The sequence below is a fragment of the Amblyomma americanum genome, chromosome 1, assembly GCF_052857255.1.
Source record: "Amblyomma americanum isolate KBUSLIRL-KWMA chromosome 1, ASM5285725v1, whole genome shotgun sequence".
NCBI lineage: Eukaryota > Metazoa > Arthropoda > Arachnida > Ixodida > Ixodidae > Amblyomma > Amblyomma americanum.
This window is the reverse complement of record NC_135497.1, coordinates 176,677,268-176,801,071: the sequence shown is the minus strand read 5'-3', so window position 1 is coordinate 176,801,071 and position 123,804 is coordinate 176,677,268. Positions and strand designations below refer to the sequence as shown.

General features: G+C 47.1%; 2 protein-coding genes across 3 annotated transcripts; both read left to right on the top strand.

Moving 5' to 3' along the window:
• The first annotated feature begins 31,873 nt into the window (after nt 1-31,873).
• On the top strand, nt 31,874-65,051 carry LOC144114243 (uncharacterized). 2 transcript variants are annotated; one of them, XM_077647845.1, is made up of 5 exons: nt 31,874-32,018; nt 47,319-47,456; nt 51,968-52,129; nt 56,569-56,673; nt 64,770-65,051. In XM_077647845.1, exons 2-5 carry the CDS (start codon nt 47,328-47,330, stop codon nt 64,839-64,841), a joined length of 468 nt encoding a protein of 155 aa, XP_077503971.1. In that variant the 5' UTR covers nt 31,874-32,018; nt 47,319-47,327; the 3' UTR covers nt 64,842-65,051. The 2 variants fall into 2 exon arrangements, with proteins under 2 accessions (XP_077503971.1, XP_077503970.1); XM_077647844.1 differs by lacking the exon at nt 31,874-32,018 and adding an exon at nt 46,706-46,891.
• A 6,308-nt stretch (nt 65,052-71,359) lies between these two features.
• Nucleotides 71,360-87,470, top strand: LOC144093719 (lysosomal aspartic protease-like). Its single transcript, XM_077627343.1, has 7 exons — nt 71,360-71,443; nt 78,197-78,296; nt 83,125-83,248; nt 84,785-85,226; nt 85,890-86,034; nt 86,288-86,386; nt 87,055-87,470. Exons 1-7 carry the CDS (start codon nt 71,382-71,384, stop codon nt 87,208-87,210), a joined length of 1,128 nt encoding a protein of 375 aa, XP_077483469.1. The 5' UTR covers nt 71,360-71,381; the 3' UTR covers nt 87,211-87,470.
• Nucleotides 87,471-123,804: the final 36,334 nt, after the last annotated feature.

Here is a 123,804-nt window from a genome sequence, read left to right as displayed (position 1 = left end):
AGCGCGTTACAGCCAGACACAGGTAATATCCACCGAGACCAAGCGCGGCGGCCAATAAACATTTCTCGTGTTTTAATAACCTAGAGTGCAACAGCCACAGAAATTACATATCAGAAAACAATGAAATTGCTTTGCAGCATCATATGGATTAGAAGGTTAATAAGTATTACGAGTGCACAGGAAACTCGACCGGACTGACCACGACTGATGATGATCTGAATGTGACTCCGGACTCACCAAAACTCAGATCATGATTTCAATGTGAGCCCGGATATATATATATATATATATATATATATATATATATATATATATATATATATATATATATATATATATATATATATATATATATATATATATATATATATATATATATATATTCAGATCGCGATCTGAGTCATGAGTCCGGGCTCACATTGAAATCATGATCTGAGTTTTGGTGAGTCCGGAGTCACATTCAGATCATCATCAGTCGTGGTAAGTCCGGTCGAGTTTCCTGTGCACTCGTAATACTTATTAACCTTCTAATCCATATGATGCTGCAAAGCAATTTCATTGTTTTCTGATGTGATCTGAATGCGAATATATATATATATATATATATATATATATATATATATATATATATATATATATATATATATATATATGAAGGGAGCCAACAGTCACCGAAACCAAGGTGCATAGGGGAACGTTAAATTTTTTTTTATTGTGTTATGCTTATCAGTAGGATAATAATTCTTAGATTAATAAATTGCTTAAAGAAAATTACTTATAAAGCAGCAGAAAAAACAACCATGTCGCCGGTGGGATCCGAACCCACGACCTCCGAATATAGCGTCCAGTGCTCTTACCAACTGAGCTACGGCGACGGCTGTCCAATCTGCTGCTCTCGTGGGTATTTATGTTTACTGGGTGTATGCGAGCCTTGAGAGTGTTCACCAGCGCCACCCTCGACCATAGCGGCGGACGTAGCACGTCCTGTAATACCGCGAGCGTGACGTAGAACGTCATCTAACGGCGAGGGCGGAAACTGTGCGAGAGCCCTCTTATGCTACCTTTGGCATTAAGACTGCCAGAACCGAGACCCTCGTTAAGCTATCAGCAGACAAGTTAAAGGAAATGAGGGGCCCGTTTGACAAATTTATGAAGGGAGCCAACAGTCACCGAAACCAAGGTGCATAGGGGAACCTTAAATTTTTTTTAATGTGTTATGCTTCTCAGTAGGATAATAATTCTTAGATTAATAAATTGCTTAAAGAAAATTACTTATAAAGCAGCAGAAAAACAACCATGCCGCCGGTGGGATCCGAACCCACTACCTCCGAATATCGCGTCCGGTGCTCTTACCAACTGAGCTACGGCGACGGCTGTCCAATCTGCTGCTCTCGTGGGTATTTATGTTTACTGGGTGTATGCGAGCCATGAGAGTGTTCACCAGCGCCACCCTCGACCATAGCGGCGGACGTAGCACGTCCTGTAATACCGCGAGCGTGACGTAGAACGTCATCTAACGGCGAGGGCGGAAACTGTGCGAGAGCCCTCTTATGCTACCTTTGGCATTAAGACTGCCAGAACCGAGACCCTCGTTAAGCTATCAGCAGACAAGTTAAAGGAAATGAGGGGCCCGTTTGACAAATTTATGAAGGGAGCCAACAGTCACCGAAACCAAGGTGCATAGGGGAACGTTAATTTTTTTTTAATGTGTTATGCTTATCAGTAGGATAATAATTCTTAGATTAACAAATTGCTTAAAGAAAATTACTTATAAAGCAGCAGAAAAAACAACCATGCCGCCGGTGGGATCCGAACACACGACCTCCGAATATCGCGTCCGGTGCTCTTACCAACTGAGCTACGGCGACGGCTGTCCAATCTGCTGCTCTCGGGGGTATTTATGTTTACTGGGTGTATGCGAGCCTTGAGAGTGTTCACCAGCGCCACCCTCGACCATAGCGGCGGACGTAGCACGTCCTGTAATACCGCGAGCGTGACGTAGAACGTCATCTAACGGCGAGGGCGGAAACTGTGCGAGAGCCCTCTTATGCTACCTTTGGCATTAAGACTGCCAGAACCGAGACCCTCGTTAAGCTATCAGCAGACAAGTTAAAGGAAATGAGGGGCCCGTTTGACAAATTTATGAAGGGAGCCAACAGTCACCGAAACTAAGGTGCATAGGGGAACGTAAAATTTTTTTAAATGTGTTATGCTTATCAGTAGGATAATAATGCTTAGATTAATAAATTGCTTAAAGAAAATTACTTATAATGCAGCAGAAAAAACAACCATGCCGCCGGTGGGATCCGAACCCACGACCTCCGAATATCGCGTCCGGTGCTCTTACCCACTGAGCTACGGCGACGGCTGTCCAATCTGCTGCTCTCGTGGGTATTTATGTTTACTGGGTGCATGCGAGCCTTGAGAGTGTTCACCAGCGCCACCCTCGACCATAGCGGCGGACGTAGCACGTCCTGTAATACCGCGAGCGTGACGTAGAACGTCATCTAACGGCGAGGGCGGAAACTGTGCGAGAGCCCTCTTATGCTACCTTTGGCATTAAGACTGCCAGAACCGAGACCCTCGTTAAGCTATCAGCAGACAAGTTAAAGGAAATGAGGGGCCCGTTTGACAAATTTATGAAGGGAGCCAACAGTCACCGAAACCAAGGTGCATAGGGGAACGTTAAATTTTTTTTTAATGTGTTATGCTTCTCAGTAGGATAATAATTCTTAGATTAATAAATTGCTTAAAGAAAATTACTTATAAAGCAGCAGAAAAACAACCATGCCGCAGGTGGGATCCGAACCCACGACCTCCGAATATCGCGTCCGGTGCTCTTACCAACTGAGCTACGGCGACGGCTGTCCAATCTGCTGCTCTCGTGGGTATTTATGTTTACTGGGTGTATGCGAGCCTTGAGAGTGTTCACCAGCGCCACCCTCGACCATAGCGGCGGACGTAGCACGTCCTGTAATACCGCGAGCGTGACGTAGAACGTCATCTAACGGCGAGGGCGGAAACTGTGCGAGAGCCCTCTTATGCTACCTTTGGCATTAAGACTGCCAGAACCGAGACCCTCGTTAAGCTATCAGCAGACAACTTAAAGGAAATGAGGGGCCCGTTTGACAAATTTATGAAGGGAGCCAACAGTCACCGAAACCAAGGTGCATAGGGGAACGTTAATTTTTTTTTAATGTGTTATGCTTATCAGTAGGATAATAATTCTTAGATTAATAAATTGCTTAAAGAAAATTACTTATAAAGCAGCAGAAAAAACAACCAAGCCGCCGGTGGGATCCGAACCCACGACCTCCGAATATCGCGTCCGGTGCTCTTACCAACTGAGCTACGGCGACGGCTGTCCAATCTGCTGCTCCCGGGGGTATTTATGTTTACTGGGTGTATGCGAGCCTTGAGAGTGTTCACCAGCGCCACCCTCGACCATAGCGGCGGACGTAGCACGTCCTGTAATACCGCGAGCGTGACGTAGAACGTCATCTAACGGTGAGGGCGGAAACTGTGCGAGAGCCCTCTTATGCTACCTTTGGCATTAAGACTGCCAGAACCGAGACCCTCGTTAAGCTATCAGCAGACAAGTTAAAGGAAATGAGGGGCCCGTTTGACAAATTTATGAAGGGAGCCAACAGTCACCGAAACCAAGGTGCATAGGGGAACGTAAAATTTTTTTTAAATGTGTTATGCTTATCAGTAGGATAATAATTCTTAGATTAATAAATTGCTTAAAGAAAATTACTTACAATGCAGCAGAAAAAACAACCATGCCGCCGGTGGGATCCGAACCCACGACCTCCGAATATCGCGTCCGGTGCTCTTACCAACTGAGCTACGGCGACGGCTGTCCAATCTGCTGCTCTCGTGGGTATTTATGTTTACTGGGTGTATGCGAGCCTTGAGAGTGTTCACCAGCGCCACCCTCGACCATAGCGGCGGACGTAGCACGTCCTGTAATACCGCGAGCGTGACGTAGAACGTCATCTAACGGCGAGGGCGGAAACTGTGCGAGAGCCCTCTTATGCTACCTTTGGCATTGGTTGTTTTTTCTGCTGCTTTATAAGTAATTTTCTTTAAGCAATTTATTAATCTAAGAATTATTATCCTACTGATAAGCATAACACATAAAAAAAAAATTAACGTTCCCCTATGCACCTTGGTTTCGGTGACTGTTGGCTCCCTTCACAAATTTGTCAAACGGGCCCCTCATTTCCTTTAACTTGTCTGCTGATAGCTTAACGAGGGTCTCGGTTCTGGCAGTCTTAATGCCAAAGGTAGCATAAGAGGGCTCTCGCACAGTTTCCGCCCTCGCCGTTAGATGACGTTCTACGTCACGCTCGCGGTAATACAGGACGTGCTACGTCCGCCGCTATGGTCGAGGGTGGCGCTGATGAACACTCTCAAGGCTCGCATACACCCAGTAAACATAAATACCCACGAGAGCAGCAGATTGGACAGCCGTCGCCGTAGCTCAGTTGGTAAGAGCACCGGACGCGATATTAGGAGGTCGTGGGTTCGGATCCCACCGGCGGCATGGTTGTTTTTTCTGCTGCTTTATAAGTAATTTTCTTTAAGCAATTTATCTAAGAATTATTATCCTACTGATAACCATAACACATTAAAAAAAAATTTAACGTTCCCCTCTGCACCTTGGTTTCGGTGACTGTTGGCTCCCTTCATAAATTTGTCAAACGGGCCCCTCATTTCCTTTAACTTGTCTGCTGCTAGCTTAACGAGGGTCTCGGTTCTGGCAGTCTTAATGCCAAAGGTAGCATTAGAGGGCTCTCGCACAGTTTCCGCCCTCGCCGTTAGATGACGTTCTACGTCACGCTCGCGGTATTACAGGACGTGCTACGTCCGCCGCTATGGTCGAGGGTGGCGCTGGTGAACACTCTCAAGGCTCGCATACACCCAGTAAACATAAATACCCACGAGGGCAGCAGATTGGACAGCCGTCGCCGTAGCTCAGTTGGTAAGAGCACCGGACGCGATATTCGGAGGTCGTGGGTTCGGATCCCACCGGCGGCATGGTTGTTTTTTCTGCTGCCTTATAAGTAATTTTCTTTAAGCAATTTATTAATCTAAGAATTATTATTCTACTGATAAGCATAACACATTAAAAAAAAATTTAACGTTCCCCTATGCACCTTGGTTTCGGTGACTGTTGGCTCCCTTCATAAATTTGTCAAACGGGCCCCTCATTTCCTTTAACTTGTCTGCTGATAGCTTAACGAGGGTCTCGGTTCTGGCAGTCTTAATGCCAAAGGTAGCATAAGAGGGCTCTCGCACAGTTTCCGCCCTCGCCGTTAGATGACGTTCTACGTCACGCTCGCGGTATTACAGGACGTGCTACGTCCGCCGCTATGGTCGAGGGTGGCGCTGGTGAACACTCTCAAGGCTCGCATACACCCAGTAAACATAAATACCCACGAGAGCAGCAGATTGAACAGCCGTCGCCGTAGCTCAGTTGGTAAGAGCACCGGACGCGATATTCGGAGGTCGTGGGTTCGGATCCCACCGGCGGCATGGTTGTTTCTTCTGCTGCTTTATAAGTAATTTTCTTTAAGCAATTTATCAATCTAAGAATTATTATCCTACTGATAAGCATAACACATTAAAAAAAAATTTAACGTTCCCCTATGCACCTTGGTTTCGGTGACTGTTGGCTCCCTTCATAAATTTGTCAAACGGGCCCCTCATTTCCTTTAACTTGTCTGCTGATAGCTTAACGAGGGTCTCGGTTCTGGCAGTCTTAATGCCAAAGGTAGCATAAGAGGGCTCTCGCACAGTTTCCGCCCTCGCCGTTAGATGACGTTCTACGTCACGCTCGCGGTATTACAGGACGTGCTACGTCCGCCGCTATGGTCGAGGGTGGCGCTGGTGAACACTCTCAAGGCTCGCATACACCCAGTAAACATAAATACCCACGAGAGCAGCAGATTGGACAGCCGTCGCCGTAGCTCAGTTGGTAAGAGCACTGGATGCTATTTTCGGAGGTCGTGGGTTCGGATCCCACCGGCGGCATGGTTGTTTTTTCTGCTGCTTTATAAGTAATTTTCTTTAAGCAATTTATCTAAGAATTATTATCCTACTGATAAGCATAACACATTAAAAAAAAAATTTAACGTTCCCCTAGCGCACCTTGGTTTCGGTGACTGTTGGCTCCCTTCATAAATTTGTCAAACGGGCCCCTCATTTCCTTTAACTTGTCTGCTGATAGCTTTACGAGGGTCTCGGTTCTGGCAGTCTTAATGCCAAGGGTAGCATAAGAGGGCTCTCGCACAGTTTCCGCCCTCGCCGTTAGATTACGTTCTACGTCACGCTCGCGGTATTACAGGACGTGCTACGTCCGCCGCTATGGTCGAGGGTGGCGCTGGTGAACACTCTCAAGGCTCGCATACACCCAGTAAACATAAATACCCACGAGGGCAGCAGATTGGACAGCCGTCGCCGTAGCTCAGTTGGTAAGAGCACCGGACGCGATATTCGGAGGTCGTGGGTTCGGATCCCACTGGCGGCATGGATGTTTTTTCTGCTGCTTTATAAGTAATTTTCTTTAAGCAATTTATTAATCTAAGAATTATTATCCTACTGATAAGCATAACACATTAAAAAAAAATTTAACGTTCCCCTATGCACCTTGGTGTCGGTGACGGTTGGCTCCCTTCATAAATTTGTCAAACGGGCCCCTCCTTTCCTTTAACTTGTCTGCTGATAGCTTAACGAGGGTCTCGGTTCTGGCAGTCTTAATGCCAAAGGTAGCATAAGAGGGCTCTCGCACAGTTTCCGCTCTCGCCGTTAGATGACGTTCTACGTCACGCTCGCGGTATTACAGGACGTGCTACGTCCGCCGCTATGGTCGAGGGTGGCGCTGGTGAACACTCTCAAGGCTCGCATACACCCAGTAAACATAAATACCCACGAGAGCAGCAGATTGGACAGCCGTTGCCGTAGCTCAGTTGGTAAGAGCACCGGACGCGATATTCGGAGGTCGTGGGTTCGGATCCCACCGGCGGCATGGTTGTTTTTTCTGCTGCTTTATAAGTAATTTTCTTTAAGCAATTTATTAATCTAAGAATTATTATCCTACTGATAAGCATAACACATTAAAAAAAAATTTAACGTTCCCCTATGCACCTTGGTTTCGGTGACTGTTGGCGCCCTTCATAAATTTGTCAAACGGGCCCCTCATTTAATTTAACTTGTCTGCTGATAGCTTAACGAGGGTCTCGGTTCTGGCAGTCTTAATGCCAAAGGTAGCATAAGAGGGCTCTCGCACAGTTTCCGCCCTCGCCGTTAGATGACGTTCTACGTCACGCTCGCGGTATTACAGGACGTGCTACGTCCGCCGCTATGGTCGAGGGTGGCGCTGGTGAACACTCTCAAGGCTCGCATACACCCAGTAAACATAAATACCCACGAGAGCAGCAGATTGGACAGCCGTCGCCGTAGCTCAGTTGGTAAGAGCACTGGATGCTATATTCGGAGGTCGTGGGTTCGGATCCCACCGGCGGCATGGTTGTTTTTTCTGCTGCTTTATAAGTAATTTTCTTTAAGCAATGTATTAATTTAAGAATTATTATCCTACTGATAAGCATAACATAATAAAAAATAATAAAAAAAATTAACGTTCCCTTATGCACCTTGGTTTCGGTGACTGTTGTCTCCCTTCATAAATTTGTCAAACGGGCTCCTCATTTCCTTTAACTTGTCTGCTGATATATATATATATATATATATATATATATATATATATATATATATATATATATATATATATATATATATATATATATATATATATATATATATATATATATATATATATATATATATATATATATATATATATATATATATATATATATATATATATATATGTATATATATTGTATTTACAATGCACCTCGTGCTACAAACTGTCCGTACAAATTTTTTTGTAATTGTAATTTCCGAACGGATCTTGCACGAGGGCCGACAGTTTGCACTGTGTGCGTCATGTGAAAGGTGCACGAAAGAAAGAAATAAGTGTGTGGGTCTGTTTACAAGCGTCCGGCATGGAAACGGCTGACGCTGACATCGCAGTAATAATGCGATCCTCTATGTTGAAAGAATATGCAAGAGCCGTGAAGTTTTGCGTATTCCAAGCGGAATGGAATCAAAATAGGAATTACTAAAGCTTGTGAAAAAGAAGTGAGTCCTACTGTGACGCCTTACAAGTGGAGGCCCATGGTATACCTCCTGTATATCAATGAGGAGAAACCATTATACCTACAGGCGATGACCTCCGTTAGGACGTTTACAGCTTTGTTTGTTCGCTCGGCTTTGTGTCACGTGGACCAGATGTGGGACAAACCAGATTATGTGCGCTGTTGCGAAGCGCCTTTTTTTTAGCATACGCGTGATGCGTGACTCCAGACAAAAGTACATACGTTTCGCCACCTGACGCATTACTAACCCTGTAAAGCCTGCATATGACGTAAGGTACATGCAAGCCTCACGATGCATGCGGTGCATGCGTTGCCTACCTTGAAGCTTCCATCTGTGTCGTATTCGGCGCTGGAGTTGCTTTTCTTAGTCTTTGGGCTCCGGTATTTTCTTCAGCCTTTGTTTTAATAGAGCAAATTAAAATCTTACGATACTTACAAAAGTGCCCTCGATTCTCGTCTATTGAAAGCTTGAGTTTATTTTATTTCTGCAACGAATAATTTAGAGTCTATCCTCTCTTTGCGGGCCTTCACGAGTATTTTAAACTTTTGTGAATTCGCTCATGCAACGTCCGCCTAAATTAAAGTACGTCTGGGACAAGGAAAATGGCGCCCATCGAGGACGCTATCAGCGGGTTAAGAGGCGGAGAAGCTGACACCCGGACCGAGTTAAACGAGCCTAAACTAGCTCGAATTGCCTGCGATGAACTGTTGCGCTAAACAGCAGTGTGCAGCACTACGAACGGCCACTCGCATCAAACGGAACAAGTACGGTCAGCTAAAACAGCTTAAGCCTGCGAACCTGTAACACTGTGGATCTATGTGAGAAGAAGACATGGAAGCGAAACATTGTACAGTACGTGGCTCCTGTAACGGGAGGTTCAATTTAGCATGAGCGAGGGTGGTAACAACAGGAAATAAAGAGAATTGTCACCCGTTTCAGGAATGAAATTGAAGCTGAATTCTTGGTCACAGTGTCGCGTAAGAGAAAGACTTAACTAGCCAAAAACCCCGTTTGAGTCCGTCCAGAGGCCGCGAGGTAAGATTCGTATATTCCGATTACTCATATCATACGAGCGTTACAGCATTGAAAACAAAAGCTAACCTGCCCGGCCTTGAATCCCGTCGGAAAATAACCAGACTCTGCCTTTTCCACAGGTTTTGTCATTCCCCTTGAGTCATTCCGTTATCACCCCTGCACACCACCTATCACTTCGCATCAGTCATCCGAAGGCTGTTCACACACCTCGAGCATCCACTTCTGCGTGCCGTGGCGCATGCGCGATGGCAAGCCGACGAGGAAGAGTAAAAATAAGAGGACAGGAAAGTGGCCTTGATCGGTCTTATAAAGCGGCATCTTGCTGGCATTGAAAAAATAGAGTAAGCGCTGGTACAGGACACTGACCCCTTCGACCAATTTTAAATTTTTTTTGGTTTTGATTTTTCATCACGTCTACACTTTAATTCCATGAGGAGAGTTTTTTTCTCCACATTTTCTATGTTTTGTAAACTGCTGCACGCATAACAATAGCCTGTCTCTCTCGCCCTGAACGCCCATCCTCAACCAAGTGCAGTATGTCGACGGTTTTAATACTGGTGAAAATTGCTTATTCGCTGAACATCTTTCGCTCTTTTCTCACCCACGATATCCACGTCGTAACAGTAGTAATAGTAACAGTAGCACTGCTTACGTAAGAAACTCTATGATGCCACCATTCCAGGACCACGTGATCACCTTTTTACCAATACGAATGAAGTCTTTCTGTGTTCCCCATCGTCATCGTAAGCACCCAGCATCGCATCAGACAGATAACGTACACTGCCAGTCTCGCTGACCTCAATTATTCCCGTCCTGCGCCCGCCGCGCGGCCTTCTTCCACACCAGAAAATTTCCTAGCTCAGTTTCCTGGCCTGACTCTCCCTGCCCCTTCTGCTTACGTTTACCAGGAATTACACTTTAATACCATTCAAGGAGCCTGTTGAAGGTGGGGATCGGGGTCGCTTCTCGACACCACCTCGGTCAAGATGACGCCCGCTCCGTCCAGGACAGGAGTGCCGCTGAGTGAAGGATTCGTTAGTGGAGGAAGAAGACTTGGTTTATTTACATATTTACAAGCTTTTGAGTTCTGAAGTGAGCTGCTTCAACTTGCATCTGCAGTCCAGTTTTATACACTGCGTCTTCCCTAGATTCCCCAGGTAGGGGACGCCCTCGCCGTGGTGGGTGTGGACAAAACTTGCGCTATCACACACAAACAGACACCTCCGCACACATGGACACGCCCCTGGCATAAGTTGAGCCCGAGGGAGAGGGTGTGCAGCCAGGACCCCGTCAGGCTGGCAGGCGACGTCAGGTGGTCGGCCCGCTCTCCGCCGGTCGGTGAACTTCGAAGAAACCGAGGCGCAGTCCCGTCGGAAGATAATACCCAGTGGTTCTGCCATTAGGCATGGCCGGCGAAGCCTGCAGACAAGCCGCTGTGGCGATCTGTTCCCACGCTGGTGCGGTGCCCGGGAGGTCAGGAGTAGTCGGGTCGGTGGAGACGTCGGGGAAAATCGGAAGACAGCCCGAACAACTTCGCGGCCCGGGACAGCTGCTCCTTACAGGGATTTTCGCAGAACCCTGCTCCCGCTTGTCCCACGCAGCAACGACCGGGCGAGCGCGGTAAATGCATACCGCAGACACATAGCGAGAGATTCTGTCTTGGTGGCAATCCTCGAGACAACGACCGGGCGAGCGCGGTAAATGCATACCGCAGACACATGGCGAGTGATTCTGTCTTGGTGGCAATCCACGAGACATGCTGGCGCCAATCCTAATACCAGCCGGCGGCCATTCCTAATAAGCCCTAACAGACCATCGGTTGTTTTCTCCGCGTTATAGGAGCAGCCTAAGTGCACATTCTCCGCTAAATTTCTGTTAAGCTATAATGAGCGAGTAATTCCCCAAATCTACTCTGCTCTGATTTTGTCACGCAAAGATTCCCCTGCCATTTTACTTTCTGTGGCCCACGATGCTGTCCTGAATTCAATTTCGGACCTTTTCTTTACCCTCCGCGGTGGCTCAGTGGTTAGGGCGCTCGGCTACTGATCCGGTGTTCCCGGGTTCGAACCCGACCGCGGCGGCTGCGTTTTTATGGAGGCAAAACGCTAAGGCGCCCGTGTGCTGTGCGATGTCAGTGCACGGTAAAGATCCCCTAGTGGTCGAAATTATTCCGGAGCCCTCCACTACGGCACCTCTCTCTTCCTTTCTTCTTTCACTCCCTCCTTTATCCCTTCCCTTACGGCACGGTTCCGGTGTCCAACGATATATGAGACAGATACTGCGCCATTTCCTTTCCCCGAAAAACCGATTATTATTATTATTATTTCATTAGCCTCCCAATTTTCGAATCCATAAATGAGTAGTGTCGCGGCGCGACAGTTATGGACTTCTATTTTAGTGGATAAATAACTCAAGAGTGCCCGCCAAATGGCCTTCAGTGCATTTTTAATCTCCCAGTAATTTCTTCCTCATTGTACGCGTGTGCTCTCTTTGATTGGCCTACATTATGTACTCCATTGCATCTTCACATACCATTGGCAACGTGCGCTGAAGTTTGCTGTGGTGATCGCAGCGCCGAAACACGCAGCCTAGCGAGAGGAGCAAGTATTTTTTGGCGCACACGTAGCGCTTCTTCACGTCATCTGCCTGAGCTTATCGGCATGAGCTTCCGCGCTCTATCTAATGACGTTTTCCAATGGGTGATCTGGGGCAGCCTTCCGAATCCGCGAAGGCAGCGCAAAGGAAACAAGGACGACGTCGAAGAAACATACGGGTTTAAGGGGGGTTTAACATCCCAAAGCGGCTCAGGGTATGATGGACGCCGTAGTGAAGGGCTCCAGAAATTTCCACCAGCTGGGGTTTTTTAACGTGCACTGACATCGCATAGTACACGGGCCACTAGAATCTCTCCTCCATCGAAATTCGACCGCCGCGGCCGGAATCGAACCCACGTCTGTCGGGTCAGCAGCCGAGTGCCATAGCCACAGAGCCACCGCGGCGGCTTCGAAGTAACATATACAGACATAGACATGGCGTTTGTCCTGCGGTCTGTGTTTATTCGATGACGTCCTCGTTTCCTTTGCGTTGGCACTTTCCATGCTGAGCTCAGGGTCTGAATCCAGATAGCCCACTGAAACACGCTCTTCGCTTTCGCGGAAACACGCTCTTCGCTTTCCGGATCGCCAATTGGAACACGCCATAAGCCGTACACAGCGTGCATCAGCTAACTGGTCTATGTCGAGAGCACCATATAGGGAAGGAATTTTACTAGCCAAAGGCGCGCCTGTAATCGTTCACAATGTGATCTCCTGTTTGTTGTGGCCCAAGCGACTGGCGAGTCACGACAGCCGTTCTTTTCCTGGAGGAACTGCTGTTCCTTTCCCAGACGGCTGAAGATTACTTTTTTCAATAGTATATATCATGGTAGCGACGTCACAAATGATCATAAACGATAGGCTATCAGACTAGCGCAGAACTCAAAACTGTTTATTGGACAAACCTGTGCCCATCCGCACACAAAAGAAACTGAGCTAAGTAGTGGCGATAACAGCGAGTGCAACCGGCGGTCGTCGAAGATCAGAATGACGGTCGCTCTCGGCCGTGCTTAGTTTAAGGACAGCAGCGAACTTTCGGGATAAGACACCTGAAAATGACCGGACATCGGGAAAACCGCTTCAAGTGATCATGAGTTTAATAGGCCGCTCTGTTTGAGCCTCACGTACGTAACAGAGTGATATTCAAGGACACGTTCCACCAATTATAAACAAGAAACAAGATAAAAACAAAGACAAAAACAAACTACTTCGCGCTAGTAATACCTGATTCCCAGTAAAACCCTCCGAATATCTCTCGTAAGAGTGAGGTGAATGGCCACTGGGAGGTTTAGTCCGTGTGCTTTTCTTCTCCTTTCATGCTTCTGATATACTTCATATGAGGTATGTGCTACTATAATGCATGATGGTAATGAAGCATGCATTGTGTCTTCAGGTGCAAGCTTTCCTGGCACAACAATGTCTCCGCCTTCCAGACCTGCAGTTCCTCCATTCTTTCGAACTGCTCTTAACGCGACAGCATTAAAGCTACCGTTCGGCAGAAAATCCGGCGCCGTAGTCGTCGGCTGCGTTGTGAGCGAAAATCGGCCCGCCACAATATACACCCACGGCGCCCACCCTATGGCCAACCTGGGGCACGATTCTGCTTAGCTTCCCGCAACCCAGCATGGTCGAAAAAAATGGGCCGGTCACGTGCAGAGGGGGGCATTTGACCTCAAAAATCTGGACGTCACCTCAACCTCAAAAAGAATTTGCCGACCGCACTCAACCTCAACCTCATCAGTTGAGGTTCATCGGTTGAGGTTGAGGTCTCCTTTGACGCCCTCACCTCACTTTTACTGAGGCCACTGCTGACCTCACTCAACCTCACCTCAACCTCAAATTATGAGGTTCAGGTCGGCTGCTCAACCTAAAAAAACAAGCGAAAAAAACAGCAAAAAGCGATTAAGAAGTTTCTTAGTTCACAACAATTCTGAGAACCCTGTGAGACAAGAAAGCCAAAATGATGATGGAAGGTGTGTACAAACAATATTGATGTGCACGCAATAGGAGAAGCTTCTAATCTGGGATGAATCCTCGGAGAGTATATGGCCGGCGGGCAGGCGTGTCCCATACGCGGTTACCACCAGCACGTCGGTGAGTACTTTATATGTGTCAATATTTGGCAACCTGATTCGTGTATACTAGTTCGTATTGAAGCCTCTCGCTCATTCATGCACGAACCGGCAATTCACAAACACACACCTTGTACACCATATACCATAAATTGGGAGGAGGGGGAGGTATTCACGATGCTGTTTTCAGGCTTGAGAATAGTTACCGAATTTAAGGAAACTGGTTGTCGATGTGCTTTCCAATGCGACGGTTATGCAGACGAATATCAGTATATTTCGATTTCCTAGCTCTATACGGCATAGCGAGAAGGCTCTTTTGAGTCCTTTGTATGTTGCCTTCGAAAGCACTTAACAAGCTGCGACTGTAGTAAACCAACAGAGGCACGTTGTATTAACGCGACAGCGTTAAGGGCCCCGTGACGCAGAAAAGCCGGTGTCGTCGGCGTCGGCGGCGTTGGCCGGGAGCGAAAAATCCCAGAAGCATTAATAAATAAAACCAAGTAGTAAATTGGTCGAGCAGCGGGATCGAGCCGGGGCCTCCGGAGTGCGAGACGAGCTCGCTAACGACACCGTCACGCCAGTTCGATGGTTTGGAATCAACAAAGGCGCGTCTAGTGGATATGGTGATGTCTTAGAAGGGTGCTTTTCCTTCACTTACGGTGCGGTTTGTGTGTCCATCGAGGTATGTGTGACAGGCGTCATTTCCTTTCCTTAAAACCAAATTTATTTTCATTTTACTTGCCTTACAGCGTGGTTCGGGTAAAAAAAATTAAAATTGGTTTTTGGGGAAAGGAAATGGCGAAGTATCCGTCTCATATATCGGCCGACACCCGAACCGCGCCGTAAAGGCTGATTCACACGACGGACCGTTCGCCCGCGGCCGCGCACCACGTGTTCGTGCGCCGCCAAATTGAGAGGCGTGCTGTTGGCCCGCGGACTGGACAACCAAGGAAATTAAAGTGCCTCTCCCCTCGCGGGAATTAGCGGCGGCCCGCGAAGATGCGCGCCCTAGCTCTGGCAACCACCGCTCTTCCTAATATTTCGGTTGCCGCAGTTCGCTGAGTGACGTTGAGCTCGCGCGCTGTTTTGACAAGCTACACTGCGTTCACTACCATGACAAAGCGATCGACAGGGCTAGCAAGACGGCCCAGGCCATTGAGGAATTGGACAAAGTGTGGCACCTGCACCATTCAATCGCAGTCATGGGTCTTATATGCGTTCCAGCGCATCGGATCTCTTTTGTCTTCTTTCATGTCTAGTTCTGGGTGCACGTTTTTTTGGGAAAGGGGGATCCTAATGCGGCTCCTCTTCTCCTTGTTAATTCACTCAATTTCTTCTATAATTGGTTGTTGGTTGTTAGGGAAAGGAAATGGCGCAGTCCTTAAACTGCCTCACATCTCGGTGGACACCTGAAAGGTGCCGTAAGGGAAGGGATAAATGAGGGAGTGAATGAAGAAGGGGTGTCGTAGTGGAGGGCTCCGGAATAATTTCGACTACCAGGGGATCTTTAACGCGCACTGACATCGCACATCACACGGGCGCCATAGCGTTTTTCCTCCATCGAAACGCAGCCGCCGCGGTCGGGTTCGAACCCGGGAACTCCCGATCAGTAGCCGAGCGCTTTAACCACTCAGCCACCACCAAGATATGTTTCCTTTCCTTAAATTGTCCGGACAAGGCGTCGCGCCGAACGGACAAGGGAGTTCCGTGGATCCCTTGGCAACGCTGCAACACGCTGTCGCGTCCTGCTCTTAAAGACGAAGCGTAAGCATCCTCCAATTTTTAAAGCGAAATCTTTACTGGCCGCGAACTTGCGATTTCGCCGTGGCGGTGCTTCGAGGAGGCACATGACGTCACAACGCGCGCCTCGCCGCGGATATTTCTTTCTCTTTCTCACTCCCTAGTCACTGCGCATGGGCCACTAGTAGCACCGAACCACAGTTGTTCCGCTGCTGCGCAGCGCCGCGCGTTTCCTCAATATCCAACTTTAAATTTTCAGTTTTCTCTTCTTTCCCTCCCTCCTTTATCCCTTCATTTATGGCGCGGTTCGGTTGCCCACTTAACCCGCCGCGGTGGCTCAGTGGTTACGGCGCTCGGCTACTGATCCGGAGTTCCCGGGTTCGAACCAGACCGCGGCGGCTGCGTTTTTATGGAGGAAAAACGCTAAGGCGCCCGTGTGCTGTGCGATGTCAGTGCACGTTGAAGATAATAATAATAATAATAATAATATTAATAATAATAATAATAATAATAATAATAATAATAATAATAATAATAATTGGTTTTTGGGGAAAGGAAATGGCGCAGTATCTGTCTCATATATCGTTGGACACCTGAACCGCGCCGTAAGGGAAGGGATAAAGGAGGGAGTGAAAGAAGAAAGAAAGAAAGAGGTGCTCGTAGTGGAGGGCTCCGGAATAATTTCGACCACCTGGGGATCTTTAACGTGCACTGACATCGCACAGTACATGGGCGCCTTAGCGTTTTTCCTCTATAAAACGCAGCCTCCGCGGTCGGGGCTGCGTTTTTATGGAGGAAAAACGCTCCCCAGGTGGTCGAAATTATTCCGGAGCCCTCCACTACGGCACCTCTCACTTCCTTTCTTCTTTCACTCCCTCCCTTATTTCTTCCCTTACGGCGCGGTTCAGGTGTCCAACGATATATGAGACAGATACTGCGCTATTTCCTTTCCTCAAAAACCAATTATTATTATTACGCCACAGAGGGTGCATACTGGCGTGAACAGTCCCGGGTGAACCAGGGCTAAGTGGGCAGGGGAGAGGAAGGTGCGGGATTGTAGCTGTCGCCACATCACCTGCTGCAATTTAGTGAGAGACTTGTGCGGAGGGGGATACGTTAGCCGTTGCTCACGGTAGTGTAGAGTGATCTCGTGATACGCGACCATTCGATCTCGAGCGTCTCCCCAGGCGTCGGCGGCTCCTGCTCGGCTGACGAAACCTCGAGCTTAAGAATTAGCCGCCTCGTTACCTGGGTGGCCGGCGTGGGCCGGGACCCAGAGAAGCTGAATAGGTCGGGTAGGGGCGGGAGACCGGCTTAGAAGCCGGAAAGCGGGTTCGGCTATGCGGCCTTTCGCAAAGTTACGGACCGCGGTCTGAGTCGCTGAAAATGTGGGTCACCGATGTAGTAGCGATGGCTAAGGCTACCTCTGCCTCCTCCGCTTCCGCAGGAGTGGAGGCAATGACTGTGCCTGCCGTAATAGGGGTGTACGAATTGGACACTACCGCCAGGGCAAAGGCGGAAGAGGAGGTGTAAGAGGCTGCGTCGACGTAGACGCTCTCCGGCTGTGCGCCATACTGTTTGTGTAGGGCTGCAGCCCGAACCGCACGACGAGCCGCGTGACGCTCGGGATGCATGTTCTTGGGGAGGGGGTGAATGGTGATGAGGTCCCGTGTGCGGTGTGGGAGGTAGAAGGTGTGGGTATAATAGCCAGGGGGGTGTAGGCCAATGGCATCAAGAATGTGACGGCCGGCTAGGGTGGAGGAGAGCCGATCATGTTGGGCAGATCGATGGGCCTCGGTGAGCTTGGCGAGGGTGTTGTGTATGCCCATCTTAAGAAGGCGTTCAGTCGACGTGTGCTGGGGGAGGTTGAGGGCCGTCTTGTACGCCTGACGGATGAGGCAGTTGACTTTGTTCTCCTCTACTCGGGAGAGGAAGAGATAGGGCAGAGAGTATACTACCCGGCTAAGGACGAAAGCCTGGATCAGGCGGCGCAGGTCGTGTTCCCGCATGCCTCGGTGTTTGTTAGCGATTCGTCTTATGAGGCGAACGGTTTGTTGAATGGTAGCAGTGAGCTTGGTGATTGTGGCAGTGTTCTTGCCATTGTTCTGGAGAACCATCCCCAGGACGCGGACTTTGTCTACCTCTGGTATGCGGGTGGCATCAATGGTGACATCGATGCCAGGTGGGGGAGTTTTGTCCAGTCTTCCCAGAGGGGGGCGAAGGACCAGAAGTTCCGATTTTGTAGGAGAGCATGCAAGGCCGACCTGATGGGCACAGGAGGTCACCACATCTGCCCCCGCTTGTAGTGTCTCTTCAATGGTGCCGACATTACCCGTGGACGTCCACAGGGTGCTGTCGTTGGCATATAAAGAGTGCGAGAGGGCGGGAATGGCTGAAAGAGCCTTTGCCATGGGGATGACAGTTATATTAAATAGAAGCGGGGAGAGTACCAATCCCTGAGGGGTACCTCGGCTACCGAGGGTGAAAACAGGGGAGGAGAGTGAGCCAAAAGTGATTTCAGCTGTGCGGTGGCGGAGGAAGGCTGAGATGTACTGATGGGTACTAGTGCCGACGTGTAGGGACGGCAGGCCGTCCAAGATGGCCGAATGATGTACATTGTCGAATGCCTGTTTTAGATCCAGGGCCAGGACCGCGCGCGTGCGCCTCGTGTTTCGGGGGTGGAGGACGTCTTCTGAGAGCTGAAGCATGATATCTTGGGTGGAGAGGTGGGGACGGAAACCAACCATCGTTGGGGGGAATAGGAGGTTGTCGTCCATGTATTCCTGGAGGCGACCAAGAACGACGTGCTCAAATAGCTTCCCGATGCAAGACGTAAGGGAAATGGGACGGAGATTCCTTATCTCAAGAGGCTTTCCTGGCTTGGGGATGAAAGTTATGCGGGCATGAGTCCACTGCGAAGGGAGTGTTCCCGTTCGCCAGCAGTGATTGAACAAGTCTGCAACAGCCTCCACGTACTGGCCGTCGAGATCGCGGAGCGCCTTGTTGGTGACTCTGTCAGCGCCGGGGGCGGTCGAGGTCCGAAGTTTGTGCATGGCCGCCCGAACCTCCGCTGGAGAGATGTCCGCGTCGAGTTCCGGGTTGGGGTCTCCCGTGTACGGGGGGAGGGGGGTGGGAGGGGTGGTGGTGAGATATTGATCTTTGAGGGCTTGGAGGAGTGCATCGTCTGAGAGGCGGAGCTGGTGCAAGATGCGTGTGACATGCTTGCGTTGGGTGGCCTTCGTGTGACCCGGATCCAGGAGATATCTGAGGAGGGACCAGGTGTCTTTGAGGCCTAAATTGCCATTCATGCGATCGCAGACCTGTCCCCATTGTTGATGGGCCAAGTCGCGTGCATGTGTTTCAATCTCACGTACGAGATGAGCGATACGGCGTTTGAGGGGCCGATTGTGCTTTTGATTGAGCCAGCGCCTTTGCAGGCTAGCATGTGCTTCCCACATGTGGAGGAGCCGGTTGTCAGCAGCCGACGTGTCCTCTGGTTCGGGAATGGTGGAGGTAGCGCGGGCGACATCGCGGTTGAAACTGGCGGTCCATTCAGAGATGTCCCTGATGGTGTTCGGGGTTAGGCGCCGAAGTTGGCGGAATTTGTCCCAATCCACCACCTGTGTTCCTCGTCGTTTTGGCGAGGTAATGGAAGAAATATTGACCTCTGTGGAAATTATATAATGGTCGCTGCCAAAGGAGTGTGTCGTGTTGATCCATCGGTTGTCGCGAATGTGTTTGCTAACTGTGAGGTCTGGGCTGGTGTTGTGCTGAACACTGGAACCAATACGGGTGGGGATCGTGTTGTCATTCAAAAGAGAGAGGCCTTCGTCCTGAATGAATGACCACAGGGAGGTGTCTTTGCGAAAGTTCTTGCGGTACCCCCAACTGATGTGATTGGCGTTAAAGTCACCCATTACCAACAGGGAGTTGTTCGAACTGATCGAGAGCGTCTTGCGGAAAGCCGCAAGAAGAGGGGTAGGAGGACCTTTTGGGGGCTATAGAGATTGAGGATGAAGAGGCTGAGTGACTTGAGTGTGGGAGGAAGAAGCTCCAGCATGCGACCGTCTATGTCGTCTACCTCTAATGGGTGCTCTATCGCAGTGAGATTGCGATGTACGAGCGTGGCGACCCTAGTCTGTGGCTGGGTAGAAGGTTCGTATGCGGTGTAGTTTCGGAGCTTGACTGACGTCAGAGTTTCCTGAAGCGCAATGACCGCGGGGGCGTCGCGGTTAGAGAGGGTTTGTAAGTAAAGCTGCAGGTTATCTTGCTTTGAGTGAAAACCCCTGCAGTTCCACTGCCACACCTTAATGCGTTGGGGTGTCGCAGCCATGTTGGGCAATGACGGAGAGAGCGGAAATTGCAGGGGTGGCGTATAACCTCTGGGGAGAGGCTCGTGAACCTTAGTTCGGAATTGCGCGACATTGGCCTCCATATTGCTCTGGCGGGTTTCGAGCGCCGCCACGCGGTCAGAAATGTTCTTCATCCATGTTTGAGTATCGGAGCGGAACGTGTTTAGCGTCGCCATCATGCGTTTCTCAAAATCTTGCATGAAAGACGTCACCTGGTGTACAAGTTTGTCAGTGACTGGTTGGGAGGGAGAATTGGCGTCATCGGCGGACTTGCGTTTAGCGGGGAGCCCACGTGCCGGTGACGTGGCGCGCGAGGAGGAGGCGGAGAGGGAAGAGACGGAAGAGGAACGGGGCACGTTTGGATGTGTCGGGGTTTGCACCACTGGGGGCAATGTGGGTGGGGAGTGTTCACGCCTTAAAAGGTTTTGCAGTTGCTCTTTTAGTGCAGCAATTTCGCGACTCTGGGAGGACAATTGTACTTTTGAGCTCCGCGTTTTCCTTCTCGAGCGAGGAAGACTGCGGCCCCCAGCTCACCTGTTTCGAAGAGTCCTGGTCCCTTTGGCCTGGAAGTGGTGGGAAGGACACGGAACGGCTGCGACTGCGACCAGTTCTTGGGCGGGAGGTGGAGCGTTGGCGGCTTCGCGACGCCCTGGGACTCTTGGGTGGCGAAGACGGTGGTGGACTCGCCGGGGGCGTTGTGTTGCGGAGCGTTCGAAGCGTACTTTGCACTTGCGCGTCCCTGTGAAGTGCGTTCCATTACACAGGATACATTTCGGAGTGCAATCCGGTGTTTCTTTGATGGGATGAGACGGACCGCAGCGAGGGCAAAGGTCGGTGCGCTCTTTCGGACACACATCAGCACGATGGCCTGGCTTGCGGCAGTTGAAGCATGCTTCAACTTTCGCCTTGAAAGGATGACACGTGTAGAGGGTGCCGTAGAAGACGAGCTGTCTTGGAATTTCCCTGGTGTCAATAAAGGATGGAAGGAAGGGCGCCCTCCCTGCCACCCTGGGAGGTGGCATGCAGTTAATGGTTCATCGCGAGAGATCGATCACCAAATGAACGCTGGGGCCTAGCTATTGCTGCAGTGCCCCATGTCAGCCACAACGCTGTCAGCGCTAATGCATTAAGGCCACATCTCCCTCTCACCACCTCCCCCCCCCCCCCACACACACACATTAACAACCAGCACTCTGGAGGCAGAAGAGACAGCCATCTCTCTAGCAATACTCTCCATTGAGGAACTAGAAACAAACCTACATCATCACCAGCTCCCATGCTGTCTGCCGCAATTACGGCAGGTACAGAATATGCGCCCGTGCACATCATATCCTCAAAAGCAGAACACACCAACCAGCGGATGTTATTTTTACACCTGGTCACCACTACCTCCGAAGAAAACCAGCGCACGCGCTATCGCCCGAGTTAACTATAACCGAGTCACGCACGACGGCTCCAGACCATCAGAGCCAGTGTTCATACAGTACTGCGCATTCCTTCAACGCCATCGGCTCAACTGACACATGTACCCCTCGCCACATAAACACCTGACGCGGAATCGAGGAAGGTGGTGGAGAAAACTTTAATGGACACAGGGGAGTTTAGGACACACAGGTCCTTGGGCCCCGCACGGCCCCGCTGCATTCGAGAAAGCGGTTGCATGGAAACTGCTCCACACCAAAGCCTACCGCTTTCTTAGGCTCCACAGCTGACAGCAAAGGCCCTAGGAGCTCTGTAGTGAGGGTCCCTCCCCGCACGGGGGGGCAAGAAAAAAGTTCATCACAGCTGCCATCCACTCCCTCCTCAAGCCATTCCCTCAAGGCGCGATTGAGGTGTCCACACACACACACACACACACACACACACACACACACACACACACACACACACACACACACACACACACACACACACACACACACACACACACACACACACACACACACACACACACACACACACACACACACACACACACACACACACACACACACACACACACACACACACACACACACACACACACACACACACACACACACACACACACACACACACACGCACGCACGCACGCACGCAGGCACGCAAGCGCGCGCGCGCGCACACACACACACACACACGCACGCACGCACGCGCACGCGCACGCACGCACGCGCACGCGCACGCACGCACACACACAGAGTAATAAATAAATTGGTTTTGGGAAAAGGAAAATGGTGCAGTATCTGTCTCATATATCGCCAGACACCTGAACCGCGCCGTAAGAGAAGGGATAAAGGAGGGAGTAAAAGAAGAAAGGAAGAAAGAGGTGCCATAGTGGAGGGCTCCGGAATAGTTTCGACCACCTGGGGATCTTTAACGTGCACTGACATCGCACAGCACACGGGCGCTTTAGCTTTTCGCCTCCATGAAACGCAGGCGCCGCAGTCGGGTTCGAACCCGGGAACTCCGGATCAGTAGCCGAGCGCCCTATCCAGTGAGCCATACCTGCACACACAGATGAATTTAGGGAGAGCTTAAGAACCGGAGCAAGCCTCTGAAAGGTTGTTCAGAAGTAAGGCCTGAACTGCGAACAGATTTAACAAGCCGGCTTTGGCAAAGGTAAAGAAGGCAAAGGTAGTGCCTGGGCCAGATGGTCTTCCTGTGGAGTTCTATTTACAGTTCTGGCATATTGTAGGCCCCATTTTCTCACAAGCGTTAAAAATCTCACTCGGCATGTCTTTCCCGATTCATTTAAAAGAGGCCGCATTGTCCTGATTCTTAAAAAAAAGTCTCCTTTCTCGACATGTCCGGCAGATTGGCGCCTTATCACTTTCTAAATTCAGATTATAAAGTATTAGCAAAATTACTCGTTCGCCGTCTACGGTCTCTTCTCCCGTCCCTCATTTCCTGCCACCAGGTTTGCTCCATCCCGGGTCGTGAAATACATAGTTTATCTTCCGTAACGCCAGATATCCTAGAGTATACTATACGGCGGCGCGCACAGGGTCTTCTTGTTTCCCTCGATCAAGAGAAGGCATTCGACTTTTTAGTGCATGAGTGTATTAACGGTACACTGGATGCTTTCGGTTTCCCACCTTCTTTCGTGCTTCTCATTAAAGAGATGTACAGACATTTCAAGCACTCTGTTCCTCGATGGCCGGGAAAGTACCGCATTGATGTTGGCCGCGGCATCCGTCAAGGTTTCCCCCCCTCCCCCTTTTGTTTGTCTTAGCATTAGAGCCTTTCCTCCTGGCAGTCAATCATCACTCTCTTATTAGAGGTCTGGCGTTGCCAGGCAGTGAGGCAGTACGCGTCACTGCTTATGTCGATGACATCACACTCTACTATAGCTAATGAACGCAGCCTGCTCAAAGCTTTAAACGTTTTTCGTGAGTACGCCTCCTTGGCGAGGGCTGCTCTTAATTATTCAAAGAGTCATTACTTTTTTGTGGGGTCTTCTCAGAGACGTATTACATGTGCGATACCTTTGCAGTGGTGTGCGCAGATGCACATTTTAGGCGTGACCTACGACTGTGCTGGAATATGGGATGTTATGTGGTCTTCGGTCGTAGAGGGGATTACAGCTCGTGTGCGGAGGGCGAGACATTTGACCTGCCTCTGTTTGAGAGGCGCTGCCTGGTTCAGTCGATCGTGCTGGGTTCCTTCTGGTACCTTTGCCACATTGTTAAACCATCCCTGCGCGTCATAAGGCGTGTGCAGGCTACAGTTATTTTTTTTTTTTGGTCAGGCGGAACCGAGCTTATGGCTTGTGCTGTTCTTGGACAACCACGGGAGAGAGGCGGTTTTGCCTTTCCAACTTTGCCCATCACGTCCTCGTTGTTAGCTTTGAAGTGCATTTTGCGTATCCTGCTGGGGGGCGCGTCTCCGGCGTGAACCCTAGCGCGGTGCTTTTTGGGCCCTTCTTTGCGCTTTTTGAATCCCTCGGCCACTGTTAATCATGAACCTCTATCAGAGCAGCCTACCGCTTTCTATGCTACGTCAGTGGCCTTTTTCAGACATGTAAGCGCACTAGCACCTGATGTCAACATCGTAGCAGACCGTGTGGTGGACATTATGGGCTCGCTGTTGTTGCCTGTTGTGCCGGCGGCTCGCCGCTCACCTATATATGCGCCGCGTTCAATGGGCGCACATAGCGTCGACGCCTCTCCCAGACCATCTACGCGACTTTCGAAACTTGGTTGGACAGTGCTGCCTACTTATGATCGGCTATAGCGGTGGTGTATTTTACGCTCCAGTACCTGTCCGGGTGGACCGATTCCGGAATCTAATCGCCTCGCTACAGTCACCTGCGTGGTAGCGCGTGTCTCTTGGTGCGCGGTTCGTGCGGGATTCCGTGGGCAGGGCATTTCGAGCTTTGTCTCCCGCGGCCGCTTCCCCAGCGGCCGTTTTGTTCGCCTGTTAATTGTTGCGAGTATGTTTAGTTTATGGCGCAATCGATGCACCGCGGTCGCTGGTGGCTTTCGACGCCGCGCTGTGTGGCTAATACTTGGCCGTCTTGGAAGGGATCTGATCAGTTTCTTGTCAGAGGAACTCTTTTTCTTGGGGGAGGAAGAGTTTCTCCGGCAGTGGTCGTGCCCATTCATTTCTGTTAACAACGATCGTCTTGTTCTGGTCTTTAGACCAAACTGCCGCTAAGGTCTTTTTTTTTCGTGTCAGATTATTGCTGTTTCACTCTTATGTGAATAGGTATGCTATCCCGTCTTAAATCGCTCACAAGAAATTCCTGTTAGTTTCTCAAAGCTACTTATGGTACCTCTTTAATTGGCTCGCCTTACATGCTTAGCGTCATCTCTACTTGTGAATGTCAATGTATCCGGTAACCTTGGTATGTGTACATATGTAAATAAATTTTTTTCCTACCACATCCAAATCTTTTACAGTAATAAACAACTCTTTGTGTTTGTCCATGGATGACAGTCCGCGCTATGGTGCGTGCGCGAATAGCGCATTTGCTTCAAAGGGGAAACTATTTTAACAGAAGAATTCAGAGCCGCAGGCCCCTTGGTCCCCGCACGACCCAGATAGCTAAAGTGTTTGCTACCTGGTTCAGTCCGTCATGCTTGGATGCCTTTGGTACCATTGTCACATTGAAAAACCGCCCCTTCGTGACATAACACGTGTGCTGACAAGAGATTTTTCTGTTTTGGCTCGTGCTGTTGATGGACAACCACGGGAGAGGGGAGGTTTTGCCTTCCCAAATTTGTCCTTCGCTTCCTCATTGTTAGCTTTGAAGGGCATTTTACACAAGCAGCGTAAACCCAGTGGCGCTCTCATCCCATGTCAGCCTTAAAAAAAAATAACGTGGGTTAGCTCAGCTAATTCATAATGTAAAGCGAACGCTGTCGGAGTTTATTGCGTTCACTGCCGTTGGCGTTGACAACGTTCTAGACACCGATGATTTTTGAGAAATTAACAGCTCAGAACTGGCTACCTGGTTCAGGCAGTGGTAAAAACTTTATTTTCGTCAAAATTCATTCAAAGGTGCTCTTTCGTAGATCCAGCGGGGTCTCCATTGCGCTTTTCTTCTTTCCCTGCTTCACTGCTGGTCGCGTGATGTGGCCAGGAGCCCTTGACTCTCGTCGACTTCCAAAGCTCGGCTCACGGCCCGGAATTGGGTTCTCGGGTCGGAGCTGAGCACCGCAACCTCCCACTCTTCACGGTTCGAGAGCAGCAGGTTTATTGACGGTGTTTCCCGTGGACATTCATGCAGTATATGAGCTAAGTCGGCCCTATCTTGACCACATAGCTTACACTGGGGCGAGAATACTCCCCGATGCATAATGAAGTTTTTATAAGGGTTGGGGAAAGTGTTGTCCGGAGTTGTCTCCAGGCCACCTGCTGAGGTTTGGCCAAAGACTTAAGCCGCTTCCTGGTCAGGATACTCCGCGACATCGACGTAGACTGTCTCCTGGAGCTGAGAATAGTTCTTGTGTAGTGCGTTTGCCCGCGCTTTCCGCCTTGCGGCGTGGTGTTCAGGGTGCATGTTTTGGAGGGTTGGATTAATATAGAGCTGTTTGTGTACATCCGTGGGGAGCTGGCCTACGGGAATGTGTTTGGATTCGTATCCAATCTGCAATTCTCGCAGTATACTTCTTCCCGCTGGGGTTCTTGATAAACGCTCGTACTGAGCCACACGACGGGCTTCAATCAGTTCTGTCGTCGTATTGTGTATCCCTAGCTGTAAGTCTCTCGGTGGGTGTACACTTGGGGAGCTGAAGGGCGGATTTGTAGGTTTGCGTGATGAGGCACTCTACTTTGTCCTTTTCTGATTGATGGAGATGTAAGTAAGGTATAGAGTAGACGATACGACTCAGGACGAAGGCTTGAACCAACCTCCTGAGGTCCGCCTCCTTCATACCCTTGTGGTTGTTCGCAATACCCCTGATTCATCTGTTTGTCTGGCTGACGCCGCCAATGAGTTTGTTTAGAGTGACAGTATTCCTACTGTTGTTTTGAATGTGCATGCCTAGAACACGGAGGGCAGCTACCTCGGGAACCGAGACCCTGTCTACATGCACTAAAAAGGATGGGGGAGTGCTTTTAGGCAAAGGGCGACCCCTGATCACCAAGAGCTCCGATTTCTTAGGGGAACGTGACAGACCAGCGCTGCCGGCATAGCGGACGACGGTGTCAGCCGCCGCCTGCAACGTCTCCTCCATTTCTCCGATGATTTTTTTAGTGGACGTTTCATTCGCGCTTTGAGGTACATGGCGTCGCGGTACTGAGAGAATAATAATTGGTTTTGGGGAAAGAAAATGGCCCAGTATCTGTCACGTGAAGTTGTGGCGTCATCACAACCTCCACACCTGATTGTGAGCAAACTGAACACCATGGCAGTTGGCAGCTAAATCAATGATTGGTCGCGAGAGGTTGCTCGGGAAGAGTAGCCTGGGTCTCACAAACTCCACCGATGGCAGAACCTGCCACCGCAGGGCAGAAGCGCATTGCTTAACCGCTGCACCTCTGCACTGCACCACTGCGCCAGTGGTGGTATGAGGACTCCCAGAGGTCTATGAATGACCAATTAGGAAATGACCAACTCCACATATATAGGCATTGCCCCATTAAAGCTATCGCGTCATAACCTTAAGGCAGAGCATGAGTGTCTCCTCCAATTTTTTTCCATGCATCAATTCTAATGCCTTCCCTAATCCCTCTTTACACTAGAAGGTAGACTGGAGGATGGTTATCTAAGCACAAGCTTGAATGACGCGAATGAAGACAAGTCCTCTTGTCGAAACGTAGGTCAACGGACTAGGGCTTCCTCCCCTACTTTTTTTCTAAGTTTGTGAATGCTTTGTTTTAAGTTACTACCGCAGTCACTATTTCCGTGGTGCCACGGTGTTTAACACAGTTCTGCGAACAATAAGGTGCTGTAAAAATCTGTCGAGAATTCCTTGGCTATTTTACGTTACTATAGTTGCTAACGCAATTGCCTTCATTTTTTCTTTCTATATACATATGGTTCCTGCCTAAATCTGCTACCCTCTTCGCTGCTTTCAAGCTTTCCCCATGCTTTAATGTTTGCTCCATCTTCTTCACACACCACATAATATTAAGCCCCTGGTGCGGGGACAAAGCAACCCTCTATCATACTACACGGGGCTGCCAAAACATAACGGCAGCTCCCAGAATACAGAATGCTTCAACGGCGCAGTGGGAGGCAGCGCTGTCCAGCGAGAGCCTGGAAGAGCGGCGAAAGCTCATCGACCGGGCCAAGATCGCCGCAGAAGCCGCAGATGCCCTGGGCGAAGGGATCCACCCATGCGCGACCAAAATTTCCGAGCCAAGTAAAAGTTTTTTTTTCTCTCTCTTCATGCTCTACTTCCTTTTGTCGCTTACGTTCCGCTTAATTTGATAGCTCTATTTTACTTTGTGGAGTTTGAGGCTTTAATGTTTCGGCGCTTCTTGGGAAGATTCCAGGCAGTCCTTGCAGTGTCCTCCCAAGTTGCCTTACCTCCAGGTTCAACTGCGCACTCCGTGAATATATTTATCGCCTCATACCCTCATCGCCGCTGCGCTATTTATTTATTTATTGAGTAATATAGCCGTCGCCGTGGTTCAACGGCTGTGGCGTTAGGCTGCTGATCCCAAAAGTCCCGGGTTCGATCCCGGCCGCGGCGGCCGAATTTCGATGGAGGCGAAGTACAAAATGCCCGCATGCTGTGATATGTAAGCGCATGTTAAAGAACCCCAGGCGGTCTCTCACAACCCACGTGTCGCTTCAAAGCATTAAATCCCACAATAATCAAAAAAAGATAGAGTTCGGGCGATGAATGAGAACCTTAGCAATGTCTTCACGGAGTGCGTAATTGAAGTATAGGGGCACATAACAGAGCTTGTCAGTACCCTGTCTAGCTGCGATACATCCTACTTCAACTGTGCACTCCATGAATACGTTGATAAAATTGTCACTCAATACCTCTATGCTATGCTCGTCTCCCTCAGCTTAAGTGGAGTACCTGTTCTCGAGCGAGATGCGGAACTGCTACAATTTTCTCCTTGGCATTAACCCATTCATCTGCCTTCTTCCGTAAACTTTTCCCCGCTCTTTTCACAACTTTGCGGTCCTATAGTCCTTGCGGTCCTATAGTCCCTACGATGTTCCCTCTCCTAATACCTCTACATCTTGTACGATGCTGGGATCAAAAACTTATGAGATTTATGCCATTTCCAGTTTCCCTTTTTATGTTTTTCCACGTGTATCTCCTCGTCCCAAGTTTGCGCAAAAGGGTATTCATGATTCTTTCTTCCAGATTCTACCAACAGTCAGCTGCTAATATTTCTGGTATGTATACCACATTCCTTCGCTGCCCGATCACATGCCTACATATCTACTTCCGCATCGAAGTCGTCCATAAGTACAATGCACTGCGTTTTTACTTTTATGCATCGCTGATTCGACACTTTCGTAAAACCTTTCGACTATGTTGGCATCACGTCTGGGTGCCACTGCTTAGGCCTGAACCACCTTCATTGCATACCCTGTTAAAAATATGATTACAATGACTGCTACCCTATCGTTAATGCTGAAGATTTCATCAGTGTGGCCTGCTGCATTTTCGGCGATCAAGATCCTCAGAGCAAGTGCTGTGTTGTCTGCCAGACCGCGGTAACGGAGCACGTGCACGTTCTTTAACACTATGTTTCTGCAAATCCCCAAGTAGGACCGAAACGCTGCTCCCATTATACTTTTTTGTATCAAATATTATTACATTGTTCTTGATGTCAGTTTTTCCTAACGTTTCTTAAACAAAATTAAACGTTAGAAAAACCTTCATTACCTAACTAAACATTTAACAACATAATGTATCGTTCTTAAAATGAAACCCTCCAAAACCATGCAGGCCCAGCAGTGCTGAAGGCACTTAAGTTTCTCAAAAAGTAATGCATGCTTGGCCATAACATGGCAAGTACGGAACATATTTCACTGAAATTTTGTACAAATACAGATGAAACAGTAACGATTGGACTGTGTCACTCAAAATATTTTTCAGTCGAGTCTATACTTTTCCTCCAACGTTGAGCCCACACTGTTAATCCTTCTGGAAATATCCTACAGGTTTTCTCAGATATGTCTTTATGGCCTGGTCAACGTACTGCACTATCGTCAGCGCGCTTAACACGAACGCTCCGCAGCGTGGCCTGGACCTTCTTGGACTGACGCCTGCGCCGCGAAGGGTTGGGAGCTGTTGCCGAGATAATGTCTCGGTGTGTTTGCGCGACTGAGGATAGCTGGGGCGCAGCTCGATTTGACTGGGCGCCTTCTCTTCCGCTTGTGTCTGGCCGGCGGGACGAGTGCGCTCACTTTCGTCACGTTTCACTCGTGGCTGCTGTCTCACGCTGGCCCAGAAAACACGTTGCGGTTTGCTTATCTCGACAAAGCTGCATGGCTTGGGTCAACTCGCGCACCTTTCGAGGTTGGGCTCAAAGCTGCCACTTGAAAGAAATGAAGATTTGGAAAAGCAGAGCAAACACCGGTTTGTGGCGGTTGCAAAGACTGGGCAATAAATCTGCAAATCCGGTGGCATCGTTGTGCAGGTTCTTCATTTCTTATACTCTCGGACAGCGCGGATCGGAGGGTTCTCGCAGGTTAGTGGCTTCTTGCTTAGTGCACGCTACACTGGAGATCCAGTGGCCGGGCGTAAGAGATGTGCGTGTCCTGAGCAGAAAGACGCGTGGATGTGATTCAAATAAAGCTTTTCATGCCTAGTTGTAAGCGAAAAGCGCTAAGTGACATTATGTAAGAGAAGAAACTGGCTTTTTAGGTAACTGGAAAGACTCTGGCCATAGATGCAATGTGACGAAAGGTAGCAGCTTATAAGTGCACATAAGGTACCTCGACGCTCCGGCCGCATCTTGGTGCATTAAACATCGGGTATCTGATCTCATTCACAGCGGAATTCTTGAGACTTGAACATAAGCTTAAAGGTAAGAACACGAATAAAATTTTGCAATACGCGTTTTCTATATGGTTTTTGCGCTAGTTGTGAAAAAAGCAAGCGGCGGTTAACATTTTAATGGCGGTATTTTCTGATGCAAAAACACTCGGCTGAGACACTGAAGACTGCTTAGGTGTGCGTATGCGAAAGCCTATCATGTACACACAGACGTTTGGCTGCGGTTTGCGAATTGAGTTTATATCAGGCAATCCCTCTAAGTTTAAGCACCACGCACGCATACACAGACATGCGTGTATGACACCACTCGGAACGCTGTACGACGAATGGTTGCGTCACAGTTTGGGTGTGAATGTGTAAATGTCACCCCATCAATGGCGCCACATGAAAATCGGCCAGTGGCGGGTATATACGTATAGACGAACGGCATGCATAGGATTGTTTGAAGTGGTGGTGCTTGGCTTGCCGTACACGTCCTACGACAGCTTGATGAGTTCACATTTTTTTCTGGCCATCGCTGAGATTTCCTGCGCCGTGCCGAGGACATGAACACGCACACCGTAGGCGTTTCTCGTAATGGGGCTAGTACTTCACTGGGATTAAAGAAACTGCGCGCTATACGCTGCCTTAGATGTTTAAAGCTACAAATAGACTAACCTAAACGAGCGGAGCTGCTGCAGTCGATCAGTGGTTATGGTGCTCGTCGGCTGACCCGAAAGACGCGGGCCCGATCCCGGCCGCAGCGGTCCCGTCTCGATGGAGGTTAAATGCTAGACGCCTAGACGCCCGTGTTCTGTGCGATGTCAGTGCATGTTAAAGAACTGCAGGTGGTCGAAATTATCCGCAGCCCTCCACTACTGCATTATCTCTGCGGCATCCATAGCCGGAGTCGCTTTGGGAGATAAAATATAAAACCAAACAAATTCCGCCTAGAGTCAGTTTCTTATTTGGTAGAATGTCACTTAGCACTTTTCTCTTATACCTAGGCATGAAAAGCTTTATTTGAATCATATCTATGCGTCTTTCTTGCTCAGGACACGCACAGCTCTTAGGCCCCTGCACTGGATCTCCAGGGCAGTGTGGATTAAGCAGGAAGCGAGACACTAGCCTGCGAGAAACCTCCGATCCGCGCTGTCCGAGAGTATAAGAAATGAAGAACCTGCACAACGATGCCACCGGATTTGCAGATTTATTGCCCAGTCCTTGCAACCGCCACAAACCGGCGTTTGCTCTGCTTTTCCAAATCTTCATTTCTTTCAAGTGGCAGCTTTGAGTCCAACCTCGAAAGGCGCGCGAGTTGACCCAAGCCATGCAGCTTTGTCGAGATAAGCAAACCGCAACGTGTTTTCTGGGCCAGCGTGAGACAGCAGCCACGAGTGAAACGTGACGAAAGTGAGCGCACTCGTCCCGCCGGCCAGACACAAGCGGAAGAGAAGGCGCCCAGTCAAATCGAGCTGCGACCCAGCTATCCTTAGTCGCCGCAAACACACCGAGACATCATCTCGGCAACAGCGCCCAACACTTCGCGGCCCAGGCGTCAGTCCAAGAAGATCCAGGCCACGCTGCGGAGCGTTCGTGTTTAGCGTGCTGACGACGGTACGTAATAAAATCTGTAGTCTTTTTAGACCATTTTTTTTTCATGCGGACAAACAAATAGAGATTACAGGGTGCGTAATCTGCGCTGTATTGGGGGTGTGGTATCAGAGTCAAGCTTATTTGACCAATCGCCTCTAAAGTTCGGGCCGGTGCTGTCGCTTAGTTGTTATGGTGCTTGGCTGTTGACCCGAAAGACGCGGGTTCGATCCCAGCCGATGTGGTCGCATTTCGATGGAGGCGAAATGCTGGAGGCCCGTGTACTTTACGATGCCAACGCACGTTAAAGAACCCCAGTTAGTCGAAATTTCCGAAGCCCTCCATTACTGCGCCCCTCACACCCTGCATCCAACATTTTGGTGTATAGAATAATGCACTGACCGTCATTTTTTGGTCATGGCGCACAAGGTCTTCAAAAGCGGCTTTGTTATCAGTGTTCATTTATCTAGGTGGTCTCCCACTACGTGTCTTGCCAGCCAAATAAGTTTCACCACATTGCAATTTTTTCACCCATCTTACATTGCATATACGAATTGTGGACTGTTTGTAGATATTCTTCACGCACTGGTGAATATCTGAAGCAGAACATCCCCTCATTGCCAAAAATAATTCTATTTGAACTTTGTTTCTGTCTCGATTCCGTGCTTTATTTTGAGATATCTGAAAATGAAACAATTATTGATTAAATAAGGCTCTATTTAACCACATATATATATTTATGTAAGTTTGGTCAAATATGACTCCTTTTAAGGGCAAACAGGCATTACTTCTCGAACATCGGTAATACACAACAGCTTGCAAGGACCAACAACGATAGCGACACTTCAGCTCTACAATGCAACAAATACGTGCAAATGATGCACTCACCTCCGAATGGATACCATGGAGTCATGCTTATACAACCTTTATTGAAGGGTATCCCAAGAATAATAGTGGTGAATGAGTAATAAGCAAATTTTAAGAAATTAATTGGACAGTGCACGTAATATATGGCAGGCACAATCGAAGAGGTCAAGTTGCAAAGTATTGCTAGTTTAAGAGCATCATTACTACAAAAACAGTGGGAAAAGTTCTGGGACAATATGCCTGAATTATATTTGTAATTTTGTTTTGTAGTTATGATATACATATTGTAACAGCATTTGGGACAGTGCATTCAAAAATGTTAAGGCTGGATGCTGGACTGATGTTTATAACACTACATAATGTTATGCGTTAATTTTTAATACTAACATTTGAAACACTGATTTAACCCATTCGTTACATAAACTTTAAACTAATGTTTAAGCCACAAACATATAAAATAATTTGTTAGTTTTGAACATTAAAGTGACTTTTCTGTTGAACATTTAATGGTAGTGCAACTTGCACGGCAATTTTATAACATTATTTTAATGTTCGGTGCTAATTCCGTTCTTCCAACCTCGCTGAGTGCTATCACTCTTTATCGAGCTACACATAAGTTAGACTGAACTTAATGGAACCGGTTTTCCGATACAGAAATGAGTGAAATATATGGAACCAGTATCGGAACACCATTCAGGCGATACTTTGAAGATTATTATGCGGAACCGCTCTCCAGGTAAGACCTACCTGCAGGGTTTCAGCCTCCAAGCAAGCCAATCAAAACAAATAGCCTGGCACCGCTATTTCGGGGGCACACCAATTGCAGCTTATCGTTCTCACATCGTGTTTGCAACACTGTGCGCACTAATGATTCAGAATGATGTTAGGCAGGTCTCAATTCATGACAACTCTGTCCGTGAAACAACGATTTCTCATGGTTGATAATGCCTCGGTTAAATCAGCGCTGGCTAAGGTACAGTTCCACCCCATTAAATAACTTCACATAGAATTGTCCTGCCTGCATGACAGTATGCATGGCGTTTCACGTAAGGCTGTTAACAGCTTTCAAAAACAGGCTTTTTAAGTTACAAGAGCGCTGTCCTCGACATAGCATTCTCAGCGGTGGTGTGCATCAGAATAGATCTAAGACGTGTTGACTGTAGCAGGCTGGAGTACTAATATTGAATAGTTAGCTTTTTAACTGCTATAGATAGGCTCCTCATTTACTTAGTGGTTCGTAGCCAATCGTAAGTAATATCCGTATCACTTTTTATATTTTCAAAATACCATTCTCGTCGCCGCTGCATGCAGCGCAAGGAATGAACGAGCGAACATCGTGCTCACTCTGCATTTCAGAGTATGTCCCACCTTCGCGACCTCCAGGCTTGAAACCCTTCTGAGAACCAGTTCTAGTGACGTGGCTGCAAGGTCCCGAAAGAGCAAAAAAAAATAATAAGTAGAAACGTCACCTTTGTGAAGCGGCGAATAGTTCGCGCAAGTGGAATGTAACAACCTGAGGTGTGAACGAAACCTGAGAGAAGAACACATTGTTGCGGAGACTCAACTCGTTGTTGCCATATGAGGTTATATAGCAGGCTCCGTCCGACTGTATGTTGTGGGAGCAAGGACTAACGGCGTTAAAAAACGTCACAAAGCCCAATCGGGATGCCTAGGCAGACGTCGGCGACGCCTCACGGAACCAGTGCAGAACGCGGTCCCTAAAAGATACGTGACCTCTAGCGCGATTCGCTGCTTTCCCACAACAGAAATAGCAGCGGCGCGACTGTGCAGTCTGTTCAAGGATGAAAAAGAGGAAGTGGAAGTATATGGCCCGACACTTCAAACGGCGTCACTGGAAAACAGCGATTCTTCGGGTAAAGGGACTTTATCGCGTCCATAGCCAGACAGGTGCCTTGCGCACACATCTAGCAACTAGCAGTTGGCACGCAAGCCGACGCAGTTATCGAAACTGCAACCTTATCAGGCCATGCCGCGTGGAAGAGGAACTTTCTAGTGCAGTACGACGTCCAAGCAAAACTAACCGGTCTATACTGACGTGTACATGCACGCAGGAGAGTAGGGCGCGAGAGCAACGGCTTGATTTGCGTTTCGAGAATATTGGCCGATTCTTCGTACTACTTCTCTGGACAAGTGTTCGACGAATGGAAAGCGATAATGCTAGCGCGTTGCTTTCGCTCAATCGTGGACCTTGTTGGAACGTACGTATACATGCTTCGGGAGATGCTGAAAAAACATGCGAGTAAGACGAGCGCACTAACAACTTTAGCTGGAAAGCTCCTTTTCACTGAAGACATAGACATTACACAGCGCCAATCCGCACACCTTATTAGTCGATGACTGCATTACGACGGCCTTACCAATAAATGTTTACAGTTACGAGCCCTCTGCTGGGCCGTATGTCTCGTTTTTTTTGTGTAGTTCAAGTTGTTATGTTCGATGTGTTGTCATGAACTGCCGGCAGCAGAAGTTGATCGACCAAGGTATCGAGAATTAATGTGCGCAGCAGAGGCATGGAACATGGGGTCACAGGTTGCAGCCCGTACTGCTGCGTGCGAACAACGTAGAGCGCCTAGGCCGCAATAAAGCTTTGTGGCTTTCCGGCTCCAGTGACTCAAGCTTTCGCGATCGATGGTGTGTCTAGCTGCTCTTCCTGACTGTAACGCTTCGACTGCAACTCCACCTTCAGGATGCCGTAGCTTAGTTAACTATCGCAATGATCCAAAAAAACTGGTAATGTGGTCACACAGACCTTAAGCTGAGTTCGCTATTTCATTGTCTGAACGGCTTCACATTTTGGCCTAATTATAGTCAACTGCGAGGACATTCTAGTCACATAGGAACGATTAAATTGGACGTACCGCCAGTTAGCCCTGCGACCCAGTGTCTATAACAAGCATTCAGCCCTAACTGTGTGGATCGGAAAGGACGTTTGATATATTTATCCGTCTAGAGCAGACGGGCTATTGTATCGTCGTCGCTATTGCTTCAGAAACCGCTCTGCATATCGTGCGCTCAGCTCGTTGACCTGATGACTGACATATATCTATTGTAATGAAAGATAAAAAGCATAATCTTCAATAGCTGCGTTTTATTTTTGTAGTCGGAGGTTTTCGATAGGAGCGTATCGAATAATCGCTCGTTTCAAAGCTTCACTGCCTGAACAATGCCCGTAATGAAATGTGCTCCCTACAGCCTATATTGAAAGAGCGCTGATGCGGCGTTATCCACAACGCGGTCTGCAGTTGTCATGATCCCGTAGCCTATGATCTCGACATCACAAAGTCCTGTCCCATTATACATGACAGAACGCAAATCTATGTCACTTTGTCCTAATCACGCAATTATTCATCACGTCTGTCCGAATATTCAGCTACTTGTCTTACAACTGGCCGGAAAGCGCAGGCGATAAGCGCCCGTACTGCCGGCATGCAATCAGGTAGTTCGCTCCGATGACTGATGCACACTTTGAAGCACGTCACCAAGCCTGCACTTCTGCGCATCAAGAAGCAATGGGATTCTGTGCCACTTTGAGAGGCACAAATATTGCACACAAAGAAAGAAGAAGCAGATGACACCAATTTGCTCTGTCCAGCATCTCTGAGCTGTGGAAAAAGGTCGGAGCAGGGCGGCTCATGAAAAGCGACTCTTGAAAAGCGGAGAGTAGCCGCGCCTCTCGCTAAAGTCTGCACGCGCGTCATCATCTTGGCATCGCTCGCAAACACGCATAAGCTCCGCTTTGAAAGCGATTCAACGCCGCTGTGTTCGCTCTATCACACGGCGCTATACGCTGGCGCAATTGGCGACACGCCTGGACTTTGGACGTGCACTTTCGTGTAAGCGGATGTAGTCTTGCACTCTATTTGGGAAGCTTCAGCCACGTCGCACAATATGACGTGTTATTCGCCCTATTTTTACCTGGTCATGTGTGGGTTTCATCCCTTCCTCCCCCCCCCCCCCTCCCACTAAAAAAAGTTGTGCGGCCGACTACCTGTATAAAAAAATCATTATTATCATCAGACTGACTGCGCCCATTGTAGGACAAAGGCCTTTTCAATATCCCTCAATTACCTTGTTCTAGACAGCCAGTAGTGCAACACCTCCTTGTTTCTGGCACCTTTTGCAGCTGGCCACAGTAACTGTTGATGACGAGGTGACACCCACAACTGAACATAAGCTCCTAAGTACCCTGGTTGCTACCCATATATCGTGCAAACTATGATACACATTCATTATCTTTTACCTTGTCATGATACGGGTTCATCATTGAAAATAACAACACATCGCTTAAAGACATGTCGCGGAATAAAATAACTACTATTATCCACCTCTTTAGTAACATTTAGGTGCTTGCTCGGCTTCAGATACCCCCGCATAACTTGTGGTTGTGAAAAAAAAAAAGCCCTGTCTATGCACTGTGTTTGCAAAATATGGTAGTTATTTATTGTTGATATGTGTACTAATATGACATTTTTGCTTTGTGCATTTGTATTTTTATTTTCTTCTTGTTTCTAGTCACCGAATGTTGTAACGCTGCTGCGAATGCATTTTCCTAGTTCAAATTGTGATAATCTGATGTTTTTCTGGACTCTCACGTGTAGCTGTCTTGTGAAGCTGAAGCCGCTATCTCTCGCGCCAGGAAGCGGGCTTCCAGAGTGCGTATAATGGGCTTTATTCCGGTGTCCCCCCCCCTCTCTCTCTCTGCCCATGTTACTTTGTGCCCCACCGAGATAGAAATAAAACATCCGTACATTCATTATAACAATTCCGAAGCACGTGCCCAGAGCCAGGTGACTGAAGGTAAAGTAAAAAAAGGTAGATGACTGAGAAAAATGTTCATGCTAAACAAGGCGGCAAGAAAGTGCAGTTAAAGAGCCTGTTCCAGATAGAAAAAAAATTATATTGAAGAACAAGGAACCGAAAAAATTTAGCGAGCCAACCTCTTCAAATTGAGCAGGTAAGAAACGCAAAGATATGATTATGAGTCTAAACGTTCAAATGCATGCCGCATGCTGTATAGAAGATAAAAAAAACTTTAATATCTGGAGTGCACATAGTTACGACGATAAACAATGCACCACATAAGAGTGATGTGTAATGGCTTTCAGACATTCCATTGATTAATTTCCGAGTGACTGCGTCCTACAAGCTTCCGCTGTACTCTTATTTTTTGATTCGCTGTCGATCGAAGGGAGGCGGACGGCTGAATGTGGAAGCCTAGTGGAACGGATATCGGGAAATTCATGTGACTACCAGGCCATTGAACCAAGAGAGAGATTGCGCCAGGTTCGTAACAGCTGTGACGCGCGAGGTGCAGGCTCGGATATGTGGTGAGGGGTAGGTGAGCAGGAGGGAGGGAATGACGCCAACGAGAAAGGGAACTGCTCTCCTCCCACGCACACAGTGCGGCTTCTCGCTCCGAAAACAACCGCGTCACTCAGGAACCGTCGCAATAAAACCGCGTGACGCCGAAACTGGGCGCGTGCCGCGAGACGTCGAGGCCCGTGCATCGGACTTGAGGCCCCATTCCGCGCGCTCGCGAGTACAATTAAGCCGGCAGGTGCGCAACGCAGCCTTTGGTAGTGGGGCCATAGATAGCTGCACGCGTACCGGCGAGGACACGTTCCACCGCCCCGTCAACGCATAGCGTATTAGCCTCGCGCAGCGCCCCGCTCCAACGAGCGAGCGATCGCGTCGTCTCTGGCGAAACAGCCGCGGGGCCGCGTAGTGTACGCACACCGACGCCACCACTGCGCTTGGCGCGCGTTGTCTACCCGGCGTCGGTGTATCCGGCCCCCGTTTCGAAAGGGGAGGCTGCCCGCCAAGGTAACAGCCCTCGCCCTCGCCTCCCCCGGCATATAGTATACGCACACGTGCCAGCCGTGCGACCCGGAGGCGCGTTCGTTGCCGGAATACGAATGCAGCCTTTCTTGTTGATTCCTGCTTCTCACGCACCCTCGCGCGGGCTGCTGACGAGACATGGCTGCAGGGCGTCACGGCGAACCGACGGGCTGTGCCAGTTGAGACAAGTGTTGGCGACAGCTCTTTTGTATTTAGGCGACGTGTTCGTACTACACGAGGTCGCTTTGCTGTCTGTTTGTACATGTCTGCCCGGCCGAAATGGACGCTATCACTGCTATTGTGTTCGAACTCGTCAGTCTATTTTAGGTGAGACGGCTGCATAGTGCGGCAAGCGTTGGGCATTCGCAACGCGCCTGTCTGCTCTGATGAGGTCAACTGTCGAAATTGTTTTTTTTTTCATTTCGAAATACACACGCTAAAAGCATTACACGAGCTTTTTCCAGTCACAATTAAGTTATTGCATTGATTCCTGGGGGTTAAATTACAAAACTTACTTGAACCTCCTACCTTACGCTTGCAGAAGAGGATAACGAAATGCCCAGTCCCGAAATGCGTCCTTTCGCCCATTATTTCTGAGTAACCAAATAACGCCGGCATGACAGCTTCGAAATTTCCGCATTGCGCTGCTCGTATCAAGAATTGAAGTCTGGTGTCGCCCTTTTTCTTTCCTGCACGTTTAATACCGCCTCAAATAATACTCGCTCAGTATCATAGAGAAAGTTTCTCGTATCCACATCTCGCAGGGACTTTGGTCAACGTTCCCTTCAGTATGTAGGGGTAAAAAAATTGAATAATATACCTTGTATTGTCTTAGAAACGTCTACCCCTTCTATTTCACCGAAGCCTTTTTTTCGATCCCAAATAATTAACTGAAGTAAAGCGCCTATTGCTTGGAGCCTTTTTCTTATAGCTATGATCTTTATTTCCGTTATTGGGCTTGTTATTGAAACTTATGCATAACTACTTCACAGACGTACTCTTTTGTATAATGAATGTTGGTCTTGCTATAAGATTGTTTATTTTTGTCGTTCGCCCTTGTGCACTTTTGTAACTTGTGTTAATTTGCTATTACATGTATCTCGAACACTTTTGTATGATTTGTACATTTGCATTATTTCGCGACTGTTGAGCCGGAAATCATTTGTCCTGAATAATTCCTTTTCTATATTGCTTGAATCCATGACTAGCTTTTGGCTAAGTTTCTAGACAGTGATGCGTATATAGTGTTCCGAAGCCATGGACATAATAAAAAAAGCAAATTGGATTAAATTAAACTGAAACTTAGCCAAGTAGGAGAATTGGCTCGGATGATGGCTTAATAGATCAATGTTATTTTGCCACTTCAAAGCCGCTTGTCCATCGATGAAAATCGTGCCTTTTTGTTTAGCGCATAAAAGGCAAACTTTACTGACGTGGATAACAGCCGTAGAGAGTAAAATTATTTAAATGACTGTTTCAACTTGCTCGATTATCATTAACAAACCAGAATAGCCCATGAAAAACTTTCGTAGGGGAAGAGGGGGAGGAGACACATTTTAATGATTACTGGAGATGTTTACGCTATTTAGAAGCGCAGAAACCGCGACGTGTCCGTTTGGTTTTAGTGAACTTTCAAAAATTTATGATATCTATATTTATGCATCAAACACATTTTTCACAAAAACGCTGCGAACATTTCTCACTTTGCAGGCAGGAGGTATTTCTCCTCTTAACTGAAGCACCTGGTATGCTCATCATGGCAGAATTTCTCGCTGTCAAATATGTTTAGCAGGCAGTGCTGTTCTGTCCCTAGCACCTTTTTGATGGTTTGTCATGATCCATGGTCACGTGCAAAGCGCGACTAAGTTCTTTAGCGCCGCTATACTTTGGGGTCTATTTTTTTCATAAACACAATGGATTTACTGTGCACCATACTAGGACCTTTAAAAAACTTTTCACCTTTGCAGTTGTACAGTCTGATCAGGAGTATACTTGAAGGCGTCAGTTTTCACACCCCTATCAAAACTAGCTAAATATTCTCCGGGTCTAGTCGTTCGCCGTTAAAGGCGTTAACGAACCCAAGGCGGTCTAAACTGATCCGCAGCCCTCTTTCATAGCCCTTTTGTCGCTTGGGAACATCCCACATACTATGCCATACCTAAGCCTTATCTAAGTGAAATCCAAATGGACAGCCTCAACGTGTATGTGATCAGCGCAGTGTACCAATAATTCTAGGCTGCGCGCCAAGACCCCCAGGAAGACCAGTTTTTTTTTTTGTTATTACCAGTTTCCTGCGTCACGAAGGTATCAGTTAGCTCAGAATTAACACTTCGATTGAAATGTTCACCCTGTCAAGTTGCGGAAGACAACTGTGTGCGATAAATTATTTGTGCGGCATTTCTGTAATGAGCCTGAACCTTTATGTGGCAATATGTGATGTCTTTTGAAGGAGCGCTACGTTCGTTGCGGGGCTATATGCTCGCATTGAGCAACTCGCGGGCCAGTGGCGTTCGTTTTACATTCGCTTTTTCTCAGCCGACGGGTAGGTCAACTGCTGCAAGTCGCGATAGGGCCATCCCTAATCGACAACGGCATGCCGTAATCAGCATCAGTTCGTGGGCTTCGTCTGGTTGCTTAATGAAGCAGCCTATGGACGAGCTTTTTTTTTCTCATCGAGGGATCATCTGTAACGGCCGTTCTGGTATGCAGTGAGGGCAAGCCCACTAAACACATTACGGAGCAGTCATTGCAGTCAAGATGGTTCCCACGGACAATACAGCGGTTGGAGACTGCACTAAGATTGAGTCCTTGCAGCAGTCTTGAGTGGCTTCGCTAAATGGTGGGAGGCAACTTTAAGTGCTAGTTTGTGTCCAGTATACGAAATCCCGCTACGGCAGGGCCTATTAACATGCTGCAGTAACAAAGTTATATACTGGCGCCTGGCCTAAGAAAGAAGACACGGACGTGGGTGGCGTCGCAAAGAGCGATATTTTCCTCCCTAATGAGGAGTTCGTTTTCACACAAACAAGAGAGTCTAGAACGTGAAAATGGGATTAAAAACTTGTACCGCAGCGGTGACCAAGTGGCTTGAGCATTCGGCTCGCGCACGAAATGTGCGGGTTCCAATCCCCAGTGCCACGTATACCTCCTACCGGTGATATAATGGGTACAAGCTTTCCGCTTGCCTGGTGCTTGGCTTACTGAGGGTGAAATTCTTGAGAAATGGGTCTTCGACCGCGCTTGTGTCATGAAAAAACCTTTTGTCATGGCACTCTTTGGCCAAGATACTCTTGTGCCATTGAAAAACCAGGCCACCACCATCATTAATAAGTTGCAATTTCAAGATGAAATTTGTGTTTCGTTTCGTGTACTATCTCAATTCAGCACAGACTTCACTAGTTCCAAATGAGTTCAGCGGAAATATCTGTTCGACATAATATACCTGGAATTACAGTGTTTTACAGATGGATCTGCTTGTTTGATATGGAACACGAACGTCTATAGATTCATTTTCGCCTCTTTTAACGACGGATGCTCCTTGTAAGAAGTTACGAATTGCAAACAGTGGCTGAACATAAGCCTGACGCAACAACGAACAGTTTATTTAGTTGAAAGGGCAAGGGCAACATGAAGGCTATGATTCGTACAGCGCGCTCTATTGGCGCGTTCACAGCTAAGTGGTATGCATTGCCTCAGAACACGCGCCCCAGACTGCAACGCACCGCGCGTGTCGCAACTGACATCGCTATATGCAGGAACTGGGCCATGACGTTTGATATACCGTATTGCGCCACTCACAAGGCGCGGGAAGGCTCGCTATCTGTGACGCGCCCTCGGCAACCTATGGTATAATCGATAAGACTTAAAAGGGCAGACCTAGCTGCTTGCCACTGCTGACGTTCAAGTAGAGATAATTCTTGTTCACTTTTGAAGTCACTGCCCAGCGATCTACGAGTGCAGGAGAGCTTCGCGATTAGGCTAGTATCGTCCGTCCGCCTCTACAGTGTGTCAAGTCGTATCCTCTGTAGGCTACGTGCGAAGTGTAGAAAGGGCCAGGTATACGCAAAGGAAGTAATCGAAAACACTGTCGTCTGATTAAGAGAAGGTGCGGGATAATCGACGTAGTGTACAGCCAGAGATCACGTTATCTGGTTATCTGTATGGCCGCTTCATCATCTCTTTGTGTTCGGCTCTTTTCGATATATCGGTGGTATTTCGGTCTCATGCGGAGCACGTTTCATTCAGTCCTTGACCCTTATTCCTCGGCTATGCTTATTGTTCACCCTCTAGCTCGGGCTTCGTGGGAAATCCTCAAGTTGGCAAAAAGAGAGAACGAAAGGGTGCAGAGGAAGTTGCATCTAATGTGGGCGTGGCGTTTCTTCGCAGAAAAGTGGAACTCGGCTTATTTTTTGGAGCTTGAAAGCTTACTTGACTTCTTACCTAAGTTCATAAATACATGGCATGCTTAACATTCTGAAGAACATATCGGATTTAAAATGAGAACACTTCGTTCCTAGCTTTTTTTCTTGTCCGAAGTGTGATTTGTAGTTGGTTTTTGCCTGTAGGTGCTCTGGCAATGTAGATGCTCCGTACAGCTACATTGGCAAATCGACCTCGCGAGATCGCTAGGGTGTAATATATTTTGTTCGAGCTCTGGCCGATAAGAATGTGAAGCAACGTTTTAGGCAAGTACGCGTTAATGGAGTGTACAGTTTATAATCTTACAAATATGTTTTGTTATGTCCAAACGCACGTACCGGAGGAGATTCTGAGATTATGAGATTATGAGGCAAGGAGAGAACCGCGACGGCGGGGTTACGAAGCCCTGTACCACGTGATGTGTCACATTATGTGGTTCACCTTTGACCGCGGCCAACGATCAAGGTAAGTCTGGGACAGAACCAGTGCGCAACCGCTATGTCAGCCTAAAGGCGTAGTTCGCAGGGCGGTGCGCACGTGCGACATCGTCAAGAGCCCTTTCGCGCGAACTCTATTTCCCTTTCCCTGTGTCCTTTTATCTCGAAGCAGTGACTGCGGCTACTTTCAGGTGACGTTGGCTGTCGACCTTTCAGTCTGAGCTGTTGTGCTTCAAGCTACTTCTCCATTCCCCTCTTTTTTCCAGCTTCATATATGAGTGATAAGCCTGGCATTTTAAGATTGCCTTTTATTTCAGCCACTTTGAGCGAATGATCGCCGTGCATGTAGAAATCTTTTCAACGAAGTCGCATGCCGTGCACTGCCTCGCTCACAGCCACCAGGAATTCAGGGTACGAGTTTTTTTTTTTTTTTGCGACGCAATCATTTCTGCTGTCATGTGAAAGCCGAAATATCACGAGGATAGCTCGAAGCGTACAGATATGTTTGTTTGGCATATTTCAGGGATCCCAAGCAGGATTCTCCTGAAATTCCAGATGCACTATGATTTCTGGAACAAGTATGCGTGTGTACAAATAACAAAGCAATCCCGCTAAAAAAACAAAATCAAAAGTAAACAAGTTGGCAAATAAGTCATGGATTTATATCAACTTTCATGCTTTCAGACAGTTCTGCGGCTCATAAATTAGACTCTTGGTCGCTTTTTACACATTAGGTGAGATCGAATAATGGCAACGCACTGAACTGTCCAATACATCACGGCAACAAACCCTCCAGTAATTGACGCGCACTGCTACCTCCACAACACCTCAGGGCACCGGGCCCAAAATGATTAGCTCGTGACGCTTTCCTGACGACTCTGCCCACTGTTTATGAAGTGTGCTGCCACCCATTGTCTTCGACGCGTTTTTTTTTCTCTAATTGCCCGCAAGGTTACCCTGGGTGCACGGCGCCTAATCTGAAAGAAGCGCAGCAAAGTTCCGCTCCGGTTATTATAAGCCGGAACACTAAAACGGACTTTGCAACTGCAAAAAAAAAAAACTAAAGCGTGAACACCTGCCAGATGTTTGAGCGGTGTGTAATTCTTTGTGAACAGAGGTTAAAAGCCGCATTCCGCGCGCGCCATTACGCGGCAGCGAAATGGGCAGTCAACATTCCTGTAAGAGAGAGAGAAAATTTTTTTTTCTCTTAATGGGTGCTTAACACTTCGTTACTTTGATTCTCTCGCAGTGAAAAAAAAATTAAAACTGAATGGGCATATAGGCCAGTTACGACGGATGTTGCACCCTGCAATAGACGAGATACGGGTTGAGTAGCCAAGTGGTTACATACTCAAATAAAATCGTAACTTTTTACCCCTTTCAATAAGTTTTATGTCAGAAAATAGTGTGTACTCCTGGGCGCGCACAAGTTAGGGAATCTTTTCTGTTTTTGTGCTTGCACTGTAGATAAATCGCCCTGCATCCGCACTATTCAAAGCGAAGACACAAGAACGTATCTTTTTAGTACCTTTCCATGGCAAACCTCATATGCCGCAGGCTTTGTTTGATTTCTTTGCGCCGCGGATGAGCTATATCGCACGTGATAGTGAAAGGACTCCCAAATGATAGTAGAAAGCAGCGCTTGAATTCTGCAAAAGCTGCTACTGCCAAATAGATCTCAGCAATGTAAGCTGAGCGCCGTACCTATAAACGCCTAGAAGACTTCAGCAACCGCGGCAACCCGGTAGCAGCCCCACCAAACGCGTTGGGCGGGCTGTCATGCTCATGCTACAGCTGGGCACGTATTCAGTCGTGAGCGATATGAGATGGAACAAACTTTTTGCACAATACTGGAAATTGTCTTCTCATTTCTCAACAAAATTTGACAGTGATTTTTGGATATTATGCGCCAAAAGGAAAAGTAGTTAGAAAACAGAAAAAAGTGTGCTTGTCGCGCATGCTTATGAAGGAATCAATAAATGAATGCTCAAACCTTGTTTCCTCTCAGATTGCTGTTTACTGCACGCTTTGTGCATTATTCGTGGGTCACTTTCACTTTTTATTTCTGCCTTATTTCCCCTGTGTGAGCGATCCGTTGGATAACCACGTTTTCAACTAGCTCGATTTCTAAGGCACTCTAGTGCCTCTAGCATGGGGCTCAACAGGAGCTGTATGTTCAGTTGTGTGCAAAAGTGGAGAGATGGATTCAGAAGCAGCCAGGCTCCTATGCTGCTCTCTAGTGCCAAGCACGAAGCGACCGCAGGTTAGCAACGAATGTTTCCCGGTGATGAGCTTGACTTGTTTAACACAGCAACCCCCTCCCCATCAAAAAAAGGAATGGATTGTGCAATATGGTGTTTGTCTGGGCTAGTCGGTACATGGCACTAAATGAAGGCACAGCGCACGAAAGACGGGACTGAGAAAGAGACAAACACAGCGCTGTGACGATGGATTGTCACTGAACCGCGCTAAGAATAAGCTAGGGGAGGTGCGCGTCTTTTTTCTCATATTGTGTTTTTCGGGCACGTCGCTGTCAGGCAACAATAAGCTGGAAATGCTTGAGATGCGAAAGTTCACGATGGAGTGAGTGCCTGACGGACTTCTAGGCATTACAGCATAACCTGACCCACTGGTTAGCGACAGCACGATCCAACTACCTTTGAGCTGCGTGGCGCCTGATTAAAAGAGCGACTGTTAAACGGTACAGAGTATCACACGAAAGTGTCTTGGCCGCGCATTCGCACGCTCGCCCTGATGCCGTGGCGGACTCGCGGCCAACTTGCTCCGCAACTAACCTCTCGTCTCAACTGGCGTAGCTCCGCGGAATGCCACTTAGAGAAGCACGTCGTTTCGCGCGGCGGCGGCGCGAAACACGCAGCAAGAAGCCCGCGCGTGCTGCGAGGATCCGCGGACGAACGCTTACATTCAAGCGCTTCAAATGGGGGAGGGTGGTCCCCGTACAAACAACTTCCCAGCCGCCCGGCCGCTTCGGGCGAGCGCGGCCTTGGAGACCCGCTTCCCCTCCCCCCACTCCTCCCTCCCTCCCCCCCTTCGCTCTCAGCATTCCTGGCCGATGCGCGACGCGCAATATCGCCGCGGCGTCGTCTCCCAAAGGCGCGCCTCTCCCCCAAAGCACACGAGCGACGCCCATCCTGACATCACATCCCGTTGTGGGCTGCCGGAAAGAAGATCGCTGTTGTTCCGGACGCTGCATTCAAGCTTTGCGCTCTGCAGACTAGCGGTGCGACACGCGTCCCACTTGTGCAGTGCCCCCTCCGGTTTCGCTTCCGGCGCGTCCTCCGGCGCACCTCCCAGGTAACGCTTCCACTGACCTACTCGATGCGTGTAGCTTGTCGCGCATCTTGTTGACGGTAGCGGGTTTCATATAACAATGCAAAGAAGGAAATTAGCTGCCATTCATTTGTCGTTTACAATTAGTCCGTGTCGCTCTTGTCATTCTGTAGAGCGAACTTTGAGCGTCAATATCATAGCTGCGCGTTTACAAAACCAGAGACGCGCGATAGTTCGCCTTGGACTGTTTCGTAAAGAGCGGCTTTCGTAGCAGGGACGCTGGGAGTGGGCGGGGTCGCCTTCGCCTGCTCGTTGAGCGCAGAAGAGCTATCATATTGAGTGAGCATTTTAATTTAACGATTGGTGCTGAAACCGAACATCGACCGGCCCTTGTGACACCGAAATACGCGCGGAAAACGAAATTAACTTGTGAAATAATGATTGCGTGCAGGTCAGTAAAATGTCTTCCAGCACCACGACTGTTCGCCAAACCACCACCGTGACAAGCGGTTCGTCGCCAGTGGTCGCCCTCTCGGTGAACACATCGTTCCTGACCAGCATCGGAGGAATTCTGACTCTCATTGAGCTGGTAAGAGCGAACGATTTGGCCGTGTCCGCATATTTTTTTTTCCTCCTTTTAGTGCGCAGCAAATCCGCAGTTTTGGCCGAGGCCCCTGCTTGGCGCCCGGACAAATGCTCGGAAATGTGTTCGCGCACCTCAGATCGGGCTTTGGAATTCTGCCGGTTAAGCGGTTCACGTGGGCGGTAGCGTAAGAGGGGTTAGGTGCTGTTGGTGGAGCTCAAGACTCGGTGCACATTACAGCGAAGGAAGATGCAGCGCAACGTTTCGGAACATTGTGCCTCAACCTTGGTCACTTAACGTTAGTTTTTGCTGTTGCTGTTCAGAAGACTGACGAATCCCACGTTTCCGATTTTGTTTGATGTTTTGGCCTTTAGGCTTTTTTGCATTGTTTGTGACTGCATAAGGCTTCTTAGTTCGGTATCAGAACAAGGCAAAATAAAAAGAAAGTAAGACGTGCACAGAAGTACTTATGCCCCATTTACGCCATCATTGCCTTGTTGTGTGCACAGTAATAACAAAAAGATGCTCGAAAACGAGCGGAAAAAATCCATGCGTGAAAATGAATTTATGAACTGCTACGAGCTTGCTCTGCGAGCACGCCTTTTATTTTTAGAAACGGTGTGAGCTCGTGTAGTGGTGCGGGTGTCGCAGATTCCTTCCGACGCATTGCACATTACTATCGCAGCTGCAGCACGCAACGCATGCGCGGAATGTCGCTGTATCTCAGAGAAAGCTCGTTGACGTCGCTTCATGTCCGCACGTATCGCTGATTCCTTCGCAAGCCTGCCCTCGTAAAAGCTTCCGGTCACTAGCAAACTCGGATAGCAGGGTGCCCAGTCTAGGCAGACGGAAGGGCGCGCGAGGAGGCACATAAGGAGCGTGCGGGTAGAATAAAGCGTGAGGAGTCGCAGAAGTTACCTGGTCAGGGAAAGGGAAGGGGGAGCAGTGTTGCAAACGAGTACCACGTAGCTCGAAGAGTTAGGGTGTTGCCACATTCGTAGTCACGGCGCCTTTGCTGTGCTGGGCTCGTGACTACGAATACGTAACACAAAAACGTGTGCTCGGCGCGTACAAACTGCGCAGCCCACGCATACCCCGATGTGTGGGCGTATCTTTTAACTATGAGCGGTAATTTTATCAAAACGAATCCGCTAAGTTTGAACTTCGCTTCCAGCTTTTTAATGCCAAACATTTCCGCCACTCAGCATTGTAAACATTTTGGACATTGAAGAAGTTCTTCGCCATGAATGGAAACAATCAGCACCAATATGTCTAAAAATTGACTCTGTTTATAGCATCTTTCGATATGCAAACGCCCAGTGGAAAATAGCAAACGTTTGCTCACTTAAGTATTGTGGGCCTGGATCTTCGTCGGGGGACAAATGGACACATATTAAGAGTGTCTCCTCTGAAAGGGTACGAGAGAGGGCGCCACTATGCTCTGAAACTTTTGCTACTTTATTAAATCCTTTTTCTTGAGTATATAACAGGTAGGGTCGTGGAATTCACCCTTCTTTCCGGCACAAATACAGTTTCTAGGCTATGCCGAATTTTACTCATGAATATTTATCCTAAGATCAGTTATTTGCTTTTAGGTCACTAATCCTACAACCGTTCCTTACGTCTATCGCGGACACACACACGTTTAGTTGTCCCTGAATCTGCTGCCTCGGCTATGATGATCTTTATTAGCACTAAGGAATTTATAACAGAATTTTACTCATGAATATTTATCCTAATGTCAGTTATTTGCTTTTAGGTCACTAATCCTACAACCGTTTTTTACTGACGTCTATCGCGGACACACACACGTTTAGTTGTCCCTGAATGCGTTGCCTCGGCTATGCTGATCTTTATTAGCACTAAGGAATTTGTAACAAAATTTTTCTCATCGCACTTACTGCACACACTACGTAGTTCATCATCCCGGTCCTGGGCATACTTCTTTTTATAGCTGCGCGTTCTGACGTATTTTCATCTCGCTTCAAACGATGGCGTACTGCCTCCTGGATTATCGTACAGTGATTCCTTTTTACATTCACTTCTTCCGTGTTAACACAGATCTATTGAGGCCTTCTTTGCCATCAGATTTATCCAGCTCATACCCTCTGCCTCTTTTAGCATGTTTTGAACGCCCTTTGTTGTCACTTTATGGCCCCTTTATTACCTCGCGGTACCCCTTTAACGCATTTCGTTATCTTGCGACAGATCTTCCGCAAGGTGTCCGCTATCGGGTGCAGCTCCAGTCAAGAGCAGTACCCACTCTTAAGCAGCAAGTGCCTTGCATTTCCGCCAAAAATGCAGCAATTGCACGTGGACAACAGCGCTTCCAGCACCGTGGAAAGACCTCCGATGACTGAACCTGCTTAGAATGCGTAGCCGTAGGAAGTCATTTTTTTCGTAGTCATTTAATTGACAGCTTTGAGCTGTCTGAAAAATTTAGATAATTTCAGTGATTACGTTTTCCCGAATTTAGCCGCCGCGGTGGCCCAGTGGTTATGGTGCTCGGCTGCTGACCCGAAAGACCGGGGTTCGATCCCAGCCACGGCGTTCGCATTTCGATGGAGGCTAAATGCTAGAGGCCCGTGTACTGTGCGATGCAAGTGCACGTCAAAGAGCCCCAGGGGCCCCATTCTATAAACTGTCGATTTTTATTTGCCAATCTTGTGTCCATTCGGTCCTCTGTCTGTAGCCACTCAAATATACCCGCGCCTTCCAAGCGCCATGGCAAGCGACCCAGCCACAGGGTGGTTGGCGACCGAACCTCACCATTGGCTAAAATTGGATGCAATATGCAGCCAATGGTGGGTTCATCGTAGCGCTCTGTCGACAGCAGGCGGCCGGTCCTGACCACTGGCTGCCATTGGCTGCGAAATGCAGCCAATGGTCAAGTCCGGTCGCCAACCACCCAATGGGTCGCTTGCCCCAGATGCTTGGGAGCCGCGGGTGACCACTGTCCCAGTGACCACTGACAGATAATCCAGCCCAGTGACCACTGACAGAGAATCGAATGGACGCCAAATGGACAACGGAAAATGGACGGCCGATAGAATACGGGCCAAGGTGGTCTAAATTATTCGGTGCCCTCGACCAAGGCATCCCTCATAGCCTAAGTCGCTTTGGAACGTTACTCCATCAACCATCTTCCCCAATTTAATGATTGTACGTGGACAAATGAGAAAACTGCGTTAGACACATCAACTTCCGCCTGAAGTAAACATTCGGTTTTGTACCGCGTAATATAAACCGTTTATGTATTAAACAATCGTTCGAGTGCAGCGCTACGCCTCATTTTTACGACAGCCCGCATACTTTATGGCACCTTTCATAATCAATACCATGTGCTGCCTTGCAGGACTGCAATTCTACCACGAGGATCAAACGGCTTTCGCAGAAATTGTTTTACTGTTATATTATCTTTCCATTGCGGTCAAGCCACTTACTTCCAAGGTCATACAGTTTTTTGGCGCATGTGATAACCCATTAATTGATTGAAAAACCGTTGTCGTTAACGAGCAAACTGTGACTGAAATAAATATGTACTGAGTTCGTCATCTGGCCTCCAAAATAACTGTGCTCGCCTAAAGAGCCCACTTCTATTATTTCCCAGCTTCTGGGGACATCTTGCAAAAATTTGAAACCTGCTGCCTGCGGTATGCGCTGGGTCCTTCTCCCCAACCAGCAGACGACGCTTCGTTGAGGGCGAGTGTTCGACTCGGGAATCTTCGTAATTGGGCGGCTTGCCCCTCAGGCAAGAGAGAGACTGACCCCGCAGCTGGCCGAGGCCATCCGGGGGAGGCGTGCGAGAACGCGCGTTTCCACTGCCTCGCGGTGCCTGCGAAAAAATTCGCGCAGTCGGCAACTCGGTCTAGCGAATCGATAACGACCAGTTACGTCTCCATACACGACAGCGATAAGAAAGGAAAACAGCCTTTGGTGCGCATTTTCGGCTCGCCGCCGCTTCTGCAACATGTTACCTGGGTTGAACGCTTCCGGCCGCAACGCATGCCGAAGCCTTAATCGTGGCTTCTTATCTAAAAAATGAGCGTCCTATTTTGCGCGACTTGAGCCGATAGTGCCGAAGCACCCATGGTAAACTAGAAAAATGGATAATGAGTTCTCGCACTAACTTATGCACGAAGCTGAGTTTATTTCGCGTAAGGATACGATTTAAACTGCAAAATAAGTTTCTGACTACGTGACCTAGCCTCTCATTTGTTCTTTCCAGATTGTTCTGGTCGGTACAGGCCACATGTGCTGGGGACGACCTCCACGGTATCAGTGAGAAATATACCTACCAAATCTTTACGCCGGCGACGATAACCTGCGGAAGGCGTCAGACGGCGCCCGAAAAAGTGTGTGTGCTGGTTACCCCCACGTAGGAGGAGGTTTTTCTGTTGAGCCATATTTTATTGCTTGATCCATGCGACTGCTTTTCAGAGAGTTTCTTCAATGATTACGCGGTACATTGTCCACTGTTTGTGAGGTAACAAGGCTGGCGTGAACTCAATGCGCAGATCCTGGGAATCATCGTGTTCAGCCTGTGCTACCAGTATGCCGGGGGTCACTCGGGCATCTTCCTCCTGCTCATTTCGTTCGCCTACTGGCTGGTGTCCTTCTACATCGTGTTCTCCGCCTTCCTGTCGGCGTCAGGGACGCTACTGCCCAACACCTTCTTCGTAAGTCTTCAACTTTGTATTTCAGGTAAAAAAAAAGAATGCTGTTCAGAATAGCTCAGACGTGGTAACTATAGCTCGCGAGGAACACTAAGGACGAGAAAAAGGAACGTTCAAGGACACAACCGCAGTCATGTCACGGACTAGTCGGACACAACGCTGGTTTGTGAACGACTTAACACCACCCAAATTACCCGCTACGGTGGCTCAGTGGCTTTGGCGTTCGGCTACTGATCCCAAGGTCGCGGGTTCGATTTCGGCCGCCTTGGCCGTATTTTCATGGAGGCGAAACCGCGACTTGCGAGTACCGCAACTTTATTTCCTCCATACAATACAACCTGTAGAAAGAAGGAAAGAAACGCTCTTTACAGTTCAAGTACGTTTGCCAGCAGCTAGAAATTTTGGCGGTGGTGTGCACCTGAAGGCAAGACGCAAAATTCCCCTCTGCACGTGGACACCTGGTGTGCAGATTAGCACCTTTTATTCGCGTTATCACTTCTCGTGAGCCCGTCCAAGTCGACAGCGGCACACAAAGAGCAAATGACCACCAGCTCTAAGTGTGTAGCTTCGGCTTCCGGCGTCCCTTTTTTTTTTAGCTGCTTCTTGCGGCAGGTACTGACAGCATTTACAGTTACGTGCTTCGAACTAAATAATAAGCTAAATGAGGTTAGCAGCGCCTTCAAATATTTTTCGGCATGATGTAGTCCGACCCAAAGCGTAGCGCGTCATAAAACACACCAAGGAATGAAAGAAGGAACAAAGAAGCGCTTCTTCGTCTTTCTGCTCTTCGCCTTGCCCTTACAAAAAATTCAATAGAACGTCCATAGAATGTTCATCGCCTGTATGTAGACTGCCGAGCTGTCTCTAGGCAGGCGAGTGAAATTTTCGAAAGTGCGGGTGCTTCGAATGGACGACACTCCAAACCCTATCAGTGCGGTTAAACAAGCCCAAATATCAAAGCTATGTTATCTGCCTGTGTAAAGTGTAGGGCTATCCTTTTTCGTCAGTATTATTGGTGTTTTTTCCCAACATGTCAGTTCCGTTTCTAGATAAAGGCACGCTGACTCGTCCCCCTTCTTATCTCTCTCTCTCTTCCTCCAGCCATGGCGGTTGTGCTCGGAGTTAGCGAGGGCGATGCGCTAGGTTTAACTTTTTGGCGCTTGACTCTTTTTTTGTTTTCATATCTGCTGTTTGGTTCAAACATCGGTACTGGATCGTAAAATGTTTTTTGTTGTTGTTGTTGTCGTTGCCAGGTCCCTGAGCTGCCACAAAACTTATACTTTTCTTAAGCCACACCTAGAAAATGGTTCGTAGCTGTAGTCAGCTTGAAGCTAGTTGCTGTGGCCTTTTACTTAAGACCTCAAGTTTCTTACTGACGTTTAATAAAGTGACAAGAAAATTTACGTCGTCAATATCTAACTTTTCATGTACGAGCTGTTATTTTGGCATTCCCCTCTCTTCGTTGCCACATGTTCTGAAGAGTTACTATGGGGCTAGTTCGTATTTAATCGGAAAGCACTAACTGGCACGGAAAGGACACACACAAACACACATGACGAAGCGCTACAACAACTGTTTATTTTTCGGAAGTGACATGAGTATAAAAACACACCACAATGTCAAACCATGTCAAGATGTGCAGTAGCGCATCTTGTTGCTATCTGAAGGACCGCAATCTTATGCTTTTGTAATATGCACGTGTTGGCTGACAAGGTTTTTTCCTTATGTTTGCTTTCTCTTTTTGTTTTTGCTTTTTTTTTACCCGTGAAGGCGCGGATCTAGGGCTACTGCACATCTTGTTGCTGGAAACACTCTGGGTTTACTCCTGCGGATGTTCTGACTGGACACTGCTCCCTCGGCTTTAGCCTTAATCACATCCTTGTCGCCATTTGTTAAGAACGATGACGCAGGCGGAGTGCAACCGTTTATCTCGACAAGCATCCGACTACAAGCACAAAGGGAGCAGAGTTTTATTCGGCGTGTATGCATAAAAGTCGCATGGCGATCGGGGCTGCCGACACAGACACGCGGTCGACTCACATGCTTGCAGTAGTATCATACGTAAACACTTGTCAACTCCGGTGATGGCTTCACGAATACAGGGATTCTGTATGCACGAATCAATGCTTTCTCCTTGCCGCGTTGCCTGTGCTTTCCTCGCAACACTTGTGAGTAATATAGTGGTGCGTATAGAGCAATACCTTGTTCAGTGCAAAGCAAGAACGAAGGTACATTCGTACAGCCACAGAGCGCATCAAATTAATTCTGTTTTCTTATTTCAATAAAGCTGTTGCTTTAGTTTGAGCAGCAGGGATTATAGTCCTTGGCGTCCTTCTTGACGCCGCGCTCATTTTCTCTTTGCACTTCAAAAAAAAAAAAACGCTGAAAGGACGGCCAGTTAGCGATTCAAATTTTGTAACATTGCACCAGGGCACATGTAAGAGGAGCAGACAGTTGACGGTCCATCCACTGTCCGCTCTGCTCTTATGTACACAAAACCCTTACTTCTCCGCCTGACGCCTTTCATAATTAACTCCCACGTCATTTCTCCTTCCCCTTTTATGTCCACCATCTCTTTACCCCAGCACATGGTAATGAGCCAGTACCATATGATTAACCTCCCGACCCTTTCTTCCCTACTCTTTCTCTCATCTGTCTCCATCATTTACTCTAATGGAATGTTAAAAAATGCTCTTTACACGTTCGCCGACAAAACGCGATTTATAACGCCTCGGACCATGCAGTTTGCTCTCTCTGAATATTGAATGTTCAGGCTTCTTAGTTCTCAAAAGTTCGCTGCACAAATGCGCCGACCGTGGCCCAAGTAGGTGGCAAGTAGAAAAGAACAGAAAATATGAGGGGCTCGTTAGGATATATGCATACGAACGCAGCCGAAAGTCTCTTTCAGGTTTCGGCTGCGCAGGTGCCTTGGTGGCTTTGGCGTTTGCGGGGTTAAATCCCGGCCGCGGTGGCCGAGTTTCACTTTGATTTTTAACCTCCTTTACACAATGCCCCTCGGGACCTGTAAAGTCAAATAAATAAAAAAAAACTGAAACAAAAAGAAGCGGTGCAATGTCGGTGCAGATTAAAGAACCCCGGGTTTTCGGAATTGATTCGAAGGCCGTGACTGCGGCGTGTCTTGTATAGCCCATGTGTAATTACGGGATGCGAAACCCCACACGCCACTTTCAGATTTTAAAGACTGCTTCGGTTGTAAGCGATGTCATCTGTAGCACACGTGGTGAAAGTATTGAGAAGCTGCAGAAAAAGGATTCTTTATTTTTGCGCAGCCTTTTCATTCCAGTACCGAGAGTTTCTCTCAAATCACTGCTGCACCGTCTCTCCCAAGCTTCAAATGGCGGCGAGATGAAGATGATCTTATATTAATTTTTGAATTTCTAGTTATTTGCGCCGAGTTACTTCTTGTCAGCGCAAGGACCCCTCAAAAAGCTACGCGAACGAATCGGAACATTCGACACTGATCATTCGTGTAGTAACGTGCTGTACCTTAATTTGACTGTCATACAACCTCCGATCAGTAATTTACAAATATCTTTCGATCTGATACCCCCCTGCACGCATTTTTTTACGAAACCAGAAAGCGATGGCTTTGAATTCAATTCAGTTCAATTCAATTTATTTTACCAGAAGCTTGGAAGGATATCGGGCTAAAAGTTCAATGTTTTTCATAATAGATGCCTTTCTTTCGACAAAACATACGACGAGAAGAATGCATCATTTATTTCTCATTGCTTCTCGTTCTGAAGCGTTTTTTGCACTAACTGTATTCTTTTGCCTTGTACAGTCGTCCACACACCTGTCCATAGCACTCGAACTGCGCACCGGGGTGTACACTTGCATCATCTACGAGCGGCCTAGGTCTAAAATCAAGACCATATTGTGCATGCGCATTCGCATTGATCGAGTTTAACTCCTCAAGTCTTTAAAACCTATATCGGGTCCACCAGGCAGCAGCTACTGTAATAAAGTCGTAACACAGCGCGCCGTCAGAGCGCTCTGGACAAGTGTGTGGACTACAATATGTACTTCTTTGGCACCCCCTGTTGCATGCACAGCGCATTTCTTAATCTTTCTTCATTTCTTTTTCTTAAAAAATTCAAAAATGATCATTGCGGTTATCTGAAATAAGTTTTTTTCAAGCAGGGAGGTTGCCCCCTCGTCCGTTCGTTACGAGTCAGCCTGAGAATTAAATAAGCCTTGTTTCAGTGACTTGCATGTTTAGTGTGGCAGCGAAAATACCTGCTAACTAAAACATACAGGACACTGGAATTTAAATATAACTTTGTCAGCTGCATGTGAATCATGAGCCTTGAGATCTGAGGACGTTTTTGTTTGTGGTCGCTGTCATTATTTTTTCGGTCAACAAGCGCTTGCATTCTGACTCGGATTGTATTGACTTGTTTCTCGCCTCATGATTCCAGTACTTCCTGTTCCACGTGTTCGGCATTATCCTCTACGCCGCCGGTGGCATTGCAGTCCTGGCCCAGCTCAATAGATTCAGCCCTTCAGGAACCATCGCTGCTGGGGTAAGCTGCATGCGGACGCAAATTAGATTAGCCGCGTTTTGACGAGGCTTCAAACTCGCTGATTTCCGCTACTGCTACTACTGAAACTTTAGGGAACTGCATGAAGGATTTATTTTTCTAAATGTGGTCCAGGGGACCGCGTTTGCGAGCAATGGCACTATGCAGAACTCGTCAGTGCACCAAGGCGTATCTCCGCCATTATTATGCAACAGTGCTACAGGACGAAGACAAGAACAAGAAGGGATAATCAGACTGCGCTGAACTTACAACCGTCCTTTTCTGGAAGACACACGTCAATTTATACATTGACCAAACCTGCGCACATAATGTGCATAATGACCGGCGCACAAGGGAGATAGCTGAGGCATTCCACATTATCAGGAAGGCGGATGGGTGTGTTAGTGCACCTTCAGTAACATTTTCAGCCAGGGAAATCAGCATACTGCACAGTGGATAACGGCTCTGCGTGCACACGTGTGCTTTTGAAGTGGTTTTAATTTCGGTAAGCACGTATGGGTTTGGCGCATGTCTTTGACGCTGCGCATGTGCGCAGGTTTGGTCAGCGTATAAATTGACAAGTGTCATCCAATAAAAGAGAGACAGTTGTAAGCTCAGAACAGTCTGTTTGTCCCTTCTTGTTCTTGTCTTCGTCCTGTAGCGCTGTTGCATAATAATGAAGGAATACCATCTAGCCCAAACCGCCGTTCTTCTACGTATCTCCTTCCTGGTGTGTCACATCTGTTGACACCAAGGAAAGAAGCAAAGGACAAGTTTTTTTGGTGTGTGTATATTCAAACGAAGTTTGAAGTTTGGTCCAAATATTCACCCAAGTATACAGTTCCCAAGTATGCACTTACAAAGTATACACTTCATCAGCTTTAAGAGCACGGGAGTGGGCAGCAGTCAGCACAAGCAGCGCTATCTATGCCAACTAAGACCTGCATTATCGACGATGTCATGCATGCGTGCTGAAATGAATTTCCTTTGAGATACACCGACACCAATGCCGAGAAAGTCAACTGGAATTCATGCCATTTTCCCTGAGACTCAAGGAGAAATTCCCGCCGAACTAGTCGCTTATAAAGATCTGTTGTTATTGCACGACTCCTGTAACATAAAGAAGCCTAGGTCGGTTAACAGCAATTCGGTAACAGTTCCGACCAGTATGAGTACTTTGTTCATAGTCGGGGATAAAAGGTGCATCCTAGCAACAATAACAGAACAAAACAGAAAATCTACTGTGGCGACTGGTGCTAAGGACGAAGCAGAAATAAGGCTGCTCTATGCGCGCCTTCCTTTGCTGCGCCGGTCACGACGTTCCCGGAACGTACGGGACCAGTGTGACAACTGTGGGTGAGCGTGTGCGCAATAGATTGCCGATATCACAGGTCACTCATTATAGGTGAATGACGCGCCATTATCGTCACCGTTTATTTATCTAGTACATACTGCCGACCACAACAGGTTCTAAAGAGGAGAGGCGCATTCTGGTAAGTGTATACATAGAGGATGGAGGAGATAGGGGATCTTTATTACTCGATTCCCCGTGATAAGCTTTTGGAGCGTAAGTATTGGAGCGTTTTCTTGAACTGGTCGAGGTTAGGCGTGCCGTATTTTAAGAAAAGAAATTTGAGGAATACGTTCTGGATGTAACGTCGCCCCGGTTCTATTCAGTATTTTCTTGGCAAAAATTGACAACCTCATTTGCACATCATTGCATAGTGATCATGTGGTCCGTCTCGTTAGATCCGCTGATTTTTTTTATATATATTTCTAAGCCTGTCACCAAGGAACAGCGTAGATCGTACAGCACAAGATATTTTATATGTTTCTAAAGCCTCCTCATGGGGTTAAAATTTTACCTATGAACTGCCAAATGACAAAACCATTAGGTTCCTCGACTTGCACTAACCATGTATGCTGGATGTTTTCACCCCGCACAAAGAAAACACTGATGCCGCATGCATCTAACCGGTCTAATCTCATCAAGAGGGGCTTAGCGTTCGGAGGCCTTCATGGATGCAGTGCATAAGAGCTGCTGCCACCGCATGGCATGTAGACTGATGCATCAGGTCTAGAGGTTGCTCGCAGCGGGTTTTCTTTTCTCGGTGATCAATGCAGTGGCTGAATCCGGGTTGCGGAAAGTGAAGGCTCTTGCAGGCCAGAAGCTGCCGACCTCGGAGCTAATGAAGAAATTGGAAGTCATGCCATACTTACAGAAAGTGTCCCGCTGCATCAAGAGTGTAGCTGAAAGGCATGGTGTCAGCCTTGTGTTTTTCCGCACCGTGTAAACTGGCTGCCATTTGCTCGAAAATTGGAGTCGAAGGGTGGAAGAAAAGGGCATGTAAAGTCAACCATGTGAAACCCCGAAATGAGTGCAAGGCTGGTGTTGTTTGCCGCATTCCGTTGGCCTGCGGAAGGGTGCATATAGGACGGGCAGACAGGCGCGTTAATAAGCACCTGCAAGAACACAACACAAATCTAAGTGGGGACCAAGAAAGCCATTTGGCATTGCACTGCCGCAGCTGCTAAAAGTGCAAAAAACTGTGAAGTTTTTGGATCATGTGACCAATTTGGGGACGGGAAGCATCAGATCTTTACGGGAAATCTTAGAAGCTTTTCATATCGGCACTTAGAAAGAAAATTGTGTAAGTCATTGGTCGTTGTGCTTAACGAACAAGGAACGTGCCTACATAGCTGCTGGTGAAAAAGTGATCAAGGTGACATCAATTCACGCGTTCATATCACGTGTCGTAGGCGTTGATGATGCGCATGCATCCGAGTTTTGTCCTGCAATGTATGTTCCAATACAGCACAGTTTCCAACACAGCACAGCGTTAGCCCGTGTCTAACACCTCCGTCTTCTGTACGCGTCTTTGTGTTTCCGCTGGTACCCTCTTTTTACTAGTTGAACATTTTGATTGTCTGGCGGCGGAAGTACCTGTGATTGCAGGCGCATTGGCTTGAGACTCGGTGATGAGCGTGTAGTTAATATCTTTGGCTTCAAAAGGAATAAAGTATTGCATTGTTCTTATCTGATGACTATATGCTTTTAAGGTATCCAACACAACGCTTTTCTGAAGGGGTCTAATCTGTGCTAGAATTAACTGCACGACAGCAGGGCTAGAGCTTAGGCACATGCAAGATATCGACCCCAGGCGCTGCTGCGCGCACGCAGCGCGTCAGACAACGCTATGTGCTGCAATTTTGCAATTCACAACGCTTCCACCGACAACCGCAGCGCTTTCGTGAAGTTGCCGATTAGGTAGCCACGGTGGGGAACGAAATACTGCGCACAGAAGGAAATAACTTACGGTGTCATGTGTTAGCGCCGGCGTATTGCGAGCGTGACTTAATTTTTTTATACCCCTGTTAAGCGGCTTATCCATAATACAAGATGCGGCGGTAAAGCACGTACACACAAACAAAAACAAAACTTCCTTTGAATAGAAACACGGAGTAAGATAGACAGGAGCGCCGACTGCGCTGATAAGAGGCGCTCAGTTTTGCTACATCAAAGAGGGCTTGGTGGGGCGTCTTATAGATGGCGCTCGGATTTGGCATTGGCCCTGGTACGGACACCCGCCGCACCGATGCTGCGGCGGGGCGCGGGTCCGTAGTGCGGACGCTTCCACCCTCTTATTTTGCAAACACATGGCATGCCTTGCGTTTGTCGTCTGCTTATGCCTGCTTTATACAACTCTCCTGCCGCGTTGCGATGGCTCATATATGCGCGCGCTCCTCATGAAGACGTGTTTCGCGTCTGTTCTTTGTCTTTTGCGTTCCATGGATGGCCTTTTAGTGAGTATTAGTACTGTATCAGATAAATGGTAAGGTATGTCAGGTTTAACGTCCGGTATTTGTAGATGAGCTAACAGAGAGAGAGAGAGTAGTGCAGGGCTTTTGATAAATTCCGGCCACATGGGGTTCTTTAATGTGCTCTGACATCGCACAACACCCACATACTGTGCGTATTTAAGAAATTTCCGCCCCTCAGCAGGGTAGATGAAGCATCGGTGTTGGTAGAACGGCGCTCCACTGCTCAGCGAACAACTTTCTTTGGCCATATCCTTGTTTAGAGTCAACGATAAAAGAGTTCATCGCCTACCCTCCACGTTCGCAGGACCATAATTATAACACTGCACAGTATGCGCTTCTCACGTATGCCGTGCCGTTTGCGTACCGGCTACCTCGTGGGTTCGCTGGTCGTCTGCGTGCCGCTGTAATGTTTACGTACGGACGTAATGCCAGTAACAAATAAAACGCGAACAAAGAAACTGAAATGTGAACACGAAAACAAAAATTTATTTGCGCCTGGAGGAGAAAGAAATAAAAGGGAGGTTTATTAACACGTGTAGAAGACAGTGGTCGCGCATTTAGAGTTGAATTAGCCTGCGCTATAGTACTGAGCTTCTCACCACAAAGATCGTCTCGTTTTGCTGTTTGGGATTAAGCTGTCTTGTCCGCGTTTTATTTGCTGCTGACGCTGCATCGGCCGACTCACGAAAGGAAAAGTGTTATCTTAAAAGAGGATATCGCACGCTCAACGATAAACACGATTCCATTTGTGCGTTTCCCGGCTAGCAGAAGACGCGCAAAGGTGGCATCCCGTTAGCTAGCTTTTCGCCGGCTGGGCGCCACACATGGCGCCGCAGCATTTCGTTTCGTGGCACTGTCGGCAGGCGGCGCTTCGATGAGGCTATTTCTAGCGTTCCTGTCTATTTCTGCAAGGAGGGTAGGGTGAGAAGAAAGCGCGCACAAGGCCGCGTCGGCGAGCAAACGGGAGCGGAGGGAGAGAGTACAGCGCAACGCTGAGCGCCGGAGGCACGCTGGGCGTTCGCGGAGAAAAATGACGCCTGCCGAACTGTTGCAGCCAGTCCAGAGCGGGCTCTCCTGTATATTTTACTCCGTGAATAGAACGCAGAGACGGAACGCACGTGTGATCGTATAGCCAAAACACACCCGCGCGTAGCGTCATTCGGTGACGTGTCCCTATTTACGGCACGGGAGTGGAATTCGTTGGCTGCCACTACGCAGTGTGCGTGTGGGTAGTATCGAGTCACCTAGGAATTACATCGCTTTTGTGACAAGTTCCAAGGAAAAATGATGCGGTGAGACTGCTGTGAGGGTTCTTGTCAATTAGAACGCGACGCATATTCTACATTTGTTAGAGGTTGCATAAGCTGCCGTTATCAGCAAGAGCAAGATGAAAAATAGTGAACGAAAGACAAATAAAAGTTTAAAACGAAACAACCTCAGGTCCACTGAACCCGAAGGGCGTGGCGTTATAAGGGGAAATCTACAACCGCTACCGCTGGCGTTCTTCCGTTATCTCTCAGTGGCGCGGTACTCGAGCACACCTATCAACTCTGCACAAAATCATTTTTCAACAAGAAAGAGTTTGTGGACTTAGTTTTTTCATATATATTAATACTTCGCTATAAAAATCTATATATCCACAGATATCTCTTCGGCATGCTTGCATTCTTTTCCTACTAAGGCTTTTGCTGTCGTGTAAAATGTTCCCCATTGGTTTTCTATTGCAGTCTTAACTGCTTGATGGGAGCGATGGAAACACTATAATATATTTCGTTAGGCGCCGGAAGAATGGACCACTACCTTCCATATTTACATTCACATTGTTATATTCCAATACTAAAAAAATTTGCCCAAGAATGCTGGACATGGAGTAAACTTGTTTGCATACAGATCCATGTCCTCAAAGTGTGCTCACAGAAATTTATAGAGCGCTGCATCCATATTTAAAGGGGCTCAAATACAACAAAGCACGATTCACCCTTGGTCTCTAAAACCGTGGACAGGCTCCTGTTTTAAACGTTCGCTGCAACTTCTGTGCGTCGTAATCAAAATTCGCCGTTTTATTTATTTTCACATGAAACCGAGAGGGTAACAGGAGCCAAGGGTTACATCCTTTACTCCCTCACCCGTTCTTTCCGTACACACTGTCTTTGGCGTCTATCGCTGTCTTCCCCATTACTGATTAGCGTCACGAACGAAAGCTATATACACTAAAATCCTGCGGTGAGGTCACGTTCACTTTCATGCCTAAATATTTGCTTGAAATCTGTTTGTTGACTCGTTTAATAAAAATTTCGATTTTGTCTTTTTAGTCACTTCTGTGCTACTCTATTTTTCTTAGCATGTATGTAGCTGTGCTGCGAAACAACTCAGGCTTGTAACCCTATAGAGTACTGAGTAGTTTCACGGCCTTGAGAGGGCGCCCTAATTGATTTAATATGGCGGCGTTAATCAAAGCTGCTTCCGCGATCAGCCTAGGAAGAACCGCTCTTAAGGTAAGCTCGCTCTTGTTGGTCTATGGTGGCAAGCTCATGTCGGGCAAATAGGCTTTGCTAGAGTGTGTAAAAAAATAAAAATAAACGACAGCCAAGGAAGAAATCCCTGTCGGGCGTGCAAAAACAGCCGACGTGAAAGCGGAGCAGCAAACGGTCGACGCGTGCTTTTAGAATTTAAAATGAATAGCAATGATGATGCAGACACTTGTACAAAGGGTGAATGAGAAAACTAGAATAGCATTTCACATTACAGGTAAGCAAAAGTTTTCCAGGAACTGTAGCTTGAGTTTCAAATGATAAGGCTCGACCCTTTTGCTTTTTTCGTGCTGATGAACTGCGTTAACCATGAGTTAGATTGAACGTGAGCATGAGTTTGTAATTGTGTGTACAGGTGGAAAGCTAGAACAACGAGGCCGCTTTTTTCCGCGCACTTCCTTCTTGGAGCAGTGAACCGTACCTTGTGCTCACAGCTTGTTAGTCAGCAGTAGATGGAATGCATGTAATGAATGTAAGGCCGCTATGTTATAATTATTTTCTTCACATTCTATTCTATTCTTGTTATCCGCCGGTCTGTCTGATTGCAGCTGTAGACAGGGCATGGGGCAATAGAAGGGCAAGAAAAAACATCGATATGGAAAGAAATTCAAATGGCATAGTTATAGCACACCACTACCCCACTCTGCGGATAACAAAACACTATATCACCAAACACGCATCCCGCAATAAGGCCTTAAATTGTGGGAACATTCATGGATAAAGTTTTTTCGCCATTGAAATTAGGCATCTGTGCCTAGGATGAGGAGGAGGAGGAAGAAGAGGAAAGGCAGTGAGGTTAACCGGAAGAATAATCAGTTTACTACCCTACACGGGGGGAAAGGGGTGACGAGATAAAAAATGTAAGAGAAAGAATGTTCACTATGTAAAGTCAGCGTTCGTAAAAGTCACAGCCTATCGTGCAGGCCAGAAGTTCGTAAGAAACGGAGCAGTGCATTGGAGGCCTTCACCGCCGACGATCGCCGCGGCCAGTGACCGAGAATCTTCGTTTCTCTCAGTGGGCGTGGATCTAGACGCTCCAGTGCACGGCAGAGCGACTGCCTTTCGGCGCTATAGGCAGGGCAGTCACAAATAATGTGGGATATAGTATCGTCATGCCCGCAGATGGCACATGCAGGGCTATCAGCCATTCCGATTAAGAATGAGGAATGGTTTGTGAATGGTTGGGTGGTTCAGTGGTATTTAACAAACCTTGCCTCGTGTTTACACAGGTCCTTCTAGTCCAGGCAAATCATTTTTTTTTATAAATATAGGTTCGGTGAATGTTGACAGCAGCGCTGCCACGGTCCTGAAATCGTTCTACAGCTTGAAAATTTCCTGTTCCCATGTTATTGCTGTATTGCTCGTCCCAGAAAACTCGCTCAGTGGCACTTAGCGGCTCATCTATCTCGCTAGCATGCAAACATTCATGTGACAGCACCGACAGTATGCAAGCTTTAAGCAAAACTCTGGCATCAATGTCTGTATACGCCGGCGAACTGCTCATGCAACAGAGCCAACGACGCGGTTCCGCGTGCGCCGATCCTTTTGGGACTAGTTCGCGGTGCCGCCGGAACCTGGCGCGTCGTTTTTGTGAAAATCGGTTATAGAGAGGTCAGGTTGAAATTTTGTTTTGCACAATTTCTTAAGCTTTGTCGTTACTGCATGTGTTGACTTAAGCGTGTGAAGAAATCAGTTGTGAAAAAACTATCACTTATGCGCTTTCTTCACCTTGTTATTCTGCTGCAGGCGATGGGACTCATAGCAGCCATTTGCCACGTTGTTCATGTGGCATTCATCTACAAGGGACCCAAGCTGTAGACACCTGAAGCCATCCAAAGAACCTTAGTGCTGCTGAACTTGTTGATTCACGCACATTGAGGCCCACTAACATTGCATTGTGATGGGCGTATGATTACTCCACTGCCATAAAGTACATATTTTTTAAGACGCTTGCAGCCCACAGCTATACCTAGCGTTGTGAAATAAAATTGTTTGTTGAACAAATATAGACTGCTGAGCTGGCGAAAATTGTGGGGGCCTCTGGTGTATGTGCAGGTTCATGAGCGCACTTGAGGACGCAAACTGCGCGCTCAAGATCGAAGTCTTGTGTCGTTGTGCACGTGTTTTATTTTCAATTAAAAAAACAAACTCGGTAGAGTCTGGATTTCAATATTGCAGTGACAGGATTTGTCGCTTTGTGTGTCTACAAGCCTACTACAAGCATCCAAGAATTCAAGGCAAGTATGGCTATTTGTGATCGATGAGATGAAAGTGCTTGTAAAGGTGGAGTGCTCATCGAGAGTAAGAACAAAAGCGGTGAATAAAGTATGTTAGCTCGCAAAACACGAATACGCCCAACACCTCAACGGGGCATCGGCTGTTGCCACGTTGGGGCTTTGGGCACGTTTCAGCTCAAAGCTGAATTGGCTTTCACGGGTACTCTTTATTTTTAATGAACGGTGTTGCTTGTTGCCGTGGGACTTTCGTGGAATAACTGATCAAATGTTGCCTTTAGAATTCCTCTGTGCTTTTCATCAAGCACTTCTGCGATAATTCTCCGAGCGAAATGTTTTCAATGTGACCTTCCAAGGAATCTCGTTGAGTCCTCTTATCGGCGACGCTGGCGCTAAACTGGGCTTGGGTTTCGTCTGCTATCTGCTTCAAGACTGCAGACGCTCGCCTCCAGTTTCGTTCGAGTTTGCATGTGGTGGCGAGACCTTGTCTGCTTTTTCTTGTCTGGAAAAGGCTGCTGGCCATGCTATGGATGAAAAACCGCGAGCTGTGAAAATTTTGTTGCGAACCGGGCAGGATGGCGGAAACTACAAAAAGCATGCTCTAGCCTTCTAGCATAGCAGCAGTTCGCGTGGTCGTCACACCACAATAAAGCTTTCACAAGAGCTGTTGTCGGTCTAGTAGGTGAGATAGTGTGCAGAAGCCATGTTATATTGCGCTAAAACCGCAACAGAAAAGAGAATACATCAATAAAACGAATCAAACATTACAATGCGAGCGCATGGCGTTCAGGGAATTATGCACCGTGTTGATGCATTCATATCTCGGAACATTCTGAAGAACGCTGACGCCGAACAAGCATTTACGGGGGTTATATTTCCTATCTTGTTTTAAGTGGTAATCCCGCCGTTAGGCATCACACTGCGTCAAATAACCATAAGACCGCACGGCTAGATGAACATGGCTGAAGGGGCTTGGACAGTACGTGTTCAAACGCTCAACTCTTGATTTAAGACACGGCGCTTCCTTCATTTGTAACGATGTGAACGTTGACCTACCCAGAGGGATAGCCAGCAAGGGCTTTGTTTGCAAATCTCCTTGCTAACGAAAAAAACAGGCGTACTGAGTACAAAGTGTATTGTGAGGTTGCGTGCGTGACTACCATAGTATGCAGAAGTGAACGGAAGAAATTTGCTCAGGCCAGTTATGATTCTTAGCGTGTCTTGGAAAATTCTGTTTTGGACCAGTGCTCTTCTCGTGGTATGTTCCGGAAAGACGTCTGGTAACTACCGGAACCATTGCAGACTTTTAGCTTCCCATGGCGACTGATCCAGCTCATGTTGCTGTGAAGAACGAAGACGCAGGCGGAGTGCTACCGTTTACTTCGACGACAACCATCCGACTACAGACGCCAGGGGAGCATAGTTTTCGTCCATGTATGCATAACAGTCACATGGCATTCGCGGCTGCCGACACAGACACACGGTCTAGTAAGCGCATGTAGTAGTAACATAAACACTTGTCAACTCCGGTGGTGGCTTGGCGGATACAGGGATCGTGGATGCACAAATCAATGCTCTCTCCTTGTCGCATTGCCCGTGCTTGCCTGGCAACGCTTCTGTGTGATATAACAGTGCGCATACAACAGTGGCTATGCCTCGTGTAGCTGTGTACGGCCAAGTTAAGCCAAAGCTCTTCTTGGTGCATGCTGATGTTCATGGAGATATGTAAACAATAGTTCTGCTTTAGGCGCATATAGACATTAAACGCCTAACGCAAATGCACAGGGAAGCCATAGCCACACACACAAAAGGTTGTCCTCCAGACGCTACTAGCACTGCGGTTGTCGCCTACGGCTGTCGCAGGAGAATATAACGGCACCGGCAATACGCTCTCGTTGAGGCGACATATTTATACCGTCTTTTCACTAACGACTATGTCGTCATTAACTAGTATTTCTTCATTAACTAACCCTTAGTAGGGTCTAGCAATAACAAACAAATGACGAAGGATTTGAAGGCATAAATGTCTTAAACGACAGCATCTACTTTTTTTTGTCCGTTCTGCGCGAAATATGTAGCCACATTTTCCACTAACACATGACCGAACCTAGACGCAGATGATGTCATTAAAAAGAATAAAGCCTCCGAAATCGACTGCAGCTAGTTTTATACAAACGGGATGAAATGAAGCATACGCAAACATTTTATGTACTGCGCTTCAACAGCGCACGCTGGAGCGGTGGAGGTAACTGTCAGAAGCCTCAACTTATTACAATCAACCTTCAGTAATTCGTGCTCGAAGGAAATCGAAATTTTGCTTGCCTTATGTGAAGCTGAAGTCAAGGGGAGGCTTTTTACTGAACTTGACGCTGGTGGGACGAAAGCTTCTGCCTGAATAAACCACAAGTTCGAGTTAAGGGAATTAGAAACACGGAGGATCTATTGTAACATGGGCCAGTGCGTTGCGCTGGCTCACCCTCATCCGCTGTGTAATGCGGCTCCAAGTATTATCCAGGGTGTTTCAGCGAAGCCTACCAGTAAATTTTAAAAATCGGCTTTTTGAAGTATAAGGGTGGCTTTTGCTTCGTAGCAATGCGAGTGGTGGTGGCCGTCAAGAAAACAGGTGCCATGTAAATAGTAAGCTGTGTAACTAAACTTTAATAGTTAACTTTTAAACATTGCAGTTCGGCGCCTCCTTGCGATTAGATATTGTAGCTGGCTATTAGTAATAGTCCGAAACTGACAGCAATAATCGCCTTATCAGCTTCCAGAGTTTCGAAAACGCGATTAACCTCGGTGGGCGTAACAAATTCTGGCCATTCCGCGCATCATTAGAAAAGCGTGTGGCTGTGGGGCGCACACTGGCGTAAACTCCCAACAGAAGGATACAAAGCGGAGCACGTGTCACGTGACCTTCTCTGCACCTCCTGAGCTGGGGCTGGAGCGGCGGCCCGGGAAGGAGAGAGCACGAAAGAACGGCCAAGGAATGAACTTAAGAACGATTAATGCTTTGCACGCTCCTGCCTCTCATTTTATGACAGCCAACGATACGACAGCCGAATAATCACGAATCTTATCCCCGTGGGGCCGCAGCCAGGGGAACGGCGACCTTCGCTGAACCTTTCCGCATAGACAACAGCGCCATAACACAACCAAAGCAACTCCCAGAGGAATCAGAAGGACGACACCACCTGGCCCTGTCGTATCTTGACGCAGGTGCGTCCACGCTCTAGCGAAGCCACAAGTGGCGCGAGTCTGTGTAGCTGGCGGATGCTGGGCGTACCAAGATAACGAACTCGGTGAATCAGGCGTGCGTCGCTCGTCGCATAGCATGTTCCCTCTGGAGTCACTGTAAAGGCTTCCAGAGTACCTCACTCTCTTTCCGGGTGCCTCCAGGCGTGGAAGGTATACCAGTGCCGCAGCCTAACACTGCCTGGACGTCGCGACAAAGTTCTGTAGAGAATTTTTCAGCAGCGGCGTCATTCCATTGCTTCGGCTCTCCTCTCGAATTTGCACAGATGCAAAAATGCGTTTTTATGCGTTGCATATTGCAATCACTCAGTTCAGCCCTTGGGCGCGGCCGGGCAGCCACCAAACCACGTGACGTGACGTCACGACAGCCGGAGGAAAAGCTGGGCCCCAACTCGCGCGGTCGCGCGCGGCCGCAGCCACCACCTGACTCCCGCTCCTCCCGCTAGGGGCGCTGCGCCGGCGCGTGACGTCACGGAGGAAAAGCTGGGCCCCAATTCGCGTGGTCGCGCGCGGCCGCAGCCACCACCTGACTCCCGCTCCTCCCGCTAGGGGCGCTGCGCCGGCGCGTGACGTCACGGAGGAATAGCTGGGCCCCAACTGGCGCGGTCGCGCGCGGCCGCAGCCACCACCTGACTCCCGCGCCTCCCGCTAGGGGCGCTGCGCTATGATTGACGTCACGGCATATGTATAAAAGAGCTGCGCTCCTTCGCCGGGACAGTCTTATACCCCTGTCACACGGGCATTTCGAGGGCCCTCGAACCGATAGTCTATCGACTCAAAGGCGATCGAGCGCTGCTACACGGGCAGTTTCAATGGCGATCGAGTCAATAGCCTATCGAGTCAACGGAGCAGCACGGAACTCCATCGAGATATGCAACGCATTCTTGGCTTAACCAAACTAAGCCTGGCCATTTTTTTCGTTTCTTCTGAGTGGTAGTATCTCCGAAGCTGGCTGTGCCAGCTACCTGAGGGTTTTAAGTCATCACTCATAATAACGATGCTGCGAAGGCAAATAACACAGGACACATAAAGGTGCTTGTTGTGCTCAGAAGGTTCGGCACCAGCAGCCATATTCCTTCCAAATCTGATGGCGTGGAGAGGAACAATGCGCTACGGTAAAAAAAAAAAACGTTTCCGGTGACTCTAGTTGTCTCGTTTTCGTCATAAGCTAAGCTGCTGTCGGCTGCACTTTTGAGAAGAGCATGCTGAGGATGGAAGTGTCGTGCCGCGAAAGCGGCACTGGGTATAAGGTGGTATGTTTGATTTTGAACCATTCCTTTCAGAGGCATGCGGAAATTGAGGTATAGCGTCGTTTGCGATGGGGCAGTTGTCCTTTTCTGAGAGTTTTCCTATCAAGAGAAGTTTCCAACTACTCAGTTGTTGCGATGGGCTAAATATTGTTCTAAAAAGTGTAGTGCAATGTAGCATATACGTCTATACCGGCACTTAGCTTTTATCTCTGGAATGACCTTTTAGCTGTTCGCGACGCTTACGTAATCATCTCTGCTTCAGCCACGTACATCGAAAAACTTCATCATCAGCATTACATAGAGCAATTAGGCTTTCGAATGATCTTCCTGACACCATAATCTCTTTTTCTGATCCTGAAGAGTCTGAAAAGCACCTATGTTTGCATTTGAGTCTTTAGTAATGTTCTAAACGGTGTTTTCTGTTTTTATACAGTTCAAGTAGTACTTTGTTGTCACTTTTACGCATCTTCGTAAATGATTATAGCTGTATTTTCATCGCATTTTCAATTTTTGTGTTAAATTTTATTTCTTTTACTTCCTTCTTGGGTCCACTTTAGGCACCTTTGCTGTATTTGCCTTTTACCGCGACCTTCGTACCTTTAGTCGGGTATTTAAATTTTGTGCATTCCTTTTTCCCATTTTCCCATTGTGCCCTCCTCACCCAATGCTCTTCGTGTCCTGCGAGGTACAAATAAATAAATAAATAAATAAATAAATAAATAAATATATATATAGTGTAGTAATATGTAGCAGAAAATGATCCCTAGGGCCCTCCAGCACAATGAAGCCTGAAACACCTGTTTCACCATGACTAAACCCTATATATCGTTGATTCAGTTTCTAAATATCATCTTAAGTATTGCTGCTATAGGTGCCGCAGAGTTCTTATGCAATCTTGCTCCGGAAATACAAAAGTCACCTTCAGCATGAAGAAGGAATCTGGGGCCAATGGTTTCATGATACGGTTGCCAAGAAGGTGGCTAATTTTTTTCCATTTCTCAATAAAGACTGCCCCGTTCACTCAGTCTGGCTTGATGATGAATAGCGCGCGTGGAGGCCCGCGCATGCCGTACGGCCTTTTTTTTTTTTATTCAACGTTCCTCCGCATCCCCTCTCAGCAGTCAAACTTCTTCAGCTTTCCAGAGCTTTCTTATCTCTAGTTTGCGCTTTCTGCAGCTGGATTTACATCTTCAGGTTGACAAAGCACAATGCAAGTGAAGGTAAAGAGGAGGCTAGCTCAGGACTTGTTCACTATACAGACACCGAAAACTTGAGGCAAATCTGCAATTTGTCTGCAACATCGGCTGGCTCCAATAAAACTGTTCCCTCGGTGACCCATGGATTCTGTGCTGTTTTTTATACTTTGTTGGAGCTTCGCACGCAAGGTACGGTACACCACGAGATTCAGAAGTGCTGCCTTGGTGCTAGGGTGGGGTGTTTTCGAAGACGTGGTGCCTGGCGTCAGTGTTTTCAGAAATGATGAGGACAGCGACTGCCGATAACATAAGGGGCCCACAAGCCGCACAGGGACACTCGCAGTGTGCTCTGCGAGCCGAGAGTCGTTCCTTGAAGCCAGCTTCCTACCCACTCCCTCTCCCGTGCGAGAGCCTGCGACGCCAGCCATGAGCCCCCTGGGCGTAACCTTCCTTCTGGGACTGCTGGGGCTTTCCGCCGCCCAGTTCAGGTAAAACGGCTGCCCCTTCTCGACTTCGAACAGCAGCAGGAGATGTATGCAAATACACGAAGGCGGGTTCACTCTTTACTCTGAAGAGCCGATTCACATTCTTCGTGCTCTCAGTCATGCATGCAACATCCGCCAAGCATTGACACTTTCTGTACTATGGGGGAAATGGGCATGTTTTGAAGGTTATTTATTTTATTTTTGACTGCAAAAGTGATCTTAGTTCCATTAGCATGCAGCACATCAAAATGAAGGTAAACAAATTCACTATTTGACTGACTGTCTGGATTGCAAGTAGAAATAATTAATGGGCATAAATGAGAAATATTATTTGTTTAAACAATGTTTGGTTAAAATTATGGTAGATATTGATGACATTACGTTTATAATGTGCAAAAAATATTCCAGAGGTTACAAAATATACATAGCGTTGCTTGTTTTGCCGCATAACGCACCTGGAAATAGCAATGCTTTGACTGAAAAATACTTTGAGCTACAAGCAAATGCTTGCTGCCTCACAGATAGTAGCCATTTTTTGCAGGCATTGCAGGAGCAACTTTTTCTCAAAATGTTTAGATTAGAAAATGCAGGAAAGTAGAAGCAAATCAACTAATATTAATATTTTTCTGAATTATAGACAATAAAAGAGTAAAGCCTCATTTCTGGACACACAGTTCATGAGTGGCTGTATATTTTGCTCGTAGACCTTTTGTTGTCTGAGTAATCTTCTTCTTAGTAATTTTCATTTTTGCTGAGTCATTCTTCGTCCAGCGTTTGCCTCCTCTTCCCTGCAAGTAGAGAGGGTGAGAGGTGCTAGAGAGAGGGCAGGTGGCAGGTGGCATGTGGAGAGGGATGGATGGATGGATGGATGGATGGATGGATGGATGGATGGATGGATGGATGGATGGATGGATGGATGGATGGATGGATGGATAAGGCTGAACCCTTTAAATTGGGCGGTTCTTCAAGCCACCTAGCCATGGCTTGTGAAATTTTACTCTTGTCTTGATTTTAGCCACCAATCAGATAACCTTCGTTTGGTTACTCCTACCCGCTTAAAACCTACCTTCCCTTCACTGTCCTTAAACCCCGATGCCTTGGCTAAATCAGCCCCGCTGCTTTCCACTGTAGGGTGGAGCCCTTTACAGAAAAGTATCAAGTGTTCGGCCGTTTCCTCCTCCTCTCCGCACGCAACGCACAACGTGTCTATCTCGTGGTACCTGGCTCTATATGTCATAGTCCGCAAAAATCTCGTCCTGGCCTCAAACAACAAAGAGCTTCCCTTACAATTATCATATATATTTTCTTTGGCAATTTCCTGCTTAAAGGGACCAATCCCCCTAAACACCACCTAGCAGGTGGAGGCTTCACATAGACGCTGACACCGCTGGACAGTCATCGCCTTCACGACCCTCCTAATGCTATGCGCCGTACACGAAGAGAAAATTTGCTGCCCGTCCCGCATATGCACAGCAGTGCCGTCGTCGAGAACGGAAGGGAAGTGGGGGAGGAGGAAGGGAATCAAAGATGGTGAAGTGGAACACAAGCCGGTTATCTCTTTTTTTGGTCAGCATGGTGGAGCCGTAGACAATATACGGCCAATCCACGAGCGGTCAATAGCGTGGTGGGGTTCAGCATACATGTGCTTGGGTCTGTGCTGCTGCAAACGTGGGTACACCCGCAATCTGCAGCCAAAAAAGAGGCGAAGAAAAAAAAACTAGCATATATGCAAACAGCAGAGCAAACAATAAGAAATCCGAGTGCTTCGAAAGCTAGACAAAGGAACATTTCCGAAAAGGCAGCCCATTCTTGTCTTGGTAGACACAACAGGCCGCGGTTCAAGTCACGCGGCCTTGGATTCGGGAGTGCTGTCATTTAATTGCAGACTTTCTTCAACGCAGGAGAGGAGTGTGATAGCAGCGTGATGACGCTAATGTCAGTCTAATCACGTCGTTAGATTGGCGTATATCTGCACATTTCGTTTGAAAATTAAAATGAATCACGCATCGCGCGCACATTGAAATAAACCTTTGGCTTCAGCGCGATCATTGAGAAAGAGGTGGTTGTTTTAAAGTCAATCAACTACATACGCCAGAGTAAAAATGTGGTGCGTTTATGAATTCATACAACTCAGCATAATGTCGAAGACATTCGTGTGCAGTCCTCGCGCACGATAGTCGGGAAGCTTAACCCATGAGCACGCGCATAACTAGAGATTTATTATTTATTCAATACTGCAGGCCTTTACGGCCCAAGCAGGAGGGGCATACACTTGGCATCAGCGTGTAGAACGAAGATAGCAAATAATAATTTCAAAACACTTGTTCTATGGGCAATAGAACATGAGCAAAACAAGGACTAAACGAAATGCAAACCGAGCTCTTCATTTGGGAAAGTCAAACAGAAACAAACAGAAGTAAGCCAATGAATGAAATATGCAAAAATGAAATGTCAAACTTGCAGCAAGGCAAAAAAACGATCAGTTTGGGCAACCAAAAAGCAGACAAGAAAAATATTCAAGAGCAATTCAAGGTTTCAATTGAATCAACGCTGGTTAGAAGAGGCAGAGGTAAGTTGTTCCAATCTGTTATCGTGCGAGGAAAAAAAGAATATTTAAAAACATTAGTTCTGGTGCTGTATGGCGTTAGAGAGTCATCGTGTCGATGTCGTGTTCGGCGTGCCGTAAGTAGTGTTATGTACGGATCAGGAGTCAGAGCAAGAAGGTTATTTTTAAGAAGGAACATAAATTTTAAGCGCTGAATTTTTCTTCTCAGTTCCAGTGTCGGTATTCCATGTTGTTTCATTAGTGCTGTCGGGGAATCAGTTGTACGGTACTTCGAAAAAATAAACCTGACTGCCTTACGCTGTATTCTTTCGAGAGCGTCAATGTTAGTTTTGGTATAAGGGTCCCACACTACGCATGCATATTCAAGTTTTGGTCTTATTAATGATGTATAAGCTAAAAGTTTAGTTTAGGCGGGGACATGCTTCAATTTATGACGGAGAAGGCAAAGTTTCCGAAAAGCTGTGTCACATACGTTAGTTATGTGAGTGTTCCAGTTTAGGCTGTTTGTTAGTGTGACGCCAAGATATTTATACTCGCTGACTACGGTTAGTGGTTCTGTCCCGAGGGCATAGGGAAAAGAAAGGTTATTAAATTTCTTGGTTATTTTCATATACACTGTTTTGTCAGCGTTCAATTGCATATCCCGACAATGACACCAGGAAAGAATATTTTGTAGATTATTATTAAGAGTTATCTGGTCATCCTCGCTTGACACTTCCCTGAACAGCACGCAGTCGTCTGCAAACAATCGTATTTGGACGGGTTCAGTAATAACGCTCACAATGTCATTAATATATATTAAAAACAACAATGGTCCTAGCACGCTGCCCTGAGGGACGCCGGAAGTAAATGGAAGTTCATGGGAGTAGTAAGTATCAATATTAACAAACTGTCTACGATCAGTGACATACGCAGCAACCCAGTTAATAATGAAAGGAGGAAGGTTAATCATTTTAAGTTTTTCAATAAGCTTAGGGTGTGAAACAAGGTCAAAGGCTTTCCTGAAGTCTAAAAAAATAACGTCCACCTGGCCGGATTTGTCTAAAATTCTAGCAAGGGAATGGATTACCGTTGTTAATTGTGTCACCGTAGAAAATCCTTTACGAAAACCATGCTGCGCAGGTGAAAGTATATTGTTATCCTCCAGAAAATCTCTGATGAAGTTGGCTATGACGTGTTCAAGCATCTTACAACAAGATGATGTTAACGAAATTGGTCGGTAGTTAGTAATCATTGTGGGGTCTCCCTTCTTAGGCACTGGTACTACACGTGCCGTTCGCCAGTCAGGGGGAAGGGCTGCAGTGGACAGTGACGCACCGAAAATTATTACCAGAAAGTGTGACAGCATTTCTGCGTATCGGCGCAGAAAAACATTCGGTATGTTATCCGGTCCTGGGGTAGATTTTGTTTTTAGATTAAGGATCATAGAAAGCACACCTTGAGCGGATACAAATTCAGGAGATACATTTGATAAAGGTGAAAAGGGAAGTGCAAGCTCTTCTGAGTTAATAAACACACTGTAGAAGAATGCATTAAAGTGTTCGGCGATACTTTGCTTTTCGACAACGGGAATGCCATCTTTAATTATTTGATCCACTGCCTTGTTCTTTTTGCTCAGAAATTTCCAGAATTTTTCTGGAGCCGTACGAATAAAGTGCGGCAAAGTGTTATTGAAATAATGCCGTTTGGCATGAAGGAATTAGAAATTCGAGGCCCTCAAGCTTAGTTCGTAATTGTTTTGTTTGCTTGTGACATGCTATCAGTGCATGGGCCTACTGATATTTGACTCTTGGACCTTCGTTATCCAGACGATCAATTCCCTTCACGAAACGAAAGGGTAGTTTACAGAATAAAATAAATGTGGGTCAAGGTTTTCCCAACAAAAAAAGTAGCAGGCTTGATGTGCGCGCTAGCGACAGCAGAGACGAGTTCTTGGTCTACCTCTCACAGAAAGCGGCCACCATTTGTCGCGGAAATTGTCTCATTCTCGTGACTAGGGCTGCTGAAACAGAGGGAAAACACCGCGTATCGAGATATCTGGCTAACGCCTGATACCATGGAAGCACACCTACCCCAGAAAGCTCCAAGCACTTAGTTTTGTGTGCACACCGTCACTATCGATGACATACGAGGCGACTCCCAGCGCGGCAACAGCCTGCACAACGCAGTTGTCGCAGCGCTTTTTCGTTATCAGGCGCAGAGAGGAGGAAGGTGAGTGCTCTCTTTCGATAGCGTACTTTTGTGCGACTGACATTTCCTCAGTAAAACAAAACCAAGTAGGCGAACTGTGTCTGAGTTCGGCTGCAAGTGGACACCGCTGTTTTGGTTCTTACGGGTGTCGCTAGTAACCGTCTCCTTATCTACTGAACACACTCCGTCTTGATGGCCATGGATGGGATGAGGTGCTCTGGGAGAAATGCATGCTTCTGGATGACAGTGAAGTCAATCCAAGCGCGTTGACAGTGCGCCCAAGCGATTGTTTAACGACTTGCATTGTATAGCGAGACGACAATGTGAGACGTCGTCACGCTTACGTAAGCAAAAAGGTGGAGCCGTTTTGCCATTAGTGCCAAGTGTTTTTGAGGAAAATGCATTCACTTTTTGCACAGATTTACATCTAGATTCTTTTTACGCGTAGATATTTTTATTTTAAAATATGTGAGAGATACATTGCTGTGGTCTGTGCATGTGGATTGTAGAGTAAGGCAGGCATTATGTGCGTGATATGGATCATAAATACGCGATTAATGAACTAAAACGCACTAATCAGCCTTTTATTTTTGAGCTTAAGAGAGTCAACGTTATATCGATAAGTTGGGAAGGCCGTCAACATCGAAAATGAGTCCTATTTTTGAATTTTATTAATCGGCAATGAGGTTCGAAATATTGAAAGTAAAAAATACGCATTTCAAAGCTCGCTGCGTTGCCTTTCCCGAGCTGTATATTTATAAAGTCGCGTCGCCCGCGTTTCCTATGCATGAAATGCGGTTGCCGTTTGTGTATTTGATGTTCTAGGAGTAGTTAACTTTTTGCAGACGCAACCATGCGCAGCGACACTCTTTTTTTAAATATGAATTGCGGGAAAGCTAACTCGGCGAGCTTTCAGATGCTTATAATTCGAACCACATTACCGATTAAGAAAGTTTAAAATCAAGGCCCGCCATCGATGATGACGCTCTTCAATACCGCAATATAACCTTGGGCCCTAAAATCAAAAGTAAAAAAGTTTTTGTTGATTTTTGTTAATTAATAGACTAATAATTTATTAATGTCTGCTACACAATGTCCGTCTTGTTGCACAATTCACCTGCATAGAACATACCAAAGTATTTCTGAAATGTCTTAAAACAATAGTCTGCGAACAGTAAAAAATCACTCTGTAATTAATCATGTTCCAATTGCAAAGCGACATTATGCAGAAACATATCATAGGGCAAGTTCCTGACCAATTTCGCTTTCATAACCATGAATATCTGTTGGAAACTAAAAGACGAAGCACGTTGTCGCATTATTCGTCTCTATTCCCATGCGTGTGGCCTGAACACCTTCGTGTTCTCGGTGTTAGGTCACTGATCTTAAGTGCGAATGTCTCTTCATTTAGCAGCGCGTAGGAAAAAATTACTTTAATATGGTACATAATAGCGTCTGCAAGAAAAGAATTTGGTGTGTCCGTCCTTCAAATTGTTGAGGTTTTTTTTTAAACGCAAAATTATGTGTCACTAAATGAAAACACGCTATAAGGAAGCCGTTGCACATCGCGGCAATTCAGTCGGCTTCGCAAACTTTATAATGAACGTAATGTAAACTAGGGCATATACCAGCTATTGCTTATCAATGATCCGGTGTCGAAAGAATCCATCCTTCCCACCGGAAAAACACTGCATCGAAAAATCGCATGGGCGCTTAATTGCGGTCGTTTCTAAAGTTTTCATTTGTTCGCGAGGCAGAACCGGCGCTCCTCTTCAACCCACACGGGAAATAATGTGAATATCTGATGCCTCATTTGAGACCATGCGCGAAGCTTGAGACTTGCGTGGGAAAGATAAATGCACATAACCAGTATATGAATGCGCCTGTAAGGCAGCAGTTCGAGACAGCAATGTTCAGGTTAGGAAGCCTAACCAGGGCAAGTGTGTTAGGGGAAAAGACTGTCTCCCTTTTTTTTTTCTTTCTTCTGCCTCCTGCTTTAGCATCTCTTTGTGGAGGAACAGGACGGACGTGGACACAAGGCATCGTACGGCGGTTGATGCAGCCTCGGTTCTTCCGGAAGAACTGGAAAACGAAAACAACGTGAGGACTGCTCCTTCCAAATTATTTTGATGGGTGCAGAAAGAAAAGTGACAAGATTAACGAAGTAAATTATGACGAAATGAGATGAGCCCGTCAGAAAGTCTTACTAAATTTGAGCAAATACGTGCTTTCGCACGGCGTTTTACAATACATCTCGGAAAATGAACGCGCACATTATGACATGCTATCGCCCCAAATATTTCGCTTCGTTCTCGTGCACCGAACAACTGAGCAGATACAATGTCGAGGTCTACGTTCTAGAACTCCGGCTCAGCAGTTACTAATTGAGGCAAGTTCAGAAGTTGCTAAGTTTTGTGCTAGTCTGCTGCAGAACCAAAGTTGTTTGTTCTTGTTTTGTGAATGCCTTTAGTGCCGTGTTCTGTAAAGAAAATTTAAATTAGTTTCGAGGAAAAGAAATGGCGCAGTAAATGTCTCACATACCTCGGTGCTCACCCGAACCGCGCCGTAAGGAAGGCCGGGTTCAAGTTTCCATGTGCTTTCCCAGACTGGTAACTGATAATTAAGGTGCTGAAAAAAAGACCATGTTTCGAGTCTAAACTCCACGACTGGGAGCAACCGGACTACACTTTTGAAATGGAAAAAGCTCGAGCTTTTCCGCCGCATGTATTCAACGCCAAGAGTCCAAGATAGTTTTCCAAGGTAACGACCACCACGGTATAATGCACCATATGCATGCACTGTACTGCATTATTGAAAAAAGCGAAAAATTTTGTTGTGTGCAGTGACTTTTCATTCTTGACTGGAGAAAATATACGCTTTGTTTTATTTACAAGTATAAGTTCCTTAAGTTTAGCCAAGTTGGTAATTCAGGCGAAGACACACAATCTTTACCAGAAGTGAGTGTTACGTTGGTTCGGTTAAGAACACGTTAAAAGGGCCCCTATTTCTCGTTATTTCGGCGTCAGTTCAAGAGAATAGACGCAATATACTGCACGAGGGGATATAAATACAGCGGACCCACCACAAAGTTGTTGTAGGCTCCTTCGGGTTCCACCCGAATGCTCGCGCGGTGTTCCTTGGCCGCTTTGACTTCCCGCTGTCTGGACCCCTGGGTTTTCTTCGCCCCTATACATAATCACCGACTCGCGAGGGGCCTGTCGCAAAGTCGAACAAGGCTGGACTCCCTTCATAGCCAATGTGATCTACCTAAATTGCATACAGAATACGGACCCCGCACACCGTTACCATATATGGGCCCCTGCTCATCAGGGGTTGGCAGGAAAGAAGGCAGCAGACGCAGCAGCCCGCGCTCTATCTCACCGGGCTGTTTTCTCCTTCCCGCCCGATCAGGAACCCGATTTTAATCCGGTCTATACCTTCAAAGATGTTACAACCTACTATCAAGATAGTCATCGCCTTTAGCCCCGCCCATGTAAAGGCCTCAAGAAGGCGGATGAGAGGCTTCTTCTCCGCCTTCTCACGAATACATTGCTGTGCCCGGCAGCCCTAAAACATTTTGACCTCTCCTCTAGCGACAGCTTCCCGCACTGTAGAGCGGTGTCTTCGGAGACATATCACATGGTTTGGGCCTGCCCCTCCAACCCGGCTATTCCCCACATCCCCAACCCAGCCCGGGAGGACTGGGAGGCGACCCTGCTCGGCTGCCACGACTTACAGGCCCAACAAGCCTTAGTCGGGTGCGCCCGGGCTGCGGCCACCGCCACAGGTGTACCAAACCAGGGACCTCCACCTAATGTTTGTATGGACCGGTCCCTTACGGGCTCATCTAAGAATACCTCTTGTCCCTTGTATAGCCAATAAATGTTTTCACCACCACCCTCCTGAGCCCATATCTCCGGGTCTAAGCGCCGTCTCCGTCAGCATTCTGAATTTCGACTCCAGCAATATTCTGTAAAAGATGGGGTTTGAACAGCCCACTGTGGTGCCACCGCGGTATCGGGGCTTGTGACTGAACAATTCCGGTCTCCAGATTGCAAATGCGCATTGCGCATTGGTGCACTTCTTCTGGTCGCCATTCCTTCTTCTTCTTCTTCTTCTTCGCTGCATCGCGGCGGAATCGCCCCGGCCCGCTGCTGTAGTGTAGGTGATAGACAGCTATCACTGGAAAAAGCAGACGTGAGGGCCTGGAAGCCATGAAATAAGGAGGGTGGCGTAAGTATAGAGCTTCAGTGAGACGCCGAGCAAACAAGAGGTCTAGAGGGCGCGAGTACGGGCACATTTTGGAGTAATCAGATATTCCTTATTAGATGGCACCGTTTTCACATTTCTGCCTTGTACGGGCAAGTAAGGAATAAATGCTGGAAGTTTATGACTGTCGATGCAAGCAGCGTGGACATAGGCGCCGTCATTGTTCAGGAAAGTGAGAGACTGGAGGAAGTAATCGCGTGCCTACTCGTCGTTCCGAACAGCTTACGAGAAGAGGCTCTGCAGGCTTCGGACGACGAATCAACAGCTGGGCACCTCGAGTTTACCCGCACACTGCACCGCATTCAAGATAAATACTGCTGGTCGCGGGTGTCTGCGAACGTCGCACGGTACGCCAAAACATGCCGGGAGTGTCAACGACGAAAGATGCCACCGGTCAGGTCAGCTGGACTGTTGCATACCATGCCACCACCGAGCAAGCCCTTTCAAAAGATTGGAATGGATCTCCTCGGCCCCTTCCCAACGTCCACATCGGGCAACAAGGGGATCATCGTGGCGACCGACTACTTGAATCGCTACACCGAAGCAAAAACCCGTGCCCAGGGGTACTGCGGCGAAAGTCGCACCATTTTTCGTCCAGCCGATCTTTTTGTGCCATGGCGCGCAGAAGTTCTCATCACGGATAGGGGAACAGCATTTACGGCCGATCTTACCAAAGCCATTCTCAACTACAGCCAAACAAGCCACTGGCGAACTACTGCATAACATCTGCAGACCAACGGACTTGCGGAGCGTCTGAACAAAACCATCGCTGACATGCTCGCCATGTATGTGGACGCCGAACACAAGACCTGGGATGTCCCCATCCGTTACGTCGTCTTTGCGTACAACACCGCTGTGAGGGATACCACCGAAATGACACTGCTTAGGCTCGTCCACGGCAGGGAGGCAACCACCACGTTCGACGCCATGCTCCCAAACGTCACCTATGAAGAAAACATTGACGTCACCGCCTATCTTCAGCATACAGAAGACGCCCGAGAACTTGCCCGGCTGCGGATCAAGAATCAACAGCGCACCGACGGCGCATGGAGTACAAGCTAGGTGAGCGTGTTTGTGCCGACGGCCAATCGCCGCCGCTTAATCAGTGAAAAAGTGTTGCGCCCCTACTTGCGCCCGTACAAGATCTTTCGTCGAATCGAAGAACTTGACTACGAGGTTGACCCCGGTGGAGTTACCGCATCTCAGCTGCGCCGTTCATGACCATAAGTTGTGCATGTTGTGCGCCTGAAACATTATTAAGGACGCTAATGGACGTTTTGCGTTTGCATTCGCAGTGTTTAGTTTTCTCTTCTCAATTTTTTTTGCGGTTCTTTCTTTTTATTTTGCAGCATCGAGCCGATGCTTCTTTGAGATGGGAGTAATGCCACGAATCTTTCTACTGTTTGTTCACGCTCAGAGCCGGCGGCACTCTGCTTTATCATTTTGTTTGTGACGCGAGATGCGACTGGACTTATCTCGAATGATTGCAGCTACGCACAGGTGCTGCCACATTGTTCCAGGATGTTGTAGTTGCTTTGGCGCCCTGTCTGGATGGTTCCTTGTGAGCTTTAAACTGAGCGCGGCCAAGGCCGGCAGGCATTCTATTCGACGACCACCAAGCACGCTTGTTTCTATAGTTTGTGGGCGCAGGTCAACCCCGTAAAGTTTCTTCTGGAAGCTCTTTCGCTGTCTTCTTGACTGCCGGACGGCGTCACCACTACGTGCCAAAATTGGTATTCCTAGAGATTTACAGAATCGAACAATGCCAGGGTCCTTTGGATTTGATTGAGAGCTGTCAAAATAACTTGAAAAAAAAAACAGTCACAAAAGACAAGGGACACGAGAAGTAGTGTCCACGCCACAACGAATGGACTATCAACTGAGATTTATTAAACATAACAGTCCCAGCAAGGCCAGCAGAGCATGCGCAACAGCCGCATCACAAATCACAGCACATAGGGCACACAAGATATCATATCTACCGTAACCGACCTAAAAAAGCGAATTCTTTCTCGAGTAAGCGCACCGAGGCTGTGCTAATGCAATCATGGCCTGAAAAACTGATATGGTATGTTTCCAAGATTTCTCGCTTTTGCTTTCCCTTGCCTCTACCAAGAATCATTACATTGCTGAACAGAGGATAAAACCCACATTCATTGCAATGGAGAGGCAAGTTGGCAGCGTCATCAGGCACCATCTCCTTCTCTTGTCCCTTGTCTTTTGTGACTGTTTTTTTTTCAAGTTACAATGTACCAACTGGCCCCCATTTCAACCCTTCTGTCAAAGCACCTTGGCCAAAGTTGCTGTGTGAGTCATGAAGGGGTGTCGCAGCAGAGTTCCATATGATTGCGGAATCATCAAAGAACATTGAAGAACCTAATGGAAGCTTTACTACAAAGACTATGCAGTGAGAAAAAAAAACAATGCAGCTGTGCAGATAAAAATGCCGCAGGAACCCATAACAGGCGCAGAGTCACTGCTAGTTCTTCTCATGCTCCTGTTTGCGTCGAACACTGATTGTTGCCCCAGAATGTGCTGTCTCTTTAATGCAACAACCCCCCCCCCCCCCCCTTAAAAAAACCGGTACATCACATTGCGTTCTCGAATCAGAAAAAGAGAAGTACTTAACTAAGCTAGTTCAAATTTCTTTTCTTTTTAGTTGCATTACTACGGACTCATCACCCTTGGCACGCCTGGGCAAACCTTCAAGGTCATCTTTGACACCGGCTCAGCGAACCTTTGGGTGCCGTCTATACAGTGCCCCAATACGGAAGACGGCTGCAGTAAGCACGCTTTATAGTTTCCAGTTTACGGTGTCCCCTCCTTTGGACGTCACCTTTACACGCTACAGTTAACTCAGTCTGGAAATGTTAATAATAATAATTGGTTTTTGGGGAAAGGAAATGGCGCAGTATCTGTCTCATATATCGTTGGACACCTGAACCGCGCCGTAAGGGAAGGGATAAAGGAGGGAGTCAAAGAAGAAAGGAAGGAGAGGTGCCGTAGTGGAGGGCTCCCGAATAATTTCGACCACCTGGGGATCTTTAACGTGCACTGACATCGCACAGCACACGGGCGCCTTAGCATGTTCAGGGAAACTAAGTGAATAATGTCTTGCACCGAACGAAACTCGCTCTATCTCGTCATTAGAAACGCACCGAAAGCAAGCCAACTCGATAATGTACCTCGTCATAAGCAACACGTAGCATGTACGGCGTACTTGCTTAACTAGGGCGTCGGATCTGGCAGCCTTTATGTCATAGGTAGTATAAAAGAGGGTTCTCGCACAGCTTCCACCCTCCAGTGGTAATATCCCGTTCGACGCGTCATTCGCGGCAATACAGGACGTACTACGTCCGCCGCTATGGACGAGGATGGCGCTGCTGAACACTCTTAAGGCTAGGTTACACGCAACATAAAACCCCCCCAAAGCAGAAGATTGGCCATCCGCCGTCGTAGCTGAGTTGGTAGAGCGCCGGATGCGAAATACTAGTCTTGGGTTTCGATCCCACCGATGGCATGTGCTTGTTTTTTTCTTATGTTTTCCAATAAATTACCTTCCTGCCATAAAATAATTACACTAACAACTTCTCATTGATCAATGCGAAAAAAAATCGAAACATTCCCCTGCGCTTCCCGGGGTTTAGGTGACTTAATTGGCATCCTTGATTGATTATGTGCAAGTTGCAAGAGCTGAAAGTAAAGAAAACACGTGCGGGCATCATCAGTTCTTTATCAAAATGTATACAAAATCTGTTGCCGAAAACAAACCGTCTTCATTTGACAGCGCGATAGAAGTGCGAGTGAGCATACTCTTTGTTTTTATTAGTAATATGCGTTCATGACGCCAGCTCTGTCTCTTTGCGCTTGTCGAAAATGTTGGCGTCGTCAAACTTGAATATGCTCGCAAATGAAGATGGCGTTTTAGTTAAATTAACCCTGCTTAGAAGACGGCGCCTTAAGTTTTTATTAATATAGAAGTTAACAGAAGCGGATTGTTATCATTAAAAAACCTAATTTTCTAGCTCGTTTCAATTTAAAGCGATTTTTAGAAAATACGCCTTTTGAATCATGTCGAGGCAGCCAAAAAAAAAAACGAAACAAAAAATTGTCTTGAGGGCGCAGTTTATTTCTTTCGCCTGAGTTTTGCTCACAAATGAAAGCATCACTTTATGATGATAGCCGCCATGAGATTTTCTGTGAAGATGTACGCACCATATTTGCAAAAACACGTTCAATTTCACACAACTGGCGTAATAATACGCGCTAGAAGATCGGAACTCGAGACTTGCAAACGCACCTTTTTTCGATTACCACAGAGGACAAAAAGAAGTACGACAGCACGAAGTCGAGCACCTACAAGAAGGACGGCCGCACATTCAAGATTGAGTACGGAAGCGGCGTCGTCCAGGGCTTCTACAGCACCGACGTTCTGGGAGTGGGTGGAGGCAGTGTGCCATCGCAGACATTCGCCGAGGCCACAAAGGCCAAGGGGGCCATTTTCAGGGCGGCCAAGTTCGATGGCCTACTCGGTCTCGGCTACCCAGCACTGGCAGAGGGCAACGTTGTTCCTGTGTTCGACAACATGATCAAGCAGAACCTGCTGCCCAAGCCTGTGTTCTCTGTCTACCTCAACCGGGATCCTAAAGCGACCCCTGGGGGAGAGATCTACTTCGGTGGCATCAACAGCAAGCACTACACGGGAGGCATCACTTACACGCCTGTCACCAAGAAGAGCTACTGGCAGTTCAGAATGCAAGGGTATGTGCTCCTATTGCATGACATCGGTACCTCGTTGAGGCGCACAAATATATTTGAGTTCTGCAACAAGTTGCATAGGTAGCCCTGAAGGAACACTGGATACTAAGGTGTCTCTTCGCTGCAGTGAGGAAGTTTTGTTCCGCCATCATTCGTGGTGTGATCCTTGTTTCTCGAATGACGATAAGGGTCCTTGAATGAGGCTTTCTGTCTAGTGCGTTCAGCAGCATCAGAGAGCAGCCGCGATGGAAGTACGGTTGTCGTTGAGCTGTTCCTTCGTGATTCGCGAGCCTAATTTCTGGTTGCAGTGCGAGGGACTAAGCCGAAACCTGTCGCGCGTTGCGATTTTTGCACGCCAAGAGATCATGTGGGCCTTAACACCAGACGTTCTATGCGCGATTGCATGCTGATGGGATCTTTTTCTTATTACCGAAACACGACCGCTGTGACGTCTGTGAGCTTGCTTCAAAAGGTTTCCGCGAAAATGAGTGAATAAATTCCATTAATAAATACAGCAATGAACCTGAAAGCCGTAATTTGCGCTGGTTTCAAACTGCTGCGCCAGATCTCAAAACAAGTTGCGTTCTTTTGATAAGAGATAATAAAACAGGGCCGCGCACAATGGTAGCTTGCGTTCCACTGTGCTTGGTTGCCTTTCTTCTCTAGTATGCAAGTGAAGAAGGACAAGAACTTCTGCGCCGGAGGCTGCGACGCTGTGATTGACACCGGAAGCTCTTTTGTTGAAGGCCCCAGGGATGAGATCGAGCGGCTGAACTCATACCTGAGAGCCACAGAAACGCCAGCTGGAGAGGTGGGCATGATTTTCGAATAGTAATTAAGCCAATTTTCTGCAAATCAGCTGGTCGTATAAATCAACAAACAATCTTCGAAATGAAATTCCAATGTTCTTCAGTACGTTACGTGAGGACTGTTTTTAACGTTGTTAAAAGGCAGTTTTTTTTTAGTGTTTTAACGATGGCCATATTAGTGAACGGTAAAAATAATTGTTTTCCGAAGTTGAAGAATAAAAGTAGTTTCATTCATTTTTTCGCTCTCAAATGCAGTTTAAGGTGAAGTGCTCCAACATCCCGAAGTTTCCGAAAATCTCGTTCACTATTGGCGGAAAAGAGTTCACAATGATTCCGGATCAGTACATTATCAAGGTGAGATATTGAAATATTTTCTTTGACTGTTTATTCCAGTAATACGGCATTTAGATACCGGGGTATGGATTTTCAACTTCTTTCTCTAAATTCTCGGAAAGATAATGGATAAGTTTTGGCTGCTCTCACACTGAATATAATTGCATGAACTTATGCCCCAGACAGACTAAGCAGGCTTGCAGATAAACTAGAGACAATTTCTTGTAAAATTAGTTTTAGCTCATAGAAGCCCCTCGGGTGATCAAAGTAACTAGATTGTATGGCACGAGCAGAGAATCACGGTTATGATTTAGCTGTTAATTTCTGATTTCGATAATATATGACCGATGCGAAATTAAATGTGGACATTAAAATGCCTGACCTAAAAAAATAAGTTAGCTATTTATTCATAAAATACGTCCACATTCAGAAAAAATATATTTGCTTAATGGCATATCCAAATCACAATTCGGCGTAGCTCTAATCATCTGAGAAAATTTGTGTAATTTTCGTGCCCTAGAACAACTATTGAGTTCGAAGAGCGTATACAGAGAAGAACAATCGCGCAGAAAATATCTGCATAGAAGTACGAATAACAATAACTTAACGCGTCGCCCAGTAGTGACACCTGGACCAAAGAGCGGCTTTAAGAAAAATAACATGACTGCTGTCTTTTCTTTTCTTCCCAGATGGAAACAACCAGTAAGGTCAAGTGCTTCAGCGCTTTTGCTGTCTCTGACACGCCCACAAAGAAGTTCTGGATTCTTGGCCAGGTGTTCATCGGCAGCTTCTACTCTATTTTCGACAGGGGCAGCGACCGCTTGGGATTCGCTGTGGCCGCCTAAGGGGCATCTGTCCATTTCTCTGAATGGCTTACCACTGGTGTAATCAGCAGACTGGGCGCATACACGCCTGGTTGTTCTCACCGAAAAGTCCCCATAATTAAAAGAATGCCCTGATGAGCGTTTCTGCGAAAAATATTGTCTTGCGTACCTGAGAATTCAGTTGTGGTGCTCATGCACACTGAAAATCTTAATTTGCTTTGAAGCAACTATGAAATGCCAGAGGCGCGGCTTGCGAAGTCTGTGCTTTCACGTCCAGGCAATCGTCGGAGGGAAAGGAAGGGGGGGGGGGGGTAGAGAAGTGTTGACACTAACTTGGTGTCTTGTTAGCAAACAGATTTAAATTTAGCCAGCCGCGAACTTCGGTTCTGCCGAAGGAGGTCGACTCTCGAGTCGACAAAAATGGCATAAATATCAATTTGCCGTCGAGATCCGCGGTTATTTTTAAAACCTTCATATACTTAGCATCTTTCAGCATTAATTTATTGACCTCGACAAATAAAGAAAGCATTATGTATGTTCTATATTTTTTTTACTTTGTCCCTAGAAATGCAGAAAGTCTTCGCTGTGTAGAAGGTGACCATTGAGCACCGAAAAAAAAAATCACGGAAGTAGCTGTCCGATTAGTTCAGGCAACTTGTTGAAAGCATAAAGAATGAAACTGCCTACTTGCTATTCTTTTCAGAAATCATTTCGAAGCAAAAATTAATCAGGTGCTTTGAAGGGGGCAAAAGAAAGGGCTAACCTGTGAAAATAGCAGTCGTCCCATTTTCGACTGGTAACCGGCATCAGGTTTTCTAAAAGCAGCACAGGCATGCAGGCTCCAGACAGTGCAGCGAGACACCAGGTAACTGCTTTTCACCTTAAGGGTGTGGGGCTAAAGGGCGTAAAAGAGGATTGTACTACATGACACTGCTCTCGAAAGCAAGAAACGCCTGGGATAACTGATCGCCTCACAAATCATTCCTGAGAATTGCGCCTGAAGACAAGAGGGGCTGTAACCCGCACAGACGCTGCCGTTTGCAGGCAGCACTGTTACCTTGAATATTTGTCGAACAGACACGCTCATGCGAATTTTTATTTATTTATTTATTGTTTTGTGAGTAGAGTATAGAACAAATCTCTTTTTTTACGGAGCTTTACAGCTACGCCCTCGTTTATTTTTGGACAGGCAGTCTCCAAAGAACGCGCAACGACTAACTGGGCCTAAATTGGCCCATTTGGCGAATCCGCCCATTTGTAAAGCTGGCGCAATCAGCGAATTAGCAAATTTGGGAAACTGTCATATTTGGCTATTTGATAAATTACCACATTTGGCGAATTAGCACAGCCTGATAAATTGGCACATTTTAGCAGTTCGAAGCCCTTTCAGCTGGTGCCATAATTGGGATTGCTCTTAGAACAGAAATCCAGAACGGTTCTATTTTGGTTAGAGATACGCCACTGCCGCGAACAGGAGATTCAAGGCTGTTGCCAGTTATCGGCGCCATAGCAAAGGACGTCACTTCGAAAAGAAGGGGTTGGCCTTGTTTCAGGAGAGATAACTGCGGTGCATATCCGGCGGTCGTTAGCACATATCCTTGTCCGTTGCGTCGTAGCCAGCAAATTTTCTTTTAAATGGCGGCCAGCGACTTCGCTTACTAACCGCGTGCGCGCGATGGTGGTGTTGTGACAGACAACGACGACCGCCAACCAACTGGCACCCGAACAGGGGTGAAACCGACCGGTGGCGGGAAGTGCAAACAAGCCCTTCTTCATGGCTCTTCGTCAAACACCCCTTCAACGCGACCCTATATCCTTCCTATACTGCTCCTCCTGCGGGGACAAACCAACACTGTACCACTCGACTTGGGAGTGCACCAGCCCCTCCTCCAATGAATATCCCATTGCCAAGCCTACAACTTCATCCTGGGAAGCTATACTGTGACCGGGACCAGTCCGCAAGGAGAGCGGCGGATGATGAAGCGGAACTGCAGGATCGCGGCGGCAAATGGAGCCCTCCATGGACTGAGGGGTCCACTCAGGGATGCCAACACCTCAGATTAAACAAACGTTTTTTTCCCCCACCTCTTATGGCGAGGAAAAACCATCCTCGACAGTGTTAGCTTTCGAACTGTTCTTTTTATCGCGCTGCATGCGCTGCGATGTCAACTTATTCATCGAAATTATTCATCCAGAGCGGGACCCAAGGGGCGCTACAAGTTTCATCTCCTGGATACTTAATGTTTAGTGGCTGTAACTAATCCAATCACCTGGCTAAATAAACCAGGCGCCTGGCAACCTAAGTGCAATAGTCAACAAATGATATTCGTCGTTGCGCGGGTGCACGTCGCTGTCACACGATAAAATCTGATGTTATTTGAGAATGACGGCAGTGCCCGTGGGACACATTATAAGATTCCATGACACATTTAAAAGCTCACATTAAAGGACACAGAAAATAACAGAGAGAAAACGACAGCGAGAAAAGCTATCGAGTACTGAAACAAGCAGAAGCCGATGAGAGCCCCAAGTGAAAAGAAGCGTGAAAGCGCGATGGATGGTGTAGCAAACGTGCACTAAACGTTACAGGTCGCTAATGTCGAGTACTCAGGGCTTAAAAGTCAGAGGGATCTTGGGGTGTCACCCCGCTCTCCCCCTCTCTCCCCTAGTATACTGGAAAGGGACCTGAGACCCCCCGTGCTAGAATGTAATGACTGCATGAATCCGAAACAGGCAGCCATATTTTATTCTTCTTCTAAGGGGGAGGTCGGAATAGTTCTTCTCTGTCGTTTTGAAAATTTCGCTGTGATTTTAGGAAGAATCGTAAGATGTTTTCTTAAACCCAAGACGGAGAAAAATAAAAAGCCAACAGCACTACACAAAGGCTGTAAGAAAAACAGAAGCCCGTGCCCTCACACCACAAGTAAATCGAAAGCTGGCCACTCAGATCTAAGGCTACACAGCAGCACACAGCAACAACGAACACACAGGCAGAGCATGGGGATTGATTGTTTCAGGTCTGCGTCATAAACTGAGGAAAAAACCATTGCTCCCCTTTGTATAGCACTATGAGTAAAACAGGCCACCAGCCGCTTAGATGGAGCTGGACTTTAAGCATAGCGAGTACTAGAAGTAAGCACCTTGTAACAATGCGTGTTTTGTGAGAGGGCTGACCTCCAACAATCTTTTTTTATACCAAAGAACGAATGAGCGCACGTGCTCGTACCGAAAACTAGTCGCGAGCCGCGGCGACATGACGTCAGGACAGGGCCACGCTGCTGAATGTGGTCTGGGTCAACCATATGGAGCAAATGTTAGGAGCTGGTATTGTCGAAAATCACTCGAGCATGGTAAAATAAGCGCACGAAAAACTGCGAAAATTAAGATGTCCGCTCCCTTGTGATCGCAAATCTGAGTAAAAACTGGAGTGTTTTTCACTTTTCGAGAAAGCTCCTCAACATTCCTTTGCTAATCCGAAATCGAAGCGAGGCGGATGCGATCACTGCTGCTCATTGCAGCGGAACTCGACTGACTCCTACAGCTGAGACTTTCATAGAGTGAATAATACCCTTCTAGCTGCCCAACTTCCAGTGCCTTCAAGCGTTTTTGGTCGAAATCGCTCGATTGTTCGATCCTTACATCTTTTCGTCGTCCTTATATATAGTGAGGTTCTTCGATCCCGGCCGCGGCGGTCGAATTTCAATAAAGGCGAAACTCTAGAGGCCCGTGCACTGTGCGATGTCAGTGCACGTTAAAGAACCCCAGGTGGTCGAAATTTCCGGAGCCCTTCACTACGGCGTCGTCCCTCATAGCCTGAGTAGCTTTGAGACGTTAAACCCCCATAGACCATATATAGCGAGGTTCGATAGGCTACAGCACGAGTATATGCTACCGGGTACTGGCGAGATGGCCTCGTTTGCTGCAAAAACCAGCGGCAGCTGAGATTATGATGCTGGCAATGTTGCACACCTTTGGAATACTTTCAATATTAGGCTAAGAAATGAATTAACCTTCTGCACCCAGAAGCAAGTGAGCGCATTTTAACCTTCTTGCTACGTTTCTCTTTTTCTCTATGACTTTCCCTAAAGCATCCACCTTCATCTCCTAGCTTCGATCTTGTGGACATAGCCCAGTAGGTTGAAAAACTTAAGTTTGGCAAATTGGAGCAAAATGTCAAGTCTTTGATTAAAAGCAATCGCTTCCTATCCGCCTGCCTCCATTAGCGTCCGGAATTTGGCGTAGGTTTGAGAAATAGAATAACGATATTATTAGTCATTCTTTCCGTCCGGTAGAGACCAGCTTCATCCAATAGTTCACGACATGCTTTATATCTGCTATTGCTTCCAGATAGCTAAGTTCTATGAACGAACTCCAAATTCGAATCGCCCTCCAATCGGTTGCCGCTTACAACGTGCTTTGATCTGGCGCCATCTGTTGCCTGCGAACACAGTTTTGGCGGCAGTAGCAAACGAGTAGTAGATGGCGCCACGAGGACTGAAAATTGATGTTCACACCGGCGGGAAAATGAATGCAGCATGTTCTTGTGGATGTTGCTCACAGAGGGCGAATTTTAGGGGGAGAGAGAAATTTGCCATGGGGAAAGAACGTTGCCCCCAATTTTTCCTAGGAAGCAAGTTGAAGAAATACATTGAGCTAATATACGTCTTCCCCCCCCCACACACACACTCTTAATAAATCCGCCCGTCACCATGGCACTTCTTTTTTGCAAGCTTGGCCTTATCACCGCGCTTGAACGCAGTACTGACTTGTGGCGCACATCTCGTTCATTAACACAAGGCACAAATTTTGCTTCTTGAGATTGCTGACGTCGTCTCTCGATAGTGTAAATGCCTCAAGCAGCTCTTATTCCATGCCTTCGTCGCATCTCGTCGCATCTCGTTGGGTTTGTGGGGTCGCTGCACTATAATAGGTATAAATTTTTCGCGGCAGTCCTCCAGGTAGTATGCCTCGAGATCTTGCCGGGTAAGAGATGCACGTGTCTCTACTGAAGTCCAATAGGCGCAGGGGATTTTCTGAAGTAAAGCAGATTTCATCAAGCCGATTAATACAAATATCCGTCCAAACATGGCCATATGAGTACAAAGAAGCAGTACAAATCTCTTTAGATAAATTAAAACTCGTCCGGATTCGTGATAACGTTATGAGCAGGTTAGACCGAAATGCTGTTCGAATCACAACTATGCGCAGGTGACGCCTACGCGGGGGTGATACCAGAGACAAAACATTGCACCTTCTTCCGAGTGAATTTGCTTCCGATTTCTTTCTTTTTTTTGGTGAGGGGGGAGGGATATAAGAAGAAAAACATTTAACCGTTTATCATGAGCGAACATGTTCCTTCTGCAATTTGGCGTCCTTTTCTATGAAGTCGAGCAAAACGCATTTGTCTAGCGATTTCCATTCAACGATCTTTATATACCTGAGTTTACGCAATAAAAAATACAAATCTTTTTTCAAGTAAGTTATGAAGGAGCATCCGTGGAGTGAGGAAGCCAACAATGCTGCCGTGGAATCGTCTCATGATCTCTATGTTTCGAGGGTAAACAAGAAAATCGCACAGAGAAGCCTTCTTGACCACTGTATGTTGGTTGGTGGTTTGATTTTAATGATCAAAGGGCGGCTTGACGAAAGAGTGTCATGGCTCGTATGTTTGGTCAGCTTGAAGTGGGGTCAAAGGCACAAGTGCAGGGGAAATGTTGTACCCATTAGAAAAGCGGAGGGTACCGGGCGGCATTTGAGATATCAAGTTCGCTACCTTACGCATCATAAGATGCAGATGCTTGACCACTTCGCGAAAACTATAAATTTTAACCAGAATAAACTTTGCTTCCACAATGAAGATCCATTCTCTCAGTGAAGCAGGTATTTCGAACTGAAAGTCTCAACACAAATGTAGCGGCAAATTTCTGGTTACAGCTCTCACAGTAGAAATAGTCTCTCATCCCGTTGAAACTGACGACCGAAATGACAAGGAAGCGAAAAACAGCCACAGCATCGCAACACAAAATAAATCTGAACAGAAAACTTGCTCCTACCACCTTGTGCGCAGTGCCGCAGCTTAGAAGAGAGAAAAAAAACCTGGCTTTAGCAAAACCATCAAGCCCAACCTGTGAGCCTGCGCAGCTCTGAAAAGGCTGCCTCGATCCAGCTACTACGGCATCGATCGAATACATGCTAGGAGTGACCTGACGGCATTTTTCTTCAATTAGACAGGTTTACTTGAGGCGTCACGCGAGATCGAATAGCCTCGAATTTAACGAATCGCAGTCGAGAGAGAACCAGGAAAAGAAAAAGAAAGAAATGGCTGTTGAAGGCCTCGACACGAGGAATCTGATGAGAATAGACTCCATCTTTGCCGAGGTGCTGAGGAGGGTGTAGTTTCCGAGCGTGTGCTAAAGAACAAAGAGCGGTGAGTTCTTCTAGTCGGGCACAGACTTCTTCACGAGAAAGAAATAGTCGCCCGATGGCAGAGGCAGTGAGGTTGTTGGCGCGGCCGTTTTTCGCGCCAAGAGGAAACTCTTGACACAGTGAGGCGCTAAAGAGGATTTGGCGCGTCCAGCGTGATGCTGCTCAATTGATAAGCCATCAGTGTGCGGACTAGTGTGCGCTGATCGTTACGACAGCGACTTAGAAACAGCGGCCGACTTGGCAGTCTGTTCCCGTGGCTCGATCAGGTCTAAGACACCCATCATTAGGTTGCGTAATGGGGGTCAAGGCTGCAAGGAGAGATTGCAGCCGGCCATAGAACCCGAGAAAAACTGCATAGGTGGACATTGGTCGCGAGAATGATAGCTTTTCTTCGCCGCTTGCTCATAAACTATTTCTTTTCTTCTTGGCACAGCTGAAAGGTTCTCAAACTGATGCGCTTTTGTTACTTTTTTGGGTTAATGATTGAAAAGCAGCTTTTGTTTGAAAGCGACGCCTGTGTGAGTGCTGGAACAAATGCTTTGACAATGGGAGGCACGAGAATTTACCGCTGAGAAAAACTGTAGCTTCGTAGAACAATACAGCTATATTGATACGAGAGTAAAATTTAAGGGTCCCGAATGCAAGGCCGCACCAGGAGACATATGGGTCCCGTCAATGTTTCTACAAGATTTATTCTTATGATAAAGTTCCACCGTGTCCCGAATCATGGCTGCCAAATTTTCTTGGCTCCTTTTTTCGGCTGAAAGTATGAAAGTAATAAAAGCGCCTCTTGGGCACAGCGGTTGCTTGGTCAATGGCTAAAATATCCGGCTGCAGCTCTATATAATATGTGTGCGCGTAGCGCATGATCCGTTTATCGGAGACGGTATACTAACTGCATCGAAGGCATCAGTAGTAGAGGCAGGTTGCGCTCCCTCGTATGCAGAGACGAATTAATAATGCGACAGAATTATATGGATCGTGGGCAACAAAAGTCGATGTTCAGAATAAGTGCCGTCTCAAAACCGACGTGACCCAGCCAAGAAAAAGAAAATTTCTTCCGAACGATTTTCAGACTGCGAGGCGAGCACACCACCCACGGGCCACAACACCTCGTTGCTTCTTGGTGAACAAAGGTAAACCTAGTATAAGCGCTGCCTTACGACTTTGCGCTAATGAGAAGGTGTGCCATTAGAGAAGAAAAAAATTGAAAGCATTGAAAGCACGTAAGTAGTCTCAGTGCCTCCGTACATTTTACATCATACAGTTTCTCTTCACTGTTCTCTTTTTAGAAGACAAGCACCGCAGCGGTGGCCAAGTGGTTTAGCATCCGCCTCGCATGCGGGAGGTGCGGGATTCGATCCCCAGTGCCGCCGGATACCCACCGGTGATACAATGGGTACAAGCTTTCCCCTGGTCTGGTGCTCGGCTTATTTAGGGTGAAATGCTTGGGAAATGGGTCTTCGACACCACCTTGAGAATTTAAGAAATACCTTGTGCCATGGCGCTCTTTGGCCATAGATGCCCTTGAGCAATAAAAATCCATCATCATCATCATCATCTTTTTAGACGACACCTTGCTGCGTCCCAGGTGAGCATGGCCGCGTGAGTTCAGCGCGGACGCATGGAGTGGGATGCAAATGCAACGCCTTAAACTCGCGTAGTTCGCAAAAGGGCCAGTCCCGCCCTCTTAAGGGCCCTTGGGCGCCACGAAGGTCACGCCTGTAGCCTGCCCGTTGTGGTTCTATAGACTGAAAGAAGTGCGCGAAGAAAACGATATATTCTTCTTCTTACATTGTTCACAGCTATCAAAGTCGATAAGTAGATAATCTCCTTTGACGTCACTTTGGGACACCACGTCCGTTGTGTTCGCCGATGATAGGGGCGACCAGAGGCATTGTGGCCGTGTGTGAGCATTATTCTAAAGAGATGGAGCGAGAGGCTAAGAGGGGAAGCATGAAGTTTCATGCGCTGGTTCCGACCAGCCGTCCATGCTACACGAAAGCCGCTTCCGGATGAAACTCAGTGAGCCTCTGCGTAGGCTCAGCAGAAATGTGGGAAACACCGTTCATGAGCGTTTCATTGAAGTAACACTGTTTTCGGCTGCCTGGTTGGTAGACAAAGCTCGGATGTGATATGGCTGCGCAAACGACATAAAGGCACAAGAGAAGAAACCAGCGAAACACGCGCAAAACATGACCTTGTACCGTTTTGCTTATTCCGTGTCCCCGTGTTGTTTGCGCAGTCACACCGCATTTCACCGCTTCACGTGTACAGCGTGCATGGCATGCACCCAAAATAGGAGGGGGTATGCGGCCAGGCACACAGACAAACACAATCAAACCCAAGTGATGACAAATATGACCTCAGTAAAGATTGCAGTCAATCAATCCGAGCCCGCCTCTCCATGATCACGTTAGTTGAAGTATCTCATGCGGCGCATGGGGACATCGGGCGGTGCGATATTCATGGTCAGATTGCATTTCCCTCTCTCGGCCAGTCAGTACAACTACTGCGGTATTATTAACAGTAGCGATTGCAATCGTAAGCACTCTCTTTCGCATCTTTTATGACGTTCCGCTTGAAAGATTTGCTGCATTTATATACTTCGCATTTTCTCTGGTTACAGACGCTCAGCTACCAGCAGTAGGTCAACGCGAGCGTCTGAATATTATGCTGCCCGCTGTATATATTTAATGGCCGCTCGGAACATAGCAACTACGGAAGGAAAACGACATAGGGAGGAGCAGTTTAGAAGCTGGGGGAAACTAATGACGCCAATTTTGTTCCTGACTGGCCCCCAGTCCGTGCCCTAATGACGCTCCTCTTAATAATACATGAAGGTTTTTATATGCGGCCCTCCGTGGAGAAGAAATGCTGATGGGAGGTCGCATTTTAAAACGGTTTGCGCGTAAGCGCTAGTTTATGAAGCTATAGATCTCGCTTGCTAACTGTATCAATGTTTGCTTGTCAGAGCACGCATGATAATTCATGGCTTGCTGGGCGAAGCAGCCACAGGACATGATGAAGTTTTGCAGTGGCACGAGTTCTGCTTCTTATCTACCGGGACTGATTGCGGTCCGATGCTTGCGCCGCTCAGTATGAGGACGATTGATCATTAGTCCGAAGCTACATACGTCGGGGATCGGAGGACAAATTACAAAAAAAAATACACAGGGACAGATTTTGGTGGGTGGAAATTCATTAAGTTTTTAGTCGAGTCTAGAAAGCCCTTCCTGAGGAATAGCTAAGCGCTGAGTGAAGATGCTGGGCTGCTCTAATTGAGATTGTTGCCTACTGCCTGGCCTACAATATATAATATGTCCAGATACCTTAGAATACAAGGACGTTTCGCGTTGCTCTCTTGTCGACATGGATACGCTGTAGAAATTGACGTGAAATGTTTAAAAACAGACAAAATTAAGCAAACTCCTACAAGAAACAAACAAACGAACAAGCTAGGAAGTGGAACACTGCACGGGCCTCAATATGAGGGCCGAGCCCGGCCCAGGGCCGTTTCACAGTAACGTTTGACGTAAACTGCTCACTGTGAGCAAGTAGGCTGCTACTGCACCAATAAGGAACAGGCCTACAAAGATTCTGAAACAGCAGCTTGGCTTGAAGAAATGTTCTTATTTTCAACACAGAAAGAAGTGATTAAGAGGAGCGCTCGCCCTGTCCGCCTTTCGGACAGTGACCTCGTGTAGGAGTGCAAGATAAATTCGAATGTTCTGAAAGCCAAATAAAGAGGGTTGCATAGCGCGCAATAACCTACTTTGCGTCCGCCAAGGTTTTGATCAGTTATGTTTTGCCGCCCGCGAAGTCTAAATATTAAAGCATCCCCTCAAGCAGTGGGATGAAATTTTTTTAGTGAACGCGACTTTACAGGTTGAACTCGTGACCGAACTGGTCGCCTTTGAGCAGAAGCGAAAAGCAAAAAGGTTTGAGTATTTCGCGGTGTATGAAGAATATAAGCGTCATAAACTAATATGTTCTTCCCCAATGCATTTCTACTAGTGTACAGTTATGTTTTGGAAAGAAGAACGATCAATGGTCAAATAAGGCCGGTTGAATTTTGCTCTTAGTGGTGAAGCAGAAGATAACGCACGGACCACGTGATAACTTACAGGGCAAAACACATGTTACGAGGACCAGCCAGGAAGGATAGATGTGGTTTATGGTTTATGGGGGTTTAACGTCCCAAAGCGACTCAGCTATGAGGAACGCCGTGGTGAAGGGCTCCGGGAATTTCGGCCACCCGGGGTTCTTTAACCTGCACTGACATCGCACAGCACACGGGCCTCTAGAATTTAGCCTCCGCCGAAATTCGACCGTCGGGGCCGGGATCGAACCCGCGTCTTTCGGGTCAGCAGTCGAGCGCCAAAACCACTGAGCCACCGTGGCGGCGGAGGGACAGATGTCACTATCCCTTGCGGGCCCGAGCCCGATTCGGACACGCAACTTTAAGCCCGAGACCGGCCCGGGCCCGCAACTTCAGGCCCGGGCACGATCCCTGCCTGGCGAAACAGCTCATGTGTAGGCCCGGTCCAGCCCGAGACCGTGAAATGCACTACTAGGAAGCAAGGAAACAATGGAACAAACGGGCTCGATGCAAATTTACCATCGTCTTCAGGCTACGCACCTGATTCCCAGCGCTTGAATCCTAAATACAGGTACCACAGTATTAGTTAGCATTTTCAGTTACCTCACCATCAGACTACATTACCTTTTTTAATCCTAATTGTTGTGTCTTGACAGCAATGCGGGCCGGGAGGATCCCGAGGGGGCTGAGCCCCATTGTTGCCACGATCCACGAGGACTGGTCCCCCGTTAACCCTTGTTTTTAATAAAATAAATGTTTTCGACCACCACCCCCGACGATCTAGTTATAATTATGCAGCGCGGTCCATTGCTGCAGCACGTAGAAGAAGAAAACGACATTTAACGGCACATTGAGCATTGGTGAGAAATTGAGCCCGTCGACTCCCCGTCCTTACAGCCCCAAATTAAACGTAAAAGAAAAGGAGAAGGAAAAGTTGGGCGCGATCTTGGAAAGCGTGAGGGCTCGCATGTCTTCGCCGTATCGTGCGTAAGTAATTATTTCTCCCCACGATGTTCCCAAATGTTTCCGTAAACTGCAATTTCCTGATTGCCCCTCGGCGTCGGGTCGGAGGCAACAGCGGTCCACCCATAATGCGCGGCGCCACAGCGAAGGGAGTCTGGTTTCCTTCCCCCCTGTTCGCCGCGGAGAGCAGGTGGTGACACACTGCCGGACGGGGTTGGCCGAAGGCGGGCGCGGTATGCGACAATTACGGAAATGACTTATGACTGTCGCGTAAACAAAACGCCGTCCAGCGAGCGCCCTTAAGCTGTTTCTCATGACTCCGAAACACACTCGGCGTTAATTCGCAACCTGCTCTAACTCGGGAGGCCGGCGGCCCACGAGGCGAGGCGGGGGAAAGGGAGAAGCGCGGGCCGGCCCGCAGCGGGGTTAGAGCGCTGTCGCATGCATTCTCGATGGCAAATGGAAAGAGTGATGGCAGTGCCTTGTGGATAGTTTATAAGCTGCGCTGCCGTGGCCAGGCTTGGTTTATTATGCGGCACAGCGTTCTCGAGCGCCATATCTTTGGTGTCGCATTAAAGCCCACGCACGCTGCTTGTTTCTCCTGCGAGCCCGCTTTTGCGGCCCCCTGAGCTGCTGCGGGTCGCTAGCGGTTCGTTGCCTTCTCGCTTTTATTTTCATTTTTTTATAATAGAAACACGGAAGTTATATCTATTTCAAGTGGAGTTTAGTTCTTACACGTGAAAACAGAAAAAATAATTCCAAGGTGGTTACAAGAAGTTTCTTCGTTAAAATGCTTGGCACCAATTATCGGCAGGAGCACTGCGTGAAAAATAAAGGTGAGAATGTCGGCGCGAGACGAGCCGGAGGAGGCGTAATTGTGTTGGCGCTTCGGCAGTCACGCATTCCGGTCTGCGCCCGTGACAATTTTGTTTTACTGTTCTGTAGAGTGTGGTTTTCGCCTATAGTCATTAGTTCGGAAGCACTATTCCGATGGGTAAACTCCGAGCAATATATTGTCATGTTTTTGTGTTTGCACAAAGTGAAATAAATAAATAAAAGAAACATCCGTGACTGAAATTCGAACCCGTGGTGCTGCCAAAAGGCCAGATTCACTGACCACTGCTCGAGAACACTAGGCTATCGCCGCAGCTTTTTTTTTCTTTATTGCATGGAAGAACTTCTGTAGAAAGGAGGAAACTTCAATCAGACTAGTTTGCGTCTCAAGTTACCGGGCTGCTTAATATGAGCCCCCCATAGCCCTAACTCATCACTGCATCCCCATCAAAACATCAAAATTCAGGGAGGCACACACAAGTATCTAGGCACGGCAGCCAGCTTGGAGGTTCGTCGCGAGCAGCATATACACTCCTCACCAACGCACACTGTTCCCGAAACACAGATTTGGACGATCTTGGTGGCTCGGCATGTCTGTCCATCATACGGCTTTTCTAAAGACTGAATAGTCCCATCAACACAAACACGTCATAAGGCACAACAGAGTTTTTGTCAACAGGCAGAAATCTAATAGTGTATGGTGTAATTTCAATGTCCTTCTTAAGAGTTCGTTGTAGTATGTCCCAAAACAACATGGCATCACGGCACAGGATGAAGCAATGATCAATTGTCTCAGGCACGTTACACAGACGACAATTCACATTCCAGGGTACAAACATCCCCTTGTCATTAAGAAATGTCTTGACAGGCAGCGTCGCTGTGTGTAGTTTGAAAAAGAACGTTTTAGCGGCTGCCTGAATGCACATCCGCCTAACACGCTTTAGAACACTGATGTCCAAAGACCCCAGATAAGGCTGCCGATACAATGGTGTAGGGAACAAAGACTCAGTGAGAGCCTGGGTCATCTGCTTTCTCGAGAGGCTATACAGGTAATCTAAAGAGAAGCGCACAGTGAGAAAATTGAAAGTGTCAGCAACCTCCTTAAGAAATCCCCATAAAGTCCCCTCACGAGCCTGCACAGTCGGTGCGAATAAGTAAGGCAAATGAAAACTAAGCCGCCTAATGAGCACAGCTACCAGAAACGGGTCGTTTGCCGATTTGAAAAAGAAAAAACGGGAAACGAGTTGATGCACGAACAGGTGAACAAGGCCCATTCCACCACCCTCTAAGGGAAGGAACAAGTTGTCACGCCTCATCGGCTCCCATTGAGAGCGCCAAACGAATGCTGCAAATATTCTATGTATTGCTTGCACCTTCCTCCTCGCACAATGCAGGACTTGAAGGACATACGCGAGCTTTGCAAACAAAAAAATGTTACAGACCTGTGCCCTCGCAAACACTGAGAGTTCCCTACCCATCCATGCCTGTGTTTGCCGCCGTAGAGTTACAGTTTGTGAATCCCAGTAGGCTGTACTGTTGCGAACTTGGTGCAGCGGAACGCCTAAGTACTCAAGAGGGCTGCAGTTCCAGCATATACCACCGAACTGGCTTGGCCTAGTTCCCCAATGACCCAACCAAAAGCCTTTGGATTTCTCTAAATTAAGAGCCGCGCCTGATACATCGCAGAACTGTTTAGTCAAGTTTAGAGCCTCGAGTACACTCTTTTTGTCAGAACAAAAGAGGGCGACATCATCAGCGTAAGCTAAAACTTTAACTTCACATTGAGCCAGAGAGAAACCGCGGATAGCTGCGCTGTTAATTATACTGAGACAGAGGGGTTCCAGATATAGGGCAAACAACAATGGAGACAGTGGACATCTTTGACGAACAGATGCTTCTAGTGGTACTGGTTTCGTTAGCTCCTGATTAACAATAACCCTTGTATAGGAGTTCTTATAGCACAGCCTTATGCCTTTGAGCAAGACGTCACCAATATTTGCATACTCCAAGACCACGAACAAGAAATACGGCCGAACTTTATCAAACGCCTTAGTCAAGTCAATTTGAATCAGAGCTACTTGGCCTATCTCATCTGATACTGTCTCTAATACTGAACGTGCAATATGGATATGTGTTTGAATACTGCGGCCTCTAATACCACAGACCTGATGCGGACCTATCAAGTCCATAATGACGAGCTGCAGACGACTGCTAAGAACCTTGGCAAAAATTTTGTAATCAACATTGCAAAGGGAAATTGGACGATATCCCTCAACAGTTTTCAACCGATTAGTATCTTTGATTTTGGGAATTAATATTGTGTGCCCAGAATAAAAAGTGGGAGGCAGGACACCCACATCATAAGATGCTTTGAAAACTTCCATCAAAACAGGCACTAGGAAAGGCGAAAATGTTTTATAGAATTCGCTAGTAATACCATCTGGCCCAGGAGATTTCTGGCTCTGCAGGGCAGAAATGGCTGATTGAATTTCATCCAAAGTGATAGGTCCCTTCACTATAGCACACTTCTCATCATCAAGTCGAGGGAAGTTTCCGAGCAAGGAACTGTAATCGAAACCCTGACTTGGATCTTCGCAACTGCCAAACAGCTTCCGATAATAGTCGAAGAAAGCAGCAAGAATACCAGGCGCATCACTGTATGTGCAATCACCATACTGAATTTCTAATATTTCCTTCGCAAGAGCATTCTCTCTTTCATCACTCAGGGCCCGACGAGAAGGTTGCTCATCAAGAAACCTTCGGGACCTAGATCGTATCAAGGCCCCCTTATATCTGTCTGTCGCAAATTGTTGAAGCTGTGCTTTTACGTTATTAATCTCTTCGAGATAGGCACCCGGGCTTACCCTCTCTAGCTCATGTAGCTCCGTTAGGGTGAGCCCAAGCTCACGAAGGTGGTGTCTCTTCAGGAAAGCGATTCTTGCTGAGGCCTCAATTGCCAAGTTTTTGATCTCCTGTTTAAACAAGTCCCACTTTTGAAAAATGGAAAGATCACGGCGTGACCATACGTCCTTCAAACAAGTAGGTACAGCACGCTGAAAGATTTCGTCTGAGAGCAGACAGTTATTCATCTTTCACAACTCCCATCGAGGGTGAAGTACATGCCGAGTGTACTTTCTTATCTGAAGAGACACCATACAGTGGTCACTGAAGAAAATGGGCCGCACCCAGTAGCCAAACACACTTGCTAATGCGTCAACAGAAACGTAAATTCTGTCAAGGCGAGCATTAGAGGAAAACTGAAAATGAGTGAAATGTATACTGTCGCCTTTTTCCTGCCCCACATCCACAAGACTATATTCAGAAACCAAATCAGTAAGTAATGCAGCACTATGGTCGTATCTCTTACATACCACTGAACGGTCCTCATCCCTACAAACGCAATTAAAATCTCCCAACAATATAATTTTGCGGTCCGTGCACAAATGTTCAACTAATGACAGAAAAAAAAGCCTTCTATCGCGCTGCTTTGTGGGGGCATAAACACAAATAATCCGCCACTGTACACCTGAAATTGTGAGATCACAGCATATAAGTCGCCCCTCGTCATCTATGCAATAAGACATGGCTGTCATCTCTAGCGTGTTCGCCAGGAATAGCATACAACCTCCGGATAAGCCTCTCGCGTGGCTAACAATAATGCTGTATTCCGACAAAAAAGGCTCAAGAGCAGCTGCTGTCTCTTCATCAGAGGACAACTTTGTTTCCTGGATAGCGGCTACACACACACTCCATTTCTTTAAGAGATGCCGTACCTGCTGTTGCCTCCTACGATTACGCATACACCTAACGTTAAGGGTAGCGACTTGATATGCTGCGACGCTCGCCATTTTGGTGCCAGTCTTAACAAACGCCATCCCCTGGAATGTGGTGGCCCGCCGCCAAATTGGCGGCCTCTCGGGCAGACATCGCCCTCCTCTTTAACACCACCCTTCCCGTGGCCTCTACCCATTGTGCCTTCTGGTCAGCGCCATCGATACACACCTCGTCAGCATCTGCAGGACGTTTCAAAGGTGCGGTGCTGTCCATGTCTTCCTCTGAGACAGCCAAGGCCTCGGCCCACGAACCCGAGGGGAGCACATCACTCGCTGCCACACTGACAGCCGACAGAGAACCTGACACGCCAGAGATCGACGCCACACACGTCGCACCGTTACCCTCCAACGACGAAGCAGAATCAGCATCAGAGGAGGATCGGCGAGCATTCACTGGCTGTATCGCCTCGACTGACTCCACAGGAGGCATATCCGGACGTTGACCTGTGGCAACGAGGTGTTCCTGTGCAGCAAGCACAGCAGTCTCTGTAACACTCACGGGGGGGCCCGGGTCCGGCGGTTTTCGTCCTGGAGGCGTGGATGCTAGATGGCCAGTCGCTACATATTCCGTGTTGTTTTGAGGTGTTGAAGTCTTCTGTTCCCCATCTATTCGATGCTCATGACTTAGTTCTCCGGTCGCGTCCACAACCTCAGACACATCCATAATGTGTTCTGATGCCACGTCATCTTCCCGTGACCACTGGCCTTGACGCAGCCTGTCAGCGTAACTCAAGACACAGTTCTCCGCAGTATGGCCAAAGCGTCGGCACTGAGTGCATCGAGGCGTGCGACACTGGCGCCGGACATGTCCAACCCGGCTACACCGGAGGCACAGTGGAGGTCTCCCTGGGATAAGGACTAATGCCTGCACTCCATAAACATTAAGTGTGTGTGGAATGGTGCTAGCTGACACTCCATCCTTGAGTGTGAGGGAGAGTTCACGGTTCGCCGTTTCCATATGCTCCATCCCTGGGCACCGCCACTTTTCACGCTCCACAGACTGGACCGTGCCATAAGGCTCTAATGCTTCCACAATCCTCCGGTGTTCCATATAGCGGGGAAGCCAAAGGAGCTTAACCTTGACGTTCTTAGTATCCGGGTCAAACACCATGCACCGCAGTCCTTTGACAGGAAACTCCGCTTTGTTAACAAGCTTCTGTTTGGAAGAACTACTCTCGCAGGTAACCATCCACACGTGGCTCATTTGGTATTGACCAATGCACAAAATTTCCCGGAGATCAAATATCTGTGCGAGTGCGTCACGGAAGTCAGGTGCTCGGTACGGGCGACCCTTAAGGTCAGCATGCAGGAAAACGGTATTAAGGACAACATTACCGGTTGGCAATCGGGGAAGGACAACTTTGTACGAGTCCGTAGTGTCCTGAGACGTCGGTAGACCTCGGCCAACGGCCGATGCGCTGTTTCCAGCATGGAGCATGTTGAAGCACAGCCGCTCAGAACGGCTTCTTCCTCTTCTTCCTAGGCTATCGCCGCAGCCAATCACGCCTCGTGTTAAACTGCAACACACTCTAGCGCTGTGCATTGCACGCCGTCTTCTTCATCAACTAATACTGCTCTCAAACTAATATTCGCGCTTTGAGATATGTGGTGGTAGTGAGAGAGAGAGAGAGAGATGTGCGATGCATGCGTTGGCGTGGGCAATGTTGTGACAGAAACAAGGCACTGGTGCAATACTCGTTGACGTTGATAACATTGCTGCAGAAACGCGGCACTGGAGCATAGGCCGCCGGCGTATATTGTGTAAATTGGCATTGAGGACGAAAAAGTTGAAGACGTTCATAACTGGCACCCTAGGTCTACCGACTCCTCAATCGCGCTTTCAGGTACGTGGCGGTGGTGTTCACCTGCAAAAAACTCCTTTCGCACAATATTTCGTGCTTAGCAATGATAAACTGCCAGTCATTTTTGTTTTAGGGGCGACAACCGTTTTTAAAGACTTAGGTTAGTGCGCGAAGGTCGGTTGTCATCCAAAGCCTCGAAAGAATACATGGACTTCGATCGGAAAGGATAGGCGCGCTAACTTACTTTGAGGAGGCCATAAGCAATCGACTAGTTCTCCAAACCATTACAGAATAAGTAAGATAGTTCTCTTCACTGCCATACAGCTTCGGAACTCCGCTAACACCGCAAGAGTTCGCCAAGGCAACCTGGAGCAAGCCTGAAGATCGCGTGCATAGTGGCTTTTGCATTTTTGACGAAGCCTGCACATATTCGACATCAGATTCGCTCATATATCAAGACAGATCGCTAGCGCTGAACATTAGTATCGTTTCGGCATCTCCAGGTGTTCAGGTAATTATTTATTGAAATTGTTCAGACGTACGAAAAGTACATGATGCACTGACTGTATTGTTTTGTGCACACCACAGATGTGCTTAGCTGAAAAATGTAAGCGCTACGGAAATGGCCTACACTAGGCGGAATGGTATGCTTTAAGCCCCTGACTTTTCCTCTTCGTTCAACCTGGTCTTGAATTTTTAGTTGTGAGCATCTTTTAAGAACAAAAGATACTGGTGCATATAGATTGAAAAATAAGCGCCGTAACCATATTTCAATGTTAGCGCTTTCCTCTTTAAATTTGGCTCCCGTGTTCATTTCATCTTGATTTAGATAAATTTCGCTTGACAAAATTATTGATCTCTCCACGATTCAAACACATTTTTAAAGCATGGCATGAGTTTTCATACTTCAAAAGTACTGCAGTCTAATGTATGTTTTATACGTTCGCACAACCATGGAAAACATTGACATCTCCATATACTTTCGGCTGTGTAACTTATGCTGCTTCATTTTACACGGAGTCCAATATAAATCATTTGCTGCGTTTACTTCAGGAGACTAGAACATTTTACTAGTTTTAACAAGCGATTAATGGAGGAAGCCACTGGAGCATAATGAAAATACGTATCATATAAAGTTTTACATTTGAGCAAACTTGTTTGAAAATATTCAAAACTTGTAGAAAATATAACGCAAGCTAAGAACCTATCAAAGAATGTGCTCAACAAAAAATGATGGGCTTTATGTTTCCAAACTCAAAATTTATAATCGTGCTCTAGCTGCCCGCAATAAAATTCCGACAGGACACTGGCCTTTGTTTCGACAGCGCTTCAAACGACTTTTTTTTTTACAAATCGAACCGAACGTAAAAAAGTAAATGGCTCGTATGGGCGATTTAGCGACCAACGGGGTCCGCAGGGCTTTGCGGTCAATGGCCGAATACAGCGGCAATACGCTGCAGCTGCGACTCAATACATGGCCGCATTTGACAATTACGAAACCTCAACGGGATCACGGAATATAGCCGTCTTTTGAAAGGCGCCAGTCCCCTCCCGGTCCTGCTGGCGGGCGCAATGGCAGACGTCTGGCCATAACGATACACGAGTAGGATGTGACGCAAGGCATTGTGAAACGCGCCCGGGAGGCTTACGCGCAGGCTGGCTTCCGTGAACAGAGGCGCACTTGGAGCCGCCCGGGGTTGGATGGTCGGGGCCGAGCGGGAAGGTACCCGGAGCCTTTCGGATTACCCGAACGTTTTTTTAACTTGTTTTTTTTTGTTGCCACTCTCAGCACAATTATTCTTGAGTACGTTCGCGTTGTGTCTGGATCGGCAACAAACAAGTCGTTCCGCAGACGCCATCGGAAAAAAATTGCGCCAAAGTAAAGGTTTCACCTATACAGAACAGGCTGCGAGACAGCGCATCGTTCTCGAGAACAGATTGCGTAAAGGGTGAGAAGGAAAAAAAAAGAGGGGTGTTGCTGTTATGCGGTGCCTGAAGAAAAGGGCTTTCGTTGAAAAAAGTAGCGGAACAGCACATTCACAGAGGCGTGCAGCGACAAAGCGGAAGCCATCGTAGCAAGGGCACACTTCACGTGCGCCTTTTCAAAGAACTTCCGTCTTCCGCCTGCTTTTGTGTTCAGCTTTCAGATTTTTCTCACAGATGAAAGAAGTTGGGTCAAATTTGGATTCTCGAGTTTTTTTTTTAAATGAAGTTTGAACAAAATTACTTTTCACGAATTTTTGACATGAGCTTACTGTACTTTCAGTTTTAATTAGGTGCCGAAGAACATGATCGCCGTACTCTTGTCGCAGGCCTGAGTGAAGTTAACGACCATGAAATAGCGAAAAATGTACGGAGGCCACTATTTTGCTACTGGATTCTCTGGCGAATTTTCCCTAAAAAAGCCTCCCCAAACCGGGAAGTAATAGCAACTAAAGTGTGTAAAATACACCTGATAATCTGCGACCTTGACAGCTGGTGAGCGAAACTGTAAACTCATTTTCCTCGGCTGCATAGTGACGCACGAGAAAGGCTCGAACAACCACTTACCTCGAAGAAAGCACCAAGCACTTTCCAAAGGCCATCGCACATCACGGCTGCGATCTGGCCTTGTTCCTCAGCGACATATAACCAACGTATGCGGTAACATCTTCATGGCAATGGGATAATAAATAGCATGAACTAAGACCAGTAGTGAGGATGTATTTAAAGAGAGAAATATTTAGCCGATGCAAGCCGTTGAAGGGTGCTCAGCTTCCGGCATCGCATGATCGTTAATATGAACGTGAATGACCACTAGGTCTTAAAAATCCTTTTGAAAATATTCGGCTATGAACCACGCTCTGTGATGCGTACAGCCGGTCTCAATTTCGCCGTTTTCGCTTCAGCAACGTAGATCGCCAACTCTTGCTAATCACATGATGAAATAATTGACTTTTAAACGCTAACGAGCTGCACTGCCGATGTGGCAATCTGCGCAATTCGACCGAACACTTATGAAAGGTTTCAAGCGGCCTAATGCACCATTCGCAAGATCCAAACTAAGAAAATGATGACATTTCCAGGACAGGAAGAAGCCTGCCTAGCATATGCACTCCACTGGCATCGGCAGCAGAAATGGGAAAGAGCATGAAGCGGTACGCCTACTTTGCTGAAAATAGCAGGTCGGGCCAGCTCCGCTCGCATTAAGAGTTCACATCAAAAGGTGGCATTCATGGAGTTCCCTTTTCCCATTCTGCCCCAGCTGTGCTGCTTGTGGTTTTAAGAGTTCGGTTGCCTGTGTGGAACTTCTATCCGCTTTCTCGGAAAGAGCATTTACATAGTCAGAACGCGCCTTGCGGCTGTCTTAATACATTTCGTTTGCATTTGTGTGTACAGAGTAAGGCCGTCGAATAATGCGCTTCACCTCCGCAGTCAGATGGCTTAGCCCGATGAGAAAACCTTTGGCCGGAATTTCGCGGAAAAGGTGCAATGTAAGAACTAAAAATATTGGCGAACAGATTACCAACAACAAAATGTTTCTGAGGTTTTCTGAGCCAAGGTTTCTCGGAGGAGGACGCATAAAAAGCAATGCCTCAAGACGACGACGACGACGCGCAGGGAGTCAGAAACAGTGCGCCAGCATGTGAGCGCAACGCTGCAGTCCTGCACTTGCAGACGAAACAGCGACAACGTCACTGCAGTGTCGCAACACGAAGTAGGCACTAACCGAATGGATTCCTGGTGAGCGATACGACAGTAGCTTGTCTGAGAAAACATTACGCAACCAGAACAATATTGTTCTTCTTGGCACTATTGCAAAATTTGACACCCTTGAGAAAAAAAAAACGGCTATTGAGTGTCCATCAGTGTTTCAACAGTCTGGTACGACGCGGCAGTGCAAAGCAATCGACTGGTAAAAAAACATGCAACTCCTTGATTTGTGATAATGAAATATACAAGGTTCGTCGCTACGCGTGTGATTTTTTTTTTGTGTGTGTGCTGGGTGCGAAAGACCAGCTGAACCGTACGCATTTCTTGTTAGCTTCAACTGGACTTGGCTGTGGAAACATTATACAGGGATACTCGATATACGAGTCGAGCAGTGCGGCGTCTGTCGGAGAAAGACAAAGGGGCAGACTCAGCACGTCACGTCTAACTGCCCAGGGTCCTTTGGGAACGTGAGGTATACAGCGGGCTGTTTTGGGTGAGCTTTCTCTGCTTCAAGTCCCAAAGCAAGGACTTATTTTTTTTCTCTCCCTAAAAATGAGCGCAGTCTGAACAGAACTTTGTTGTATATTCGACGGCAAAGCAGAGAGGAAGGGTGTGTGCGTGTGTGTGTGTGTGTGGGGGGGGGGGGGCTGCCTTCATTTCGTTGTACCGGGCTTTGGTGGCGCATGCGAATCGCTGCACGTTAGACGTAGTTGGGATGTGCCTTTTTTGTTAGAAAGCCTTTTTGTTGCCCGTGCAGTGGCTGTAGCAACGAGGAGCGGTCTGCAGCCGACAGCCTCACAAAAGTTTTGCGGGAACAATTATCCAAGTATACTGGATCGCTGCGGTTCTACTAACACTGGATTTTTATAATGCCTTGGACGAAATGACAGGTCCAAGAAGAAAACAGGATATTATTACTAGGAAGGAAGGTGTACACAGATCCTCCAGTCGCTATTAGGAAAATTTTAGCGGTCTCGCAGTGGCGCTTGGCCGTTTAGGAAACTTACAGGCAAGGAGGACCGCCAATGAGCCTCTAGTGCTACATTCGGCACGGCAACTGGAATTTACTTGATTACTAAGCCTAACTTCTCGGCTTAGTAACAGCTTTGAGCGAGTGCTTTCTTGCACGCCAAAGGAATTTTTTTTTAAATCAATTGCTATGAGGTCCAGAAAAAGAAAGAAATAATACATGAAACGTTAGAATAGCTGAGAAAATTAAGATGATATTGCTGCCCTTTACAACGTTACGCTAAGCAGCTCGCTTTTGAATATTGCACTGACCAATTCCATTGAAACACGTGCTTGGGGTGCAACATACTTCGCTTAGTCCTGTATGCGCACTTCAATAGTCAACGCAAGTCTATATAGAGATGCATGCCTGTCATCCGAGAAGCTCAGTTGAAAATTGTGCAGTGGGAGTTGTATCACTCGTTGGGAAGCTTAACTAAGGCAGAACAATCTAAATATGCTGCATGTATATCTGTTCTCCAGTGATAGTCCTTGCTCAGAGGAACTAATTTGGCTTAGGCAGTATTCTCTGGCTGTCACTGTACGCTAACGCACATTTGAGGTCCTAAGATTCCTTTCTCAGCGACACCGGCAAGCATGAACCAATCACATCCTGCATCCTGCCTGATGACGGAGGCAAAGAGAATAACATGTTTTATTATACGTGAGCTGCACCCCTGCTGCTACAGCGATTCACGGGTAGAAAGCAGTCACTGAAGGGCACTTACGTACGTACCTTGCGCTTTGCAAGCTCCCATTTTGAAGCCATGAATAGGCGGCCATGGCTGGGCGGACATTTTTTGATACAGTGCACTAGGGTCAAAATAAAAAGGCCATTTTGTACACGATATGCTTTCAGGGGGAACAAATCAAGTTCAACACCAAGCTCTCCCCGTCTCGACCCCGAATTGCGCCGAAATATTGCCCGAAAACGGTTTGTCTGCGGAAATAAATTTACAGTTTGAAATATACACTTTTATTCTTTAATATGGCCCGATTCTCAGCGGACAGCTTTCAAATAGACTTAACTGAGAATCGAGAAAGTGTCATTTAGAATATTAAAAAGGAATTTATGTTCAAAACAGTCATGGTCTTTGGAATATCCACGCGTAATCACGTACAGCATGACCCTTCACGCTAAACCAAATTGAAGTGACGAATATACTGTCAATTTTTTTTTGCTTTAACTTCCAACTGTGCATCAAACGATGAGATTTGGTTCGAAGTTATTTGGAAACGTTGCCTTTTATTTTTCAGTAAAGATGACAGCTCTCAAATATGTAACCTCCACAGTGACGCAAACGCTCTTGAGCCTTGAAAACCTTCAATGTGTATCCGCCAATGCGGACGTTATATGGGCATCACTTAACGCAATGTTACGAATACGTTTATAGATTTTTGTCGAGAATAGATAAACATTGCACAAAGCCACTGCAGCGTGAGCAAATATTCCTGCGACGGATGTAAATGCAGGCCACAGCCGAGCTCGTCTTAGGCTGCGCTCATTATTTTCGCGAGAGGAAATAAATAAGCCAGACTTTTGACAGAATGTTCTGCATTTCTCAAAAGGTCGCTATCAACATTAGGAGGATCGTGGCAGGAAAGCGTCCGAGGAGGAAACGTTCCGCCTATTTCTCAACTCGTGACAGATGACGACAGTTTGATTAGTTGGTGTTGATCCCTCGGCAGTCGTCGCAAACGTGATTTATTGCGCAGCTCCGAGGCTTGTGCGGTTGTTATTAAATACGCCAAGGCTCGGAGGACGCGCCCCTATAATTTATGGACGGCGGGTTTTCCTCAGAGCACCGTGGACACATTGTCAATCAGCAGCAAGCTCCCATGCATCGAGCAAGGTAGCTATTTCATTAAAACGATGGGCCGCCTCTTCGTTGTACTTAAAAGATAATAGAGAAGGAAAATAAAACGAAACAAACGTACGAATTATCGATGAGGAGGATGCAGACGCCGAAGGCGCCCTTTTATTTCCATAATAAATGAACACCAGAGGCGCTGGAACGGACTGACCTCCTTAGCTTTTGGGAAACGTGCCAGCTGCACCGCACTACTGTGCCCAGCGCTCACCACGGGGCCAGTAATTGCCGCCGGCTCGCGTGCAAGCTGCTCGTGTCTCGCGCATAGGCAGTTCGGCGCTCGGCTGCATGAGGGCTGCGTGCACGTACGTCTGCACCCCCAGCCTCTCAGCATCGCATTCCGCCGCGCGTTAAGAACCATGAGCCGTGGCTGCCTAGGTGGCCCTAGGTGGCCCACCTGCCTTCTAGGTTGCTCTCGGGGGACCACCTACCACAGCAATGCTGGCGATTTTTCGCTCACAATGCCGACACCGGATTTCGGTGAACGAGGCCTTTTATGCTATCCTGTTAAAAACGTGGCTTGCACTTCAGCCGCCTCAACCCCACACAGCGTGCGATGTTTTTGAGGGCTGAGGTGGCTCATTTGGCAGGATAGCCCGAGCGCCGAGGAGTCGGCAGCGCCGGCAGCACGCCAAGCTACCGGTGCGTCACCGCCGAGCCACCGTCACGACTGATGAGTAAAGACTGGTACGTACGGATATATTTAAAGTCTGTAATTCCTCGTAGCGCTGGTTATGTCGCCCAGCGTCATGGTACGTTGACTAAGCGAACACGCCGAGCGCTGCGTTTGTTAACGGGGAGGCTCGTGCAACATTACCTAGACACAGGTGTTTTCCTCGTCGCAGGTGCGTGCCGCGGCGTGAACTTCGTCCGAGGAGCACTTAGAGGGCACTTAGAGTTCCACTGCGGGTGCGCGCCTGTAGATCTAGGTGCTTCAACAACGAAACCAAGCGGGCACTCAAAGCACATAGCCGCGAAGCGCCAAAACACACAGAAACTGATGATCGTGATTTTTTATGGCGCAAGAGCATTTGGGGCCAAAGAGCGCCATGCCACAAGGTATTTTTCTTCTTCTCAAGGTGGGGTAAAAGGCCAATTTCCCAAGCAAGCTTGTACGCATTGTTTCACCGAACCCCGCACCTCCCGCAATGCGAGGCGGGTGCTCAAACCACTTGGCTACCGCTGCCGCCACGGAAACTCAGCTAGCCGCATGCTGTGCCGCCAAGTATTGGTATTCTTTGGCTTCCAGTATTCAGGCTCTATTTTTTTTTTCTCCTCGTGTGAGAAATGAGTACTAATGGTTTAAAAAAAAAACCTACATACTTCAATATATAAAGCGTAACCTTCATGCAGGTTTGTCAGCCTCAAAGATCCGTGTAGGTTTTAGGGTGTTTCGTCATCGCGTTTGTACCTGCGAGATTGGCCTTGGATTCGTACCTGTATTTTAGTTCTTGCTCTTTTCCACCTTACAAGAGCTTGGTTTCCAGTAGGATTGGTCTGTTTATGCTTAGTAGCTAGTATTCGATGGATTCAAGCCAAATACACTTTCTCCTCAGTGTCCCCTTAAAGAACCCAAAATGGTCGAAATTACAGGAGTCCTCTAATACGGCGTCCCTTATAGCCAGATTCTCTTTGGGACGCTGAACCAATCTAAACCAAACCAAACCAAACAAGTCATGAAAGAGCTGAGGCTTTCTGCCATTGATAAAGACGGAGAAATGTGCGTCGCAAAGACATCAGTCATGCTTTGGGCGAAGGGGATGGTGTGTTTGTATTATTGTGCTCGAACCGATAAGCCTTCCAACTACTCTGGAATACGCAAACCGCCTGTTATCTTTGTGGATCTGCAGCGAATTTTGTGGTTTCAAGAAAGCAAGCTGAGCTGAAAGCGGCTCGCGTCATCTAGTCTCTCCTTTCGTCCTTATGTTTGGCCCTGTAGAGAAGATGAACGCCAAGTGCGCTCCCCAGTTAACTGCTGTGCTGCAAAATTCCGTCGATCGGGACACGTGTCCGTGGGCACGGGCTCGTGATTCATCCCCACACAGCCATCGCGCTATGCACTGGGCAATCTCAATGAAAGCTGATCCGGCTCAGAAATCATGGTCGGAAAGTGGAATATCGCGGAAGAATCACACGACCTCGCCGCGCAGGCCTGAATGTCAAACGGGCCGCGGAGCTGGTGACGAATGGCCGCCGAAGGAAGACAAATGGCGGGCTCTTCCTTGACAAATAGCGGACACCAGACGCCAGATCACATACGAAACTGGCCGCCGCAATGGTGCCCACCGCGACTTCTCAGCCTCTGTGTACACGAATACATACAGACAGTCGGGCTCCGGCGAGGGGCACCATGGCGGCGCCGCCGAGAGGCAGGCAAAAGGAAGGACGGAAGGCACGGATCCGCAGGGGGTCTGAGAATTTGGAAGAAGGAGAGTAAAAAGGGAGTCTGGTGTGGCCGTAAGAAGAGAGAAAGAAGCGAATGAAATGGGAGCGGGTGGATGCAGGCGTACATATAGACCCGGTAGAGACGATTAATATCCAAGTGCGTCGCACTTAATGACACTCTCGGCCGTCCTAGAGTGGCATTATTCTGGCGTCTCGTCGCGGAACAGTAAGCACCAGAATGGTAGAAAGGATGCAGTCCCTCGCTTCCTTCTGGCTCATATACCGGAGTGCCGCGTGGAGGGAGCGAAAAAAAAAAGTATAGCAAGAGATCGTCTGGTCTAACTGCTAAGAAATGCATGCCGGTTGACCTCACCGCATGGATAGGGCAGTCGTTATTTTTTTTCCTGTTTTAAGGACTAAAAATTGGTCATTTCTTGTTTGTGCGTGTGGCATCCTTACGTCTCATAAAGAGCGGCTCCGAAGAGAATAAGAAGCTGCAAAAAGGAGCCGGGGCTCCTCAATTTAAAAGAGAAAATGCTACCCAGCTTTTGGCGTTGATGTAATTGCCGCGTAAAGACAAGCGACGTCTATGCCCACTGCCTAATGTCACGCGTGAAAGTTGAATATTTGATATTTTCAAAAATATCAAATATTCAAATTTCACGCGTAACATTAGGCAGTGGGCATAGTTTATAGCTTTTGCGAGGAATGCACGAGCTAGAGAGTTAGAGAGGAGAGCGTACGGGGCTCTTGTAGAGCTTCTAGAACTCATGAGCTTTGAAGGGGTGAGTACGATAGTTCCCTCCAAACTCGAAAGGTTTGGAGCGTTGGCGATGCGAAACCAACCTTGTTGCACGGCATATACTGTATATGACCTTTTGCTATGATAATGAAGAGGAAGCCCTAGGTGCCTTCATTTTGTTAACGGTGTCTGCAAGTGAATTGTAAAGAAAGTTTGTAACTTCAAATGGAACTCATAGGCGATTCCAGCTTCGGTTGGATGCTAGGACGGAAATTTTACCTATGTACTGCTCCACGCATGCGTCAGAAAGATTCTATGCACGGCGTAACAAAGATTCTGCAAGCAGCAATAGTTTAACTGACCTGCTTTACCTGCCCAAACGCGTTCAGTCAGCGTAGCCGAGTTTAATGATGAGAAAATGTTCGTATTAATAGCCCGACGTTTTCGATTTCAATGCGGCTATGGACCGGTGCTTTCGCTGCTTTCTTGATAACAGTTATTTTGGTGCTTTTTATTTTCCGCGTTGAAAAATAACGCGGCAGTCTTCTGTTTAGATTTTCAGCTTTCGACCCCCCCCCCCCCCCCCTCCCTTTCTTCTTTCTGCTCCATTCCTTTTCTAGAGACATGTAGACAGCCGCCACGTGCTGACCATTTTCCTTCTCTTGCTGCCAGACCTGCAGAAGAAAAGAATGGTCTTCACCATGAAAAAAACCATGGCTGAAAAGAACGCGCTTAACTTCGTCAACAACGTTTTTTGCTTCAGTACTTCCAGACAAGTGACATAGAAAAAAGGAAACAGCCACCTCAGCTTAATTAGTCAAGTTTCTTAACCTGAGTATCTGCAATGATGATTTAATGGTGTTCTTTTCGCCCCTGTTTTGTTTTATTTTGCTAGATTTTCAAAGACACGTTGAGTACGCCAGATGTGTTTGCATGGTTCTGAAGATTGTTCGCAACGAATCACCGAGAGCTGTACAAAAAATGATTTTGTTGCAGATAGATCAGTCTGCCAACAAGGTAACGAAAAACAGGACCATGTTTTGTTATTTTCAGCTTTCCAGTAAAGAAGTGAGCAAAATGAGGCCGAAAGGTTGTTAAATTTTGACATAGAACATAAATTTTGCTCTGAGCTCTTTGGACAAAATTGCTCAAGCAGCAATTACTGCTTGCATCGATATCAAAGAATATCAAAAGCTCATTGACAGTCTAGAAATGGCAAAAAAAGATACATGTACGACAGCGAGCAAAAGTATAAGACAACTTTACCCTTAGCGAAAACTAATACGTTTGTAATATACGGCGGGACATTTATATTGTATTTTAAACATATTTTTATTCATGAATGCACTAAAAATATTCAGTAAACATGTTCCTGAAATTTGATGCTTGCTATTCGAAATATATTCTTAAAATAATTAAGAATACTTCACCTAAAGCATGCTCCGAGCACGTTTCCAATGCGTTAAAAAATGTGTATGCGGTTTTAGCTTCTTGTCAATGTATTTAAAGTGTACTTTCGTAAATATAAAATTAATTCGTCTAGAGTATACTTCAGTTCTAACAAATGGGTAGTCCGCGTAAATACAGTTGCAGCACACTTCAAGCTGCCGTCGAAAAATCTAGTGCTCGAAATTACGTTTCGGGGAACAGTGAAAACACTCCATTTTATGTCGCCCTTTCGTTTATGGTGAGTTCTAGCAGGAAAAAAATCACCACGTATTTTACGTGTAGAGAACGTGGTAGCATTATTCCGGCAAGGACGATTTGGGCACGTCCACGCCCGAACATGCCAGCGAAACGGGCCCCGACTCGCAAGGCCGACCGGCTTCAATGGACGCCCCTGTAGTTATTCGTTGACAGTTCGACTCCTGAGCGATGCTTGAGGCAAGTTACCATTAGCAGTTCGGTTCTAGATGGCCTCTAGATTCGAGCGCGCCCAATTCGGCACTTGCGCGAAAATGTGGGGGCCCACAGTTTTTACGCCGAAAACGCCTCACCGGGCAAGATATTGTGTCGTCTCTCTCGGGGTAAACATAAGGCAAGCCAAGTATTACGGTTGTCAGAACACTGTTTGCTGACGTCACTTTCTGTGGGCATTTGCTGTGTGGCGACACCTATCCCGCTCAAGTTGCATCAGGTGACCTTGCAGTGTTATGGACAAATTGATAGATGATGACGCAGCTTTTTTCAGGGATGGGCTCCGTATGCTTATTGCGGGGTTAGTGATTAATTCTGCCGTTGACAACATTAATCAATTTCGTACGGTAAAGCCAAGCAGTAAAGATTTTTAAAGCAAAAGTGAGTATTTCTGCCGTATTTAATATATGTTTTTATATTTTAAATATATAATAAACACACTAAGCGGGATAAGGGTGCATTTTTGACGTATTTGTAGGAATGTTCAAAATATTACTCCTAGCATACTTAGAAAGCATTGTTCTTGTAATTTAAGCATAGGGACAAAAAATACAAAATTGATATGCAATTAATAAAATATGCTTGAAATCCATTTTAGCACAGCCTTTCTTCGCTTCCCTCTCACCAATTTTTAATTTCAAACTGCACTTTATTCCTCAAATTACAGAACTGTTGCTAATCTTTTTTGTTCGGAACGCATGAAAGATAAATTCAGCCCTAAAGAATTAACAGGAAAGGTTCATTAACAATGAAAGACAGAAGGGTCGGCCTGAGTAATGATTCCCCAGCCTGCACCTCTCTACTGGGAAAGGTGTCTCTGCTAATGTCCATTCTTATTCCCTTAGAGAAGAAAGACTGTCAACAGATATGGCGACTGGACTGCTGTGGGTGTTCACAATGGGGGCGAGGTTTCTTAGTATTGCTAACTGATGTACATGCGGGAAATGCGATGAAAACATTGACGCAGCTACAAACATTCGAAAACGAGACATATTGTTGTGGAGCCAGAACAATGGTTATTGTGTTATATGTACAAACACAGACATAGTCATCAAAACAGTGGCCTGACGTGGCGCTATACAATAAATCAATATCTCTTTTGGTTTAGAAAGCTCTTCAGTATAAATCCCACAACTTCACGCTTAGCGCTCTTCTGGGTGAAGATAACACAATGATTCACGTGAATCCTGTTCCTTTTTTATTCTTTTTGTCCTCTGTCATTGACTGAAGTGACGTCACACCCTCTCTAACACGGAGATCTGCCAGCCATGATAGCGGCCAGTGCGAAAAAAATAGAATGGAAGCTCAGAAATATCAGGATTATAGCAGCCCTGACAGCCCTAACAAGATGGGGTCTTCTACAGCGTCTTCTTTTTGCGGAAAAAGGTACAGTTTGTGTGAAAAACGCGAAATAAGACAGTGACTTTCCTTTCTGGGAATTTTTGGTGGAAATGAGATATTCATCACTTTCCTGAGGACTTCAACAAGAGATTTTTTTTTCGCTTTTTCCAAACTCTTGAATTTTCTAGACTGCTGAAGGAGAAAGGGCCAGTAACAGGGAGTTATCAGTCCTAATTGAGGGAATTTTCTGCCGTGGCATATGAGCATCACTGAAAGGGATGATAAAGTTGGCTTCAGTGCGCGCAACCAATATGCATTTTCCGTCTTTCAAGAGCAAAATAAAGTCTGGACGCACTTTTTTGACCAACTTGTGAGTTGACAGTACGTCAGTTACTCATCGCAGAGGAATTTCTGGTCTGAGCGATGAAAGATAAAAAAAAAGTCTTCATCTCCTGCAACCCCGACAGACATCAGTAATGCACTCGCAGAAGACAAATTACCACACAGAATCTGTGGGGCCTTTTCCGGTGTACACGCATTGTTAACCAAGACGAACTGCGCCGTGCGTTAGGATAAATTAGGGAGAAGCATGGACGCGAGGGAATAGCTAACAGACTCCGTGCAAGCGAAATCACGGCGCCGAAATGCGAAGACCCCAAACCTTCCGGCGCTGGCATCACCTCAAGGGCTCCTCTGGGAAAGACACGTCAAGCAGATGGATGTCCTAAACGAGTTAGAATGAGACCAGCGCTCGCGTGTCAGTCTGCATTCTTGTTTTCGCCGCTCAGTCGGAGCCGCCTTTCGGCTTTCTCTTCTCTTTTTGTAATTAAATTCAGTGAGCGGAAGTCGTTCGTTCCCGGAATTTCATTACTCAAAAGAGTGAGAAAAACGCGAGAAAGAGGGAATCGCTAAGCTGCAGATTGTAGAAACAAGCTCTGCAACCGCTGTCCTGCTTCAGTGGACCTCAAAGGCTTCAATGTAACGCGCTTGCAGTAGTGTGCGGGCAACGGAATTTTTGAACCTGCAACATTTTTTCGTCTCCTGGCTCACTGAAACCACAGTTTCGGCATAAGAACCCTGTGCAAAACCACTGATGAAGGGCGCCTTGAATAAATAAATAAAAACAAACGCAAGCAGACGGAGATGCGCTAACATAGTATTGCATGTAATATTTTACTTTTCAACAAGGTGCACATCGAAAATCGCTTTTTTTACTCGGAGAGCATCGTGCAGCTATTGTATTAGTTAATTTTACTCCAATCCAGTATGATTCGCAAGAGTTAGTGATTTCAGTTGGTTGGTAGCTAAAGAAACCAAAGGCGAAGTCTTTATATCCTTCGCTTATGTAGCACAGTGCTGTTGTTTTGAAAGGGCCCCTGACTTTGGATAACTTTCTTAGCCTATTAGTCTGTCAAACGCCTGACAGCACCAGCATTTTTTGTTGTGGTTGTTGGCTGTGCACTAGCTCGAGGCGAGACAGCTTTCGACGTACTGGTGTAGCCCACCTGGCGAATTCAACTTTAGCGCTTTGTGCGAGTGGGGGGGGGGGGGGGGAGGCGGCTAAGGCATACATATTCCTATGTAAGTTTGTTCTTCCATTCTTCCATGAGCCCTTCGATGCGCCCTCGTTTCTTTTTTATATCTGGATTCGTACGGCAGGTTTGTCGTCTTTGTTTTTACCAGTCTCTTATTCATTGTTACATTTCTCGCTTACTGTGCCAACTATCTGAATTCTGTTCATACTCATTGCTGTGCAGTGCCTGACATACAGGACACCAGACCTAGGTAGACATAATATCGGACATAGTTTCGGTGTGGTCAGCGCACCGTTTTTAGATATGTGAGCAATTAGAGTCAGTGTGCGCTGTGGGTTGCCGGAAAGCAATATGCGGGCTGAGGAGAAGGTACGATAGGCTTTACCTACAATCTTTTGTAAAATTTCACATTTTGTAGAAGACTCATACAAATTTTCCCTCTTGGTATGCTTAAGTTTTGTTCTTACGTCCTCTGGAACAACAAAAAAAAACACTACGTGGGGCATTTCAAATATTACCTGAAGACTGCCTTCGCACATACACCGATAATTGCTGACGACCGACAGTGACCCGAGAAATCAGGTCATGGTACTGCTACATTTGCAGAACGGAACAAAAGTTCCCGAATGCCAGTAGGCTGAATAAACAATTCGCGATTGCAATCAGCTCTTACGAGGTTTGTATTATTATTTCCGATAAAGCTTTTAGTGACCCATTTCCCAAGGTGTTTAAATTGCGTTGTTGCTAAAATTTTAGAACATATATTGGCGAGCTATTCTCAGGTAAATTCTTTTTCTAAGGTGGATTGTCGTTTGCATGAGTTACACATGTCCCTATTTTTTTTTGGAAAGCATTGGTCAATAATTGCTGATTCGAAGTAGAAACAGTCGAAGCATGATTAGCATGATGATAAGAAGACAGTTTTTTTTTTGCAACAGGTTTATTAGAAAAAATACAAATTAAAACGGGTGAGAAAAAGAACATCTAAAAATGGAATCCTGCGAAAGACCAAGACCTACGTGGTCTATCAGAATAATAGTAAATAAAAACGATGGATTGCTCGCTGCAAAATAGGCGTGCTGCAATATAGGTAATGAAATGGCGGCTTCATATTTCTTCTCTTTTATTTAAATTGCCCCTGAGAGGATAAACACTCCAAAGGCCTAGAAGAAAATCTAGAGGTATTGCATCAGTCTGATGTCAATTATTGATAGAAAATCGAAAACCATTCAGAGAACAACTAGTGTGTAAGTTAGCTTCGCAATATCCATGATGATAGCTAGCAAAGAAGTTGTGAGTGCCAAAAAAATTCTGATCTTCACTGTCAACTATTCGCTTTTGAAGTTTGCAGGTAATAAGAGTTAGTGACATTGGGCAGTCTTTCCTGATTGGTCGGCGTTTCTCCTCGCTTCTGGCTCTTTCTCAGTCATTTAGAACTGGGAACGTGTCCAGCGAATGGCAAAAAGAAAAATGAAAATTTCCTGCAACAGGTTTTGCTCAACTCTTCAGGAATGCGTTTGGAACGTCGCTTTTTTTTAACGGGATAATTTCGGTCCATTCAGTTCAGAAGTGTATTTGAATACTTTCGTTCGGTAATAACGTCAGGTAAACATAGTAACAAAACATCTAAGCTGAGTAAAAAATTGTCTTTTGCGAATGCGCAGCTGAAGTGCTCATGGAAAAGCACCGGAGATTACGTTCGGGTCGTGTAGTGGCCTTTCATTGATTTCAAGCACTTTAGAGCCCTTAGAATTTTGGGTGAAAGGCCGCGAAAATTTTCCAGGAAGCTTGGTTATAAATATTGGTGCCGTTCACAGTAATAACGATGTTGATTAAAGGCCATTTAACTCTAGTTGGAGAAACAAATGGGAAGAAATTATGTTGCTTAGATCAGTCAAATCTGCTTGCTCGTCCCAACTAAGAATAGAAAAATGTATCCCCTCCTTTGAAAATATTTGGTCCTTTGAAGTATAAATTATATAAGACAGAGTACACTGTTACCGTGGAGCCAAAGAACGTTAATTCACTTCTTAAATCAGAAACGAGGTAACTAGACTTCCTAGGAGGTAAAATGGAGCAACCGCTTTCTTGCTGTTGATACATAAATTTCAAATCTTCAACCTGCAAATCTTCAGTTATTTAAAAAACAAGAATCTGGAACCGTTTTTTTACAAAGGTACTGCATTATGTATTTCGATCTTGCCACCTTTTCGTCACTCTCCATGCGACTGTTTTCGAGGTGCGCAGGTTGCGGTTTACGGTTGCACATTCAACACCTCCCTTCCTTACGAAAAATATCTTTTTCCACGACGACACCCAAATCGCTACCAGTCTCAAGACAATAATACAGCATCCGTATTATTTAATTTTTCGTTCTCAGAAGGTTCGAAGTTGAGCTTCTTTGCTTCCTCGTTTTCCTCCTAGTAGTTGGGCGTACACGGTTCACCAGAAAAACACATTTCTTTCTTTCAGTTTACTTAGCAGGGGTTGCACAGTTTCTTCATCTCAGTGCAGTTTTCAAGGAAGGAAAGAGCAAGTCCACCTCATCGCAACAACTGCGCAAACCGCGCAAAGACCACTCTCTGAAATGAATACAAACCTTCCCTGAAATCGAGGGGAGCCTCGGAATATAGAAAAGAGGAGGAAAATACCCAGGGATTCTTGTCACGATGCGCCTGTCGGCTAGGAAGCAATCACAAGATGCTTAGAAAGTGTTGATGTTTCATTTCGTTCTTGCTTTCAGGGCCCGTATGAAATCAATATCAGGGCTGGTATGAAATGGCAGGCCTGTGGTTTATTTGTTCCTGAACTATTTTATTGAAACAAATGTAAGCTTCTTCATGATGCAATCGCCAGCTCAGGACACTGTTAAAAAAATAAAATAAACGAAACGCTGCTTAATTGCTAAGTGCATTGTTGCCGGGATATTTAAGCTACACTGGTATTTCCAATCAATTATTAAGTGACAATAAATCTGAAAGCCGCTAGCTGAGCTGCCTGAATAATGTTGTATTGTCGAACAAATTTTTGCTGCTACGCAGAAATATACGCTGCTGTATAAATGCCCTTTGAAGTACAGTGAGTAGCGGTTGCTCTATTATACATTTGCTGTGCCGAATATCTAACAGTAAAAAAAGGTCAAACAACTCGATACATAATGTGGTTACCGAGTAGAAGTTTAGAATTCCGCTGTAAACAAAGAAAAAATATCGACTGGGGCTTCACCAAAATATCGCGTTCGTTTAGAACAGGTGACCTAAACATATAAATACAAGTGATTTCTTGCCGATTTACACACCTCAGAAAACAAAACCAAGCGTGCTGAAAAAAGTAGGATCTCAAGTGGGATATATTACGCTCAATGCAGTTGTTTTATCGATGACAGCGTTATCTCACTTAGGCATATCAGAAGCAGCAGCGCTCGGTTCTTGACCGCAATGTGTCTGACTAGATTTCGACTTGCCGTTGACGTCGAGTGTGCAGTAAAAACAGCCATTTCGAAGCTTTCTACTGTATGGAGGAAGAAGGAGAAGAAGACTACACCGAAAAAGAAAACCAAATAGCCTTCGAGGCTGCGCAGTTCGATACCTGGTATTGTAAGTTTTTTAAATTTACAAATAAAAACCGCGCGAAAACTTCAAGTAGTATAATCAAATGCAAGGCTGACTTTAAATACCCGATAGCACGCACCAGAGGAAAAGATCTGTGGAGAGCGCGAGGTTAACTGACGGCGCACAAGATGAATTTCGACAACGAACCCCCACAGGCAGAAAAAACGGTTGAAAAGAGAAAAAAGAAGAGAACCGTAGGGCGCTTTTTAAATTGCACTCGATAATTCGGTTATCTGTTAACGAGCGCTCGCTCCGAGATGGGGCCTCCCGGCCTGTGTGTGCTCATTTGTTGCTGCGACTGGAGCGATCGCGCATTTGCAAATGCCTCGGACGGCGTGACCCGTGTAATTTATTCGAATTCCATTTTAGAAATGAGCAAATAAAAGGCAGCGCCCCCGCTGGAAAGGCTAGAGAAAGCGGCAGATCTTGTTCTTTCAAACTTGGATGAAGAGAACATACGCAAGTAAACTCTACCCTGTCCCGAAAGACACGCGATCATATTTTTCGTTTGCTGAACGAAAATCAACACCAAGACCGAGAGCATTGTTTTAA

What these genes read in the sequence shown, in the direction of transcription:
- LOC144114243 (XM_077647845.1), top strand. Translation starts at nt 47,328, where the DNA reads ATGTCTTCCAGCACCACGACTGTTCGCCAAACCACCACCGTGACAAGC. An exon ending in TTCTGACTCTCATTGAGCTG is followed by an intron (nt 47,457 to 51,967) that starts GTAAGAGCGAAC and finishes CTCAATGCGCAG; the next exon opens with ATCCTGGGAATCATCGTGTT. An exon ending in CAGGAACCATCGCTGCTGGG is followed by an intron (nt 56,674 to 64,769) that starts GTAAGCTGCATG and finishes ATTCTGCTGCAG; the next exon opens with GCGATGGGACTCATAGCAGC.
- LOC144093719 (XM_077627343.1), top strand. Translation starts at nt 71,382, where the DNA reads ATGAGCCCCCTGGGCGTAACCTTCCTTCTGGGACTGCTGGGGCTTTCC. An exon ending in CAATACGGAAGACGGCTGCA is followed by an intron (nt 83,249 to 84,784) that starts GTAAGCACGCTT and finishes CGATTACCACAG; the next exon opens with AGGACAAAAAGAAGTACGAC. An exon ending in CGGATCAGTACATTATCAAG is followed by an intron (nt 86,387 to 87,054) that starts GTGAGATATTGA and finishes TTTTCTTCCCAG; the next exon opens with ATGGAAACAACCAGTAAGGT.